Source organism: Pan troglodytes, chromosome 1 (assembly GCF_028858775.2).
Source record: "Pan troglodytes isolate AG18354 chromosome 1, NHGRI_mPanTro3-v2.0_pri, whole genome shotgun sequence".
NCBI lineage: Eukaryota > Metazoa > Chordata > Mammalia > Primates > Hominidae > Pan > Pan troglodytes.
The window spans coordinates 131,824,575-131,968,753 of NC_072398.2; the positions used below are offsets into that span (position 1 = coordinate 131,824,575).

The 144,179-nt window shown below is 36.1% G+C and overlaps 1 protein-coding gene across 2 annotated transcripts; it reads right to left on the reverse strand.

The window, feature by feature from the left end:
* Positions 1-45,596: 45,596 nt before the first annotated feature.
* PLPPR4 (phospholipid phosphatase related 4) lies at positions 45,597-91,140 on the reverse strand. Of its 2 annotated transcripts, XM_524774.9 has the most exons (7): positions 90,522-90,904; positions 67,026-67,211; positions 58,310-58,439; positions 55,949-56,144; positions 54,214-54,271; positions 53,274-53,447; positions 45,597-49,495 (listed from the first exon to the last, which is right to left on the reverse strand). In XM_524774.9, the coding sequence occupies exons 1-7, from the start codon at positions 90,741-90,743 to the stop codon at positions 48,170-48,172; spliced, it is 2,292 nt and encodes a 763-aa protein (XP_524774.5). In that variant the 5' UTR covers positions 90,744-90,904; the 3' UTR covers positions 45,597-48,169. The 2 variants fall into 2 exon arrangements, with proteins under 2 accessions (XP_524774.5, XP_024203125.2); XM_024347357.3 differs by lacking the exon at positions 53,274-53,447 and having other exon boundaries at positions 90,522-91,140.
* Between the last annotated feature and the right edge of the window lie 53,039 nt (positions 91,141-144,179).

Consider the following 144,179-nt stretch of genomic DNA (forward strand, 5'->3'; position numbering starts at 1 on the left):
GAATCTGACAATTATGTGTCTTGGAGTTGCTCTTCTCGAGGAGTGTCTTTGTGGCGTTCTCTGTATTTCCTGAATTTGAATGTTGGCCTCCCTTGCTAGATTGGGGAAGTTCTCCTGGTTAATGTCCTGCAGAGTGTTTTCCAACTTGGTTCCATTCTCCCTGTCACTTTCAGGTACACCAATCAGATGTAGATTTGGTCTTTTCACATAGTCCCATATTTCTTGGAGGCTGTGTTCGTTTCTTTTTATTCTTTTTTCTCTAAACTTATCTTCTCGCTTCTTTTCATTCATTTCGTCTTCCATCGCTGATACCCTTTCTTCCAGTTGATCACATCGGCTACTGAGGCTTCTGCATTCGTCACATAGCTCTCATGCCTTGGTTTTCAGCTCCATCAGGTCCTTTAAGGACTTCTCTGCATTGGTTATTCTAGTTATCCATTTGTCTAATTTTTTTTTAAAAGCTTTTAACTTCTTTGCCATTAGTTCGAATTTCCTCCTGTAGCTCGGAGTAGTTTGATCATCTGCAGCCTTCTTCTCTCAACTCATCAAAGTCATTCTCTGTCCAGCTTTGTTCCGTTGCTGGTGAGGAGCTGCATTCTTTTGGAGGAGGAGAGGCGCTCTGATTTTTAGAGTTTCCAGTTTTTCTGCTGTTTTTTTTCCCATCTTTGTGGTTTTATCTACCTTTGGTCTTTGATGATGGTGACGTACAGATGGGTTTTTGGTGTGGATGTCCTTTCTGTTTGTTAGTTTTCCTTCTAACAGACAGGACCCTCAGCTGCAGGTCTGTTGGAGTTTGCTAGATATATGGTGCTGGGAAAACTGGCTAGCCATATGTAGAAAGCTGAAACTGGATCCCTTCCTTACACCTTATACAAAAATTAATTCAAGATGGATTAAAGACTTACATGTTAGACCTAAAACCATAAAAACCCTAGAAGAAAATCTAGGCATTACCATTCAGGACATAGGCATGGGCAAGGACTTCATGTCTAAAACACCAAAAGCAATGGCAACAAAAGCCAAAATTGACAAATGGGATCTAATTAAACTAAAGAGCTTCTGCACAGCAAAAGAAACTACCATCAGAGTGAACAGGCAACCTACAAAATAGGAGAAAATTTTTGCAATCTACTCATCTGACAAAGGGCTAATATCCAGAATCTACAATGAACTCCAACAAATTTACAAGAAAAAAACAAACAACCCCATCAACAAGTGGGCGAAGGATATGAACAGACACTTCTCAAAAGAAGACATTTATGCAGCCAAAAAATACATGAAAAAATGCTCATCATCACTGGCCATCAGAGAAATGCAAATCAAAACCACAATGAGATACCATCTCACACCAGTTAGAATGGCGATCATTAAAAAGTCAGGAAACAACAGGTGCTGGAGAGGATGTGGAGAAATAGGAACACTTTTACACTATTGATGGGAGTGTAAACTAGTTCAACCATTGTGGAAGTCAGTGTGGCGATTCCTCAGGGATCTAGATCTAGAAATACCATTTGACCCAGCCATCCCATTACTGGGTATATACCCAAAGGATTATAAATCATGCTGCTATAAAGACACATGCACACATATGTTTATAGCGGCACTATTCACAATAGCAAAGACTTGGAACCAACCTAAATGTCCAACAACAATAGACTAGATTAAGAAAATGTGGCACATATACACCATGGAATACTATGCAGCCATAAAAAATGATGAGTTCATGTCCTTTGTAGGGACATGGATGAAACTGGAAACCATCATTCTCAGCAAACTATTGCAAGGACAAAAAACCAAGCACTGCATGTTCTCACTCATAGGTGGGAATTGAACAATGAGAACACATGGACACAGGAAGGGGAACATCACACTCTGGGGACTGTTGTGGGGTGGGGGGAGGGGGGAGTGATAGCTTTAGGAGAGAAACCTAATGCTAAATGACGAGTTAATGGGTGCTGCACACCAACATGGCACATGTATACATATGTAACAAACCTGCACGTTGTGCATATGTACCCTAAAACTTAAAGTACAATAGCAATAAAATTTTTAAAAAAAGACCAGCATCCTTCTCACTCCATTTCCTTCACACTGACTCTGAATCTGCTCAAGCTGAGATAAAATTCAAATTTCTCTCCTACAAAGTCTTCATGTGTTCAGAGAATATGAACAAATCTGACTGTGGAATAATGCCAATAAATAGATCTGATTACACACAGATGCTGCAAAGCATTTCATAAGACAATTTGGGGCAGAACATGTTTTACAGTAGTATTGACTATATGCCTATATTATGTAGATTCTCTTTGCAAATGAATTTACCGTGATTTTTAAAACTTTTCAAAGAAAACTGGCATCCATATTGACTGTCTGCAGCATCCTTCCCCATCTCCACCCTCAGTTTCATTCTGTGCTGAACCCAAAGTGATGCAGACAAAGGTGAAGTGCAACAGGCTGACCCGGGAGAATCAGCTATTTGTCTTAGAATTTAAAAGACGTCTATGTATTTGTGCAGAGCTTGAATCATGCTGCTGCTGCTGATGTTGATGTCATGTAATTTAATTGCCAAGGCAAAACAGGGAGAACTGGAGTTATACTTCTAATATTCAAAAAGCCAAAGTGGCTGGGTGAGATGCTCACACCTGTAATCCCAGCACTTTGGGAGGCTGAGGTTGGAGGATCACTTGAGCTCAGGAGTTTGAGACCGTCCTGGGCAACCAAGTGAGATGACCCCCATCTCTACCAAAAAAATACCAAAATTAGCCAGACCTGGTGGCGGGTGCCTGGAGTCCCAGCTCCTCAGGAGGCTGAGTGGAGAGGATTGCTTGAGACCTGAGACCAGGAAGTTAAGCCTGCAGTGAGCGCACTGTTCTCCAGGCTCGGCAACAGAGTGAGGCTGTCTCAGAACAAAACAAAATGAAACAAAACAAAGCAACCCAAACTCCCTCATCCTCAAATTTTACCCATTTAAAAAAATGTAAAAATGTTGTAAAAACTGCATTCATTCTTTTATTCAATGAAATTTTAGTGATCACCTATTATGTACCAGTCTGTGTTTTAGGCATGAGAGATTCAGCAGTGAAGAAAAGAAACATAATTCCTTTCTCTCACATAGCTTATAATGTGGATGTGGGTTTGTTGGAGTTGGCAAGATAGAGAAGAGACAGACAATAAATCGATTATATAAATAAATTATATAATATGCTAGAAGGTGTTTGTTGTTATGGGGGAAAAAGAAAGATAGGGGATTGGAAATAGGGGATATGTGTAAAAGTGGTTTGCAATTTTAAATAGGGGTTTTCCGGGTAATATATATGAGATTACTTTGCACATGGCAAAACATCATACAAAACCTAATTGCTTTTATTGTTTGGGGGAATCACAATGCAGGCATCTGTTTTTCAGGGTGGGTACATGCAAATTTTGTAATAAAGAATGTACAAAGTCACAGAGTAGCAGAGTATCCTACTCTGTACTTATTAAGAGTATCCTTATGTACTTATTAAGCATCTCTGCACCCTGATCCCTAAATGTCTTCTAATAGAGCTGTAAAACTACTTCACTGGAAGTGGATGTCCTTATGGTGACTATGAATGATTTAAGGAAAGATTTAAAACAGAAGACTGAGGTCAGATATACTTATCTCTATAGTGATTTCCAAATATCACGTCATCCATTGGTCCATCTATCCATCACCTAATATTTACTCAGATACATGATATCCAGGGCGTCTTTTTTTTATTATTATACTTTAAGGGCATCTTGAATAAGTGCTAGCACAGTTACAAAAGTGCTCATGGTCTAGGGTGAGAATAGAGGTAATAGGGTTATTTAGGAATTATGCTCTGGAGATTTAATTTGGTGCTAATTACACTATTTCAGGAAACTGACTAAAAATCTCATTTGACATCAAAGCAAAAATGTAAAATGATCCTTTGAAAAGTGGAGCAATAGATCTTCATATATATAGCATGCAGATCTTTAGTTTGATGATAGAGGTGATGAACCAGCATAAACTTCTATAGAAAGTTTCATAGTGTGGGAAGCATTGTAAAAATCAAAACGAAATGAAAAGTAAAAGGAGTTAGCTGTTGAAATATCCTTTAAATAGTATTAATATTAAAAATTCTAATTATTAACATAATGAAAGCCAGATTTGAATAGAAATAGTTTATGTCATTTAGGATAATTTTCAAGATGGCCCTGACAGCTTTGCATTAATGGACTTTTTCATATTCCTGTACTTATAATCACTGTGATCTCATTAAGATTATATACTCCAATTACATAAATATTAAATAAATAATTTTTATTATAAATGTTCAAATAATTCAGATAAAGAATGCTATGGTTTAAATATTTGTTCCCTTGAAAACTCATGTTGAAATTTAATCCCCAATGTGGCAGTATCCAGAGGCTGGGTCTTAAAGAGGTGTTGGGTCATGAGGGTTCTTTCCTCTTCAATGGATTAATCCATTCATGGATTAATGGTCAATAAATTAATGGATTAATGGGTTATTACGGGAGTGGAACAGGTGGCTTTACAAGATGAGGAAGAGAGACCTGAGCTAGCATGCTCAGCCCCCTCACTATGTTATGTTCTGTGCCACCTTGGGACTCTGCAGAGTCCCCACTAGCAAGAAAATATATGGCCTCTCAACTTTGGTCTTCTCAGATTCTGTAACTATAAGAATTTTTTTTCATTATAAATTACCCAATTTTAGGTATTCTGTTATAAGCAACAGAAAATGGACTAAGACAAAGTAAAGGTTCCATTTACCTTATTCCTAGTCCCAGCTACTTCCTAGGAAATATCCACCATTATTAGTTTAACATTCTGTATAACATTATTACATAAGAGTTTGTTACATATGTGTATATAGGAATATATTGTTTTATTTTGTGTGACTAGTTTTTAAATTAAATGGGACTATAATGTGAATATTGTTCTACAAATTGTATTTTTACTCTGTAGTACACCTTGGAGATCTTTCCACATGTGTAAATATTGATGTCTTATTCTTTCCAAGAGCTGCATAGCAGTCCATTGTATGACCTTCCATAATCATTATTTTATTCATGGATATTTTGGTGTTTTCAACTCTTTACTGTAACAGACAATGTCACAGTGAATGCCATGTGTGCTTTCTTCTACACACAAATATTTCTTTCATGAATATATTGAAAAGTACAATTGCTGGGTGACAAAGTAGCCATGTTTTAACTTCTGAGAGTACTGACAATCATTCCCTAGAAAGAGTGTGCCAGTTTACACCCCTAACAGTAATATACAACAATATCAATCTTCCGACAATCTCATTGACACATAGTAGTATCAAAGTTTAAAGTGTTTTTATAATTTCCTATTATTTCTCATTGATTTATATAAGGTCTGTATCTATTTTAGGAAGTAATCGTCTCCCCATTACAAAGATTGAAAATATACTCTTCCTGTCTGAATTTTATCTATTCTGAATACTAGTCAATTTTTCTGTTATGTAGATGGACAGTACATTCTCCCAATCTGTAGTTTGTTTTCTGATTTTTAAAGTTCTTAATTTTGGTGTAGTCAAAATAATGAGTCTTGAGTATTTTCTTTGTGGCTTCTGTGTTTTGTATGTTGTTTAAAAAAGTCTCTTTTATCCCAAAGTTATAAACAGGCTTTTTTTAAAAAAAAAATAGCATGTTTGCAGTTTTGATTTTCACCTTTATGTCTTTAATCCATATGGAATTTGTCTCTTTGCAAATGGTGTAAAAAAGAGATTTAACCTAAATTTTTCTCACATTTTACTGACTACACCCTCCCAACTGGGTTGTTTTATCAGTTATTGCATATTTATCCACACAAAGGCTTGTTTCTGGACCCTATCCTCTTACAATAATCCATTTATCTCTTTGTGTATCAATACTATCATTTTTTAATTCTTACTTCCTTCTGACTTTACAATGCCTGCCACTCTGCATGTTAATATTAGTGAACTAAATATCATGTTTCTAAGAAAGGATCCTGGCATAGGGCAGAAGTTAAATTGACATTTATTGAATTTTTTAAAAAACTGTGAGTCTCCTTCAGCAGACTGAAAAAATAGTGTATATAATAATAAGATAAGTTGGACTCTATTTTTTTCCTCTTTTCCAGGCTGACATATTCCAAACTTTGGGATTGAAATAAACTCATTATATCAACCCCTGAACCGCCCCCCGCACCACACTGCCAAGGGGAGAAGCTAGCATAGCCATCTGACTTCTGCATTTATAAATAGCTATGTTTACAGTAAAACGTAGTGGACTGGAGCTTCCAGTAGCTCCTGTCAATCAAGAAAAGAAAGACCAGGCTGTAAAGCAGTAAGACAAGGCATTTATTGGGGTCTTAGGAACTGCAATTCAGGAGATACAGATTCAACTAGAAGCCAAATTGTGTTCCAAAAAGAGGAAAGGGAGTAGTGATTTTTGAAAGGACACTGAGGGTGATTACACAAACTGTTTTAAAAGAATTATCATAAGTGGAGGCGGCTGGTTTAGTACGAGTCTATAGCTCATTCGTTGTTGCTGTTTAGGAGCTTCAGGGATGGCAAAATTCAGCTATTTTCCAGGATGTTGTGGTTGTGGTGGTTTGGCCCAGCTTACTTTAGGTCATTCAGGGAATTCTTAGAATGGCTTCTTGACTCCATTTTGGACCTCTGAACCAAAGTAACACCATTTTGTTTATCACATAATACACCCCTATGATTGAGGGTTTAAAGAAACTGCAATTCTTTCTTTTGATTGTTGCCATGTATCTTTAAAGAAAACAACATTATTTTGACATGGTAACTAATTGAGAAAAATTATTCCATAAGCATTACTTTCAAAATGTTTTATTAATGATTTAAAAATTTTAAATAGCAACAAAACAGCAGAATATACACCATGAAATAATACAAATTAAAATAATTTAAAACTTTTGCTTTCTGCTAAGACAGCTGATGACATTAATAAGAATATTGTAAAAAGAAGTCCTGAATATGATAGAAAATAAAATAAACCTAACACGGTGGCTAAAATAAAATATCGACAGAGCATAACAGAAGACTGTTATGCTGTGAGGCAATTAATTCATTTCTCATTGCTAGGAGATAAGTAATTTAATTTTGTTCTTAACATTAATTATAATCCCTTTTCAAAGTCATTTGGATTTAGGTCAGAAAAAAAGAGCCTTATACTTTTAGGTGTTCTAAAAAATACATTATGTAATTTTCGGTTCAGCATACTGGTAGCTTAGAAGTTGCCACTCCATTCTAACAAGGAGAAAGCTGAACAAACTGAAAAAGAAACAACTCTTCTTAAATTGGTAAAAGATGTGAGGTCACAGGGCAAACTACCATCTCCAAAACTGGAGAGATCAACAGACTAATACAGAGAATCTCATTTTAACAGAGCAGAAATCCAGGAGCTAAAACCTCTGTGGGAACCAGTACCAGGATAGGGAAACCTGAACTGTGATTGATAGATTGTTGGAGGCTTCGTGCGGATAAGTCTGAGATATAAAACGTCCAGAGGGCCCCAGTTATTGGGAGTCCCCACACTTTTGCAAGTTTTATCTCCAAGAGCTTGACCTGATTCTCATAGTGAATAGATAAGAAAAATCCCCTCCTGCTTCAGGCAAAGGGCAGTGAAAAGAACCATTTTGAAATATGCCGGTGCACTGTGTACTTAGCAAGGCTGGCCACCAGGAGCAACTGTTTAATCAGAGCCTCACCTGTTGGTCTTTATCAGAACCTAACTGACCTGGGGGAAAGGAGATACCCTATTCCAGCTGGCTCTAGTCTTCCAAAGGAGAAAGGAAATAGCCAACTCTAGTCCAATTTAGCCATCCTGTTCCACCAAAGGCAGGGGGTGGGAATGGGAGATGGGAGACCGAGAAGCATTTGTGAAGTTCCTAGGCCAGAGGCACAGTCTCAGCCCTCCTCAGAGGCAGAGCCCTCACAAATGCAATTAGTGCACTTATAAAAGGGGCCCAAGGGAGTGCTTTTGTCTTTCTACTATGTGAGGACACAGTGAAAAGACTGCTGTGGGTGCCTCAAGAAGCAGGCCCTCACCAGACACCAAATCTGCCAGGGCCTTCATCTTTGACTTCTCAAGTTACACGACTGTGAAAAATAAACACATTGTTTATAAGCCACCCGGTCTATGGTATTTTGTTATAGCAGCCTGAATAGACTAGGAGAACTGGAGAAAACACAAATCCCAGCCACACACATAGTGCAAGTCCTTTATTGTAAACCATGAATTTATAACTGTGGTTTATCAGTCAGTCAAAATTTAATTTGTGTCAGTTCCTCTTATCTTGGTCACCTTTAAATGGGTGGTTTATGTCGTTTATGAACTTCCAAAGTGGTGGGCCCTTCTGCGACTGCATTGCTCCTTCATGAAGCCTCCCCTGAGTGGTAAACCATCCAATTTCTCATGTTAAAACATGAATTTTCCCCCTGCAAACCTGAACTGAAATGCTCTTTATTTATTCATTTATTGTACGTCTCTTAGAAAATATTGTTGTAGGCACTGAAGATACAGCAATGAACAAAATTAACAAAGTCTTTGCATTCATAGAGTTTATGTTCTAGTGTGATGCTAATAATATATATCCTTGGTTGTAAGAGTCCTTGAAAAGGTTTTAATTCAGTTTTGTTATTTTAATAATCAGAAAATGAACTCTTTTAAAGATGAGATCCCCTGCCCTAGGCCAGATAGTTAAAAGTACAGCTAGGGCTTGAAGCTAAGTTTTCTCATTGGCTGTCAAGAAAAGGAGAAGGTGATAGCAGAGCCAAATTTGTGTTTCCATTGACTGCTGTGTAGTATTGGTAGAGAGGAATGAGGGCCACCTATACTAGTGAAGATTACCAACGGGGATGACAGACCAGGACAGGAATGATTATTCATGTAATTTCCTCATTACTCTGTTTTCAGCAAAAAATTGCCAAAACATCTAGAAGAAAAGCTGAGAGGCTATATTTTTAAACCACATAAATACAATATACAATCAAATAATGAAGCAAAACCAAGTAAAAAAAAAAAGCACTAGCTAGTTAAGTGGAGATATTTAGTCAATTCTAAATATTTTGTTTAGTGTTGCTATTGACGTTGTTACTTAAATAACAAAACAACAATTTAGCTATGAGAAAGAAAGTGTTTAAAATATAGACTCAACTAACTCAATTATTGTGACATTAGGACAATTATCTCATGACTATTTGACTTAAGAAACAATTCAATAAATCATGTGTTTACAGGGCTATAAACCTAACTCAACATTTTCTGTTTTGCCACTCGTCCCTGGCAAAGTAGCACAAAGTATGGTTTTGAAGCCTAGGTCCCGGATGTACATGCTTCTTCTACCTATTACTTGGTACGAGTGACTTTGGCCAAGACACTAGCCTTTCTAAGCCTCTGTTTTCTCTTCCTTAAAACATGGCCAATATTTGTTTCCTTACAGATCTGCTGAGAGGATCAAATAGATCTTTGCATAAATGTACACTGTAAGTTAGGGGAAGTGTATATTAAACTGGTCAAACAAATACTAGGCATTCATCATACATAAAGGCCTATAAAGTCTATGAAGAAATTCACTTAGTTCAAAACATTCTCTGACCTATACTAGCATTTCACTTGCTTCTTAGTGGATCCTATCAAAGGCCTCCCCTGTTGTTATATTAGAAATAAGCAACCTCTAGTTAAAATTGTGAGGTCAGAGAAGTTTGCCTTTATTCTTGCTCAAACTATTTTCCAATTCATTTTTCCTTTTTCAGATTCTGTACAATGGATATTAAGACATAGGACTTCCTGATTAAGGTTCTTACAAGGATGTCATGAGAAATATGCAATAAAAAGTGCTTCAGATATACAAATAGGTATTATTATTCTTTATTTCAGTTTCTATCATTTGTGCAGGTGAAAGTTAAACACCTACAGTCGATAAGTGCTGCTCAGTGATTTCAGATTGTCTCGCACCTCCTACCTACAGAAGGTTGGAAACCAATTTGCCTTATTTTGTTTGCCTGCTTATGAACCTTTTATCCAGTAGGCTTTCCACATTTTCTTTGGATTATAATTTGAAGTGTTTTTAGATTCTCCTATGGCTTTTTACAAATTATTATTATTACTGGAGCTTTCTGATGCAAGCAGTTTCTGATTTTCCCTTACATATATTTCATCTCAGTACTACCAGAGGCTTAAATGATATATGGACTCAGATTAAACAGAACTCCAAGTTAAGTACAATCACATACAATTTTAGATTATATGTTTATAGACAAAGTTTCCATTTAATTTCTGCTTCTTTTGTACAATCTGAAAAGAGTTTAAACCCTCAAAACTTTTCTAGATTCCTGAATGGTTCACCAAGTTCAAATTTCAGTTCTCCATACCATATGATAAGTAAGAAAATAATACTTTAAAAATAAATAGAAATGATTGGGCTCCATTAACTTTTCGGTTTTATCAATTTATACCAGTCCTTCAAACATGCACAAATTGGACATCAGAATGCTCCACAGAAAATACAAGTTTTAAAAGGTTGGATGCCTGGGTAGGGAATTATGCCTCACACTTTGTATTAAGCACATTCTATATGCCTAGTAGTCACCCAGTGAATTCTTGTTGATTTTAAGTGAGCAGAAAAAAAAATGGGAAAAGGCTTTAGTAGTTGGGGATGAGAGAGCATACTAGAACTAAAAGTAATGAGCATATCTGAAAGTAAATCTTAAAAACCAGAGATTTATAAGCCATGTGAAGAGGTTCAAAATACAAATTTGGATGAGTCAAAGTTCAGACTATTTAATCAATCCTGTATTCCGTCGGGAAATTGGATGTGAAAACTTTGCTCAGCAAAGCTAGTTGAGTGCATGGATTGGCAGAAGCAGAATCTAGGATTCTCAACCAGATTAGAAGACTTTTCTTCTAGAGAAGGCTGGGAAAATCTTGAGAGAAGGGTGCAGTGGGAGGACCCTAACAACAAGGACACTGGGTGAGTGAGAAGGAAGTCTGAATATTGTTATAGGGATAAATAATACATAGCGGGAGGAAGCATGATGGTAAATTGTATGTGTCAGAGTGAAGGATGGAGTCTGGCCTTGTAGCCTCTCTTTTGTATTTTCCACTTGGACATCTGAAAGGTCAGAGGCATCTGTATTGTAGAGTGGATTCTGTTGGTCAAGATGTGGGAAACCATTCTGTAGGTTTATAGTGCCAGAGAAGGGTGTAGATAACTGAGGTTGGAACTGGAATACAAATTTTGGAACTAAATGTCAGCCTTAGGAAAGACACAAATAGTTTAAAGCATATAAAACTATTTTAAAAAGATGTTGTATGCTTTCCAAAACTTTCAAGTCTCTCCAGAGGTAAATAGTTTAACATTAGGTAAGACCTCACATGACATATATTATTAAAGATAGTCTCTACAATAAAAATATTATACTTGTGTACCAAAGAAGGTACTATTATTTGCTTTTTTTATCCTTTTCTTTTTTTAATTATACTGTAAGTTCTGGGGTTCATGTGCAGAACGTGCAGGTTTGTTCATAGGTATACATGTGCCATGGTGGTTTCCTGCACCCATCAACCCATCATCTACATTAGGTATTTCTCCTAATGCTATCCCTCCCCTGGACCCCCATCCCTTGACAGGCTCTGGTGTGTGACGTTACCCTCCCTGTGTCCATGTGTTCTCATTGTTCAGCTCCCACTTATGAGTGAGAACATGCAGTGTTTGGTTTTCTGTTCTTGCGATAGTTTGCTGAGAATGATGGTTTTCAGCTTTATCCATGTCCCTGCAAGGGACATGAACTCATCCTTTTTGGTGGCTGCAAAGTATTCCATGGTGTATATGTGTAACATTTTCTTCATCCAGTCTATTATTGATGGGCATTTGGGTTGGTTCCAAGTCTTTGCTATTGTGAATAGTGCCACAATAAACATACGTGTGCATGTGTCTTTATAGTAGCATGATTTATAATCCTGGGTATATACCCAGTAATGGGATTGCTGGGTCAAATGATATTTGTAGTTCTAGATCTTGAGAAATCACCACACTGTCTTCCACAATGGTTGAATTAACTTACACTCCCACCAACAGTGTAAAAGCGTTCCTATTTCTCCATGTCCTCTCCAGCATCTGTTGTTTCCTGACTTTTTAATGATCGCCATTCTAACTGGCATGAGATGGTATCTCATTGTGGTTTTGCTTTGCATTTCTCTAATGACCAGTGTAGATGAGCATTTTTTCATGTTTGTTGGCTGCATAAACTTCTTTTGAGAACAACTTCTTTTGAGAAGTGTCTGTTCATATCCTTCTTTTACTTTTTGATGGGGTTGTTTTTTTCTTGTAAATTTGTTTAAGTTTTTTGTAGATTCTGGATATTAGCCCTTTGTCAGGTGAATAGGCTGCAAAAATGTTCTCCCATTCTGTAGGTTGCTTGTTCACTGATGATAGTTTCTTTTGCTGTGAAGAAGCTCTTTAGTTTAATTAAATCCCATTTGTCAATTTTGGCTTTTGTTGCCATTGCTTTTGGTGTTTTAGACATGAAGTCTTTGCCCATGCATATGTCCTGAGTGGTATTGCCCAGTTTTTCTTCTAGGATTTTTATGTTCCTAGGTCTTACATTTAAGTCTTTGATCCATCTTGAGTTGATTTTTGTATAAGGTGTAAGGAAGGGGTCCATTTTCAGTTTTCTGAATATGGCTAGCCAGGTTTCCCAATACCATTTATTAAATAAGGAATCTTTTCCCCATTGCTTGTTTGTGTCAGGTTTCTGAAAGATCAGATGGTTGTAGATGTGTGGTGTTATTTCTGAGGCCTCTGTTCTGTTCCATTGCTCTATATATCTGTTCTGGTACCAGTACCATACTGTTTTGATTACTGTAGCCTTGTAGTATAGTTTGAAGTCAGGTAGCATGATGCCTCCTGTTCTTCTTGCCCAGGATTGTCTTGGCTATGTGGGCTGTTTTTTGGTTCCATATGAAGTTTAAAGTAGTTTTTTCCAATTCTGTGAAGAAAGTCATTGGTAGCTTGATGGGGATAGCATTAAATCTATAAATTACTTTGGGCAGTATGGCCATTTTCATGATATTGATTCTTTCTATCCATGAGCATGGAATGTTTTTCCATTTGTTTGTGTCCTCTCTCATTTCCTTCGGCAGTGGTTTGTAGTTCTCCTTGAAGAGGCCCTTCATGTCCCTTGTAAGTTGTATTCCTAGGTATTTTATTCTCTTAGTAGCAATTGCGAATGGGAGTTCACTCATGATTTGGCTCTCTGTTTGTCTGTTATTGGTGCATAGGAATGCTTGTGATTTTTGCACATTGATTTTATATCCTGAGACTTTGCTGAAGTTGTTTATCAGCTTAAGGAGATTTTGGGCTGAGACAATGGGGTTTTCTAAATATACAATCATGTCATCTGCAAACAGAGGCAATTTGACTTCCTCTTTTCCTATTTGAATACCCTTTATTTCTTTCTCTTGCCTGATTACCCTGGCCAGAAGTTTCCTGAAAAGCTAGCAGAAGACAAGAAATAACTAAGATCAGAGCAGAACTGAAGGAAATAGAGACATAAAAAACCCTTCAAAAAATCAATGAATCCAGGAGCTGGTATTTTGAAAAGATCAACAAAACAGATAGATCGCTAGCCAGATTAATAAAGAAGAAAAGAGAGGAGAATCAAATAGCTGCAATAAAAAATGATATAGGGGATATCACCACTGATCCCACAGAAACACAAACCACCATCAGAGAATACTATAAACCCTCTACGCAAATAAACTAGAAAACTTGGAAGAAATGGATACATTCTTGGATACATACACCCTTCCAAGTCTAAACTAGAAAGAAGTCAAATCCCTGAATAGACCAATAACAAGTTCTGAAATTGAGGCAATAATTAATAGCCTACCAACCAAAAAAAGTCCAGGACTAGATGGATTCACAGCTGAATTCTTCCAGAGGTACAAAGGGGAGCTGGTACTACTCCTTCTGAAACTATTCCAAACAATAGAAAAAGAGGGAATCAAAACCAACAAGAAGAAAGACACAACATACCAGAATCTCTGGGACGCATTCAAAGCAGTGTGTAGAGGGAAATTTATAGCACTAAATGCCCACAAGAGAAAGGAGGAAAGATCCAAAATTGACACCCTAACATCACAATTAAAAGAACTAGAGAAGCAAGAGCAAACACATTCAAAAGCTAGCACAAGGCAAGAAATAACTAAAATCAGAGCAGAACTGAAGGAAATAGAGACATAAAAAACCCTTCAAAAAATCAATGAATCCAGGAGCTGGTTTTTTGAAAAGATCAACAAAATCGAAAGACTGCTAGCAAGACTAATAAAGAAGAAAAGAGAGAAGAATCAAATAGACGCAATAAAAAATGATAAAGGGGATATCACCACTGATCCCACAGAAATACAAATTACCATCAGAGAATACTACAAACACCTCTATGCAAATAAACTAGAAAATCTAGAAGAAATGGATAAATTCCTCGACACATACACCCTCCCAAGACTAAACCAGGAAGAAGTTGAATCTCTGAATAGACCAATAACAGGCTCTGAAATTGTGGCAATAATCAATAGCTTACCAACCAAAAAAGTCCAGGACCAGATGGATTCACAGCCGAATTCTACCAGAGGTACAAGGAGGAGCTGGTACCATTCCTTCTGAAACTATTCCAATCAATAGAAAAAGAGGGGATCCTCCCTAACTCATTTTATGAGGCCAGCATCGTCCTGATACCAAAGCCTGGCAGTGACACAACCAAAAAAGAGAATTTTAGACCAATATCCTTGATGAACATTGATGCAAAAATCCTCAATAAAATACTGGCAAACCGAATCCAGCAGCACATCAAAAAGCTTATCCACCATGATCAAGTGGGCTTCATCCCTGGGATGCAAGGCTGGTTCAACATATGAAAATCAATAGATGTAATCCAGCATATAAACAGAACCAAAGACAAAAACCACATGATTATCTCAACAGATGCAGAAAAGACCTTTGACAAAATTCAACAACCCTTCCTGCTAAAAACTCTCAATAAATTAGGTATTGATGGGACTTATCTCAAAATAATAACAGCTATCTATGACAAACCCACAGCCAATGTCATATTGAATGGGCAAAAACTGGAAGCATTCCCTTTGAAAACTGGCACAAGACAGGGATGCCCTCTCTCACCACTCCTATTCAACATAGTGTTGGAAGTTCTGGCCAGGGCAATTAGGCAGGAGAAGGAAATAAAGGGTATTCAATTAGGAAAAGAGGAAGTCAAATTGTCCATGTTTGCAGATGACATAATTGTATATCTAGAAAACCCCATTGTCTCAGCCCCAAATCTCCTTAAGCTGATAAGCAACTTCAGCAAAGTCTCAGGATACAAAATCAATGTACAAAAATCACAAGCATTCTTATACACCAATAACAGACAAACAGAGAGCCAAATCATGAGTGAACTCCCATTCACAATTGCTTCAAAGAGAATGAAATACCTAGGAATCCAACTTACAAGGGACGTGAAGGACCTCTTCAAGGAGAACTACAAACCACTGCTCAATGAAATAAAAGAGGATACAAACAAATGGAAGAACATTCCATGCTCATGGGTAGGAAGAATCAATATCATGAAAATGGCCATACTGCCCAAGGTAATTTATAGATTCAATGCCATCCCCATCAAGCTACCAATGACTTTCTTCACAGAATTGGAAAAAACTACTTTAAAGTTCATATGGAACCGAAAAAGAGCCTGCATCACCAAGTCAATCCTAAGCCAAAAGAACAAAGCCAGAGGCATCACGCTATCTGACTTCAAACTATACTAGAAGTCTATAGTAACCAAAACAGCATGGTACTGGTACCAAAACAGAGATATAGATCAATGGAACAGAACAGAGCCCTCAGAAATAATGCTGCATATCTACAACCATCTGATCTTTGACAAACCTGACAAAAACAAGAAATGGGGAAAGGATTCCCTATTTAATAAATGGTGATGGGAAAACTGGCTAGCCATATGTAGAAAGCTGAAAATGGATCCCTTCCTTACACCTTATACAAAAATTAATTCAAGATGGATTAAAGACTTACACGTTAGACCTAAAACCATAAAAACCCTAGAAGAAAACCTAGGCATTACCATTCAGGACATAGGCGTGGGCAAGGACTTCATGTCCAAAACACCAAAAGCAATGGCAACAAAAGCCAAAATTGACAAATGGGATCTAATTAAACTAAAGAGCTTCTGCACAGCAAAAGAAACTACCATCAGAGTGAACAGGCAACCTACAAATTGGGAGAACATTTTCACAACCTACTCATCTGACAAAGGGCTAATATCCAGAATCTACAATGAACTCCAACAAATTTACAAGAAAAAAACAAACAACCCCATCAAAAAGTGGGCAAAGGATATGAACAGACACTTCTCAAAAGAAGACATTTATGCAGCCAAAAAACACATGAAAAAATGCTCATTATCACTGGCCATCAGAGAAATGCAAATCAAAACCACAATGAGATACCATCTCACGCCAGTTAGAATGGCAATCATTAAAAAGTCAGGAAACAACAGGTGCTGGAGAGGATGTGGAGAAATAGGAACACTTTCACACTGTTGGTGGGACTGTAAACTAGTTCTATATACCCAAAGGATTATAAATGATGCTGCTATAAAGACACATGCACACGTATGTTTATTGCGGCACTATTCACAATAGCAAAGACTTGGAACCAACCCAAATGTCCAACAATGATAGACTGGATTAAGAAAATGTGGCACATATACACCATGGAATACTATGCAGCCATAAAAAATGAAGAGTTCATGTCCTTTGTAGGGACATGGATGAAACTGGAAACCATCATTCTCAGCAAACTATTGCAAGGACAAAAAACCAAACACCGCATGTTCTCACTCATAGGTGGGAATTGAACAATGAGAACACATGGACACAGGAAGGGGAACATCACACTCCTGGGACTGTTGTGGGGTGGGGGGAGGGGGGAGGGATAGCATTAGGAGATATACCTAATGCTAAATCACGAGTTGGTGGGTGAAGCACACCAACATGGCACATGTATACATATGTAACAAACCTGCACATTGTGCACATGTACCCTAAAACTTAAAGTATAATTAAAAAAAAAAAGAATATAGCGACTGAGGAAAAAGTACATGGGCAAATAAACCTATGAATTCAACTGCAAAAAAAAAAAAAAAAAAGAAAAGAAAAGAAAAAGAGGGAATCCTCCCTAACTCATTTTATGAGGTCAGCATCATCCTGATACCAAAGCCTGGCAGAGACACAGCAAAAAAAGAAAATTTCAGGCCGATATCCCTGATGAACATCAATGCGAAAATCCTCAATAAAATACTGGCAAACCGAATCCAGCAGCACATCAAAAAGCTTATCCACCACGATCAAGTCGGCTTCATACCTGGGATGCAAGGCTGTTTCAACATACACAAATCAATAAACGTAATCCATCACATAAACAGAACCAATGACAGAAACCACATGATGATCTCAATAGATGCAGAAAAGGCCTTCGACAAAATTCAACAGCTCTTCATGCTAAAAACTCTCAATAAACTAGGTACTGATGGAATGTATTCCAAAATAATAAGGGCTATTTATGACAAACCCTCAACCAATATCATGCTGAATGGGCAAAAACTGGAAGCATTCCCTTTGAAAATCGGCACAAGATAAGGTAATATTATTTTCATTGAGAACTGAATATTTCCATATTCTAAAACTCATATAGATGAAGTATTGGACCTTGTATAAAGAAAAGCATTTCTGCCTTTAAAAGAAGTACAAGCAATTTGGAGTTACAGACAGGCTATTACATGTAACAATCAGAGGCAGGGCACAGCCAATCAGAAAGTGGGTTGGAGAGCAAGCAAATGGAAGGTGTTTGGTCTAAAACTTCATAGCGTTGCAAATTTGGCATCAGAGATAACATTTACATAGTGGGACACTACGGAAATAATCTAATTTACTGTACTGACATTTTATGATTTCTAGTTTCTAGAACTAGATATTAAGGATTGTTTTCCAGAATCAGGACCCATTTTTTTAGTCACTATTTTTCTGATAATTTATTTAAATGGAATACATGTATGTGGTTATAGGCAGAATAAACTCTGCTGGAGGTATACAGCCTCTGTCTGAACAGATCAAGAAATGGAAGGCATTGCTGATATTTCATTTTTGATACTATTTTCTCTTTCCAATAATTATAGCACTTACATATCTTTAAAAGCATTGCTTATTGCAGGCATAAAAAATGTAATTAGGTTTCTTTAGCACCGGAAATATGTATTTAACCATAATTTTCTGAACATCAGAAATAATAGTTGATACTATAATGTAATTGAATCATATTTTTGTTATAATGGAAGACATTTTGATTGCTACAAGATACAATTACTTCAGTTATTAGGCATCTAATAAGGTCAAGTCATGCTTTTAAATACAAAGCAGCTTAAATGTCTAGCAGGCATTAAATGTCTGACATGCATTTCATTACAGAGTCTTTCCTGAAATTAATGCGCAAATGCATCCTTAATGGAACATTGTACTGACTGGAATAAAATCAAGATACTTTCTTCCATCCTCTATATGTTATTACCATTGTTCTGAAGAAACCTCAGAAACTATAATATAAATCTGAACTTTTATGGGTAATTTGTATTTGTCTATGCTGACACACAGTGAGGAATATGTAACTTACATTTTCTATATTAAAAAGCATAGCTAATACAATTTATTAATTTGTATCATGAATTTACCCAGAAAGTATAATTCTAATGATAGTGAAACAATCAAATTTTGTGAGAAGATTAAAAACCTGACTAGATATTTAGATTATTTAGATGATTTTAGTGTTTTGTTTCAAATATTTTTTTCCAGAAAAAAAGACACATTTTAGAATAGACATTTTTGATCTTTCTGTTCTCTTATGTGAGACACCCACAGTTAACCCTCCGATTCTGATTAAAGTGAAAAAAAAAAACCCTTCTTCAGTTAAATGTACAATCATCTTCTATGTGAAAAGCATTTAGAAATAAGACCAAATGAAGTATCAAAATACATTTTCAAAGCAGAGTAAAATTTCACAGGCTTCAATCAAACTGTGGGCTTTTTCACCGACAAAAATTAATGAAGGCAGTAAAGACTGATTGATTGATTCAACAACACTGAATGAGTTTCCTTTGTGGGCCTGGGCATCCCAAAATGAACAAGGTGGACTTAAATGTGCTCACAACACAGTGGTGATTATATCATATGAAAACTTACAACACTTACTACATTTAGAAAAAAGTTGTGGTTAATCATTTTTGTAAAATAAAAGAGTAGTAATATGTTAATTATGTTTTAGAATTATCAGCCCTCTCTCTGGCTATTCATGTATTAATTGGGGCAGATATATACAAACTCATACATTTATGTATATCTGTTTTTTTCTTTGACATTTTGGCATATACTTAGATGATTTTCAAAAATGTACAAATAACTTGATGATCTATAAGGAAAGCTTTATAATATATATACAGATAGCTAATGAGAACATGCCTTAGTATTTTTTAAAATATATAAAGAAACTAAAAAACTGATAGAACTAGTAAGAGAATGCAGTTAGATGACAAAATGCAAGATAAACATGCCTGAATAGGTAATATTAATGGCAATAAGTAATTAGAAAGAATAACTGGAAAAAATATTTCAGACACAATAGCGTGAAACTACATAATTCTAGAAATTTTTTAAGCAGACAATAAAATATTACAATTTTACCGTCAAATATAAAACTGAACAGACCAAGTGGAGACACATCCCATGTTTCTGCACGGAAGATTAAACATTATATAGATGTAAACTGTGAACTAAATAATAAACTAAATGCAAACAGTGCTGGGAATTTTATGGAACTTCTAGCTGGTTCCAATGTTCATAAAAAAGAGTAAATAAACAGGTTACTAGCACACATTTGATGCTTCCTACGATACAGTTGATCCTTGAACTGCATGGATTCACTTTTACGTGGATTTTTATTCCACCTCTGCCACCCCTCAGTCAGCAAGACCAACCCTTCTTCTTCCTCAGCCTGCTCAACATGAAGATGACAAGAATGAAGATCTTTATGTCAATCCAGTTCCACTTAATAAATAGTTAGTATATTTTCTCTCCCTTATGATTTTCTTAATAGTGTTTTCTTTTCTCTAGCTCACTTTATTGTAAGAATACAGTATATAACACACATAACTTACAAAATATGTGTTAACTGTTTATCTTGTGGGTAAGGCTTCTGGTCAACAGTAAGCTGTTAGCACTTAAATTTTTGGGGAGTCAAAAGTTACATGCAGATTTTCAATTATGCAGGAGTAAAAACATAATATGCTTTAAGACTATTCAAGAATGAAAAAGAAATATAGAGGAATGTGTTTGTAATCTTGCAGTAGAAAAGTCTCCCTAAGTTATGTACAGATTCAGAAGCCACAGTGGAAAGCCTGCCATATTTGACTACATAAACTAAAATGGTCAGTAGAGCAAATAAAACCATAATACAATGAAAGTTAAAAGATAAAGAACAAATTGGAAGACAATATATACTTTCTATATAACCAAGGGATAACACCCATACATAAGAGTTTCTACAAAGTCACACTGAAGAGTAATACAAGAAGGTGATGAAAGAAATGCAGACTGTAGTTTGTGTGTAGTTAATAAACGTTATTTTAAAAGATCACATGAATTTTTTAATGGAGGCCAAATGTAAAAGTATATCCCAGTTTTACACTTTTCTTTTTAAATGGTTGAGTATTCCTTTCTTTTCACCATATGCTTGCCAGCATGCATCTACATGAATTTTCATTTTGACTCTTCTATTTTTACACTATGACAGGTACAAGAGATCTGTTTCCATAAACCTTGATTCATATGTTATTTTTCTAGCAATTTTCCTTCTTATTGCAGAAGGGTTCTCAAAAATTGAACTCTGATAAGCCTGTTATTATAAAATATCTATTTATAGGTAGGCAACTGGCAGAGTTACCATAGAAACCAAAACAGCAATCAATTCAGAAACCATAAAAGTGTAAGTAAAGATGTATTATGAATAGAAACCAATAAAACACACAATCCCTCATAATTATTAAAAAAATGCAAAATAGAATCTTTTTCAAGGGATAATAACAGAAGGAAAAACCGTTTACAATTATGGTTTATCCACTAATGTAAATTTGTGCAATTGTAATGAAGCTAGGCATGCTCTCATTTTAAGATGCTGTCACGAAATTGGTTATTTTAAGAAAACTGGGTAAACATAAAACTTCAGTACACTTTGAGAGTGTTAAGTACACTTAACACTGTGTGTTAAGGCAAGCAATTATCACTCCTCTGTCTATACCCCCAGTATTAGACCTACCTCAAATGCAATGCCCAGATCATTTTGATTTGGCTATCTTGACCCACATCTACCCCTTCTACAGCTACCACCAGACAAACACGGGAGTTGAATTCAGTGGGTGAAATTGAGGAACAGGTCAAGAATCTTTTTTCTTGTTGTTGTGGTTTGTTTATTGAGATGGAGTCTCGCTCTGTCGCCCAGGCTGGAGTGCAGTGGCACGATCTTGGCTCACTGCAAGCTCCGCCTCCCGGGTTCACGCCATTCTCCTGCCTCAGCCTCCCGAGTAGCTGGGACTACAGGCGCCCGCCACCACGCCTGGCTAATTTTTTTTGTATTTTTAGTAGAGACGGGGTTTCACCGTGTTAGCCAGGATGGTCTCAATCTCCTGACCTCATGATCCACCCGCCTCGGCCTCCCAAAGTGCTGGGATTACAGGTGTGAGCCACCGCGCCCAGCTGAACAGGTCAAGAATCTTAATAGATGACCATCAAAGGGATAAAATCCTTTGACAAATAATTGTCTAGATATTTTTAGCTGGGATGTTTGGTGCAGTAATGTAATCATTCCCAAATTCATGATTGTGACTCTCTGGTAAGATTGCCGAAGGAATTATAGCTAATTCTGGTGGGAATGGCATTTAGTTTTCTCTTTTGAAAACATGCTTTAATTTTTTAAAGGCAGAACAAAAGAAAGCAAGTGTTCTGTTGATAAATTATTTTATGAATGGATTTTTCTCATTTGTAGGTATTCACTACTGTAAAATGGAATTGTGTGAAGAATGTTAGAGTCAATATCCTTTATTTAGTAAATTAATATGAGTTACACCCTAAAGTCAAAGGCACCTTGTAATTTAACCTCACATAAACCAATATGAGTAACTGGATTTTTTTTTTTTTTTACCAAACAAACAAAGGAAGTTTATAGTATACTAGGGAGCATAAGATAATTCATGTTTCTATGAATATTCTCTTGCTAAATTAGAAGCTTCTCAAAATTTGGCAGGCAAAGAACAAGGATTGCTTTCCCATATGTCTACTAAATGAAAAGGAAAATGATTGGTTTTAAAAATTCATATTAATTATATCAGATAGTTCCAAAATGAAGATTATGACTCACTATAGGCTTGTTCAGTTGCAGAAAGCAATGCATTTCATTCCAAAGGGAAATAGCTCAGGTAGCTTTCATTACACTTAGGGAGCTGTAGACTACACTACCCTGACTCAAAGAGGTTTACACAACTGCAGGGGGATTACATAGTAAATCACTAACCTCAAAAATAATTCTCTTCGTGAAAAATTGACCGTATTATTTGATTTTGAGAGTGTTAAAGGCCTTTCATTTATCTGAACACCCAAATTGTACATACTAAGTATGAGAACTAACAAAACAGTACAAATGATTTTAACTAAATGTAATGAGAAAAAGAACAGTAGTTGTGAATTTTAGGAATGAGAAATCCTGACAATGAAAATACTTTGCTGATGACTTTTATGAGTCAAATAAAATTAAGAGGGAATATTTCTTTTACCTTTATTTAAAATTTTAATGTTATATATAACAGTTTCTATGTGTACAGCCCAGTAAATTTCACCAAGTGAAAACCCACTTGTAGTAGTCCATTCTCATGCTGCTATGAAGAAATACCCAAGACAGTAATTTATAAAGGAAAGAGGTTTAGTTGACTCACAGTTCTGCATGGCTCAGGGGGACCTCAGGACACTTACAATCATGGCAGAAGGTACCTCTTCACAGGGCAGCAGGAGAGAGAATGAGTGCAAGCAGGGCAAATGCCAGACACTTATAAAACCATCAGATCTTGTGAGAGCTCACTCACTATCATGAGAACAGCCTGGGGGAAACTGCTCCAGGATTCAATTACTTCCCACTGGGTCCCTCCCAGGGCACGTGGGGATTATGGGAACTACAATTCAAGATGAGATGTGGGTGTGGACACAGCCAAACCATATCATCTCTCATGTAAATAGCACCCAAGTTGAGGAATAGGATATCGTCAACATCCCAAAGCTACCTCTTACCAGTCACTACTCACGCTTCCTAAGGTTAAACATTATTCCAACTTCTACCATCATGGAATACTTTGCCTATTTTTGAAATTTGTCTGAATAGAGTATTTTGTATATACTCTTTTATGGATGCTGCTTCTCTTACTCATTATCTTTATGGTATTTATCTACCTTTTGCATTTATTTGTGGTTTCACCCCCATATTTATTGTATAGCATTTAATTGTGTGAATGTTTTGATTCATTTATCTGTTCTGTTGACAGACAGACATGTAGTTTTCATTTTGGCTCTTATAAACAGCACTGCTCTGAACATTGTTGTTGCTCTGACCATTTTTGATCAATATGTAAGTATTTCTATAGAGTAGATACTAAGGAAGTGAGTTGCTGAGTCATGAGGAATGCACATATTCGGCTTCAGCAGATACTGCCAAACAGTTCTCCAAAGTGGTTATATACCAACTTAAACTCCTATCGATAGGATGAGAGTTGTAGTTGTTTCACATATTTGCAACAGTTAGCATTTTTTGTCCTTTTCATTAGTTATTCTTGTGAGTATGTAGTGAATTCTCATTGTGGTTTCTAATTAGCACTTTCCTAATATGTAATGAAATTGAGGACTTCTTCATACGTTTATTAGTGACATGGATCTTTTCATTGTGAAGAGCATCTCCAAAACAGTGATTGCTTCATAAGGGAAAATTGTAATCGGGTCTACACTTTAATAATTCTGCATTTTAATAAATACTCCTGGTGATGATTATTCATGCCAACATATGACAACCATCGCACCAGGCTCTATTCACTAAGACAGGGATTTTGTTTTAGTTACCATTGTATTTCTAGTGTCTAGCACAGTGCCTTGCTTTAGATCATTGGCTTTGCATTTTTCCTTTTAAATATGGACATTTAAAACTATAAATTTCCTTCTAAGTATAGCAATAGCATTTCTTTAGCTGCATCCTGCTAGTTTTGGTATGTTGTATGTGTCTTTATTATCATTTAATAAGAAATATTTTCAAATTCTTTTGTGATTTCCTTTTCATTCCTAAGTTATTTAGAAGGAAGCTGATTAATTTCCAAATATTTGGGGATGTTCTAGATATCTTATTGATTTGTTTAAAAAATCCAGCTATGGTATGAAAACGTGTGAATCCAATCCTTTTAAAGTTAGCAAGACTTGCTTTATGGCCCAGCAGATGGTCCATCTTAGTAAGTATTTCATTGTGCACATAAAAAGAATATATATTCTGCAGTTGTATGTATGTATAAATAAATAAATAGATAGATAAATAAATAAATGAATAAATAAATAAGGCCGGGCGTGGTGCTCACGCCTGCAATCCCCAGCACCTTGGGAGGCTGAGGTTGGTGGATCATGAAGTCAAGAGTTTGAGACCAGCCTGACTGGCATGGTGAAACCCCATCTCTACTAAAAATACAAAAAAATTAGCTGGGTGTGGTGGCGGCGCCTGTAATCCCAGCTACTCTGGAGGCTGAGGCAGGAGAATGGCTTCAACCTGGGAGGCAGAGGTTGTACTGAGCCAAGATCGTGCCATCGCACTCCGGCCTGGACAACAGAGCCAGACTCGGTCTCGAAAAAAAAAAAAAAAGGTAATTTAAATTGCTATACTGAGGTATTGGAGCTAAACATTACATTTTTTTTCTTTTTTTTTTGAGATGGAGTTTCACTCTTGTTGCCCAAGCTGGAGTGCAATGGTGTGATCTCGACTCCTTGCAACCTCTGCCTCCTGGGTTCAAGCGATCCTCATGCCTCAGCCTCCCGAGTAGCTGGGATTACAGCATGCACCACCATGCCTGGCCCAGCTACTTTTTGTATTTTTAGTAGAGATGGGGTGGGTACCCCATCTCTAAAAGAGTTTTACTCTTTCACTCCTGATCTCAGGTGTGCCACCCGCCTTGGCCTCCCAAAGGACTGGGATTACAGGCGTCAGCCACTGGACCTGGTCAAATATATATATTTTTTAATTTTAATTTTAATTTTAAGTTCTGGGGTACATGTCCAGGATGTGTAGGTTTGTTACATAGGTAAATGTGTGTCATGGTGGCTTGCTGCACCTATCAACACATCACCTAGGTATTTAACCCAGCAAGCATTAGCTATTTTTTCTAATGTTCTCCCTCCCCACATCCCGCCCTCTGACAGGCCCCAGTGTGTGTTGTTCCCCTCCCTGTATCCAAGTGTTCTCATTGTTCACCTCCCACTTATAAGTGAGAACATGCAGTGTTTCGTTTTCTGTTCCTTCATTAGTTTACTGAGGATAATGGCTTCTAGCTCCATTCATGTCCCTGCAAAGGACATGATGTTGTTCCTTTTTAAGGCTCCATAGCATTCCATGGTGTATCTGTAGCACATTGTCTTTATCCAGCCTGTCATTAATTAGGTCAAGTTTTGGCAGTGTTATTCAAAACTTCTGTGTGCTTACTGATATTTTTCTACCTATCAATTACAAAGAGAAGGGTGTTAAAATCTCCACCGTTGAATGTGGATTTGTTAATTTTTGCTTTTATATTTTAAGATTCTGTTAATGGGTGCATGCAAACCTGGGACTATTATGTTCTCTTGATTCACTGATACCCCATCTGGTTAATCTGGTTGGGCTGATATCAATCCCTTTAGTACTTTTCTCTTGTGCTAGTCAAATTCTCTTAGGTGAGTAACTTTGAGATTTTTAATAAGGATTTCTGTTCCTATCTGTGATGAGTGCTTCCCAGGGACGGACCTCTTACCCTCTCAAATAAGCCTGTGTCTTATAGTTTCAGGGACAAAGCTGAAGTCTTCTGCAGAAGTGGGAAAGGAACAGTGAGAAGGTTATGTGGTAGCTCTTGCTGATTCTTAAACATCTTGTTTTAAACCCTACATTTATCTCTATTTTTAAAGGTACCCAGTGCTGCAAATTCAGCATTGTGGGAAGAGTTGATAAAGAAAAAGCAGATTGCTTCTAAGTTTCCAAAATTTTGTTGCAGAGTTGAGGACTGTATGTAAAGGGAATAGTGGCCCAAATTATGGAAAGTAGGAGATTATTGGGGTTTATGGTTGAGTTGCTGCTGAAATTCTAACATCATAAATTAATTCTTCCTTTGAGTACTCATTTATGCACTTATTTGTTAAAAAACATTTCCTCTATTTCCAAAGGATTCAAATCAGCAGATTAATTTTTTAATTTAAATATCTCTTTTAAATGTAGATCACCCTGGGAAGTGTTAACACATGGACCTCCCCATCAGTCATTTACATGATATTGTTAAAAAAAATTAATCAGATCTTTCTAACAAACACATGAGAACCTCCCCCGCCCCTACTAAGGCTTGGGAATGTGGGTAAGGAAATGCAAAAAAGCCAGGGTGGGTCTGTTTCTGAGCATTGTAAGCCTACAGTGTGGGGACCTAGAACACCTGGGGAAAGGAGTGCTATGAGGTGATGGGGAAAGAAGATAATTGACAAGATGCAGAGTTTTATCAGAAGTTGGACATGAAGAGAAAAAGGAAAGCATTCAAAGATAATATTAAAGTTTCTAGAACTTATCTGCTGTTAATATTGTAATACTTAAACTCCTCTTCGAAAGCTATATGCAGACTTTCTGGAGAATTACAGATTTTTCTAAAATGGAATTTTTTCTCTGGGCTCTTAAAATACAGTACAGATTCATCTTGCTTTCTTATGTTGTTTATAGGAAGTTATTTGTAAGTTACCAACTTTTTTCTAAATCAAATTATTTCATAGCAATTCATCTTGTAAATTTATAAATGTTCTACGTTACTTATTGCTTATTATTTTTTGACTCTTCAGGCTCTCTCTCAAGTAGCTAACATGTTTGGCAGTTAGAGGTACTACAAAGCTAATAATTAAGAAAAATCAATTACTTTGCATTGCCTTAATTTTCTCCTAGAGTATTTATGTTTTATGCTGGTCTTTTTTCTTATACTCAAATAGTACCAATGCAAATAAAAATTGTAATTAATTTTCTGATTTAAAATATTTTTATTTTTAGAGGTCAGATAGATCCTATTTCTATACTTTGAAAAAATTTGTGAATACTACCCATGGAAGGTTTTTAGAGATGATGTTTGGAAATGCAATTAAATTGGGTACATGTATTGCTGGTAACACTGGTGGTGTGAGTTCAGTTTACCTGGAGGTGGCCTTCTAGACTAACAGGTTTTTCCGTTGTTACGTTTGTTCCTATGGAAACTGGCCTCTCTTGCATTCTCTCTCTCTTTTTATCACTTTAGAAACAGGTTACAGAAGCAATGGCCAAGAGGAAACATAAAATATTCATACAGCCACTACTTAGGAGCTTCAGCTAACATACTTACAGGTGTATATTTTCCCTTAAAGGTTATGCACACACATGCACAAACCCCCATGGCATGTATCTATATATTTCTAGCAATCCAGACCACAAAGCTGAAAGAATTCTCTCTGACTTGGTAATGAAACAGTTCAGTGATGATGCTGCAAGATCTGTCAAGGCATGTGTGGAAGTGGACCCAAGCAGCATTAACAGAACTGAAAGATGATGGTGACTTCTTGGGTACGTTGCAGTTCTGGGCCAGGATGAATACATGCATTCCAGCCATGCTCCTGGTGCCCATTGATTAACAAAGAAAGAAATTGATTAAAATCTCATGAAGTGGATTAAAATCTCAGTTCTCAATCTTTCAGCTCATCAGTTTGCCCATCTGTAAGGTGGGAAAAATAATAAGATTTTTGTGAAATTACTCAGAGGACTCAAGTACCCTACTACTGCAGGCACATGCTGAGCTGGTACTAGAGTTCTGCACGGGCACAAAGAAGATAATATCTAGTTTCTATCTTGTCACAGCACTGAGCACAGCTTCAACAGCAAAAGCAACAGAAATAACAGAAATAACAACACTTGCAATACTCTTCAAACAACTATGTTGGAGCCCTTTGTGTGCCCTGAGCCCCATTGTTTTAAAGGAAAGAGAGGAAGGGACCCACTCTAGTTCCATATCTAGGTGGCAGCAGCAGCTGCAAGGGACTGGGAAAGCACCTCCTCCCAGGTGCAGAAAATAGAGTCTACGCTACATTCTTCCCTAAGTGTTGGTTTATCTGGTGACTAAAATTAGTTTAAATAAACCAAGTTGCTTTATGTGTGGGTCTTACATTTCTTAAAATCCTCCTCTACATGCTATTTTCTTTATTTTATATAAATGCATATATTTAATATTTGAGCAGTTTATTTATTATTTTAATAAATATTAAGTAACTTATTCATTATAATTTAAATTGCTATGCTGAAGTATTGGAGCTAAACATTGCATTCTAATTATAGAAGACAAATAGTGCTACCATCTCCTGGTGGCGGCCTGCTGAATCACAGGTGGAAATAACTGAGCATTGCCAATCCATATTGCCAATACTTGAACCATTCACTGAAATGATTTACTTGAATATATCACATCTCATTTATTATACCTTCAGCTATGTATAATGAGGAAGTTAAATTATGAATTTTAAGCAAACCCTAAGTTCATTTGCCAGTTTATATTTATGGTATTTACCAATCTTTTATAATTTTAAAAGAAATTGTAGATGCACCATCAATCCGATTCTCAAAAATCTTTGTGAGCTCATGTTTTTGGACTGATATGTTTTAAATTTTATTTTACAGAGGCAGAAATGGAAGTTCAGATAGATCAAAGGATAATTGATTTACACTGCAGGGAAGTTGCAGACCTGGGACTTGAATCCAAATCTTGTGACTGTATCTCAAGCCCTTATTCACTCTACAAGATTGCCTCTAACCTGGAGTTATCATCTGATTTTAAAATGTAGCTACAAACATATATACAATATCTCCCACAAATTTCAGGTCATGAGTTTGACAAATCCAATTAATTTTAAATGTATAGAGTTAGAAAAGACTAATTTCCTGAAAGATCACTTTGCTTATTTATTACATAGTGAAAGTATCACAGATGTGCCAGGGTGCTGTTTAAAATAGCCATAGCAAAGGCTTATTAAGCTTACTGTTAACAAGACAGTCTGTTGTGGTTCCCCCATAGCCTATGTATGTCTTTGTTGAATATGTTTAACTGCAAGACCTAAGTGTCCTCTGATCCAGAACCATTTACTTAATTTTTCATGTAGGGTCTCAAGCAGTTCGAGGTGACTAGAACATGAATACCTAGGTCCTGCTTGCTCCCTGCTGGAGGGAAAATGGCTTGTTTACTGCTTGCTACAAATTGTGCTGAACTCCTAGTCCTGGGTTCCCCAGCTGTAATCACCATCTGGGCCCACTGTTTTACCTCACAGGACTTGGGGAAATTTTTTCTACTATTTGATGCTCCTGATGTTTGCTGTGATGTGAGTAATAAATTGTTCTCTGATCCAATGTGTCTTGTCTACTCTTGGGATGTGTGCAATTGTCACAAGTCAATTTTTTTGCTTAGTCTTCTCTTTTGGAGTCTTGCTACTCTTTGCTCTTCTCTATGAGATTGAGGGCTCTTCCCTGACACTTTCCTTTATTCCCAGCAATTATCTAGGCACATGGTATTTTGGTTCTTACTTTACAAATAAGGAAATTGAGAGACTTAGTACAAAGTAGAAAGTGACAGAACTGAAATGAAAATGTGGTGGATGTTCTCTCTTAATCATTACTTTTGAAAGAACAACAACAACAACAACAACAAAATAGCAAACCTTAAGCTAGGTTCTGACATTTTTTGAATAAATTCCAAGGATCACCAGATCTGATAGAATTGAGATGCCATTTCATTTGTTTTGAAAGTTGCTACTGTTGATCAAATCTGAACTCCATAATTATTGCAATTATTGTATTTTCTTCTGGCAGGATTAGAATATATGATTCATTTGTGCGGTATGCTAGCAGCAATACTGGTCTTCCTTCAGTGGAGAGGAAAGACTGTGAAGCTAGAATAGAAAGTATGGAAAGCACAGTCAAGTTTGTAGCTTTTAGAGGATAAGGTTGAAGGATCTTATTCTATCTAGAGGATAAGGTTGAGAAGACTAATGCCACAAGGAGTTCCTGGAGATTCCATTCAGCTCTAATCCTAGAGCTGGAACCCAGGTATTGGACTATCTGATTGGGGAAATAGGCTGTAGAAAGAGGTAGAAAGTTCAAATAGAGCAGACATGGTGGGGGTATCAGGAAAATATGGGCTCATTTCAACAACTGCAGCATCCAGGCCCTGAGTAATGGAGTTTGTGGAAATCAGGATTATACCTAGCTACATGAATTTGGGGGCATGCCTTTAATTCCACTTGTGGCTTAGACTAAAAGCGGACAACATTACCCAAAAGATCACAAAAGAAAACAGGTCAAGACTTCAGAAAAAAGTGTTTTACTAAAGTAAAGGGAGAAGTAAAGGGAAGTAAAGGGAGAAGAGATCGGAGTGCAGGAGGAATTGTGGGAAAATTACTTTTGCTTGCCCCTGGGTTTATCTCAGCAGAATGACACTCCACCTGCCACTGATACATGGGTGAGGGGTCTTGACATGTCATATTGTGCAGTTACTTTCTCAGTAGTTCAGAGAGTAACATGATTGCCTGCTGATTGCTAGGTGTTCATTAGAAGTCTCTGGAATAGAGGATAGTCCTACCACTGAGGCTAACTTTCATGGCTATTTAAAGAAAAACAGCTTTTAAAAATACTGATATCATGATTAATCTTAATAATGAAAGAATCCCCAAGACTGTGCATGATGATATGCACTCAACATCAATTTGAAGTGAGAAAATAGTCTGTCATCTGCAATGCTTTACCATTTTGATTTGCTTAGCAGAAAATGATTTGCTTAGCTAGTGAAGCACCTCCTCTGTCATAGATGTTATTTAGTATTTAGACTCAGCAAGGTGGAAAAACTTGATTAGAACATTTAGCCTGGACAAGGAAAGCTGACAGCATAAACAATTTCTATTTATAGATAAGTGTAGATTAAGACTTTTTTTCACTTGGTTGTTATATATCCTTCAGCTGAAGTCTTAAAATTGAGGTATTCAAAATTTGATGATGGAGGAGGGGTGTATAGTGAGAGTCCTTAATTGGATTAACCTTTTTTTTTCTGAGACAGGATCTTTCTCTGTCACCCATGCTGAAATGCAGTGGCGTAATCTCAGCTCACTGCAATGGCTACCTCCTGGGCTCAAGTGATCCTCTCACCTCAGCTTCCTGAGCAGCTGAGACTACAGGTGGGTGCTTTTATATTTTTTGATTTTTAGTAAAGACAGGGTCTCGCTATGTTGGCCAGGCTGGTCTTGAACTCCTGGCTTCAAGTGATCCTCCTTCCTTGACTTCCCAAAGTAGTGGGATTACAGGCGTGAGCTACTGTGTTCAGACTGGATCAACTTTTAAATGGCATGTAAACATAAATTTACTTACGTTTTTCATATAATGTATAGTTTCAGCATTTTTTGAAGTATTAATTCCAACTTGCACAAAAATAAAAATCTTTAATGATGCTGAGATAAATGTTTGCTGAAACTTGTTGAAAGCATTGCCAACATTTGCCATCTCCAGTTCCTTTCCTATTTGTTCTTGAACCCACTCCAATCAGGCTCTTCTCTCCTGCAAGTCTCCTAACACTTTCCTCATCGTAGTCACCGATGACCTTCCTGTTGCACAGATTTATATTAAGGCAATGGTTGGTGCTCATGTATGTATATTATTATGTAAATTTTATTCACTGTGGAGTCAAGCATGTACAAATCTACTTTTTCATTTCTTTTTTGGTCCAAAAGTTTTAATAGTTGCCTTTTTTATTTTCTTAGTTTTCTTTAAAGGTCTAATTGGTAATTTTTTCCAAAATGCTCTGAGATCTGTCAAATTTCTAGCAACAGTTCTTCCAGATGCTCAAACATTTCAGATGCACTCAGCTGAATTCCATTTCTAATGACATCTCACCATCCAGCCTCCAGCCTCCTCTAATTTAGACTACTTGATTTCTGCACCTGGTTACAACTAGACTCCTGAGGCTGCCCTTCAGTATTTCTGTGTGTTAGAATTGTGTTTTGGGTCCTATATCTTCTTTCTCATTTACTCTCTCATTTGTTAAAGCAAACTTGCCAGCACTTCCTAAGCATTATGAAATAAGAAACTTTTTTCCCATGCTACATCTCAAAAACAGAGAACAGTACTTAGCGCATAGGAGATACTCTTTAAATATTTTAGTTTTTATTTATTTTTAATTGACAAAATAATTGTACTTATTTATGGGGTACAATGTGATGTTTGATATATGTAGACATTATAGAATAATGAAATAAAGTGAATTAGTATATTCATTATCTCACCTTACTATTTTTTTGTGGTGAGAACATTTAAAATCTACTCTTTTAGCAATTTTGAGATATAAAATACATTATAATTAACTATGGTCACCATGATGTACAATAGATCACTAACACTTATTTCTCTTGTCTAACTGAAGTGTTCTATCTTTTGCCTAACATCTCATTTTTCCACCCCGTTACCTCCACCTCCAGTAACCATCTCTGCTTCTGTGAGTTTGACTTCTTTGGGTTACACATATAAGTGAGAAGATGCAGAATGTGTCTTTTTGTGCCTGCCTTATTTCACTTAACTTAATGTACTCTATGTTCATCCAGGTTGTTCCAAATGACAGAATTTCCTGCTTTTTTTTAAAGCTGTATAGAATTCCACCATGTGTATATACTACATTTTCTTTATCCATTGATCCACTGACAGACACTTAAGTTGCTTTCATATCTTGACTATTGTGAATAATGCCACAATGAACATGGGAATGTAGATATTTTTTCAACATACAAATTCCAATTTCTTTGGATGTATACCCATAAGTGGGATTGCTGGATTCTATGGTAATTCTAGTTTTAGTTTTCTTAGGAACTTCAATATTGTTTTCCATAACGGGTATATAATACTTTACATTCCCACAAACAGTGTGCAGTGGTTTCCTTTGCTTGCCAACATTTGTTATCTTTTCACTTTTTGATAATAGCCATTCAACAGGTGTGAGGTGATAGCTCATTGTGGTTTTAATTTGCATTTCTCTGATGATTAGCGACATTGAGCATTTTTTCATATATCAGTTGGCCATTCATATGTCTACTTTTGAGAACTGTCTGTTTATGTGTTCGTGTCCTTTGTCTTTGTTTCTTTTTTTTTTTTGCTTTGAGACGGAGTCTCCCTCTGTCACCTAGGCTGGAAGGAGTGTGTGTGGTGGCGTGATCTCGGCTTACTGCAAACTCCACGTCTCGGGTTCAAGCGATTCTCCTGCCTTGGCTTCCTGAGTAACTGGGACTACAGGTGTATGCCTGGCTAATTTTTGTATTTTTAGTACAGACGGGGTTTTGCCATGTTGGTCAGGCTGGTCTTGTACTCCTGACCTCAGGTGATCCACCTGTCTCAGCCTCCCAAAGTGCTGGCATTACAGGTGTGAGCCACTGTGCCCGGCTCTTTGTCCATTTTTTAATCAGGTTATTTTTTTTTTCTTGCTATTGAGTTGACTTCCTTATATATTTTTGGATATTTGCCCCTTACAAGATATATGATTTGCAAATATTTACTTTTCTATTCCGTGGGTTGTCTCTTCACTCTGTTAATTATGTTCTTTGCTAAGTAAAATATTTTTGAAATGAAATTCCATTTGTCTATTTTTGCTTCTTTTTTGCATTTGCTTTTGAGGTTATAGCCAAGAAATCACTTCCCAGATAAATGTCATGAAGAATTTTCCCGTTTGATCCTAATAGTTTTACAATTTAAGGTCTTATGTTTAAGTCTTTAATCTATTTCAAGTAGATATTTGTATATGGTACAAGATGAGGATCTAACTTCACTTTTTATATGTGAGTGTCCAGTTTTTCCAACACCATGTGTTTTGAAAAGACTTTCACCATTGTATATTTGTGACACCTTTGTGGAAAATTAATTGACCATAAGTGTGTGGGTTTATATCTGGGCTTTTCATCCTATTCCATTGGCTAATGTGTTTGTATATAGAAAATCCTAAAGATTTCACCAAAAAAAAAAAAAACCTGTTAGAATGAATAAATAAATTCAATAAAGTTGCAGAATACAAAATCAACATACAAAAATCAGTAGGATTTCTATACAATAACAATTATTGAAAGCAGAAATCAAGAAAGCAATCTCAGTTACAATAGCATTAAAAAAAGACAGGAGTAAATTTAACTAAAAAGGTTCAAGATCTGTATACTGAAAACTACGAAACATTAATGAAAGAAATTGAAAATGACAGAAATAAATAGAAAGATATCCCATTCTCATAGATTGGAATAATTTAGTTAAAATGTCCAATACTACCCAAAGTTATTTACATATTCAATGCAATACTCATTAAAATTTCAATGTTATTTTTCACAGAAATAGAAAAACTATCCTAGAATTTGTATGGAACCACCATAGACCCCAATAGATAAAGCAGTCTAGAGAAAAATGAACAAAGCTGGAGGCACCACATGATCTGATTTTGAAATATACTACAAAGCTATAGTAATCAAAACAGCATGATACTAGCAAAAACCAGATATACATTATTCATTGCATATTTTAAATGAATGAATTAATAAATGAAGACATTAAAGAGTGTTTAAGGAATAAATTTTCTGAGACTGCACATTTCTAGTTTCTTATTTTTACTATTTACATATTACCTTTACATGATGGTTTGGTGAGCTGTGCTATCCTAGATTGAAAATGATTTTCTTTCTCAATTTTAAACTTACGAATTTCGCTCAACTGTTTTCTCACATCTGGTATTAATAATGGAGAAGGCTGATGTTATTTTATTTCTGTTTCTCTCTTGTTCTTTCAAGAAGTAGATTATTTTCTTTCTTTTAAATTTCATGATGGTATCTTGGTGTGGTTATTTTTATTATCTTTTTGTATATTTCATGGGCTCTTTCAAGTTATAGTGTTAGGTCCTTCAGTCTGAAAAAGAAATTCTTGTATTATTCAATACTTTTCCCTTTCTATTGGACTTCTAGGATTACTATTCTCATTTTGTTTTTCCTCATTTCTTCTTTTCCTTCCTTCCTTCCTTCCTTCCTTTCAGCTCTATTGCTCATTTGTCCTTTTCCTCTAATTTCCAGATTTGCTTGCTTTTGCCTTTTAAATCTTTGATTAAAAATTTTATCATATTTTTATCATATTTTTAATTTCAAGAATTCTTATTCTCAGGTTAGCTTATTTTCATGCATCCTATTCCTGTTTCATAGATGTAATGTCTTCTGTTATCTCTGAGGAATTTAATTATAGTTTTCTCACAAAGATTTATTCTCCTATCTGAATTTTTTGTTTTTTCTGAATACTATTTTATAGTTTGTTTTGTTTTGGTCTCTACCTTTCACATGGAAGTTTTTAACAAACATGTAATGCTAAGTTTGGCTATCCATTCATATTTATTGCAAAACACTAAAGTATTGGTTGGAAATTGTGTGGATGGGCAATGCTTTTGATTAATGGTATACTCTAGAAAGATCAAGGAGTAAGTCAACCATGTGAGTAAGGATCTTCAGATGTCAGCGTGTGGGAATATTTTGCATGGAACTGTTCATTTCTTCCATTTCTTCAGAGAAGAATCATCCAATCTGAAGCTTGGTTGGGAAGGTGGGAGTTGTATCAGCTAATTGCAGTATTCTACCAAAAATGTGGAATGAAGGTCTTACAGGTCAGACTTCACATGCTCCCTTTTTTGAGACTTACACATCCAACTTGCCCCCATTGCACCTCACATTTGTGTTATTTACCCGAAATATAACCCCCCAGTCTTTTCTATGGAAGGGGTTGACAGATGGCTGCACATAAAGGGTATAGGGAGGACAAATGATCTATGTACATGCTTTCTATAAGCCACTTGTTTTTATTTGTGTAATCTACCCTTATGGACTGAAGTTCCTATAGTCTTTGAGAGCTGAGCCTTTCAGGGGTTTCTTCTTTTTAGGCTTACCCCTCTGTAGGTATATAGATTGCAAATCTCCTTTTTCCTTTTTTAAAATTTACTAATATAGCTACCACTCCAGTATCTACATTTTTACAAAATTATTTTAAAATATTCATCTGCTATTACATTCTCTTCCATTTTCCTTGTCTTTGTAGGTAATTATTTTTTATTTGTTTACTTTTCTACATTTGATTTAATAGAGTTTTGGGACAGAGAGAAGTTAAATGCATGTGGTCAGGTGGCTATTAAAATGAAGTAGGTGAAACAAGGAGTGATCAATATATGTGGGACATCTGTTGTGTACTGAATGGGTTAAAATGTGTTGCAGAATCGGGAACTCGTTGCTGTCACTATGTATATGTGATTCACAGGTACAACTATAGCCAGAAAGCTGTTTCTATGGTGAAGGTACTGCTAGCCACCAAAAAAAAAAAAAAAGGATCTGCTTTGGTTATTTGGATATGAGAATAGCACTCACAGATATTTGGCATTTAGGCAAAAAGACTGGCAAAAATGTTCTCTTCTTCCAAATTTTTTTCCAAAAAATCATGGAGAAATATTTGCTGTGATTTATGAAACAGTGAGGGGTTAAAGAGGGGGAGGAGTGATCAAATGCCAAAAAAAAAGAAGAACCCAAACCATGCCCCCACTGAAGAAAACTGTAAGGAAACTTCATTTTTTTAGCATGTTCTTGACATGTTTTAAATGCTTTTAGAATCAAAAGTGGCATTAGAGTTCCTACAGTGGGTAGTTATTCTAGGGAAACAAATGAACACTAATCCATTAAATAGTTTTCATGTAAATGTTAAGAGTAGTGAGTAGGGGCAGTATTATGTAGGCCTAGGAGAAAAGTGGTAGTTTGAGACTATAAAAAGATAAAAATTACAAGAAAATCTTATGGTAAATATGTTGCTTGCTTTAAATAATTTTTGATTGAATCAGGTCAAATACACTGTTGTTTATGTTTTAAAAATATTATAACTATTGCCAGAATACTGTCAGGCAGTGAAATTTGTCAGAAAGGGAGGCTAAATATTTCTTAACTGCATAGTTCAGAATTGGGAAGAGGCTGCCTCACTGAACCCACAGGCTTCATTAATAATCTTGTATTCTAATGTGTGAAAATTATTTATTGGTCTAGAATTTTAAAATTATTACATGTAATGCTTGTTATTTACTCATAATTAAACTTACCTTCTTATAAAGGAATATTTAGATCTTGTTTTTGTTATATTGTGTATGAATGGTTTTGTTATATTGTGTATGTATGTTTTGTGTTTATGTGGGTGTGTGCATTTCATGCATTCCTAAGTTGTTGCCTGTACCATTTAAATATGATGCTGATGCTGTATTTAATGGTGAGTTTTAATTTTAGCTGAGATTTCAGTGTTTTTAAAGGAATTAATTAACATATTATTAGAGAATTAGAAAAAAATTAAAAAAATAGATCTGTACCATGCTAAGTATAATCTAGCAAAATATATGTGTTTAAAAACAATCCTGGATTTTTTTTAAGACAAGAGGGCAGTGAAGATATTTCCACACAATCTCTAGACAAAAAACTGTCTCTAGAAGAACAGCTCAGATTTAAACATGAGTATTATCAGAAAGGGACCGGCTGGGAACCTGTGTAAATGTTCTTGGGGGTGGGAAGGGAGGAGAAAAACCCAGAAGGAAAGAAACATGGTAAACCAAAGACAAATGAAGACTAAACCAAGGACAACTGTGTCAAGAATAAAACGAAAGCTTATAAACACTTGTCCTTGAAAACCAAGAAATAAAAAAGAAGTCTGAGAAGTCTGTCTGAGAAGAAGAGATACAAAATCTCAAGAAAGGGACATAAGAGAAGAGGATGAAAACTGAGATAGTGATGCTTATGAAGGATAAAAGTAATATCTCAACAGAAATACATTCACATTAGAGAGAGGGGTGGGAGGATATTCAATAGTTACCCCAGTGGAAGAGTAAAGGAACTTATCTGCAGCTCATTCTGATGGGGAAATCTCAAATGGCCCAAATTTAAATTTCTTGGTGGACTTGGATAGCCAAAGGGCTCCAAAGACTCTTCCCAGAAACTCTACTCCCAGGGCATTATTCTAACACTTAAGTAAAGCCTTAAAAAACGTAGGTGGCATGGAGTGAAACTAGCTCATGTCAGTAGGAGATGAGTTAGAGCTTTGCTCAACAGAGAGAAGAAAAAGGAAAAAGTGTTTTTAAGAGACTTAAATAAATAGAAGCAAAATGAGAAACTGTGATCTAAGTAAAAAGAACCCAGGAAGTTAAACTCTTCACAAGGGCCCATCGGTGATCCACTATGGGTCCTTGTGAAGAGTTTAACTTTCTGAGTTCTTTTTCTTTAACCTGGCTTTTCATTGTGGTAACCAGTTTTTTTTAGCAGTTGGTTAGAAGCCCTTGTTTTTCCATTCTTTAGTATCTTCTTTAATTCTGTGTATGTCCAGCAGCAGTAGAGAGCCTGCCTTGATTAGTTGACTTCAGTCATTGGGATAAGGGAGAGTTTTTGGTATATTTTTTCTAAGACAAGGAAACCATCAAAGTTGCAGAGAGAGTCACATTTGAATGACATTGCCTTGATTTTAGATTTACTACCTTGCAAGTGCTATCATTGCAGACCACAATTCCTGTCTTAGGGATTCTGATGGCCAACATGGATCTAAGAGAGGGAAACCATTCCTATCTTCGTGTTCCAGTTGTACCTTGAGACTTACCTCACCAAATGACCTGTTTTATCCTTTTCTTCCTCACCAGCCTGTGAATTCCTCAAATAAGGAAATGGTGTTTTATTCATGTTTATAAACTTGAGGTGCAATGATTAGTTGGAAATTGCTAGTAAAGGAATAAAACAGAGAGCATCAGAAGAAATGCCCCATGAGTCTTTGCTCCCCTGTGGTGTGTAGGCAACAGAGTTTCCCAAATATGCTCAGTAGAAATACAGGAGACAACTGATTTGAAGGCCATGGGTCTGCCATGGAATTCTGTGGAAAGAAGTGAGTGAGGTGCCTCCATAGCAGCACATCCTCACCTGGAGTAAGAAAGAAAATATGGCTGACACTCAGAGAATCTGGAATTCCAACAAGTGACAGGATAGTGTCAAGTCAGTGAAGGATAATCACAGGACCCAACACTGAAAGAACATACCTCACTTTTTCTGGCTGCCCACTGTAGCAGTAGGTACGAGCAGCATTAAAAGACATGGAAGTTAAGCTAGTGAGGGCTCATAATAAAATTCAAGGTTTGCATATGGGCTAGTTATGACTAATCCTACTGCCATCTGGACACATTAGCCTTTTTGCCCTATTCCCTGAAGCCTTTATCCAAGAGAGACTTTTGTAGGAAAAGTGGCTGATATACATTTAACTGATAATTTTGGTACGTAATCTCCAGACTACCACCAAGATGGGTGCTTCAAAGCAGCCTGAGAACAGTAATGGTAAAAAAGCCATTCTGTCTTGTTTTGTATATTTGTATGCAGGGCACAAATTTTGACCTTGCTATATGTATGTTGAAGAGTTTAATATTAATAATCTGGTGACTTGGGCATATGTTAAACGATGTTTAATTTTTTTTAAGTAGATGGCAGTTAATAGAATTATGCTCTGGAAGGCTGTGATTTTAAATCATGCATGCACACACACACACACACACACTTCTTATTCTTACCAAATAAACAAACTAAAGAACTTTTGGGATCTTTGAAAACCCATTTTCTATCACTATGATGAAACGTTGAAAGATTTAAATCTAACGGAGTGCCTGAAACATAGACATGTTGAATGTGAATCATAATTATTTAGCCAATTGTATAATTAAAATAATTGTTTTGGGGTATTAATAATAGAGGTAACTTTTGATTAATTGAGGTCACTAGATAGTCTTAGACCCTATGAGTAATGTCACTGAAGTAAAAGTGACAGTGGCAGTCTTTTCTCACTGGGTCCTCTGCTCAGATTGAATTCATTCTACTTTCTCCATCTCATAGATAACATCACTGAATATTGAAATTTGTTCATGAGGAAACCTATCTGCCAATGAAGGAAACTGGATAGCCATATCTGAAGTTTCAATCTTTTTAGAATCTGAATTTCCATAAGCCATTTGGAGAATATTTGGAGGAGATCTGATCTGATTTTTTTAAAGAAGTTCACCTTGACTGCCACCTGAAGACTATAAGGGGAGCCCCAAGCCTGGATAAGAGTATCAAGAGTTGATGGTGAGATAGCTAAGGGTAAAGGCAGTGATGATAGGAAAAAATGATCCTATATTTTGGAGGAAGAGCTGATAAGACTTAGTTTGAGAGTGAATGGTGAGAGAAAAGAATGGATTAAGGACAGAGTTTAGAATTTTTCTTTAGCAGCTGTGGTGGGAGGGTGGAGAGTTAGATATTACTAAGAGAAATAAACAAGTTTGGGAGTAGGAATCAGGAAGTGTATTTTGCAAATGTTAAATATGAGATAGTTATAGATATTTAAGTAAAGATATCAATGAAGTAGGGAGTTACATATTTGAGTCTAGAATTCTAGGGAGAAGTGAGGACTGGAGATAAAGAAGCCACAGAACACTTCCAAATAATAAAACTAAGAAAGAACATTTATGTGCTGCTTACTAAATGTCACATAGTATTTTAAATATTGTACCTATATTTATTCATTTAATCCCCATAACAACCCTAAATTATTATACTTATTGTACAGATAAGAAAACTGAGGCACACAGTAGGTGGTGCTGAAATTTGAATACTTGTCAGTCTGACCACAAAGACTCTCACTACTCTAGAATTCTGAAAAATATTGTGATATTCGAGTGGCACATTGAGTAGCAAGAAGAGTGCAGTGGATATGCCAGGTACAAAGAAATCACTGTAGGTCCTGGTCTATTATTTGATTTTGAATTAAGAAAAAAACCTTGCATGCTTGGCTATACAGAGGGTTTTCTGTTTTTTTGTTTTTGTTTTTTAAATGTTGGAATAAGTAGGTATACTTTATTGTCACTTGCCTCCACAAAGATTACTGTGGAGGTGGGAACATCTGAACAAACAACTGTTGCTAAATCATATGTATTGTGAGAAGACAGCTTGTTCCAAGAAATCTGGCTTATACTATGTCAACACTTTTTAAACATGCTTCAAATAAGAAAAAAGGGAAAAGCATAAATAGCATAAGTTTGGCTTCAGGGTCTCAGAGTGGATTTTTGAGAAACTGGAACTTCAGGGCACAATCAAATGGACAACCATTCCTTTCTCTTCCAAATAAGTCTCATTTACTTATTTTATTTATTTTTTATTCACAGTAGATAGAACACACTGTACTCATTCAATTATTCTGTATCTATTAAACACCTGTTGTGCTAGAACTGCTTATAAAGAACTTACAGTTCAGTGTGTAGTAAATATTCAATGTCTCATTTATCAAATTGATTAATCATACAAATTGTATGATTAAGTAAATGCATTGGTCATACAGATCAAGGATCTTTAAGTAGTTTCAAAAAGGAGAGATGAGGTTAGCCCTTTTAAAAAATGTACTAACTCTAGTGATGTCAGAAGATTAATTATTTGATTATTTAAAAATATTTAATTACCTATCTATCATCTATCTATATGTCTATCAAACAGGTTTTCCTGGAGAAGTAGTAGACTATAGGAATTTGCAGGTTAGATTGTGAAGAGTTTTGAAGCTGGTATGACAGAGACTGATCATTAGTCCCCAGGAATTATTCTCATCCTCTTCTACCTACTTAGAAAAGATGCACACACAATTTTAGCTGGGCCCAGGGCCTCCCAGCTAGAGAGTACATTCTTCAGCCTGTCTTGCAGCAAGGTAATCTATTAGGTTGGTGCAAAAGTCATCGTGGTTTTTGCCATTACTTTCAATGGGACCAACATAATAATTACTTTTTCACCAGACTAATAGTTTGGGCCAGTTGGGTAGATCATAAATAACGGATGCCAGTTATGTCATCTTCTTAAAGGTAAAGCTACTTATCCTTGACTTCCTCCCTCCTACTCCTACTTCTGCTTGGAAATTGTGGCAATTAGAACAACCTTGAAAGCCATGTATTAAAGATGAAAATCCACCTCTCCAAATACAGATTGCTTGTATCTATACGTTTATTACATGAGATAAATTCATGCATTGTATAACTGTTTGGTGTTGGCTTTTTCATTCCATATAATTCTCTGGAGGTTCAATCAAGTTAGTGGGGATGTCAATAGTTCATTTCTTTTTATTGCTGAATAATATTCTGTGATATGATTATATAATAGTTTGTTTAATCATTCACCCATTGAAGGACACCAGAGTTATTCCTAGTTTTTAGCTATTAGTAATAAAGAAGCTATGAATATATATGTACCATTTTTGTTGTGGGCAGATAAGTTTTCATTTCTGTGGGATAAATGCCCAAGAGTGCAATTGCTGGGTTGTGTGGTTAAGTGTATGCTCAGTTTTTAAAATAAATTATAAATCTGTTTTTCAGAGTGGTTGTACCTTTTACATCCCCACCAGCAGTATATGAGTGATTCAGTTTCTCCACATTATTGCTATTTTTGATATTATTACTATTTTTAATGTTAATCATTCTGATAGATGACTACTGATATTTCATTGTGGTTGTGATTCGCATTTTCCAAATGGCTAACAATGCAGAATATCTATTCATGTGTTTATTTGCCATCTGTATATGCTTTTTTGGTGAAACTTCTGTACATATTTTTGTCCATTTTTATTTTACTTTTTTACTTTTTTAATTTACTCTGTTTTTTTCTACTGTTGAGTTTTGAGAATTATGTTAATATTCTAGATTTGACCTTAAAAGCATTACTCATAAAAGGAAAAGTTTCACTGGATCTAGTTTGGGTCAATCAAGTGGATTATAAATGACGGTCACTTCTATATCATCTTTTTTTTCTTTTCTTCTTCTTCTTCTTTTTTTTTTTTTTTTTGACAGAGTCACATTCTGTCGCCCAGGCTGGAGTGCAGTGGCATGATTTCTGCTCACTGCAACCTCTGCCTCCCAGGTTCAAGGGATTCTCCTACCTCAGCCTCCTGAGTAGCTGGGATTACAGGTGCTTGGCACCATGCCCAGCTAATGTTTGCATTTTTAGTAGAGACGGGGTTTCACCACATTGGTCTTGAACTCCTGACCTCAGGTGATCCGCCTGCCTTGGCCTCCCAAAGTGCTGGGATTGCAGGCGTGAGCCACCATGCCTGGCCTTATGTCATCTTTTTAAAGACAAAGAGGCTTATCCTTGACTTCCTTTCTCTCATTCTTATAAGGAAGTAGCCAGGCATACAAAGTGATAAATAGAAAATGAGATTTTATACAAATGCAATTTTCATATTTTCTCTTCTTCAAACTCATTTATCTAATGGTCAGTTGTACCATTTTGAAAATGTAACTTTAGAATTTAGATACATTTTTCTCATAGGCAATGACAGAATCTTAAGGTAGGGGAGTAAAGGAGATGAAAAGGGCATTCAAGTTCGTGAAGTAGAATTGGTGGCAGAACTATAGTTTCACTTGTCATTTACTGTGGTGCACAAATACACAAAATTAGGAACTTTCTTTGGCTGACAATTGTTTTGACAGTGAAATAAAAGTCACTTCTATATCAAATGGCTTATCTAAATGTTCTTTCAACTTGAAAGCATCGTCAATGGGGATCTTCTATAAATAGATCTTACTTGCAATCTATATACTATTACTGAAATATATGCTTTCTTCAAATGGGAATATTTGATCCTAGGGCATTTTAGAATCTTCTTACAGAATAAAGGCAGAAACATATTTATGCAGAGGAAATGAAATATCCAATCACAGACAGGCCTTTGACAATTTTCCAAGTCATGGTTGTTGTTTTTTTAGATTAAATCATCTTAATTCATTTTGATTTTTTCATTTATATTAATTACATTACTCTCTGAATCATGCATACATATTCATTTTCCCTTTGACCTGTAATATGAAATTACCCATAGAGATCAAGTAAAGACTTGACCTATAAAAGACAGAAATAGCAGGGCCCTTAATGATAGCTTCCTAGGTGTATAATAACCAAGAATCTACTCAACTGTTGCCTCATGAGAAAGGTACTAGGACTAGGGGTATACGTATACAGGTCACCTGTTTTGATATGTTATGTGGTGAAATAGTTGATGTAGGCTTTCAGCAGCCCCAGTTGGCTTGCTTCTATTAACCTTGTAGTCAAAGATGGCAATACTAATTAGTTAGTTATTTTAGATCATCAAGTTATTTCCTATTTTCTTACCAGTTTTTGCTCATTGGATAAAATACATAATGATAATCCATAGAAATTGAGAACTTTAGGACATCCTTTAGAAGGGAAATATGGCTGAATGTCTCCATTTTAGAAATGAAAAAATCAAGACCTAGAGAAGTTTAATTTAAAGACCTAGAGAAACTGTATTTCACCCATTATATAAGATACATATTGTTTTTTCACATGTTAACTTCTCTAAAACCAGGGTGTTTCCTACAATCAATAGTATCTTACATTGGCTGTTGGCCAGGTAGTGATTGTGATGTTGTTGCCTGGTATGTATGAACTTTGTTGCAATTGGACAGCTACATGAACTTGGTGGCATTACTGGATGTTTGTAACTTCACATATCATTCAACAAACTCCTTAGGACCATTTGAGTAAATCCTAAGTTCTGGTTGTGGTCTAAAAACTTGTGCTAATACCTTCCAGTGAGATGTACAAATCATCAGCAGTAAAATTAATATAATGAGCCTTAATGGCTTGAAAGAATATCGTGGAGTTAATGGTGAAGCATTCTTTTAAGAAAAGCTGCAACGCCAATGGCCATGATGACATAAAGGTCTCTACTGTTTGGGAAAATAAGTACATCAACTACTCTTAGTCAAGTCCTTCATATTTTCTTTTTCATACACTGTAACATTGATATGCAAAAATATGTGTAAAGTATAAAAGAGCTCCTTTAATAAGCATAAAAATAATTCTAAACAATAAGAAAACATGTCATAGATTGAGAAACTTTTCTTTCTTAGTTGTAACCCATTCCTAAACAATTATGAATTTAATCAATTCTGATTTTTTCTTATTTCCTCAGTTATTTTCCTACAAGCCAAGCTATTATCTATTCAGACTCTGAAGTAAAAACCAAAGTATTCCAATTTTGATGAAGAAATCTAATCTTTATTTCTATGATTTTAGCACAATATACCCACACAATAGCTTTTATCTGTACTTAACAAAATACATTTATAGCACTTTACAAACTTTATCAGTTTGGAAAACATTGCATAACATTTTTTTAAACACAATACTTTATATATACTATATATATTTTCATAATTTTATTTACTTTAAAAAGATAATTAACTCTCTTTATTCAATACTTGGTTTTATCAGTAAAGCACAGCCTAACAAAGGAAGAAGTGCTCCCATTAGCAAATAAGATAAATAGAACACTAAGAAGAGATACCACCTTTTAGTCTGATTTATTTTAAATTAAGGTACCAGTGGAATGTAAACAAATTTTTTTGTAATTTTTGTTTTACAAAAGACATGTTATCAAATATACATGCAGAGGTCTGAGTTCTAGTGTCTATCATTATATGTCCTTAACAATGTGGTACAATTTGTTAAGTCATTAAAAACTGTAGCCTTTGGCACTTTGAGTAGAAAAAGAATATATCAATATTTATGTAAAGAAAAAAAAACTTCAATGACAAGAGAAGTACTTTAAAATCTTTTGTTAAGAAATAGGAAAGATTAGGAAATATCATACTGCACCTGAAATGCTGCAGCAGGGGTTTTTGTTTGCTTGTTTTTGTCCTTCAGAGTACTAAAACCAGCCCACCCTTCCCTCTACAAACAGGCAAAAGCCAGTATGAGCGTCATGATGGCGGTGGTGGTGAGAAGTGGGGAAGGCAACATTTTATTCCCACTCCCCTCTCTGAGAAGGAAATTGCCAGAAGGGATATGGTTGAGTCCATGTTTTATTGCCAGAGTTTTCAATTCTGCTGGTTTCAGCTAAATTCCTAATGCCTTAGAGGTTGGTTTTTCTAGAAAGCTCCGCCTTTTTCATGTGGAAATTGATAATGATGTGATACTATTCATCTGTAAACAACTCCTTCTGTTATTGGAAAGTGAGCTAAGATCAGATCAACCATCTCTGTTGTTTCCTTTCATCCCCTTGGCAATCATCAAGTATATATCGGAATTCTTATGAAATGGCGTAAAAAAGGTTTAATACTAAGTTCCAAGAACTGAGTATGTCTTCATACTTTAAGTTGGAAAACACTCCAAAATATTTTGTTTTTATCTTCTTCTTATCAATGGTATTGGTTTGCTTTGATTTAGGCTCAAGGCTTGATTCAGGATAGGTAGCAACAATGGTTGTTTGCATGTTAAACTAAAACTGCACCTATTCAGATATTTTGAAGAAAGTCATTCTTAATTTATACCGTGAGATACTTTTACTTACCAACATGCATTTTTTTTCAGATTCTTCCTCTTGCTGTCCAATTAACAAAAATGTTTTAGAGACGAGTCAAACTTAACCAGTGTGGCTCTAATTTACTGGTCATCAGGATATAGAAAAAAAAAGTTAATGATGTAGAACCAAATGGGACTTTTAGATTACTTGTTAAGATGGCAACCTATGCCAGCTAGTTGTACACATCTAAGGGCAAACTTGACCAACATTTCTGGCAATGTAACCCACAATGTCAAGTTTTGGCTCAGATTTCTTGTTTGCAAATTCACAGCAGTATATTTTGCTCAAGGAATGTCAATTGTTATTTTTGCTTTTAAAATAGGAGAACATATCTATAACTTCAAAAAATTAATCAATAAGTTAAGGAGAAGCCATAGAAAGCAAAATATGATCACAACAATTTCAAAAGATTCTCTAAAATAATATTTATAAAATTATGCAAATTTACTCACTAAGAGAACAGATTCATTAGCAGTACCTATACTTAAATAAAAAGTAAGCAGCAGAAAAACTATGCAGAAAAGTACTAGTTATTCCCTTTCACTGAAAATATTTCTACACAATTTTTGATGTTGAAGAAAGCAGAATTTTGAAGAAACGCACAAAAACCTTTTCATTTTTTGACTGTGACAGAGCCACTACAGAGAAGCTGCGGGGTGTCCTATTCTAACACAAAGCAGCCAGCATCTTCTTAATAAAGTAGCATTTCTTTAACAAGGAATTGCACACCACTATTTCACAGCTAAATAGAGTTTGAGAGTTTACATGGTATATGTACTATAATAATCAGCACCACCCGTATTGAGCTGTAGGTGCAGATTCTGCAAAATGAATATATAATACTGCATGGCCTCTGCTGTAGGGAAAACGTGTGTGTTCTGGGTTCCCACAGCTCACTATAAAGAAAAATCCCCAAAGTTGGCACATTCAGGAAGTAAAATAGTATACATTTGAAGAAAACCACTTTCTTTTGATACTGCCCTCTGCAAAACCTTTTAAGTTTGACGACAGGTCTTAAGAAAACTCTTCATATCATCACGTTAGTTAGGTTCTTGCATTGTGCTTTTCCCTCTCCTTGATGTGAGATCTACAAGTTTGAGTATAGCAGTTCTGAAAAGTTACAGAGTTCTGGGCTGATGGTAGACAATCTAGCTTGGTGAGACTTCCCAATTCGCTGGAACAGAACACAGGTAGAATCAACATATGGTCTTTTGGGAGTAGCCCTAATGATGGAATGGACATCACTCAATCCTTATAAGCCCGTGTAGGGGAGGTTCCTTTGTAGAAGATATTTCTAGTGTTTTCGGGGCTGTTGCTTCTTTCAGGGATTAGAATGATGTTGCCCTTTCTCCGCAGGGTGGAGTCGCGGGAAGAAGAAATGGACAGCGTCTCTGAGCCAATTTCGCTGCCCTCTACTGGGGTGACGCGGATGGTGGTAATTCCGTGGTGGTGATGCTCATTGGTATCAATGTTGCTTCTCTTGCGATCTCCAGAACCAAAGCTGTCTTTCAGAGACTCACAGCTTTCTGAGTCCCTGTTGAGATCGTTGAGCTCGTAAGTTTGGCGAAGGCTGCCCTTTTCAGGGGCTTTCCACTTCCAGGAGCCACTGCCTTCACCTTCAGTGGACGGGATCTGTATGATGGGCCTGTTGTTCTCTGGGTGAGCCTCAACCCTCACTATCCCACTGGGCTCATGGTCTGTCAAGGTTTTATAGCGGATGGAGCCAGTGCAGGAGACCGTGCTGCCTTCAGTGTTCTTGGGGCTGCTTTGGAGGACACCCTGCTGCTTGGACATGGCTATGACTTGCATGATTCGGGGCTGGCTGTTGCTTCTGTTACAGGCCACAGTCTTTTCAGCAGCTTTTAACCACTTGGCCCGAGCAGAGCTGCTTTTGGGGGAGGTGCTTATGTTTTCCTGAGTCTCCTCAGGGATGTGCACCAACTGTGAGGACCCAGGACGGGACTGAATGGACACTCTTGGCCCTCCAGGCATGCTGTTGTTACACCCGGGGACAGCGCCAGGCTGGATTTTGAGGTACTGATTGCCAGGACCATGGTGGTCTCCATTCACCCCTACCCTCGATGGCTCTGAGCTTGACCTCATTTCTATGGATCTGGGTGGTGACTGTCCAGGCTCAGGCTCTATAACTTGCAAGGACAACTTTCGACTTTCATTCTTATTCTTCCACTGGGTGAGGAGCTGCTTTGATCGAGCGGAATCCATAGAGGCATGAATGCTCGCATTTCTTCTGACAGGGTCTTCTACAGATGGGGTATTGGCTCGCGGCAAGGTATTGCTGAAGGTAACCATGTTCTCCTTCCCCATGGGGCTCCGTGGAGTAATGATTTCCACATCAGCATTTGCTCTTTTGAGATTTGTCAAAGAGCTAGCATCTCTGTGGTTTCGGTTGAGGATGCCTTCTGTATGAGCAATTCCATCACTGCTGCTACCATTTTTAGCAGATAAAAGTCGGTTGGGATCTTGATTGAGGTCTGTCAGAGACCTGAGGGCGTCTCTGTGCTGAAACATACTCTCATCACTGGGCAGGAAATTCCCCACAGCGTACAAGCCCTAGTGTTTGAGAGAAAGCAATAAATATCATGCACTAGAAGACAGTCACTAGGGTTTCCTTACAGTACCCACTGAAGTACATACATAGGTATATACTTCCTATACACCATTGACTAGTACAAATAATGAAACATGAAAACTATATTTTTGCAGGAAAATACTTTGTAAGTTATATCATAAATCGCTGCATGAATTGCTCAGCAATGTGAACCCCATTCTTTTCTCCATCCTACTGGATGTTTTTGTCTATCTTATCCTGTGTATATTTTCAGAAGAAAAAGCAGACAAGAGAGAAATAAGGACATTTTTTTCTGCTTTTCAAAGCAATTCATTTTTCCGGATTTAGGAACTTCTTGTTGAGTGACATCTCAAATGGCTTAAATGATTTATTTTACCTTCCATTTTCAATCATATGATGGAAAGTAGAAGAAGTGTACAAAATATAGAACAATATATCATTTATAAAAAATGATATCTGGTTTTGAAAGAAGGTCGGAGACATATGTTATTACGACTCACACTGACTACAGCCTTGTGTGTTCAGCATTGTACAGGGTGTTCTTGGAAGACAGGGCAAAAACCATTGCCAGATTGGGGCACCTAGATTCTTTCCTGATTTAAACTTGGTCATAAATTGGGAAATACTATTTGATCAATTTAGTACCATTGCACTAAATTTGAGCCAGATTTTATTTAATTTTGTCTTCATACACAGTGTATCTTTTTTTGTTTGTTTTAGATTTGGGAAGCAAAAATTTGGAAAAAGGCTAAAGTTCAGACTCAAAATCATTACCCTTTTGGCACATAGAAGATCTAATTCCTGCTGGACTTTCAGTTTTTGAGATACTTGGTATTAGAGATAAAAAATCAAGCAGCAGACACCTGTTTGTGTGCTAATTTCAAAAGGCGGTAACCACTGTCTACTATTCAAGTTCAAAACAAAAAAATATTGATTTAACATTTTATAGAATGCTTAACAATGAACAAAGCATTGGCTCAGAACTGAAAATTTTCCAATTTCAGGGCAAGAGTGCAGACAGAAATGAAATAAAGCCAAGCTCCTGCCTCTTCAAGTATTTTAATTCCTGGTTGAAACCTTCTTCTAAATATCTGTCTATGCTCTCACCAGAATGAGCAATCCCTAACTCATGTTCTATTAATAATTGTACTTAAATTTGTAAGTTGGGGAAGATCCTCCACTAAACTATAAGCTCTCCATACAAGTACAGCCATGTGTCATTTAATGACAGGGATACATTCTAAGAAATGCATTGACAGGTGATTTTGTCATTGTGTGAACATCATAAAGTTCACTTACACAAATCTAGATGGTATAGCTTCCCACACACCTAGGCTCTATGGTACAGCCTATTGCTCCTAGGCTACAAAATCCTACAGTGTGTTACTATACTGAATACTCCAGGGAATTGTAACACAATGGTAAGCACTTGCATATCTAAATATAGAAAACATATAGAAAAAATTCAGTACTCTAATCTTATGGGATCACCATGGTATTATATATGGGGTCCGTGGTTGACCAAAATATCATTATGTGACACATGTCTGTAGTTGTTTAATTCTTGTTATGACATGGGACAGAGAGTTAGTATCTTTATTTTGTAGGTGAAGAAACAGGCTTCTGAGAAGCTGTGTAACTTGGCTAAGTGGAGGAAAATTTGGATTCATAACCAAATCCTTTGCGCTATAAATCCCATGCTAATTCCAGGACATCATGAAATGACACACATGCAAAAAGCAATACATAAACTAGAGAGTGGCATTTCCAGTCTCCTTTATTTCTTCTGCAATGCACATTGCCAACTAACACTCCCATGGGCAACCCAGGCTTATGCACAATTCCTGGCACACCAACTTTAATTTGATCCCTTTCTCCTGCAGTGAAGAATGCATGCGAGTAAGAATAACTTTTAAAGTGACAATCTTGACTGTGCCTGTTTATGAAAATAAAAAAACTGATAAAATTATAGCACACTTCAGTACTTTACCTGTATTTTGGTAATCATTTTCTTGTAATGCCTTTCCAAGGGCACTAAGACCACATGATTGAGAACTGTAGCTACAGATAATTTATTTTTACTTCTGTCAGCTCTTCTCAGTTTCTTTCATTATTGCCTTTTCCTCCGCATGTCACTTGTTTATTGGTATTCCCTGGCTACCTTTTATTTTTATGACCTGGCAGTTTTATATACCCGTAGTAACTACAATGGTACTTCCATTAAATATCCTTCTCCAATACTGATTGCTCTTTTGAATTCCAGAAGCAACTACTTAACTGCTTATTGATTCAGTTGATCCCCTCAACTCCCTTTACCCCACAAATCTGCTTCATCTGTCATTTACCTGGTCTGCTAATGAAGTCATCATCTGTCCAGTGTTCCATGCTGGAAACCTGGCCATTATGTCTCATTCCTCCTGTTCCCCCACCTTCCACTTCCACTTGCTCTTTCAGATGCCTGTCTCTTTGCATATGTAGTTTCTTCTTCTTGAATGCCCTCCCTTCTTTCTTTACCCCATGGAACTCCCATTAAAAACAACAACAACAGCTACACACATACACATCACTTTTGTGACGTCTTTTCTAACTTCCTCAGGCAGTTTGCTATTCCTAAAATACTTTGTTCATACCCTGTTATATCGTTCAACATGTTGTAACCATTTATATTTATGTTAGTCTTTACATTGTAAACTTCTGAAGAATACATCTCAATAGCAAAGACTTGGAACCAACCCAAATGTCCAACAATGATAGACTGGATTAAGAAAATGTGGCACATATACACCATGGAATGCTATGCAGCCATAAAAAATGATGAGTTCATGTCCTTTGTAGGGACATGGATGAAATTGGAAATCATCATTCTCAGTAAACTATCACAAAGACAAAAAACCAAACACCGCATGTTCTCACTCATAGATGGGAATTGAACAATGAGATCACATGGACACAGGAAGGGGAACATCACACTCTGGAGACTGTTGTGGGGTGGGGGGAGGGGGGAGGGATAGCTTTAGGAGATATACCTAATGCTAAATGACAAGTTAATGGGTGCAGCACACCAGCATGACACATGTATACATATGTAACTAACCTGCACATTGTGCACATGTACCCTAAAACTTAAAGTATAATAATAATAATAATAAAAAAGAATACATCTCATTTCTCAGTGTTACAATGTTCAGTATAATCCCTGGTACGGAATAGATATTGAATAAATGTAAAATGCATGAATGCATGCATGCATGACAAAATGAAATGGACAATCTCAGTTTCCTTATGCTGAGGATATTTCCCTTAGAGGGAGACCAGGCTTGAAAAAAGAGTAGTGTTAAAGAAGTCAGTATTAGTTGGATCACAGTTACATTCAGGTGCTAAATTTGTGGTGTGGGGCAAGTTATATAACCTTTAACTAAATTTTTGCTTTCACTAACCTTACTTTTGGCAATAATCACTTTCCTCATCTGTAGCATTATAATTATACTAGTAATAGTAGTCCCTGCCCACCTCCTGTTTGGTTGGCATAAAGACAAAATTCAGAAATCATTCTAAAATTACAATTTCTGGCTCATAGTAAGAGTTCAATAAATGATTTTGTTGAAAGTGGGATATGTGTTTTGGCATAGAATGGAGATGCGGCCAGAGATTTTCTCATTAATATAAAATATATTGCAAGGAAGCTATTATAGTGCAAAATATTCTATGCATGTTTTCCATTTTAAACTTTGGCTTATAAGATAATAGTAACTTATTTACCAAGTACAGTGCAATTCCTCCTCCTATTAAAAAGCCACAATAGACATCAACTGGGTGGTTCTTATACTGAGTTATCCGTGTTAGCCCGCAGATTATTCCACAGATGATAAATGTGAAGACCAAGAGAGGTTTCAGAAGCTTAGAGGAATCCGTTAATGTGGAATTGAAGTACATCTTAAAAATGGAAGAAGTGGGTTAAGTATGTTAGAAAGGCCATTTTATTAGTAAATTATAATCAAATAAAAGTTAAAAGTCTGATACAATTGACTTCAGTTTTACTGTTTCACCCCCTCTTCCTATGGCTATGTTCTGTACCTGCCAAGAAGGGATATGCTTGATGAAATTTATCAAATAAGTAACAAATTAATTACATGAAAGTTGGAAAAATACCAAAACAGTAGAGTTAACCATTTAACTGTTTAGTCTCCATGTTACTTGTCATATAATTTCGCTCATTTTTCTCAGGAAAGACTTCACGGACTATTGTACAAATTAGATAAAATGACTATTCATTGTACAACATTTCTAAATTTACACTGACCTAAAACTTATTGTTACAGAAATACTAAAGTAGCATATGTGTGTGTGTGTGTGTGTGTGTGTGTGTGCACGTTGTATGTCTTTGTGGGTACTTATTGTGATTCTTTCAAGTTTTGTAACTTCCTATAATTCACAATATCCTCCTATGAAGTATAATATTAAAGGGATACCAGAATAAATAAATACTATTATAACTGCATAGAAAAATTCTTTTACTGTACTATTTTTTATAGTAGTGTTTGATTTCTGCTTTGGATGCCATTGTACTGAAAGGCTGCAGCGCTAAATTTACCATTCTGTTATCACACGGCTATATCATCTAATTAGTCACCTGGAGACAACATTCATTCCTCAGATTTTCTGTAGAACACAACTTAACAAAAAAGAACCAGTTACTTACCGAAACATACACAGCTGCAAAGGCAGCAAGGGTTGCATGTTGAGAAGGGAAGGACTTTCTGCCAAAAGAAGATAGTCAAATTATGCCTTGTAGTTCAGATACACTGCTAACAATCATCTCAAAGACACTGAGTGGTTAAAATGTTCAACTTAAAAGTCACAAGGCAATAAGCAATAATTTTACCTTATGTCCAGCTTTCTGGTGAAAGACCTTAGTGATAAAATAAATGCTGCTAATCACCATTAATATTAACAAATAGTAGTGATGTAGTTTCCAGTATAAAAAACTGCTAGCTTGGCAAGGGGCCACTTCATTACATCACTAGAAGGATGGTTGAAAGTACAAATGGATTGGAAAACATCATTGTTCTTTGGTGTAAGAATTATACCAGTTCTAAGTAACAGCTCATAAAACCTAGGGGTTTAAAGCTTTAAACTTTTTCTATGCTCCTAAACACATTGTTTTATTTACATAAAAATTTTAAAAAATGAAGTTATTTTCTCATGGCATTGGATCTAAGTGTGTTTTGTTAATACTCTAGAAAGCATAAGAAAAGTCTAATTTTAACAAAATGTTTCTCTACAAAATTAACAAAATTTAGTACACTTTACAATAATTTCATCTCAAGAATTATAGATTATCTAATTTAGACAGTTTAAAGAGCAGGCAAAGATAGTGAAGAGACTCTGAAAAGGGCAGGCAAAAGAAGAATAGAGATTTGTTTCAATGAATTAAAAAATTAGAAAAAATAAAATTCACTTAAATTAGTGCCTTCCTAATTATTTGGTACCATGATAAACAAGATCCCCATTCAATAGAGATAAGTTAATGTAATAGGACTGAGAAAAAAATAGAGGACATAGGTCTTGACTGTAGGTCCAAAATTATTGAATGATACATGAGAACCTTAATGTGTATAATCACATAACATCAGGCTTTAATTATTCAGATGTACCTATTAACTTATTTTTGACTCTTTAGTCAATATTTGGGAACTTATTGAATGGAAAATTCAATTCTTTCAATAATTGATTGGCCCTTATCCCTCTGCAATTTATTTCTTTTGAGCCTGTAAACTACTATCTCTTGTCATGTAAGTTTATTTTTGCTTTATTTATTAAGAAATTTAATGCATTGGTAATTTCTTGAGTTTCCTTTGTTTTCTGACATGTAAGGCTAGAAGCTATGCACACCCAGGTTCATTCAAAGAATGAATGAACTTATGGCACAGAGTCTGGGGCATGAGTTAGATCTGATTCAAAGAAAACATGCAATCCTAGATGTTACCCCTTCTCAAACTTTACAAAAAGGAAAATTCACATTTTTTTTATAGAACATATAATGGAGATGTAACTTTCCTATGTGTTTAGTTTTTAAACCAGTACAAGAGTTATATTGACTGCCAGCCATGACTGACTGTAAATATTCTGAAATAAACCATTTATAGTAACCTAAAACAATAATGAGTATAGGATTGATCACAAAACATGGTGGAGTTTGGTGAAATAGGGACTAGTAGCAAAAATGTGAGGCTGAAATTTGGAGACATAGAGAAGAATTTGGAATAAGCCCCCATTGAGTTTCTATGGTTTAGTAATTGAAGAGGTCATTGAATTGAAAAGAAAAATAAAAACAAAATCATTATGACTGAAAGAGGCATGCTTAAAGTGATACTCCAAGCAGCAATTGAATAATGAAAACAATGATGCAGAGTGTTTTTAGATCTGTTTCTAACCTGCCACTGTTGATAACTGTGAGGTCAGATCCTGAGCAAATATCTTCCACAATGTAGGAATTTTCTTTGCAAGATACATTCAGAGAGGTATAGTTTGGTTTGCACACAGTCAGAAAGTAAGGTGCTTGATATCCTGTGGACAGCTGTATGATATCTGTAATGAGAGCTGTAGAGCATAATCCAAATACATGAACACCTATAGGCAAAATGAAAGAAATTGTTACCAAGTTGGTGGTTGTGTCAGCATCAAACATATTCATTAAACATTAGTGAATTAAGATCTTAAAATCTATTGTGTTCATTTTCTCTAAGTTGATTTCAAGAAGACAGTATAGAAAATTCCTAAACTTCTAAACAGATACTTAAGTCCAAAATAAAGGCAATGAGTATCTCCAAAGTAGTAACTTTAGGCACTTTTGTTAATTTGGGGATAAAGTGCCAATTCTTAACATTAACTGTAAGTCACTTGTCAAGACGCTTGGAGCATGCTAAGGTATGATTTGAGAGCGACGACATGTGTGGAATGAAGAAAAATTTAAAGTACTTTTAATTTGCTTAGCATTTTTAAGTTGCCAGGGTTATTTCTCCCTGATGGTCTCTAACACTAGCCACAGTTTTCACACCCTACAGAATCCATTCTAATTCTCTTCAAGCTGTGATCATACTAGGAATGCTAATTAAAACAGAGAAGAAGTCAGACAGGCCCTAACGTGGAAATGACAATCGTATCCTAGGTACACGAATGTGGGGAGCCCACGTGTGTGTTTGGAATTTGGACACGATGTTCTTACATATCTTGGTCCAAATTATTTTTTCTGTCTTTCCTAGGACCAATTTTAAACCATGAAATAAAAAAATCCTTGCACTTGTACATGCAAACTCCATGCCTGCTTGAAGTTGTTTGCTTGGCCTTATCTTTGGGAGTCCAGCTCTCTGCTCACAGGCACATGATCTGGAACTTTCTCACTCTAGGTTTTCTTGTCACCCTAGATTCATTCTAACTTGACAGCTTGCATTCTGATTCATGAGTTGCTCATAGAAATCATTATGAGAGGACCAGGGTAATTCTTCAGTCACCGCCTCCAGACCAAGAGTGCTGGCTTGCACATTACCCTGTTTTGCATTTTTCTTCACTGCTTACTGTCACCTAACCACCATTCCTCCAATTGCTTCTCCACCCACACACCTGGGATTCATGACACAGAAACTTTATTTCTACATTCTAATTCCTAGAAGCATGCAAAGACTTACTTTTTCCTTTGGATAATGGACTTTCTAGACCTGTCGCTGATGCAGGCTCTGGAACATTGTTCTCTAGGGTAGAATGGATCATCCTTCCAGTCGAGAGAGGGTATGTGGCCCTTTGTCCAGAGTATTTTGTTACATTAGGGAATATTTTCTCTGTGTGCAGCTACATGTCCTGGAGTTTTATTTCCTTGCCTGAGTTTGCGACGCTGTTAAGCTGTCTATTGTTTTCTTATCATCTCAATGTGATGGTAAGAAAATGCTTAGTGGAGCAGAGTCTGGGGCATGAGTTAGACCTGATTTTTCCTCTTGTGGGAAAGAAATTTGTGTATAATTATCTACTAGGGATTAAGCAAAGCCATCAATTATTTTGAGCTTACATGTTACAGATAAAAATAACTTTATGCGGACTTATTGGGAATGAATAGAAAACATTCAGGTTAGTGTGATGTATTGTGTGTGACTATTCAACTATATTAAAAAAAAAAGACCTATGACTGGAACAACATTAGGATGGTCCAATGCTAAGCAGAAGAGATGAAGGTTTGAAAACTGGTTTGATTCAGATGCTGGTAGCCAGGTCTATAGATTTTCTATAGGTCTCATAAAAGATGAAAGGTAACATTAGGGGCTACAACCAAGGAAAAATGGCCATGATGCAGTACTCAATAGTGACATTTCAAAGTGTAGTAACTTCTGGATGAAAACACTCCAGGACAATTGAAATGGAATCATTAATGTGGCTAAAGTAATTTCTGAAGAGTTGTCTATTCATTCTGGCCTGCTGACGTTTGTTCTCCATTTTGAAAAACTGACCACAGATCCAGTGAAGCCATTTTAAAATAAATTCATACTTCAACCAGAGCTAAGGCAAAAATAAGTTGAAACGCATGGCATATTAGCTCTCAAAACAAGGGCTACAACTGTAAATAACACATTTCAGATACAAAACCCAAATTTTGGTGTTTTAACAGTTTCTTGTACAATATAAAACTCATCATGTACTGAAATTATACATCTAAATTATAGCGTACGAGACTTAATATCTATAATTAAATATAACATTTCAATTTGAAAAAAAAAACATTTCTTTTCTTTGTGGTTCCCCACACCCACCAACGAATCTGACAGCTCGTCTGAGGAAGGAATTGAAGTTGCAGCCTCCAGCATTAATGTTGGGCTCTAGTCCGACCCCATTTCTTCTTTTGGAGAGGCAACAGTAGAGAATTCCTTCTCCTACCATAATCTGCAAAGATAGAAGTGTATTCAGGAAGAGGCATGTTGGAATACCTATTAAGCCAACAGGTATAAAGGAATTATATATCACTTTTTAACATATCAATTCAATAAAGTAAAGATGTAAATTTTCTTAAAAGCTGTAGAGGCACAGCAATTTCTTCTGAGAATTTGATCAAGCAGTGAGAAGTAAGTAATCAGGCCACTCTAATGAGATTTTGTAGGGTCTTCTGGACTCTCATGTACTGGAACATTTTACCAGCAGATTAGGTCCATAAACCAATTTGGGATTGAGCAGAAGGATCAATCCATGGAAAGTATGTGAGTGTAGAAAGGTGCTTTCTATAGCATAGCTGTCCCATAAATATTTCTGCAATGATGGAACTATACTTTGCACTGTCCAGTACAGTAGCCACTACCCATATGTGGGTATTGATCACTTGAAATATAGCTACTGCAAATGAGTAGCTGAATTTTTAATCTTATGCCATTGTATTAATTATTTAAAAATTAAATACACTTAAATATAAAATGAAGTGGCCACAGGTGGCTAGTGGCTATCTTATCAGAGAATGAAGATTACAAGAGAATCTAGGTCAGAAGGGTAGTATTTCCTAGATATAGACGTCTAAACAATGTATTCACAATGTCATACAGTAGTATCAAGAGGACTCTCCTAAGATAAGGAACATGGCACTTTGCTGCAGGATTTTAGGACCTGTGAGATTAATGAAGGAACTCAGTATGATTTAGGCATGATTTCCCTCAGTAAGTTTTCTTTGAAACCTCTTACTGTACCCTAAATTGAATCACATCTCCGTCTATGTGGCTCCCTTAGCATCTTATCCTTCCTTCTAGCATAGCTTTATGAAATTGTTCATTTGGCTGTCTCTCACTAGACTAAGGCCCTCTGAGGGAAGAACCATTTCTTATTTACCTTTCACCTTCACTTGTCAAGCACAGTGCCTGGCACGGTGAGAATTGCATTTTTGACTTTTACTGTGGGACTCACATTTGCTAACTACCTTAGGCCGTTGGGTTGTCAATTATTCTGTACAACAGAAGCAAGATTTAAAATTATCCATTTTATTCATGAAAAAGTCTTTCAAATATTTGAGATAATTGTGCCTAAAAGATTGTTGTGAAATTAAATATTGATTTGCTATAAATGCGTGGAGCTGAGGAAAGTACAATTAATGAGATACAAACAGTCTCTTAAATGAGATACTAACAGTCTGTTAAATACAACTAATCATGTCACTGTAAATACTATAACCCTGATTTGGACTGAAACAGGTTTTCCATAGAAAACCTCTCAGTTGTCATTACTAGCTTAACATTTATTTTATGAAGTGTTCAAAATTATAGTTTTTTAAAAAAATCTAATGACAGCAAGGCTATGGCCTTCTGCTTTGAATGCTTAAATTGCTATATTTACTTCTGTAGGGAATATGGTACATGTTTAATTATAAAGAATCTTACTTTGTATTAAAAATTTAAAGAGTAATTATCATAGTAGAACTCTACCTATAACCATATGTGTGAAAATCATGTGGCATAATAAACTATTTTAAGATCAATCATTATAGAAATAATCAAAAGTAATTCATTTCAAACCATTGGATGCTGAGTTAACCATTTATACTTTTTGAAAAATATAGTCCTACATTAGCACTTCAAGTTAGACATAGAAATTCAATAGGTTCTATACTCTGTGTAGACAGATACAACATAGTACAACAATTACACAGAATAATATAACTGCTACCTCAAATTCATCATTTCCAGAAAATTAACCACCTATTCTTGAAATGTATTGTATTCAGCTAAAAGAGGTTAATTTCACCTTCACTTCTTCAATAAAAATTCTGTGAATAATTTTTTCTCTCTGTATAATTATATTTGTAATGATTCACATCTTGTCCATGAGTGTTGAATTACATAAGAATTTATCTGTATAGAAAAGTGTGTTTTGTCATACAATACAATAGTCATTATCTCAAATGAGCTTGAGACCTTGAGATTTCAGGAGTTTTTTTTTTTTTTTTTGAGACTGAGTCTTGCTCTGCAGGCCAGGCTGGAGTGCAATGGTGTGATCTTGGCTCACTGCAACCTCCGCCTCCTGGGTTCAAGCCATTCTCCCGCCTCAGCCTCCCAAGTAGCTGGGAATACAGGCATGCACCACCAAGGTTGGCTGATTTTTGTATTTTTAGTAGAGACAGGGTTTCACCTCGTTGTCCAGGCTGGTCTCAAACTCCTGACCTCAAGTGATCCACCTGCCTCTGCCTCCTAAAGTGCTGGGATTACAGGCATGAGCCATCGCGCCCGGCCAAGAGTTTTATTTTAGTTGTTTGAATATGTTCAAAACTCATATGCAAAGAAAATGCATCAATACTTATTTGTCTAGACCATGTAATATGGATAGAGGTTTCTTGTCAGTATTCTGACATCACCCAACCATCCCTTTCATTAAACAGGACATTAATTTTCTCCTCACACTCACTTCTGTCGCTTAACCTCAGCTAATGTCATTCACGAGTTTTCAAAATAATTCAATTTGGCATAAAGATAGGTCTCCTCAGGGTATAGGGAGATGTTTCCCAGTACGTTTCCAAATGCCCAGCTTATTTCTCCTTTTTTTTTTTTTTGAATGGCACAGTGTTGTACTGAGGTATGGTGTCAGAATTTAGGTTCTGATAAGAAAATTATTTGTTGCTGTTGCATTTGTAAACAGAAAACAGTTTACAACAAGTATCTTTTCACAATCTCTGTTTTGTGCTGTACCCAACCCTGAAAAGGACGCAATTTGTTGTTGTTGTGGACAGGTTTTGGGAGGAGATATTATAATGACTACTTCAGGGGAGATTTTGAGAGGAAATATATTTCTTAGTACTATAAGGACCCTAGCCATGGAACAGTCATCATAGGGAGAACTCACAGTCCAAAAAGTCTTTCTTGTAAAACAAAACAACAAAAATTATTATAGTATTCATCATAGTATCTTCAATGTTTCAATTTTCAATGAATGTTTTTTGGAAGCCCTAACATGTCTAATATTCTGCATATTGATTGTGTAGCCTTTTAAAGCTAAGGCTATTCCAGGAGCTAGAATTAAATTCTGATGGAATTCTTCTATAAAATTAGATATATTAATTCTTTAACAGTGTGTAATAAAATTGTATTTCCAGGAAGAAAAAGCGCCCTTTTTTTTCTGTTCACATAGACTTCATGAAGATTTGTGATAAACCCAAATAGTCTTTCTTGTTTTCTCTGAGAAATAATCTCCAAAGAACCTAAAACAGAATGCTTGTTTTATCACTCTAAAGTAAATGAAAATTGAATATTAAGGAATAAATTTTTCAATTTAAGGGCAATTTCAGAAAAATAAAAATATACATTTCACATAAATGAAATACATTTTTCCACTTCCATGTATAACATCACGAAGACAAGTTATTTTTAAACTTCTCTCAAAGCATTAAAAAAATCTGGGAAGCAAATACTGAATGATTCATATTTAAATTCCTGCATACAAATCAGCCGATCTTTTTATTCATATGAAGGTCCTTTTGGAGAATCTGGCTGAAGCGAGGCCTTTTGTTTTGCTTTGCCTTCCCCCCACTCCACGTGGCGGGTGTCAGCTCTCCTCACACAAGTCCTTTTGGACACTCATTCCCAAACGGAGAGTTCTGCTTACCTCCCTACCCCTTCTCATGACCCCATTTTTGGAACAGGCTTATGCCACCCTAAAGATAGAAAAGAAACTGGCATCCTTGAAGTCAGAAATTAGAGCCTGTTATTTTTACTTTCAGGAAGAGAGAGGGAAAGGAGTTAGCATAGCTGTATATGTAGGAAGATTCGAGATAGAATTATGGTTCTAGAACAAGATGACTGCAGACACTGGAGGATCACTGCTGAGAAAATGTATGTTTGGGGAGAAGGCCTTCAAAACCAAGAAAAAAAATGAAAGTAGAGTGAAATCTAGAAGTATAGTATATGTTTGGAGAGAAAGCTGTGACAAAGTGTTTGATGTCAGCAAAGTCAAATCTGTCTCACCATCCAGTTGGTTACCTAAAACCTATAAAACCAGTGCGGTAGGAAAGAATTGCTGTCATCTTGGAGTATCCTGAAGTGATATAGGGAAATCAGGGATCCTGAAGTGTAAATAGTCCCCTAGTTTGCCTTTCCTTCCATGAAGAGGCATGCAGCAGCTATGGAGGTTCTGTGGAGATGCAGGAATTGAGTGGCACCTTTCTGGGAGGAGTTGGCACTGGACTTCCTACGTCAGCCTGGTGGAAGGGAGCCATGGTGTATTTTCCCTTTTATTTCTCAGGCCTCAAGAAAGAAAGTTTTAATGCCAAATCTCTCAGAAAGCATCTCAAACTTGTATATTGAGAATTTATTATAGGATGAGAAGGAGTCAACACAAGCAGGCACACAGTGATGACACCAAGGTTATTGTCCCCAGGACATGTACCAGTGTCAGCAAAGGAAGCAACATGAAATAAATAGTGCTGGCAGGGAGTGCCACAACTAAATTTGCTTTCCTAGCAACTTGATAAAATACCCTGGAGGTGAAAGACTTCTAGATATACACAAAGGAAATTGTTTCAATGATTACATATCAATACAGTTTTTATAACAGAGGCATGATCATTTGTGTAGTATTTTAAGTAATTTATCTCAAATTCAAATATATCAATTATAATAATTTTGAGCACTTTTAGGATAAGCGCTTTCTGGTGTGACAGTATGATACATTTAAAGCATCTATATATATAAAATTTATATATATTATAAACTCTATCTATCTATCTAAACTTCTATTTCAAGTTCAGGGGTACATGTGCAGGATGTGCAGGTTTGTTATCTAGGTGAACACATGTCATGGGGATTTGTTGTACCCAGGTATTACACCCCATATCCATTAGTTACTTCTTCTGATCCTCTTCCTCCTCCCAGTCTCCACCCTCAGGTAGGCCCCAGTATGTGTCTTTCCCCTCTATGTGCCTATGTGGTCTCAATGTTCAACTCCCAGTTATGAATGAGAACACGTGGTGTTTGGTTTTCTGTTCCTGTGTTAGTTTGCTAAAGATAATGGCCTCCAGCTCCATCCATGTCCCTGCAAACGACATGATTTCATTTTTTTATGGCTGCATAGTATTCCATGGTGTATATGTACCACATTTTCTTTATCCAGTCTATAATTGATTGGCATTTAGGCTGATTCCATGTCTTTGCTATTGTGAATAGTGCTGCAATGAATATACGTGTACATGTGTCTTTATAATAGAATGATTTATGTTCCTTTGGGTATATACCCAGTAATGGGATTGGTGGGTTGAATGGTAGTTCTGACTTTAGGTCTCTGAGGAATCACCACTCTGTCTTTCACAATGGTTGAACCCACAACAGTGTATAAGCGTTCCTTTTTCTCCACAACCTCACCACCATCTAATATTTTTTGACTTTTTAATAATAGCCATTTTGACTGGTGTGAGATAGTATGTCATTTTCGTTTTGATTTGCATTTCTCTAATGATCAGTGATGTTGAGCTTTTTTATCATATGCTAGTTGGCTGCATGTATGCCCTCTTTTGAGAAGTGTCTGTTCATGTCCTTTGCCCACTTTTTAATTGGTTTTTTTTTTGGTAAATTTGTTTAAGTTTCTTACAAATGCTAGATATTAGACCTTTTTTAGATGCATAATTTGCAAAAATTTTCTCCCATTCTGTAGGTTGTCTTTTTACTCTGTTGAAAGTTTATTTTGATGTTCAGAAGCTCTCTAGTTTAATTAGATCCCATTTTTCAATTTTTGCTTTTGTTGCAATTGCTTTTGATGTCTTCATCATGAAATCTTTGCCTGTGCCTATGTCTTGAATGGTACTGCCTAAGTTTTCTTCCAGGGTTTTTATAGTGTTGGGTTTTACATGTAAGTCTTTAATTCATCTTGAGTTGATTTTTGTATATGGTGTGAGGAAGGGGTCCAGTTTCAATTTTCTGCATATGGCTAGCCAGTTATCCCAGCATCATTTATTGAATAGGGAATCCTTTCCCTATTGCTTGTTTTTGTCAGGATTGTCAAAGATCAGATAGTTGTAGGTGTGCAGTCTTATTTCTAGGTTTCCTATTCTGTTCCATTGATCTATGTCTCTGTTCTTGTACCAGTACCATGCTGTTTTGGTTACTGTAGCCCTGTAGTATAGTTTGAACTTGGGTAATGTGATGCCTCCAGCTTTGTTCTTTTTTCTTAGGATTACCTTGGCTCTTTGGGGTCTTTTTTGGTTCCATATGAATTTTGAAATAGATTTTTCTAGTTCTATGAAGAACGTCATTGGTAGTTCAATGGGAATAGCATTGAATATATAAATTGCTTTGGATGGCATGGCCATTTTCATGATATTGATTCTTTCTATCCATGAGTATGGAATATTTTTCCATTTGTTTGTGTCATCTCTGATTTATTTGAGCAGTAGTTTGTAGTTCTCCTTGCAGAGCTCTTTCACTTCTCTTGTTAGCTGTATTCATAGATATTTCATTCTTTCTGTGGCAGTTGTGAATGGGAGTTCTTTTTTGATTTGGCTGTCAGCTTAACTGTTGTTGGGGTATAGGATTGCTAGTGATTTTTGCACAATAGTTTTGTATCCTGAGCCTTTGCTGAAGCTGCTTATCAGCTTAAGAAGCTTTTGGACTGAGACAATGGGGTTTTCTAGACATTGGATCATGCCATCTGGTGACTAGTCAGCAATAGTCTTACTTCTCTTCCTATTTGAATGCACTTTATTTCTTTTTCTTGTCTGATTGCTCTGGCCAGAATTTAATACTAGGTTGAATAGGAGTGGTGAGAGAGTTCATCCTTGTCTTGTGCTGTTTTTCAATGGGGAATGCTTCAAGCTTTTGCCCATTCAGTATGATGTTTGGGTTTGTCATACATGGCTGTTATTATTTTGAGGTATGTTCCCTCAATACCTAGTTTATTGAGAGTTTTTAAACATGAAGGTATGTCAAATTTTATTGAAAACCTTTTCCGCATCTGTTGAGATAATCATGTGGCTTTTGTCTTTAGTTCTGTTTTTCTGCCCTGGTAAAATGACTGTATAATATGAATTTTTTGTTAAAACTTTAGTAAATAATAGGAAAATAATGTTATTCTGAGCAATATCGCACTCCAAGAATGTTTTATTAGTCTCAGAGTCTCAGCTTCTTCCAAGTACATTATTAATAGTTCTAGTAATCTGACAGTCAATATAGAATAACTCATTAATTTTTAAAGTGTTTAGAGACCTTTCAAATATGATAAAGTTCTATGAAAATTAAGTTTCAATTTTATCTTCTGAGAATATTTTATACACTATGTATTTAAATTGTAAACAGCATATTATAATTATTTAATATTGGGGAATTAAAAAATCCATAGCTACATAAAAATATAGAGTTTAGAACATCTATGCAGAGACTCTTCTTAAACTCTGCTGTACTGAACCTGAATAGGCGAATTCATTAGAATATGGAGCTTTCAAATAAAGCTTTTAATTTAATAGCCATTTCCTTTGACGTTCATGAACATGCTAAAAGCAAAACAAGAGTTTTTCACTGTAGAAATAAATACCATTTCCCTTGAAAAGTGTTTCTTGTCCTCTTAGGTAGTATTTTTGGGGCAAAAGAGGTGGTGAAAAGGGTTGGCCAGTCTTATTTATTAATAGATTTATCTAAAAGTGTGTTACTCACAATGTATATTAACACATTAAAAACAACTATGTTTTGAATTCAGTTCCAGTACATTAGAGCATTTCTTTATGTACATATTTTATTTATTTAGTTATTTATTTTAGATTTTTTATTGATACATGATAGATGTACATCTTTTCAGGGTATAGCTGATAATTTGATACATTCATATAACATGTAAAGATCATATCAAAGTAATTAGGATATTCGTCATCTTATATATTTATCTTTTCTTTATGCTAGGAACATTTAAATTATTCTCTTCTAGCTATTTTGAATTCATGAACATATTTTAAAATGAAAATGCCTTTTCTGAATATAAAACAGTTTATTATTTGAGTATGTCTGTATGTATGTGTATGTGTGCATGCATGCATGGCTGGAATGAGTTTTTATATCTTTATAATTATTTATGCTCAGTATCCATAATCAATAAACACTGATAATCTAGTAAAAAATAAAACTGTGAGTGATAGCAAATGCACTTTTGGCTATGTAATTTCTCCCCCATTTTTTCAGGCTTCAGATACTAAATAAACACATGTAAAGTAAGTTAATTAGGAAGTATATCAGAAATGTCCTATTAGCCATTCAAAGTGAATTATAAAGTTACAAAACTTTTCATAATGATTAATAAAAATAAACACTAGGAATCAATCATTTCTCCAATCATAAAATGTTTAAATTTTAATGCCAATAATGTTAAGCTATTAACTTCCACATGATACTGTCAATATATCTCAAAGACATGACTTTGATTTAGGATTTAGAGTTCACGTTTTGTTTGCTTTGAACCCATTTATTATACAAATGTGGTGATTTTTAGTTTTCCAGGACTGATAAACACAATTTTGGGGGTAATTCTTACCGTAATTGCAGGTCCAGCAAAAGCCAAGCTAAGCAACATGAGGAATGGAATTGCCTCCTGGGTTGGTTCAATGTACGGCATGCTAAGACTCCGGTCATAGCAGCTAAATCCAGAGTGTACAGGTTTGAAGACATCTGTGAGTTCGAGGAAATAGAGGCTAACCACCGATGATGCCAATATAGGCAACTAAGAATGAAGGACAAAGAAGATCAATTTATTCTACCTGATATACAGGGCATACATAGAAAACAAGTGGCTTTCTCTCCTTCTCTCGCTACTCTTCTCCGATTCCAGAGTTAAAAATCATTCATAAGTTCTATTACTTCTACCTTCAACATGGATTCCAATTCACCCACCTTAGTCACAGCCTGTTACGCGTCTATGTTGACCCCAACCTTCTAATTGGTGCTACACCTCCACTCCTACCCTCCCACCATACCCATTCATTTTCCACACAGCATTCCAAAGGGTCTTGTAGAAATATTTCAGATCAGACAGGTCAACATCACAGATAATCAGAAAAATGCAAATCAAAACCACAATGAGGTACCACCTCATGCCAGTCAGAATGGCAATTATTAAAAAGTCAGGAAACAATAGATGCTAGTGAGGCTGTGGAGAGATAGAAACGCTTTTACACTGTTGGTGGGAATGTAAATTAGTTTAACCATTGTGGAAGACAGTATGGCGATTCCTCAAGGATCTAGAACCAGAAATACCATTTGACCCAGCAATCCCATTACTAGGTATATACCCAAAGGAATAGAAATCATTCTAGTATAAAGACACATGTGCATGCATGTTTATTGCAGCACTGTTTACAATAGTGAAGACATGGAACCAACACAAATGCCTATCAATGATAGACTGGATAGAGAAAATGTGGTATATATACACCATGGAATACTATGCACCCATAAAGAGGAATGAGATCATGTCCTTTACAGGCACATGGATGAAGCTGGAAGCCATCATTCTCAGCAAACTAACACTAGAACAGAAAACCAAACACACATATTCTCATTCATAACTGGGAGTTTAACATTGAGAACACATGGACACAGACAGGGGAACAACACACACCAGGGCATGTTGGGGGTTGAGGGTTGAGGGGAGGGAACTTAGAAGACAGGTCAATAGGTGCAGCAAACCACTATGGCACACATATGCTTATGTAACAAACCTGCACATTCTGCACATGTATCCCTTTTATTTTAGAAGAAATAAAGAAAACAAACAAACAACAACAACAAAGTATTTCAGATCGCATCAGTCTAGTGGTTCCCACTCAACTTGAATAAAATCCAAATGCCATCCCATGCAATGCAAGTTGCTTCATGCTTTGGCTCTTGATTCTTCTTGTACTACGTTTTCACCACTTCTCAGCCCTCTGCTCACTGCAATCTAATTGGTTTTCATTCTTTTCCTGTAATATTCAAATTCATTTCTGCCCAGGGTCCTTTGTGCTTGCTGTTTCTTCTTCCTTTTGTGCTCTTTTTCTGGCTCTTTATACTACTGCTTCTTTACATCATTTAATGATGCCTTTCTGCATGCTTTACCCAAGGTAGATCTTGATCCATCCTTCACTCTCTACTTTATCATCTTGCTTGATTTTTTTCATGACACTTATCATTAACTGAAATTACCTTGCCAATTTAATACTTCACTTATTTATTTTTCATCTCTCCCAGTCTCCCACTGAAATAAGTGCTCTATGAAGTGAGAGTCTGCCAGTGTTATTTATAAGTCCTGGCACTTGGTAGGCAGGGAATACATCATTTAATAATTTAAGGAAGCAATCAATACTTGTTGATAACTAGATAATTGAATAAATGTGTAAACCTTAATTTAATTACAATAACTAGACTAGAGTTAACAGAGTTAGCTAATAAAAATACAAGTCACCCAGTGAAATCAGATTTTCAGATAGCAATGAATAATTTTTAGTGTAAGTATACCCCATGCAATATTTGAGAGATACTTACACTAAAAGTTATTCATTGTTTATCTGAAAATCCTGACTTCACTGGGTCTCATCTATTTGGTCTCCCTAAACTAGGCACAGTGTACTTTCTAGGCTTTGTGTACCATTTTTGTGTTTAATTGTTTATTCATTCATGTGTGAATGTGCTAGGCACTAATGTAGGTAGATATAATATAGTGAATAAGAGATAGACTTGGTCATCAAGGAGCAATAGCTTAGTGAGAGACCTGCTCTCAGCTAAAGAGAAAATATCACACATGCTTAACCTAGTGCCAGACCTTCCAGAACTCAAAAATGTGGACTTACATAACACTCAAAGAACTGCTTAGTTTAAGGCTTTGTTCCTTTGGAGGATATAATATTTATTTAAGCAAACAGGAAATGTTTTTGATAAAGACAATATTAGCTACCCATGATTTCTGATTGTTTGGTTTGAAAAAACAGTTTTTTAATTTTTATTTTTAGAAGACAGCATTATGTCTTCTATCCCCAAGAGGTCTTTTTTTTTTTTTGTAGTTAGGAAATAATTAGGTTTACTGGAAAAAAAAGAAATACATAGTGAGTAAACTTGCATAATCTTTCTGTTTTTCAGATGCATGCTTTGCAGAGAACAAAAAGTATATCAAAAACATTTAGTTTTTCTTATTGGCTATTATTCGATCACTTCAAATATCTGATCATTTTGCCTCACTACTTCCCTCTCCTATAGTGCACGAATAGTAGCTTTCAGTCTTGACCAATAAATCAGCTCTCCATGGTGCATGCACATTATTGAAATTTCCACTTAAATCCATATAAATATATTTAAGTATTAATTTAACAAATACTTCATAAAGTGCTTACTACGTGCCAATATTATGTTCTAGAAATTTTAATTAATTTGACATATTTTAAACTCATTTAACCTAAAACTTTCTATTGTGACATAAGATAGTTGCTATCAGTATCCTCATTTTGCAGGTGGATAAGCAGTTACATATCATAAGTGACAGAGGTGGATTTTGAATCCATGAATTCTAGTTCCAAAGTCAACGATATCTGGAATAAATAGTTTATAAATATTATTAAGTATTGTTGTTATTGTTATAACCAGTAACAATAATATGTTCACTAAACATCACCTTTCTCATGAAGCGTTACTTGATAATACCTTTTGAGATTAATTTCTTCAGTTTTAATCCCCTAGTACTTCTTTTTAGGAAATATTTACCCACTGCTCTTTTTTATCTGCTATAAACTAGGTTTAGTCTTTTGCTTTGCTTCCCAAACTAAAATCTCCTTAAGGCAGGGGCCTAATCGTACTGATTTCTATGTTGCCACTGATACACGTTATAGTGACTTCCAAATATATATGCATGTATCTCTATATATACATATATGCCACATTAACATATGAATTAAAGTAATTTGTCATTAATATTATGCATTAGTCTTTTCAGCCAGTAGCCTTCCTGAAACTGACAATTTTTCCAATTATATCATTTTTCTAATTATATAATTTTCCATATATATATTAATATCTTCTATATTTCTATAGAAGCATGTTTTAAAACCTTCATTTGTTTTCCTAATAAGAATCTTTTTTTCTCTGGGCGCAGTGGCTCACACCTGTAATCCCAGCACTTTGGGAGAGAGGCGGATCACAAGGTCAGGAGTTTGAGACCAGCCAGACCATCATGGTGAAACCCCATCTCTACTAAAAAGAACCTTTTTTTCTTTTTGATGTTTATTTATCTTATTTTTTAAAAAGCATATTTACTCTGTTCCTTACATCATTTTGTTTGTAATAGTTATTTGTATAAAATCTTCATTATATTCATTATATTTTGGAAATAAATAATTTTATACATGGTGTTCCCATACTGTAGTTTACTACCCAATGTAATGAATTAAATGACAATGTTTATTTCTAACATAATTGTCTTCAGAGTTACCTTTTTATCTTTTGAAATGCTCAACAACAGATTTTTTTTGAGTGTAAGGAATTTAACAGACGGTATGTGCCGGTTTCGGCATACATATAGAATTGATATGCACATAATAAAATTACACAGACTTGTTTTGATTGCATTTAAAATGAGATTTTGAAAATGAGATTTAAAGAGATTTTTTAAAAGTCTACATAGCCAAGAACTACAAATTTTATTCTCTAGTCATGATACAGCCCCCAAAAAAGTGTGAACCAAGCTTTTTTTGTTTTGTTTTTTTGTTTTCTGAGAGTCTCGCTCTGTCGCCCAAGCTGGAGTGCAGGGGTGCCATTTCGGCCCCCTACAACCTCCACCTCCCGAGTTCAAGCGATTCTCCTGCCTCAGTCTCCTGAGTAGCTGGGACTACAGAAGCGTGCCACCACACCCGGCTAATTTTTTGTATTTTTAGTAGAGATGCGGTTTCACCGTGTTAGCCAGGATGGTCTTGATCTCCTGACCTCGGTGATCCGCCCGCCTTGGCCTCTCGAAGTGCTGGGATTACAGACGTGAGCCACCGTGCCCAGCCGAACCGAGCTATTTTTATGCAGCAATAGAGAGGAGGGAAATTACCTGAGGATTAGGAAAGCGGTTTATTTTCAAAAGGAAAAGACTGATTCTTATAATTACCATCTGCTGAGGAACCTGTGAGTGAAAATAATAGAGCAATTTTTAAGAAGAAAAATTATAACTGTTTTAGAGAACAGGGCAAACAAAAGAAAGGTGTTTTAAAATACCACATTTGCTAGATAATATTGATTTTTCTGATGCCAACTTTAAAAAGACAAATCTAGATTATATATCCATTTTAGTGAAACATTTTATCAAATCTATCATGATATTTTATCTAGATCAGATAGCTTACTTGTTTTTAGCCTGATTATAATAAAGACAAACTACTTTTCACTGGGGAGAGTTCACTTTGCTCTGAGCCTAGGGCAATACAGATCAGTTCCATTCTTTGCCTCTCTCATAGCCATTGTGAATTCAGAGTCCTATAACATCCTTTTGAACTGGTGGAAACCATAGTCACAAAGGGCCAATTTATATGTATGGTATTGGTGCCTCATCCATTTATTCATTCAACAAATATCTTTGATAGCCTGCTAGTCCCAAGCCTCGTTCTAAGTCCTGGGAATACAGTTATGATAAAACAAAATATCTGTTCCCATGAATATTTCATTCTAGTTGAGGAAGCCAGGTAAACAATATATATTTCATATATATAATATATATTATATATTATATATGTATATTATATATTAAATATATATTTCACATATATAATATATAATATATATTAAATATATATCAGAAAGATATATATATATCAGAAAGAACACATACTATAAAGAAGAGGGCTGTGTAATTAAGTGCCTGAATTCCTATTTTAGATCTAGGAAGACCTATTTGAGTAGGTGCCATTTAAGCAGAGACTTGAATGGGCAAGAAAGAACTAGCCATATGAAAACCAGGTAAAGACCATAATCAAAAGGAGGAAGTGATACAAAATGAAGTCAGAGAGGTAGATTTGGGACCAGACGTTGCAGAGACCTGACGTCCAAGGAGGAAGTTAGAATTTTATTTAAAGTAGGATCAGAAACATTCTGGAGAGTTCAAGCAGAGGTGTAGTATGATTTGAAATGTATTTTACAAAGATCACTGGCTGTTAGATTGAGGATGATCATGGTGGGTCAAAAGTAGGAATAGGGTAAAAATTTAGAAGGCTGTTCAAAACTCAACAAATATTTATTAAATACCTAGTAGGCATCGGGTACTTCTCTAAGTGTAAGGAATGTAGCAGTAAACCAAACAGAGAAAACTCCATGCATTCACAGAGCTTACATTCTAGTGGATGCATGGCAATGGCGGAAATCCAGGAGAGATGAGACAGCATGTACTAGAGTTTAGTACTGGAGATACAAAGAAATCAGCAGATTGTTGATATGGTTTTGGAGATAGATATGACAAACCTTGTTTATGGCTTGATCAATGAAGAAGATAAAACAATAAAGGTTGATTTCAAAGATGGGGTTTGAGGAATTAGGCCAGTAGTGTCATTCCTTGGGATAGGGAGAAGTTTGGATGGAAAGAATAGAAGATTCTGTTTTGAAAATATTAAAACTGTTACGTCTCTTAGTTACTAAAGTAAGAGGTCAATTTGGAGCTAACAGGAGAGTCCAAGGCTGGAGGCATAAAGCTGAAAATTATTGGTACAAGATGATTTAAGCAGCAAAATCCTCACTTTTGGGGAACAACACTATCATAAGAGATTTCAAGGTTAAATTATTTTAGTTTTGATATAAGTAATGTCACAAGAAGTCAAAGAAAATAGTTGTGTATATTCATGCCAAACATATGCAAGAGCTATTCTAAGAGATTAAGCAAGATTTTAATATTAATAACACATTTAAAATGAGAGGCTTGGAACCAACTTGATAAATATCCCAAAATCATATATAATGTGAAATTTGAAACAATAACAGAATACATTGAAATTCAATTAAAACTGGGAAAAATACTAGCAGATCAAAGCAATTGTATTAAAGCCTGTAGCCATGAAGAAGATTGTCGCAGGTCAACACACACGTGGTGAGGGAATTTTCTACTTCCTACAGTATGATCTTTAGTGGTATTCTGTAGTATTTTTTGCCTTGTAGCTAATACAGATTAATATTTTCTTCAAATATTGATAATAATAATAACATAATATTAGGCTTTATGGTATATAAAACTATCCTCACTCTAAGTATAGCATATTCAGATTGGCTGCAAAGAACTTCAAAAATATAGATTATAAACACAGACTAACACTTGAAGTGTCATTAAGGGAAATAATTGGTCAGAATGAGTCTGCAACATTACTTAAGGTCTAGAAATCTAAACTAGTTTTTATACATAAAACGGATGTGGCTTGTATGACATGAATAGATACAAATTGAAACAGGGCAGTGTGATTGAGGGAAACCAGTGCTGGCCTCAGAAGCAGGAGAATCCAGTTTCTCCCCTCATTTATTCTGCCAGCTTTTGGGATTTGGGAAAGTCACTTAACCTTTCTGGGCTTCATTTGTTATCAGTGAAATGAGGGGTTTTTTTACATTGCCATCTAATACTGAAATGCTTCATATACTGTCATGAATTAAGAATCATTTCTCTCATTTCTTTCACACTGTCACTGCCTTATATAAAGCATTAGGGCCTTTAAAAAAATCTCTATTCTCTTCATAATTTGTTTCATCCTCCGCAATGTTTCCAAACTAATTTTCCTAGAATTCACACCTCATCATGCATTTAATGGTGCCCCATTAATAACAAAATAAACTGCAAATTTTTTAGAATGATATTTATGACTTTTTAAAATATGGCCTTGATCTGCCTGTCTTGGTTGATTTTGCTTTCCACCTACTCTCCACTCTCCTAAACCAGAAAGACAGCCCATGTTCCCATTATATTTATATTTCAAAAAGACATGTTCTAGTCTCTGCTTCACATTATGGTTCCACATTTATTTCTCATAAAAATTGTACTTATTCTTTCAGGTTGAGATCATGTAATTTTTTTCTCCCTGAAACCTTCTCCAGGCTCTCCACTCAGAATTGAAGACTCCGTCTCACAGACTTCATATATAACTTTATCGAAGGATCTGTTAGTCTGCCTTTGATTATAGTTATTTATATATTACCAACCCTTGCCCTAAGATCAAGTACTCAAGAGTGAAACCTTTGCAATTCACCCAGTGCTTTTAATGTTTTAGGTGTCCAGTAAATGTTCACTGAATTTAATTGGAAGAAATCAAGAAATTATGATTAAAGGAACAAAAAACATAGGCAATTTCTGAAAAGTACACACCATGTGTTGAGGACTTAGGTGCCAGATACTAGTTAAGTTTAAAAGATCGCTATATTCAATCTACACTGTATAAAGTATCTATTAGTATCCCCAGATTACAAATGAGAAAACTGAGGCAGAAATAGGTTATATAAATTGTGCAACAGCCACAAAGCCCCCAAATTGGGAACACCCAGACTCCTACCCAGGTGTCTAAGTTGGGAAACATGCTCAAAATTCTTTGCTCATGGAACTCAACTGGCTTTCCTCCTCCACACCGCTAAGATAACTGCATGTGGGGTGCCCATGTGGGGAGAGGGGGTCCTAGGGGAAAGGTGCAGTTTGAAAAACGCCACTCTGTTTCTCTTAATTCTTATTACTCTTAAACACATTCTCTACTCACTTATTCTTTATCACCCAAACATGAAAATTGCTTTGTTTGTTCCAATCTGAGATCTGTCTTTTCTAGAGCTCCTCTCAGTTTCAGTAGAATTTATTAGGTATGTACTCAGACCTAAAAAGCAAAGGACATTTACTGAGTTTTTATTTAGACGTTTCATCCTAATTATCTACTTTAATTCTTAACCTCCTTGGGATCCCTAAGATAAATTTAAGATAAGGAGCATGCCCCAGATAAGTAAAATAGCATGCCTGGCTTCAAAGGCCAGTAATTGAAACCTGGTCTGCTAAATTCCTGGAAGCATGCACCGCCGTGTATCCTGCTGTCATTCTGCCACATGTCACCATCTGGCACTAGTCTGGTGCTTTTCAGGAAAGGACAGCCCCAGGCTTCAATGAGATTGCCAGTTTAAAGGACACAAGGCGAGAGATGGCCATGTGTCAAGGGGTTTCAACGGCAACAACAGGAAAGTGGTGGCAGGCACTTTCAAATCACACTCTCACTGATGTGGTGCCCTCAGGTCCTGAACGTTATTCCTTGTGCAGTTTCTTTGAAGTTATTTGTATTATTTTGGTTTTGGGAATATCTTAAGAGCATTTAATTATATTTTGGATATGGTCTGCTTTTATTTTCACTTTTGTCTTCCCTAGTGAATGATTTCTAATATAAAGTATCAGAAATTAGGCAAACTTAAGGTTCCACATGTTTTCCTGCTTTTAGTGCTTCCTTCGGATCACTTTCTCTGACCATACAGAGATATCCTGATGAATGTCTAGATCATAGCAATTGTCATATGGGATGGCAGTTGTTCCTTTACATTCTCTCTTACTCAGCGACAAGATCCTTGAGAGCAGAGAAATAGTCTTATCCATCTCCTTATCCCTGACATACTAGGTGTCCCCAATATACAGTAAACTAATACATACATGGACAATTTGAAGAGAGATGCCAAATGTTGAGACATTCTTGCAGTATTGTTAAGAAAATATCCACCATTTAAAAAGATCTTCATTTATTCTACCACAAGAAAATGCTTTCTATTTTGAATTTCTAGAACTCTAATGATTTCATTAGCATTAAAAAATCAAGAAACTTAAATTGGACCCTCCATAGCAATGACAATTAATAGAGAAGAGCTACCTCACCTAATAGATGTATTAGGTTGAATGGGAAAAAATCTGTTCTATGTTTTTATACCTGAATATGAAACTACATCTTTACAGCTCTAAAAGGACCAATACAATCACACTGATGTAACAGTAAAGTCAAAAATAATGATAAATGGTTGTTTTATTACCTGAATATTGATCTAGCACTAGGCTTGGGGTAGTTGGTTTTGCACTCACCAGACTTAACCTCAGGTAGTGAAAATTTGTTCTTCTTACATAATTAGACACTGAAGTATGTGCATTGTCTTGGAAAGCATTTTATTCTTTAAACCGTTAGAGACTAAGACCTGAGGCTGAGAATCTGTATTTCAATTATTAAAAGTAATTGCTTTTAAATCCTTTCTTCCAGCTGTAATTTCTCTTCCCTTACAACATACAGCTGACATTTAAAAATTTGGGTAATAATAGTAATTTAATGCTACTAATGTTTGACAGGTACCATTTAAAGTACTTTATATGTTTGAATTCATGCAATCTTCACAACACCTTTTTGATGAAGATACTATTATTACTGCCATCTTACAGATGAGGAAACTGAGATTACATGAGATTACATGATTTGTATGAGGTTATACAGTAAGATTCCATGATTTGTATAAGGTTATACAGCTTGTTAGCTGGATTACAAACTCAAGAAATCTGGCTTCCCAATTCATGTTTGTGATTATTGTACAGAATTACTGTATTCTACCTCTTCCTAGAAGCTTATACAATGGATCAATGGGTTTCCAAAGACATTGAGAAATAACAAAATAAAAAAGAGAATATTTCTCTTTATAGATAGTTAATGCTACCCTACAATGTCTATAGTGCGTGATATTGTATATATTCTTCATATCCTCTAAAAAGGTAAGATCTTAATATACTTAGATTAGTGTTTTCACTATTAGTGGGATTGCTTTATTCACACATAGAAAGCACACAGATATTCACCTTGTAATAATGTCAGGCAAATGTGACATAACTAAAACTTCTACATGAGCGATCTTCAAAAGTCATGGAACATGTATATTATGAAAAAACTGTGAATGGATTTCAATTTTTTGCTCCAAAATAAGCTCATACTCACTCATAACATATCTGAAAAAGATCTAGTTTGAAGCACCGAGAAGGATAAGATATCAGTTTGAAAAGAACCCCTGTCAGAGCAACATGAGTTCTGCTAAAATTGAAGCAAGAACATGCATTGAATTTATGATGAAGCTTTAGTAGAAGAATGGCAAAATCATTGATAATTTGCAGAAAGTTTATAAATGCAAGAAATCAGCAGTTTACAAATGGATAATTCATTTTAAGAAGGGAAAAGATGATGTTGAAGATAAAGCCCACAACATCAGACCATCCACATCAATTTGCAAGGAAAACATTTGTCTTGTCCATACCCTAATTGAAGAGGACTGACTATTAACAACACAAACAATAGCCAACAACATAGACCTCTCACTTGGTTCAGCTTACACAATTCTGACTGAAACATTAAAGTTTAGCAAACTTTCCATTCAATTGGTGCCAAAGCAACTGTGGCCAGATTGGCTGCAGACAAGAGTAGAGCTTTCAATGGACAAAAATAAACAAGTAGGATCAAAGTCCTGAAGCATTTCCTCAAAGAACTGTAACAAGTGATGAAACATGGTTTTATCAGTATGATCCTGAAAACAAAGCACAATCAAAACAATGGCTACCAAGATGGGAAAGTGGTCCTGGCAAAGCAAAAGTGGACTGGTTAAGAGCAAAGTTCATGACAACATCGTTTTGGGATGCTCAAGGCATTTTGCTTGTTCACTTTCTGGAGGGCCAAAGAACAGTAATATCTGCTTATTATGAGAGTGTTTTGAGAAAGTTAGCCAAAGCTTTAGCAGAAAAAAGCCCAAGAAAGCTTTGCTAGAGAATCCTTCTCCATCATAACAATGCTCATCCCTCTCACCAAACATGGGCAATTTTGTGAGAGTGTCAGTGAGAAATCATTAGGCATCCATTTCACAGTCCTAATTTGGCTTGTTCTAACTTCTTCTTGTTTTCTATTCTTAAGAAATCTTTCAAAGGCACCCATTTTTCTTTAGCTGATAATGTAAAAAAGATTGCAATGATATGGTTAAATTCCCATTAGCATCAGTTCTTTAGGAATGGACTAATGGTTTTTATCATTGCTTACTAAACTATCTTGAACTTGATAGAGCTTATGTTGAGAAATAAAGTTTATATTTTTTGTGTTTATCTTTTAATTCCATTTTTTCCATGAACTTTTAGAAGTCCCCTTGTATTTGAGTTATAGCATAAGAGAAGCAAATTTCTGATTTTGAGATTTAAATTGACATATAATCTTAACATTATATACACAGGAATGACTGAATTAAAGACCATCAGTGTTTCTAAATTAATTATGTTTTCACGATGTTTATTAAAATAAAGTATCAATTTTATTATTAAACCATTTTACTTAAACATTATGAAAGTTCGTATTTTCTATTACATTCAATACTTAACAAATACTTTTTAGTATTTTCCATGTGCCTGATACATTTTATTTGACCTATTAATTATCCAGAAAAGGAATTTCTCATCTAATTTCAGAGATTAGAAGGCTCTAGCATATCACAAGCTTCTCTTCCCTCTAAGCTTGTCTCCTACATACACATCTTTATACACACTTAGATGCACACTTAGATGCCCATTATGAGCCCTTCTTCAAAGTTAAGTTTCCAATGCTGCTGAAGGCCTTAGTTATTTAAGTTTCATTTTTGAAAAGGCTTGGTGTATGTAAAAGAGATATTGAAGTTGAGCACTTAATGTGGGACATTAATAACTTCTATTTTATTTTCTAACATTTTAATGCTGTGATTAAGTTAATTAAAGTAAGTAGGATTGTGTTATGTGTTTTACTGGAAAACGTCAGTCCTTGTGATTCTTAGGGTCATCTCATATGAGGTACCTCATACCCCTCTCCCTCTCCCTACTGTGCTGCATCGACCTCTGGAATCTTAGGAAGGTGAAGGGTAGTGGTGGAGGAAGAAACAGCCTGCTGAGTTTGGAATGAGCAGTTCTTAAAGATTTTTGTAGTCCCATAGAGTAGGCATTTTCTAGGATGTGCTACACTTGGCCCTTGTTAGTCATGTTGGAACATACATTTGAGCAGTGAAGTCTTAGCAATCTCTTCCTCTATTTCTGAACAGGACTGAAAGAACCACTAGCCTTTAAGGTCAGCCAAAGAATAATGTGGCCAAGGCCAAAGCCAAAGCTGAGGTTCAGTCCAGGCTCTGTCTCCCTATATTCATTAATTAAGCTGCTAGATTTATTGACCTACGCAACGACTAATCCATCACAGATTTATTGAGAGACTGTCTGCTCTCAGCTATTTGCATTGTTCTACAGGCTGGAGTTTAAAAATAAATAATAAAAAGAATTTTTCCTTAATTATGTCCTGGGCCAACCATCTAAAAATTACCAGAACCAATATTATCTATGGAATAACCATTAGTCTGAGACTGAAATATTGAAAGATGTAACACCATCAAATAATTTTTCTTCATGTACATAAAATTCAACTGGAAGCTAGAAACCAAATGAGGTCTTAAAGCAGAAGAGTTTTCAAAAATTCATCTCCCTATAGTATATTGTTTATAACAGATTGCTGACCATCCTTTTTATCAGGTTTTGCCATGAAGAAGACATTATTTATGTCCAAATCTTCACAGTTGGATGTTCTCCATGTTTTAATAACTCAAATCTCAGTTGCTACAATACAGGCATTTTCAGATCATCACCCAAGGGATAAGTAACCTGTTAATTCTTCAGGGTGTATCCAACTGCCTTAAAAAAAAAAGATTCCAATGAATCATACAATAGCCTAAATGAGATGACTCATTCCCAAAGACTAAATCTAATTTATTCATCATTTTTAGAAAGCATAATATTCTTTATTTCACAGATGGTTCAGTTGAGGCATGGGAAGATATTTAATTTGCATTGAACAGACACTGCTGCTGACGAGTTTATATATGATATTTTAGAACTCTGGAAAGATAAGAATGGCAGTGGCTTACAGATTATGGGCCTACCAACAACCTTGGAGTAGAGACTTTCAGTGGAGTGTTACCTGGGCACTGTGTTTAGAAGACACACAGTAAATGAGAATTCCCCTCCACTGACTAGGTCAAGGTAAGGGTACTGAAAAAAAAGTGGTCTCTATTTTGTGAGTGTGTGCATATGTCCCTCTATCTATAAAAATGAGCAGGAATTCCAGTAAATATTTGTTGTTGTTGTATTATACATTGTAATAAACTGCTCCACCATTGTATGCACACTGTATAAAACATACATAAATGTGTGATACCAATAAAAAACAATCAGGAGAACCAGCCCCTTTCCAGGGAATCAGGTAGCATCTAAAGCTACCACAAAGTTTACTTTAGACAAGATGGGAGAGGGGGTGTTGGTAAATGGGACAGAGAAAATTCATTTACTAGGCCTGACTTTGCTTTAGAATTCTTGGCCATATTTTATAATTTGCATATGATTAAAGGGTCGTAATTACTCTAACCTGACCACAATAGTTCCATCATTTTCAAATGAGAAAAATGAGGCTTAGAGAAAATAAGTTAATTGCCCAAGATTCTAAAGCTAATTGGTAGATCAAGTAAAGAAGAAAACTATATTCTTTTAAAAAAGTAAAAAAAAAATATCTAATAGTTTGTTTTACCATAGGTGCAAAAAATTGTTTGCTGGTATATGCACCTTATGTAAGTAAAATAACTTTCTATGAAAATTAAAATTGCAAAGTTCTTTGCTTCAATGATGCCTTTATTTGAAATTTCAAATCTCAAACAATCCATAGGTAAGTCCTAGATTATAAAATGAACGTAAGTACAATTAAGAGATGAGGACTCATATAGACCTTGGATATTGATCTAATCTTCAACTGTTCAATAATCCACAAGGCCGAGCAATATCTCTGATAGGCAATTTATGATCACTTTACAAATAAAAATGTCTCCACCAGCTGATAAAAGACAGTTAAAGAAAAATTTATGTTCATATGATTAGTCCTATTTTATTACATCCAGTTAAAATTTATTGAAATCCTACTATAGACCGGAAAGTATGCCAGTGATGATTCCATTTTGTTTCTATTACTTTTACCAAAAGTCACATCATAAGCAATTGATAAATATTTATTCAACACATAAATAAATTGTTGTAAGAGTACAAAACAGGTTATATCCTGGAATTTCATTTTAGCATTCCTTATTGAAGAACATTTAATAAAAGATCAGTCTCTTTTGGACTCTGTCCATGAGGACTTAATTTCTGAAGCATGCCTAGGATTTCATTAAATGGCAGTTTACCTCTAAGCAAACCCATAGCGCAGACTTTTGGTAAGAGCATTAAATTGTTAACGATATAGTCACATCTACTTCCATTGCTCTCACTCCCAAACATCATTCTTCTGTTAAATGTATGATTCCATGTTTACCTTTTCCCACTAATACATTGATTTTAATTACTTGTCTTTCCCCTTTTCTTTAATTTATTCTTAAGTGATCTAAATACCAGTTTTACACTGGCAGAAACCATCTTGTTACAGCAAATAAGAAAGCCATTATCCTCCATGTTGCTTGACAGCCAACCAGATAGTAATGGACCTAAGTGCAATTGGTTCAGTCTAATTATTGGTAAGAAAAACACCTCAATGTTAGTTCTGCCAAAATTAGTATTTCTATCCTTGGCATCCATATTACAAAATCCACTTGACCATGAAAAGATTACTCCATTTGATAGTTATCTGTAAATACATTTCTCAGCTAATTCATACAATAAAAGGCTACCATGATGCTCATAATTAGACATTTCACAGTTTAAATATCACCTTTTTTTTTCTTCTGACCAAGATGAAAAATAGCACTACTTGAGTTTTAGGCAAGTTTTTGGACTTCCCTGAGTCTTCGTTACTTAAGTTTTAAAATAGAGTTTATATTTACTTCTCAGTTGCATTTAAAGGATCAGATGAGATAATGTATGAAAAATTTACATTGAAGTATAAGGGAAAATTCAAAGCTATTCCATAACTGATGACATAAATTATATTCTTACTGCTTCCCATGTTTATACTTCCCTGTACTCTCTGTTAGAGACCTCATGTCAAGGGAGTTCATTGTGAAATTACAGGTGGGCACTTAGGCAATGAGAAAAATCCCTCCTAATTTTCTAATCTTTAGCTATTACCATGCTTTTCAAAGAGCCTAACAATTTGGAACAGTGGAAGATCCATTCATAATTGCTTTGACTTGTTTAATGTAAGGTGGTCATGAAATGTGTTTGGAAGTTAGCACAAACAGCCAGCACAATTTGTTCACATGTAGAATTAGAATGACCTGTATTTTAAATGTTATAATCCAGAGGGAAACTTTCTAATAAAAGGAATTCTAGAAATAGTAATAATTAGGAAAGAGCACTAGAACAGGAGTCAGGAGACCTAGGTTCTATTCCTGATCTGATATTAACCAGTGTGTCCTTAGGTAACGCTGGCATACTTGATGTGTCCAAAGGTTAACTCAGTTAACCTCTTCAAAGCAAAATTTTCTTAGGTGGTAGAAGAAACAGTGAGGCCATATGTTCTTCGATCGCATAATTTTATTAGCCTTATCTCTGTAATAAGACTTTTAAACTCTGTAAGACATTTCCTCACCTTTTAAATACAAAAGTTGCTTGAGAAATAGCCTATGCTGTATACATATGCTGAGAGAAAATGTGTTTGCTTTGAGTAATATTTGTAATACATTTCCAACATAAACAGCAATAATTGTGTCTCAAATAATCTTTATTTAACAAGCCAGCTTAGAAAACCAAAATGTTTAAAGGGGTCTCCATGGTTTGCTCACAGATTGGATCTCCATCACACACACACACACACACACACACACACACACACACACACACACACACACTTCACTCCTACCTTCAATTTTCTAATGCTTTTTCTTCTAATCCTGCTTGACTTGACCTCTCTCTGTTTCTATTACCTTGTTGAGTTTCTTTCTTTCTATCATTTGGACACACCTACATATTCTACTCTCCTAAACTCTATTTAAGTTCCAAGTCTTCCCTCTCACCCCCACCCACTGATCCTCATTAATCTTCATCAGAGACTCATGGGTGCCATTTGTGCTTGCCCAGAGGAAGCTTCTTTTTAGGGGACACTGTGCATTCTAGACATGTCAAAAATTAAACCAGTTACTATTAAGTAGGAAATACCACTAACACAGCCAAGTTTAGTAGCTGAATGTAGAGAAAAACTCTGTTCCAGAACTCTGACAGAGCCACAAACAGACATGTTTCAAATGCATACATCCAGATACCATGAAGCTAGCCAAGTCACAGCACAGACAGGGCTCTCCATTGCACTTCATCACTAGGTTTAGCATTGTTGTTGGAAGCATGTGTGAGACAGTATGGTGTAGTCATAATGCAAGAGCAAGATGGACAGGCTCTGAAATCCTGACTCCCTCACTTCATTGCTATGTGTCCCTGGTAAAAACAGTAGCTCTCTGAGCTACAATTTCTGATTCAAAAAATAAAGATAACCATGCCTTCTCAGTAGGGTAGTTCTCAGGACTAAAAATAATGTATCTAGAGAGTCTGCCATATAAAGAAGACTTGAAATGAACTATTCTTTGTTATTACTATGATTATTATCATCATTATTAAAATCTCCTTGAAATTGGCAGAAACCAAGTATTTTTTATTTCCTGATAGAGAAAAGTAGAAAAAAAATCACATTTTGAGTAACTTGGCCATGAAGAAACAGTAAGATAGTGGTGGTGTTTAGGAATAGAAAATAATTCCCTAATAGCAAGTGCTATGTTCGATGCTTAGATTTGTAGAAATGTCCTCATTTAACTCTATCTCTAAAACTTAGGACTCTGTTCTCTATTTACTTTATTTTGCATCAGACTTTATGCATTGTGACTTTGAAAGAGAAGAGACTTGCCAACTCATCTCATTTGGCAGGGTTTGAAGTACTTCTTTAAGCAGACTCTACTTCTATACAATCTAGAGAAGAGAAAAAAATCTACAGCTACTATTTTGGTATATGCAATGCAGAAATGTGATTTTGTATTTCCTACTGATGCTAAAGTTTATGTAAAAGGGAATAGGCTAGCAATATTTCTCAGCAAGAAAATCAAATGAGTTATATAATTTGTACATAGATCATGAGATAGAACAGAAATCTTGTGAATTAATGTTTGCTACAATTAAAAACCTGTGGACACTTTCCAATGGAAAGAAAATAAAAATTGTATTAAGGTTTTGTCAAGATGCCACAATTTCAAAATGTGTGTCTTTGCTCAAAGGCTTGTTGAACTTCCCCAGGTAGGATGGCAACAGAGTAGCAGCAATGGCTTCTTCTTCTGAACAAACTGTTTAGTTACTGACCTTATAGGAATTAAGCTCCATTAACAAAATCCTGCAACGTATCTACTGCTAAGTACACATTCAAAGTAATGAAAACTTTCTGAGTAGGCCGGGTGCAGTGGCTCATGCCTGTGATCCCAGCACTTTGGGAGGCTGAGGCGGGAGGATTGCTTGAGCCCAGGAGTTCGAGACCAGCTTGGGCAACATGGTGAAATCCTGTCTCTACTAAAAATTATAAATACTAGCTGGGTGTGGTGGTGCATGCCTGTAGTCCCACGTACTCAGGAGGCTGAAGTGGGAGAATCATTTGAACCTGGGAGGCAGAGGTTGCAGTGAGCTGTGATCATGCCACTGCAATCCAGCCTGGGTGACAGAGCAAGACCCTGCCACACACACACACACACACACACACACACAAAAGGAATGAAAACTTTCTGAGTAATCTTAATTTTTTGAGATTAAAATATTCTGAATTGGAATGCTTCAGATACTGTAATTTTATGCTGAGTGGAGAGAGAGATGATATTCTTACTCCATGTGTATTTGTACATACCTATGCACAGAAGTGTGTGCATACATATGTGTCTTTGTGTGTTTTCTCGTATGAATAACAGGCAATTTCAAACTCTTTTCTCTATCTGTAGCCCTGTCAAAATATATTTGCATATAGGTCAAGCATAACTCTTCTGCCTTCATAAAATTAGCATCAGGTTTGTTATAAAAATGTTATATCATATAGCAGAATGTTTAAGTAAAAAGAATCCCTTTCCCATTTATTTCATGTTATAAATATATTTTTTTAGGTTTAAAAAGGTAATTTGTCATTTGTTTACATTATATAGTGAATTGATCTTTGAGCAGGATGACTAATGAGAATAAAATTGTGAGCCTGAGCCCCAGAGGGACCACTGTAATCCTTTGCATAAAGGAAGTGCACTAGCCCCAGACAACCAGCCTTATCACATATAATATTGGGCTATGCCCAAATAATTATAACTCATTCTACTATAAAGACACATATACACATATGTTTATTGCAACACTGTTCACAGTAGCAAAGACTTGGAACCAACCCAAATGCCCATCAGTGATATTCTGGATAAAGAAAATGTGGCACACATTCACCATGGAATACTATGCAGCCATAAAAAAGGATGACTTCATGTCCTTTGCAGGGATATGGATGAAGCTGGAAACCATCATTCTCAGCAAACTAACACAAGAACAGAAAACCAAACACCGGATGTTCTCACTCATAAGTGGGAGCTGAACAGTGAGAACACGTGGACACAGGAAGGGGAACATCACACACCAGGGCCTGTGGGGGTTGGGGGGCTAGGGGATGGATAGTATTAGGAGAAATACCTAATATAGGTGGCAGGTTGATGGGTGCAGCAAACCACCATGGCACGTGTATACCTATGTAACAAAACTGCATGTTCTGCACATGTACCCCAGAACTTAAAGTATAATAATAAACAAAAAGTTTGAATACTCTTTTGTTAACTCTAGGTATACTGCTGGCTGCAATTGCCACTGTAAGTGATACAGCCATCACTTGCAGTGTACTTGGGAACTTTAAGGGCATGATAAACCTTTTCTCTAGTGGAACATTGCTTTTTACCTGCTTTTCTCTTTATCCTAATAAGGTGTGAGTATGCTTGTCTGAGAGTTCTTTTCACAACTTGACCTTTGTTTTCCCAGGCTGTACAGTGTAAAACTGAGTTAAGAAACTTGCTCATAAAATGAGGTGCAAAACTAAAAATCATCGTATTTTTCAAGTCACCATCTAATATTACTGTCAACCATAAGCCATTTCATTAGCAAGCAGCACCATAAACCAAAAATGTAAGAAAAAAATAATTCTATCCCTAAATTCTATCCCTTCAACTAATGTGTGCTTTAACATCAGGTATCGTGGTGAACAAGGACAAGATTACTTGGTTTTAGTGGCTGAACACCAACACCTCAGCCTAATGCCCATTGGGGTATAATTAGAGATACCTTGACACTCTGCAAATGGGCTGCCAACATCTTTACTCCTTCCTTGCATCTATCCAGAGTTCTTGTTGAGGGGCACTAGCCACTAACTGATGAGCCAATGTGGGGAGTATGCACTGTCCTCCAACTCTTTGTGCTTGGACACTCCCAGTGGAGGAGGAACTGAGCTGAGGAAGCTGATCTGTTGCCAGAGAAAACTGTATCACCCTGTTTGTCAGTGTGCCCTTGCCTTACTACATCTTCCTTTTTTACCAGTGAGAAACCATAGAAAGTAACTTTGCCTATGTGAATGTTCTTTCAACAAGTTGAGAGAGATTGTTATTGCAGTGGTGAAGAGCGTGACCTTTGAGTTAATACCCAGCCCTGCCTCTAACTTTGCTTTATAAAATTGGGCAAGTTGTTTAACTTTTATGAGTTTCAGTTTCTTCTTCAAAACACAGATAATAATGGCCTCTTTCTTAAAGAGAAACTTTGAAGATTGAACAACATGGTGGATGTAAAGCATTTAGCTTTATTGTTAGTACATACTAAGTACTTTATAAATGGTTGTCATTATTCTTGTACAAACTGTAAATAGTACTTCACTCTCCCCATTTGTGTCAATTAATACAAGTCCATTTCAAGAAGCCTGTGGAGCCCAAACTATTTCTAGAAATTGGGGAGAAGATGACTTCTTCTCAACAATGGGAACTCTTAAGCTAGACCTTGTCAGGACTTGATCCCTTAAGTCCAAACTATAAGTAAAATAATTTATTTCAGGTCAAGAACAGTTATAAGAAAGGAAAGGAACTAACATATCTTGATTGCCTACCATATCTCAGTCATGATCCTTTAACCTCATAATATATTCAATATTCTAAGACGTAGGTATAATAATTTCTCTTATGTATGAATACAGGTGTATTTATATTTATATTATGTAAATTCTATTATATGTGAAGAAACTAAGGATGAGAGAAGTAACTTGGCCAGAATTATTCATGTAGTATCTGGCAAAGGCGGTGTTTGAACCAAGTCAATCTGTCTGCAAGGCCCAGGATTTTCCTAGAGCATGCTGCCATTTTCCTGACACAACTCAGTCCATCTTGATTTCAGCCCCCTCTGGCTCGAGTGTAAGTTTCCCTTCCCTCATTTTCCCAATTAAAGTTTCTTCACATCTCATACCTATCATGAATTAGTAATTTAAAACTTCTAAACTCCTTGAAAAAAGGCAAAGTGTAAGTTGCTCATGGTGTCACTGACTTGAGAACCAGGGACTGTTTTCTCCTGAGATCTGTTTTGTTAGCCTCTTCTTGTTACTTAAATTATGGTTTGAGTAACAGAGAAGGCTAAAAATATATGCTTTAGACTGATATGTGACAGAAGGAGATTCACTCATGTTTCACTTTTCCATCTTAATTTCTAAGGTCTTGGGAAACTATGCTGTAAAGCAAAGTGTCATTACTCTAGAGCATTTTACTAACATGCAAATTCAAGCTATGTTTATTCATCCTACGAAGGAGATGTAAATTTAGTGCATTCTCACCACCTTCAAAATGAGTCATTTCAAAGGAGCGTGATAGTGCATGTGGTCAAACCCTTAAATAATTTTTATACTAATGCAGTCTCCCATTTTCTGGAGGCTCTTTAGTGGTTCATCATGCATTTAATTTTTAGGAAGATAATTTGCAATCGAATTGTGTGGCTCTGTCTTTGAAGTCTGTTAACCCCAAGATACAGTGTCATCAATGCTCATGTAAACTCCATGAATTGTGTTCAAGTAATTGTTCTACAGCTTGCCCTGCTAAGGAATTCATAGAGGGTATCTGAATAGGCCAAAGTAAAAGTAATGAATCTGGGCTATTTCCACTCATGGAAAAGAAGTAACAATTGTGAGATGTCTGTTCCTAAACACACAATTCAAATGCATTTTGAGGCACTTGTACTTTTAAAATTCTTGCTTAAGGGACATGTACTCCGGTTAAAGATGCCTCAAAAGCGCCCACGTACATTCTGTAAAGGCACATCCTTAATTCTCTGGTTTGCCTCCTCTTTCATGAGGGCATTTTCCTTGAAGCCATATAGCTGCAACCCACATGTAGTCAGCTTCTAGCTGACCTCAGGTGTGTTCCTTCCTGGAGATGGAACTCAGCCATTAACTGATTTCTCCTAGACAAATGTCATTGATTCAGACACAAATGAAATCACTATAATACAAAACTACACGGATTAGCCATGCGACAAGTGGTCTGATGGATTGAACTTGAAGGCAGGTATCTCATCTTTCTATTCCTTCGCCCTTTTCATCATGGAATCTTCTGCTACCTACATTTTTCTTGAGAAAGCTCTTTATTATCTTTCAACGAAAATTACCTAAACCATGTTCCCAAAAATCTCTTGTGAAAAGAGAAAGGATAATAAATGGATTCATTATTTTAAATACATAGATTTTTTTATTTGCTTCTTTTCTATGGTTCATGAATGCAGGGGTCACCCATCATTTCTCTGAAACTTATGCAAGTCACATACATCTTTCTTGAAACTGAAATTATTTAAAAAATTTATGACACTTCTACAAAACTTCCAAATATATTGTTACCTATAAGAACAGTCCGACAATGTCTCTTCTCCCAAGTTTCAAGGCAGTCACTATTCCTCAGCACAGATAAGCCTTACAATCATTGAATACAGAATCTACTGTTTGCACTTCGAAGGGCTAAACCTCCATATTTGGCTGAAAAGATGGCCAGAGAAGGATATTTATGATTCAGCAACAGTCTTATAATTCTCTATGCAACCCAGACTCTAACTAAACAGAATATAGTTTTGTGCCTAAAACCATCTGATTTCCCTAAACCTATGCAATACAACCCTTTAGTATCTGTAATTTAATAAACCTCTTGCTTAAAAATGTCTTCCTAATGCAATGGAGCACAGTACATGGAATCACTGTATCTGTCAATCTTTATAACACTCCTATGAATTGTTTCTCCTTCAAATACTGCATTTTGGTAAGTTAGAGGGTCATTACGGATACATCTGCATTTAATTGCTTATCTATAATACTGCTCAGCACAGTAAATACTCAGATACAAATCATGTAAAATCAGATGATGTCATAGATTTAAAATATTATATATAGTTATGTATACACACATATATAATATGTATTTTTTACTGTGGAAAGAGGCCAGTACGTTGATGATTGATGTTTAGAGATGCAGATCCAATTTCAGAAGCGTATGTAAGCACCAAAATAATATAATAGGAGAAGGATTTGGGGGGGGGGCAGGAGCAATAAAAGCAATTAACAATATTTGTACTATGTAAACACCTTCAACCCTCATATGCCCTAGGCATAGCTGTGTGCACACGGAGTTCCCGACACGTACTCGGCAGGTTGAAGACACAAATCCGGAAATATGGGCATCATGGCCCCTCTGGGGCACTAGCGGACGTTGTGCACACAGGCACTACAGGAGGGCCAAGGAACTAAAACCACACTCACTCACACAGGTATCCGTTCCCTGCAGGCCACCCAGCAGCGACACCTCTAATGGTAATCACCCCGGGCTGACAGGTATTCACAGGCACATTCGGGGAGCTGCTGTGAAATCTAGGGGAAGAGGGGAGGGTCGGGCATTTGGGGACAGCCGCGCGCGCCCGGCAGGATCTCTGCGCCTCCAACACTGTCCAGGACCTGAATTCGCTCAGGAGATGCCCAGAGGATCTGCATTATGCCAAGGCACTGGGCCAACTCACCTCGACGAAATAAAAGCAGGGCAGGAGGGTGACGCTGTCCTTGATCACTTTGCCCTTTGGCCTCTCCTTCGCCGACATCCCTGCCGCCTGCCCGGGTCTGCGTCCTCCCCCGGGCGAGGTGTGCACAGCGCAGCTGAGGCGAGCTGCCTCCTCCAGCCCCAAGCGCCCGGCGCCGCTGATGTCACATTCCCCGCGGCCACCGCTGGAGCCAGCGCGCTGCATGCAGCGCCCCCGCCTTCTCCCCGCCCCTTTTTGCAGCAACCCAGCTATTCCCTGAGCGGGCCAGTCCTCTTCCTCCCCTAGTCTGGCTCCTGCTCCCCGTTTTTCTGGCGAGAGACGACGTCCAGCTCCCTCCTCCAAGCTGTTGCTGCAATGGCTTCCCCTCCCTGTCACCCTCCCTCAGCTCTCTACCGCCCTTGCGACGCTCCAAGGCTGTCGGAGCTTGACGTCAAGAATCCGAAAAGGGGGACGCACTCCTGGTTTCTGCAGTAGTTAGGCTGAGGAGCTAAGCCACCTAGTCTCCTCCTGGGGAGCCTCCTAGGTCACTCTAGGAATGCCACTAAAGAATGCTAAGGATCAGAAGCCCTGCTCCAGCGCGCTGACCCATAGCAAGAAAACCAACCCCTACCTGCACGAAATGAGATCTTGGATCCCATACTGAAAAGTAGGCTGAGGTAGGCATTAACTGACAGCTTGTTGCTACCCAGGAATGGCAGCTCCTACGGGGGATTCTCTGCCTAGGGGACTCCTTATCTCCCTTCCATATCGAAGCACCCACTAACAAACACTACCGGTTGTGTGGGAATGATGTGAGTTCCTTGCATCCAGAGAGGCAGATGTGTGAATGCACAGGTAATGGGCATCCTCATTGAGCCCAGAGGCTACTGTATGTTCTAATCTCACTGTCACACCCCCAGAACAGTGTCAGTATTGCAATCATAACAGTAAAAAGAAGTATGTCTTCAGATATTAATAATCTAAAGTCCTTCATCTTGTTGGCAGTATACATGGCTAGTCTCAATTTTGTGATTACTTTGGCAACCAGAAGTATCAAGTTGATATAGAAGAGAGAAAGACCCAGCAAACACGAGACATGATATTATACTAATAAAGATGACCTAATTTTGTGATCACATGTCCCAGGCCATTTCCAATATCTCCAAGTCTCCATTTCAAGCATGTGATGGCCAATTCCCAACTCATTTATCCATTTCCCTTTTTTAGTTGCTCCTCCAATAGGTCTTTGGCAGTATGGGACCATCCTATCTAATAATATACTCATTTCACTGCCAACACCACCTCTTGCCCCCACTTTCCTCTGCCAGGCTTGGGTTCCAAAGTCTAGCAATATAATTGCTTGTTTCCGCCTCCCAATTTGCCATACTCACCTGATAATATCCCGGCTTAGTTGAACCCAATTCTCTGCCCTTACCAGAGCAACTGAAAGTGGCTGGAGAAAAACACACAACCGCATGATGCTGTCTCACATCCAACTCATGACCACAAACTCCAAGTAGGTCCTGGAGTTGCCGCCACGATTCTATAATTTTTTCTGTCCAGCCATTTTCCCATTCACAACTTCTCACTTCTCAAATCTCCTCATTCTCAGTTCATGACATTAACTCTTATTTCACTTAGAAAATAGAAGTAATCAGAAGAGAACTACATCTTCTTCCTAAACTCAATGCTTGCCCTCACCCCCCACCACACACAGCGACCGCCATCTCTTGCCTAGACTGGAATAAGCTAACGGCCTTCTAACTGTTCTACCAGCTTTTGCATTTGCCATTCCCACAACCTACAAACCATTCCCTACGCAGCAGCCAGAAAGGTCCTTTGGAAAGTAAACCCAATTGTTTTATTCCCCTACCCAAACCCTCCAAGAGCTCTCTTCCACTTCAATGGAAAGTCCAAACTTCCCGTCTCTTCCTTAAAGCCCTGCCTGGCCACCTTGCCTGGTTCTAGGACCTCATTCACATCACTTTGCACCTCAATGGTCTGGCCGTTCCAGCCTAGCCTTTCACTGCCTCAGGAGCTTTGTACTTACTGTTCCTTTGTCCAAGAACTCTGTTCCGCCAAAATTGCATGGCTTAACCCCTCATTTAATTCATATCTCTGCACAAATTTTAACTCCTCAGGGAAGTTGTGTTTGATGCACCGAGTAGATTCATAATCTCAGAACTCTGTTACTCTTTATTCTTTTATACTATTTTATTTTCCTCCATAGAATTTGTCACCATTTGATAGTATATCAAGTATTTCTGTGTCCTTTTTTATCTTGTCTGCCTCACCCACTAGTGAACTCCGTAAAGTCAAGCACATTTTCATTATTATGTTTTCTGGTAACTACAAGTGTGCCTGGCAAAGAGTAGGTTGTCAGTACATAGTGAAGAAATAAATGGAACAATAAAATTAAGTGATGCTTATATAACCGTATAGCATAGTTTTTCACATAGTATATGTTCATTAAGTGCTTGTTGATTCTGTTTAACTATTACATTAATCAGTAGTTATACTTTTCATTACTACCAATGTTACTTTGTCTTGTGGAGGGGGTGGGTACTGGAGCCCTTTCTTTTTTCAACCTTCTTGGTACCTCAAGAAAATTTACAATTTTTGGTGAGGTAAAAAATAAGCTAGAACATATTAAACTTAAGAGAGATGTTATCATCCTGGAAACTCAGTGTTTTTATTTGAGAAGAGGTGAAATATAAGACTAAACCCATACCCACCTAATTTCAATAGCAAAAAAACCTGAAGGTATGTGATAAAATATCAGAGATGTATGCTGACCATACATCAACAATTCAACAAATTGTCAAAACATCAGAAAGGTACTCTTTTTTTCCTCTCTAGCTGGTCTGCCCAGATTGACCTGCTCACATTGTCAAGGATCAGGAAATGTTTCAGAATTCAAAGCCAATACTTATTGTAAATCCTTTATCTTTCATTAGGTCAGATTCTCCTTCCTTCTGTCTCTCTTCTTTTGAATTTTATTTTTCTAATATATAGCATTTCATAAAACAATCAAGCTAAAGATTCCCTTAAATACTAAACACCATAGTAATGTCTTACATTGGGGTAACAGTTTGATATATATTACCTACTTTCACTTTTGATACTCAAAACAATGCAATGAAGTGAACAGGGCAAATGATTTCCCTATTTTATAAAAAAAATCAGTAGACAGAACTCAGAGATAGAATAAATAAATAGAAAAATTTGAACCCAAACAGAATAAAATTTGGAGTCAGAAGACATGAACTTGAGCTCAGGATTTGTAATGTTTGAACTCTGCTCATAAGCAAATCACTTAGTATCTCCAAGCTTTAGTTTTGTATTATGTAAAATGAGAAGAGTACTGGTACTATCTGACAACAATGCCTGGTAGCTTAATTGTGACGATATATGTGAAAGCACTTGGTGAAATGTAAAACTGGCTCATCCATTCATCAGTCCATCCATTCAACCTACAAGTATTTATTGATCCCCGGCTATGTGAGAGGCATATTTCTCACAAGACACCCACTGGAGAAAAGAGTATATATGCTTGTTGCCTTCATAGAATTCACAGGCTAATGTAGGTGAAGAGAAGACAGACACAGACAATAAATTAGTAATAGTAATAGACAACACCTCCATGAAGCTCACTATGGAATAAGCATCATTAACAATACTTTGCATCTTACCTCACGTACTCACAAGATCCTTATGAAATTAGTATCATTATTATCACATTTTATAGTTAAAAAACTGAGACTCAGGGGGTAAACTATGATTTTATGGAAGGACCACAGATATAATTAGTAGGGCTGAGACTGTTGAACTCAGTAGGTTGCTGCAGGCTATGTGATCTTAAGGGCTACACCTACTGCCTCTCTTTACAAACATATAATTATATCTTGTGATATAGACTACTAAACAAACAATTAAGGTGCAGTTGTAATCACAATGAGAAACTTCTTAAGAATGGTGGTTGTGGCACTATTCACAATAGCAAAGACTTGGAACCAACCCAAATGTCCATCAATAAAGAAAATGTGGAACATTTACACCATGGAGTACTATGCAGTCATAAAAAAGGATAAGTTCATGTCCTTTGCAGGGACATGGATGAAGCTGGAAACCATCATTCTCAGCAAACTATCACAAGAACAGAAAACCAAACACTGTGCATGTTCTCACTCATAAGTGGGAATTGAACAATGAGAACACATCGACGTAGGGAGGGGAATATCACACACTGGGGCCTATCGGGGGGTGAGGGGCTAGGGGTGGGATAACATTAGGAGAAATAGCTAATGTAGGTGACGGGTTGATGGGGGCAGCAAACCACCATGGCACATGTATACCTATGTAATAAAACTGCATGTTCTGCACATGTACCCCAGAACTTAAAGTATAATAAAATAATAATAACAATAATAATAAAAAGAAAAAGAAAGGTAGTCAAGGAAGTCCATGAGAGGAGTTGACATTCAAACCATTTACAGCACAGAGGCTACTAGAGAACACTCCAAAACTAAAAAATATGTTTCATCCCATCTTTACCACATAAATTCACATTGAAGCCAAGTGCAAAACTTTTATATTGAATGTTGCTTCATGTATGCTAGTTGCAGCCCTACATTATAATAGTGACATTAAAAACAATTTAATGTGCCTCACAGAACTTGAACATTTTCAATGGAAATCCTGTTTCAGTGCATTCGAATGAAAAATGGCACCCACTGAAAAAGCAGCCCTCTGACATTTCGCGAGACAGAGTACTTCATAGCACAAATAACCTGGAAAAAATATGCCTGAAAATGCATTTGACACTATTATTTAAAGTGTCAGACTTCTCAGACAAGAAAGAAGTCGTTTTTCTCTATATTGGATTTGTGTGCCCATAGCCAAATGCAAACTGCTTTTCTGTTTCCTGGCAACTATTTGCCCTTTGGGTATTTGCATGACATTTATCTTTAAGGTCATAAAAATATATTTAAATTAGTTACGTATTTCTCAGATATCAGCCCACTCCACCACATTTTAAGGGGACAATGTAAGATTTTATTGCATTTTTCTAAATGGAAGAAACTTAACATAACTGAATATGCAGATGTGTGAAGTAGGAAAAACACTGAAATGAGAAGCTTCTGAAGGATGAGAAAGTGATGTTTTAGTTACAGCCTCATCATTGACTAATTCCACGGCTGTAAATAAGAGCATTTTAACTCAGGGACTCCGTTTCCACATCTAAAATGTATAGGTTAGAGGAGTGAAATGGACATCTGTTGTGTGTTTGTTCAGGAGCCATCATTCCTTCTTTTTGTGATGGTTTCTTGAATTTTCATGATAAACGGTCCCACTTCTACAGTCCAAACTAGGACTGTAAATGAAGGTATTCAGTCGGCCCTAGGCCAGATAGGATAGTGACCAAATGTGAGCAACTGGACCCCGTTCCCCAGGAATCTGAATCTTGAGGAAAGTGATACAGAGACAGAAAATTGTTGGTGTTGATGCATGATAGAAGAAAAGAGAATGATAACTAATGCCGGCCTTTTGGTTCTCTGAACTGTCCTTTTTACCTTTCCCTTAAGAAGTCTGGCTTTTTTCTTTTCTTTTGTTTCCTTTTATATCCCCATTTTCTTTCCAAATATATCCTTTCCTCTCCTCTTTCCTGTCTTTCTCATTAATTTAGCCAGAGCCCATTTTATGTGCCCACAACAAATAAAAACATTTTCTGTGCCCACAATCAAACAAAAAAGTCACATATCTTTGATAAGAAGACATGACTTTTTTGTTTTTTAATCTAACATCAAATTTACCTAACGGCAATTCTTATGGCAAGAAATTCTTTTTTTTTTTTTTTGAGATGGATTTTCACTCTCTTGCCCAGGCTGGAGTGCAGTGGCACGATCTCAGCTCACTGCAACCTCCACCTCCTGGGTTCAAGTGATTCTCCTGCCTCAACCTCCAGGGTAGCTGGGACTACAGGTGTATGCCACCACGCCAGGCTAATTTTTGTATTTTTAATAGAGATGGGATTTCACCATGTTGGCCAGGCTGGTCTTGAACTCCTGACCTCAAGTGATCTGCCTGCCTCGGCCTCCCAAAGTGTTGGGATTACAGGTGTAAGCCACCATGCCTGACCCAGGCAAGAGATTTTTTAAATATAATTTTACCTTTTTTTATTTTTTATTTTTTTTTTACCATCAATGACTTTTGTCCACTATGGTCCTCTGTGATTCCCTATCAGGATATGGTAGAAGCTGATTTACATGAATCTACGGAGCTTCATCCCACAGGAACATAACTTTGCCCTGGAAATCAGTGGCTTCCCCAGGATAACCTACAGCAGTGATATAGGCAACAAAACAAAAAGTTCATTGCAGAGTTGTGTTGTGCATTGTCATACCAGTGTGTTGTGAATGGGTTTCAACTGTCCCATAAGATATTGATCCCCTCAGGGCCTTAGCAGGGTCTGTGCAAAGTCTCAATGCAGATTGCTTCTGGTTGCAATAATCCAGATTCAAGGTGGAACAGTGCGTGACAGCAAGTTCAGAAGGCTATAAATCGGAAGAGAAACAACTTCAGAATTTGCTGCTGCACCCCAATGTACTAAATATAGCCAAGAGGGAGCCCCACTACTTGGAAACCCACTGGACAACCAGCTGCAGCATATGTTATTGCCCAAGGAGCACCGGGCACACCCCTAGGTGTGGTCTGTTAAAGGTGCTTGGAGAGTGGAGAGATCCAACGGTTCTCCTCACAGGTACAACAGAGGGAAGAGATTGCTATTTCTGTCTTCTCTCTGTAAATTCTGTCCATGGGTACAGATATGTCTTGTTTATGGCTTCCATGCTACCTGCATAGCAATGGCTCTAAAAATGAATGTACATTCTGCAAATAAAGCATTATTTTTCTTTTGCAATATGTGATAAAAGATATTTAATTGGATTTAGAAACATCTAAGTTTATCACAAGAAATTTAAACATTACTTTTGTCAATGAAGGCAGTGCTATTGAATTCTTCACATGTAATTTCAAGGGTTGTTGTATTTTTAATGACTATAAAGCAATGATATCAGATTTTTATCACCTACTTGTGCAAAGTTTCTCTTCAATGGTTACTATCAAGAATTTAAAGAGGTCAAAAGTAAAAATTCTGATGAGAAAATGTATGTAGCCATTCTCTGCACAAGTAAGCTCAAGTAAGCTCAAGTTTCTCATTTAAAAATTGAATAGATTTTATTTGGAAGTTTTAAATTTAAAGTATTTCTCCAAAACTTGATTTTTCTTCATGTTCACATACTACAAAAATGTGATGCTTTTCCTACTAAGTTCTGCAAAGCTGCCTTCAATTCCCTTTTAAAACATTTACCTTATTGTGCTGTGTTAATACACTAGTTTATGTGTGAAAGGGTTGAGAAATACACACATATAAATTGGCCATTCCTTTTTCTTCAGTGTCACACTGCAACTGGTTCTCTACTATATTCCTGCAAAGTAACAAGCAGCAGCTATTTAAAGTATAAGATGATCCAAACCACTCAATCTAAAAATCTTGTCATCATCCTTGATTTATGCATGCCTGTGTCCCTTATATTTAGTCTCCAAATTCTTTTGAATTTCCAATGAACTTTTGCCCTTTCGTATTTTTCTCTTCCGTATTTCCATTAGCATCAATTAATGCCTGGTTTCCTAAAAAAGTCAGCTATGGCCTTCAGGCTCTTCCATCATACAACACCCCTCTGGGTAAGTCCTGCCCCACTAGACACTTGTCTTGTGTCCCGCTCTGCAGAGATGTATCCTCTCCTCTGATGAGCTTGTTTGAGCTGCACTTGCACCATCTTTGTTCTGTTCCTGTGCCTTCTCACATGCTGTTCTACTCTCCTGGAATGCACTCATATCTCACATTTCTGAATTTTGTCCTTGCTACTCTAGCTCTCAAAGGCATCTCTCTGAATACCAGTAGACCTTATTTTGACTGCACAATCTAGCACAAGGCTATAAATCATTTTATTTTATTTGATATATTCTCATCTTGTACTTCCAATTGTATGAGTGAATTGGAGAAACAACACGTCATTTCTCTTTTCTCCATTTCCTCTTTTCCATGTCTGCTCTTACCATTTTGTTCACTTCATTATTTCAGTGACAGTATCATAGCCTAGTGGCTAATTTCCCTAACTACGAATCTTCCATTTTCTGATCAAGTCTATAACTTTGCGCCATGAAAATTCTCTTAAAGCACAATTTTGATCATGCCACTCTCTTGCTCAAAAGTGCTTTATGATTCTTCATTGCCTATAAAATTGTATTCAGTCTTTAGCCTGGCATATAAGAAGGGCCTCTGCCTGGCCTCCACCAATCTTTCCATCTTACCTCTCCTCCCTATACAGACACTAACTCCAGACATCCTAGGCTACATGGCATTTTATAAACCATATTATCTTGCATCAAAGCCTTTTTTGTACTCTTCCTTTAATGATTTTTCAAATTTCAAACCAAAGTAACCTCCTTATGAGATTTCCTCAAACTTTCCCTCCTATGTGATCCTTTAGAGCTTTCTTTGGACATTTTTGTAGATCACGTATAAAAATTTTGCCTTGATTGTCTTATTTACCCCCAATAATATTTTTCTTCTTGAAAGTATAAGCCATATCTAATTCACCTTTTCTTCCTTTTTGAACCCTTAACATAGTATTTTGTACATATCAAGAGTTCAGCGAATCTTTATTGAATAAATAAATTTCATTCCTTTTACCCTTCCTTCTACAGTGATGACTATAAAACTGGAACAACATAAATGTTTTGAATGTTCAATTACTGATTTTATAATTTATATAAATGAATAAGCACCCTGTCTCTCTCCCTTTCTCTCTCCTGACACTATGAGAATGCCATCGGCTCCAACAAGAAGTGCATTCTCTCAATCCTTTAGTAATTATCCATTGGTTGCAAGTTAGATTATGTATTATGATTAGTACAACATGGGAATTTTGAGCATCTCTTAGGAGCTGCTGAGAAATATGCTTCAGTAAAGTAGATCTTTATTGTCCCCTCTTCTCTCCGCAGTTTCTAGTCCCATGCCTTCTCTTAAATATTGCATCTTAAATTCTACTAAAGATTTGCTTCCCCTTTGAAGTTTCCGGGTTTGTTCCCAGGCTAAGACAGCTCCAAATGGTTCTATAATCTATATGTTAGTTGTCCTCGTTTTCTCTACCTGTGCATCTATGTGGCTCTTGCATGCATCTTCCCACCTGTCCTGTTCTCCTTACTTGTTGAACTCTTCTGTGGGCTGGGACTTTTATTTGTCACATTAAAATACAATTTTTCTTTACACCCTCTCTTAATTTGACTGTTGTGATGATAGACATTATGTTTCAGAACCAATTGTAAGAAAAATTGGGGCAAAAGTCCAAATGATTTTAGAATAAATTAATGAAAGAAAACACCTTCCTGGATATGAAAAACCACCTTTACTAACACTCATAAAACTTTCATGTATACTATTTGTTATCGAAGCTCCTATCAAAAGAGCTGAAGCAAGATTATTGCTAAAATTAAGACACTTCATAACTTTAAAATAAAACATATAGAATTAAAGTTTATTTCAATTTCACAGCAGTATATAAAATACATAAAAATTGGCCAGGCGTGGTGGCTCATGCCTGTAATCGCACACTTTGGGAGGCTGAGGCAGGCAGATCATTTGAGGTGAGGAGTTTGAGAACAGTCTGGCCAACACAGTGAAACCCCATCTCTACTAAAAATACAAAATTAGCCAGGCATGGTGGCATGCACCTGTAGTCCCAGACAATTGGGACGCTGAGGCAGGAGAATCACTTGAACCTGGGAGGTGGAGGTTGCAGTGAGCTGAGATTGTGCCACTGTACTCCAGCCTGGGTGACAGAGTAAGACTCCCTCTAAAAATAATAAAATAAAATACATAAAATTATAGACTTTAAATAATTTTTAACCCTTTAGTTACTCCTTTGATATAGATTTGTTCATTGATAGTTGAAAAATGACTCTATTTATACTGGACTCCTTTTTGATACATAACAGTAACACAAACTCGATTTCTTTCTTTCTTTCCTTTCTTTTCTTTTTTTCTTTAATGAGGTCTTTCTTTGTCACCCAGGCTGGAGTGCAGTGATGTGGTCATGGCTCACTGCAGCTTTGAACTCCTGAGTTCAAATGATCCTCCCACCTTAGCCTCCTGAGCAGACAGGACTACAGGTGTGTGCCACCATTCCTGGCCAATTTTTTTTTTTTTTTTGTAGATTTGGAATCTTACTATGTTGCCCAGGGTGGTCTTAAACTCTTAGCTTCAGGTGATCCTCCCACCTCACCCTCCCAAAGCACTGGGATTACAGGCATGTGCCACCACTCTTGGCTGCAAATGTGATTTCATATAGATGTGGAGTCACAAACAACAGAGAATCTCTAGTCCTGTCTCTGCAAATAGGGAGACTATGCTCACTTGATCTTTAGAATTCTCAGATTCATTGACTTGCCCATCACATGCAATTGTATGTTATTAATTTATCATTCAATAAAATGTTCTTTCATAAAACTTTGACTTTGATTCCATGTATAGGAAATATCTGTCGCTTTGGTTTGCAATGACCCCTTCTTTTGAGAGAGGTCCTCTCTTCCAAATACAAGCTAATATGTGGTCCTGAGACATCCGGACATTTTCTGTTAGATTGCACCACACTAATAGTGGGGTGAGCACACAACTGAAGTGAAGCCTATCATTTATGCTACCCTATATCCTCTGGCCATGGAGATTTGTCCAGAGATGATCATGAAACCAGTAGGAGCCTATCTGAATACCCAGGAGTTTTCTAACTAGAATCAAAGGAGAAGAGTGTCCTTCTCTTTCTGGTGGCAAAGCTGTACAGATGTAAGTACCAAAGCCGCCTATGTTCATGTCGCCTCAAGCAAATGAAGAAAGTCTTACACTTGTGAAAGAGAATAAAACTGGCATTAATAGAGAAGAGATGAGATATAGAAATTCTCAAGAGCTTTTAGTCCCTGAGTTCAACTACTTAGAAGAAGAGCTCCAACACAACCTTCTGTTCAACCTTTGAGGTTCAGTATATGAGTTTGTAATCACCTCCTCCCCCAACTATTTTTGCCTAAGTTACTTGTTTGTGAGTTCCTTTCACTTATAAACAAAAATCTCTGTGCAATATACACTTTATAAAGTGCAAGCAATATAGAATAATACTAACGATGTTGTAAGATTTTTTCTGTGGGATTAAAGTATGAAGTGTTACCAATCAGTATCTGATTTCAAGCTATAATCAGTCTTACTATGCCATCATCCTGAGACGCATCACAATAGACTACAAATTAAGCCGTAACACAAGTTACTCACCACTGCATAATTTGCTGCCACCCACAACTTGCATGGAGAGGTGATGACAAGGATGCCCATCAACCCCTCTTATATAGTAATTCTGGAGTTTCTCTACTTGCAGGCACATACGTCTTGCCCGTGGGCGCAGCTCACTGGGGTTAACTGCAGCTGGCAGATTTTGATTGGTGAATTGTGCAAGTTGTGTGAGAAGCCAGCAGGTGTGAGGTGATGCCAGAATAAAGATAAGTAGGGCACTGGCAAGTTAAAAAGAATCAATACACAAAGTGTTGATTTAATTTGCATTTTAAAAACTTGAGCTTCTATTCCATTTAGAATGTCTAGCCCTTCCAGAAAGGACTTCTTGCATTCCAGGAAAATGAGCTCACACCTGAATAAGGGTTTCTTTTGAACAAGGCTAAATTTTATTTTTATGAAGACAAATTGCAAGTTCATTCTACAGGAAAAGAGAGAAGTCATCTTGGAGCAGATCTTTACTTTAAAAAGAGTTGATCTAGGCAGGTGTAAATAGAATAGGACCCAACATCCCCGAGGAAGACTTTTAAGGCCAAGGAAGCCAAGAAAGTTGTTTGCTCTGGTATTTTGAAAAATGAATCTGTTTGATTTAATTTAAAAAGCTAGGATCCTCATGTAAGAAAGTGAAACCAGCCCAATTGTCTCACAGAATTGATATTTACAGTTTAATAAACATAGAAATTGAACCTCCTAGTCTTAATGTTTTTTTTTTTATTTTTTAAAACTTGTATTTTAAATTCAGGGTTACATGTGAAAGTTTGTTACATAGGTAAACTCATGTCACAAGGGTTTGTGGGACAGATTATTTCACCATCTAGGAATTGAGCCCGGTATCTAATAGTTATCTTTTCCGCTCCTCTCCCTCTTCCCACCCTTCACCCTCAAGTAGACTCCAGTATCTGTTTTTTCTTCTTTGTGTTCGTAAGTTCTCACTGTTTAGCTCCCACTTACAAGTGACAACATGAGGTATTTGATTTTCTATTCCTGCATTAGTTTGCTGAGGATAATAGTCTCCATCTCCATCCATGTTCCTGCAAAGACATGATCTCATTCTTTTTTATGGCTGCATAGTATTCCATGGTGCATATGTACCACATTTTAAAAATCCCATCTGTCATTGATGGGCCTTTAGGTTGATTCCATGTCTTTGCTATTGTGAATAGTGCTATAATGTACATTCACGTGCATGTGTCTATATGGTAGAATGATTTATATTCCTTTGGGTATATATCCAGTAATGGGATTGCTGGGTTGAATGGTAGTTCTGCTTTTAGCTCTTTGAAAAATCACGATAATATTTTCCACAATGGTTGAGCTAATTTACACTCCCACCAACAGTGTATAAGTATTCCCTTTTCTCCATAGCCTCACCAGCATCTGTTATTTTTTACTTTTATTAAAAAGCCATTTTATTATTTTAAAATTATTAATTTTAAACAGTATATTAATATATAATTAATATTAGAGCAATATATTTTATTAAATTAATATTATGTAATTATTGTTTATTATTAAATAGCCACTATGACTGATATGAGATGGTATCTCATTGTGAACCATTCAGTCTTAAAGGTTGAGAAACATATTTGTCTTACCTGGATAGACAGATAGATAGATAGAAAGATAGATAGATAGATAAAGATGATAGCAATGGAGATGATAATTTCCTGCATTCCTTTCTCAGGAAATCGACTATCAGGAGTCCCAAGTAGTATCAAGGAACTGAAATTTACTAGATCATTGCTTCTGGACCAGGAAACACCAGACCCATTATTCATCATGATTGCCTAACCAACCACCTGCTGCCTATTGACCAACTCCTCTTACCTACCCCTCCCTAATTCTTGTTTTCCTGCACTTTAGCTACATTCCTTCCCCCACTATATAAACCCCTTATTTTGATCGATTGGGAAGATAGATTTGAAACTCATCTCCCATTTCCTCAGCTGTAGCACCTTGTATGGTGTTGTGCTTTGAGGAACCATGAATCAGCATAAGATTGTGAAATAATAGAGCTCTAACCTGGCAGTCCCAAAGTGGGGCACTACTGGAGTCTGTGTCAGGCTCCAAATGAGGGAGAGAGCCTCAGCATCCTCGAGGTAACCTGCACTGGACCGTGGAGGACCAGGATGCAGCAGCAAATAGAGCAAAAATGCCTCAGACAAAAAGAAGATTTTCAATTCTCTCTCTTCTGACATTGGAAGTGGACTCAGCTCTTTGATGAACCAGTTAGACCTTGGGGGTTTTGGACCCCCTAGAGCAGGGGCTGGTGAATGACTGGCTCACAGCCCGAATCCAGCTTGCTTTTGTAATTAGTTTTATTGGAACACAAATACACCCATTCCTTTCTGTATTGTCTATGTCTGCTTTGACCCTACAATGGCAGAGTGGAGTAGCTGTGACAGAGATTATGTAGTGTGCAAAACCTAAAATATTTACTCTCAGGCCCTTTATAGAAAAGTAAATCCTCATCCCTGATATTCAACAGCTTCCACAATTTCCATCACTTCATCTATCCTAATTCTCACTAATTCTGAATTTTAGTCTCTGAGTTTGGTCTGAACCCATGTGATTGATCTTACTGTCCCTAGTATGGACCATGACTTTTTCCTCATATACCATTTCTCACTAATTTCCCTCATGGCCAAGTTCTTAAACCACATTCTACCCAACCACAATATATAGTGTTTGACTCTTTAATGTCACATTCTATGGATGTGAATTTCCTAGTGCAGTGAATTTCTGACATGACTTTAGACACACAGGAATAACAAGGACACAAAGTAGAGTTTAAAATTTATTTTTATAAAAAAGTTGACAGAAATGAAATATATTCCCTAATATGCCATAAAATACAGTGAAGTAATATTTTAATATGATATTTAAATTTCAGACATCTACTTGCCTCTGCAAATATTATTCATAGCAAAATTTAAACCTTAAAATGTCATAAAATGGCAAAAGCCACTTGTAAAAATCTTTAATTTATTCAGTCTGTGCTGAGTCTTTTGTAAGTTATTTAAAATGACATGCAAATCAGAGCAAATTAAACATTACTTCATGAAAAGCAGATTTTCAGATGTAATCAACATGTCATTTGAATAACAGTCTTAATGTTATTTAAACACCGAAACCAAATGTTGTATTGATTAGAAAGGAATATGACTAGATTTAATGGAAATAATGTTGTTTTCTATTGTTGACCAGCTACTCATTACCATCATAACACAATAACAATTTCAAAAGTATATAAAATGATATACATATACATGTATCTACACACATATATGTTTATGTACATGCACATGTAAGAGAGAGATAGCTACATTTTCATCCATATTTATCAATCAAATTTAAGCTAAACTAAAAATTTGATAATTGAACAAATATTTATTGAGGGAGTATTCTAGACAAAGATAATTTTTCAAATAAAATTGGCTGGCAAATAACTTAAAATCACAATACATGTAATGAGTTAAGTTCACACAAATGAGAATCAGCAGAATTAATAGACAGAAACAGATCCAAATTAACTCTAGATATTGGATACCTGAATAAAACAAGCACTCTGTAACTGTTCATGGAGATAAAAGTGGAACCAATTTTTTCAAGGGATTTAGGTTTGCATATTTGAAGAGGAACTATCTAAAAATTATGTAACGGAATGATTACATAGATAGGTTTAGCAGTAGATTAGACCCTGATAAAAGTATCGAAAAAGAAACATGATAAAAATGGCATGTAAGTCAAGAAAAGCTTACATAGATCTAGAGTATTCTAAGTCTTTGCATTTTCTTATAGAAAAAAAGAGGAAAAGAAAATATAACAGGTAGAACAAATTAAAAGCATACAAGGAAATGGAAGATATATATTTAAAATATATCATATACTGTATATAATATATATTATGTATATAATTACATGAATTTATATTGACTAAGTTATATAGTTAAAATGCAAGGATTAACACATGATATTTAAAAATTAATTTCATCCTATTCACCGATTTTGAATATTTGAAAGTATAGATAAGAGAAATAGTAAACCATACAAAAACTTAGCCAAAAGAAACTAAGGTAGCTGTATTTATTTGCAACAGTATAAAAAATTATGCAGGCCCTAGAAATTAACTTAGAGTTGTGCAGGACTTCGACAGTAAAAGTTAAACATTTTAATGAGATAAAATAAAGTTCTCGATATTATACTAACGGAGTAATACTTTTTTTGGAGTGAAACACTCAATAATAAAAAAATGTTAGTTCTCCTGAACTCACCTATAAATTCAAGACGGTCTCGATAAAAATCCAAAATATTTATTTGAGCAACTTGACAATCTATTTCTAAAATGTATATAAAAATTAAAATGCCATGAATTTTGCCTTTATTAAAAAATTGTTGATTAGACATTATGGTCATCTGTTTCCTCAATTTCATAGAAGTATATTAAAAAATATTACCAAGACATAGCAAATGACTCTAAAGTATACCTTGCTCATTCACTTAAAACCACTTTGTTTATCCAGTAAAACTTATATGATGAAGGAGTAAAAGTAACTCTATAAAATTAGGTATTATTTACATTTGGAGTTTGCCCATTAATTACAAGTAAAAACTTATAGTTTATGCCAAAACTGTTTGAAACGGCACTCAAAGTACTTTAAAAATATAAAAAAGAGAAATTGACACAAGAATTCTTACCAAGAAATTGATAATTTTTATGATTAAAACTTAAATTTACAATTTTGAATTTGACTAACTTAACTCTATCCGAGGAGGATAAATCGATCCTAGTTAATTGAAGCCAGTTGTTCAAAATTCAACATATTAAATCTTAGATTGCATTTGGGGATCTTGCCTACTGCAACAAGTCAAGGTGTCTGAAAATTATATCTGTCTTTTATAAAGGGAAAGGTGATTGCCAATAAGCAGATGAGAAAGGAGAACAGCATGGTGTTTTCTGAGGTAGACCAACTTTAGGAAAGAGTTTATATGGCAGTTTAGCACTTGGACAATATTTTTTAAAAAACTATGCAATAGAGAAGTCTTAGTGTATCGAACAGGATATCCATTACTCATTTTAAAGACCTCAGATATAAATGATATGGTAGAAGGGAGTACATGGTATGACTTAAAAAAAAATTGGACTTGCTCTGTATACTCTTACTGTTACCAAGACTTTAAATTTTATGTAATGCTAGTGACACCCAATACTCTCTCTAAGCTGACATAGAGCTGCTGGTGGAAATATCATTTTAATGCCTCCCAACTCCCATATGACCTCACATGATTTATCTTTCCTAAAAAACGTTCTGCCTGTATTCCTTTATTAGTTTCATCCAGACACCCAAGACACTTTTCTTATTTACCTCTCCTATTGGCCCCTGAGTCTTGCTAATTTCTTGAGGTATCCTCTCATTTATGTCACAATGCCCTAATCTCTTCTCATTGAGAATACTGCAAAATCCTTCCAACTGTTAGCCCTGTCTCCAGTTTTGTATCTGATTAATCACTGTATCCTATTGCCAGAGTAATTGTCGAAAATGCAAACCTCAGCATATTATACACCTATGATCACGTTTTAATGGTATCCCATTCCATTCAGCAGTACTTGTCAAACTTTTCCATTTTTCATAAGAGGATAATAAATTTATATCTACAAAAGAGAAAAACTTAGTTGAAGACTTGTATTTTATTTTTAATTCATGTGAATTAAGGTGTCATTCTGTAATATAATCATGTGTGGTGTTTTTAAAATTTTATTTATTTTTAAAATCATCACATTGTAATTGCACATTGAATCATGTGTATTTTAATTATTTACCATTTAAATCTGTTCACTGCCTCCAAAGGCCTCCATACTTGCATTGATGTCTTTCCTCCTCTCCCCATTATAAATACTGAAACTCTAGAAAGTTGTCCTAAATTGAGTTATTTCTCTGGCTTATCAGATATCTTTTGCACACGAATGTATCCAATCCCCACATATTTAAGAATAATGAACCTACAAGACAAATATAAAGTTTTACTTATATTTTTATTTTGATTTTAAAATTGTAAAATATAATCACCCATATTCAAAAATACAGAGACAGATGTATAATTTAATAAGGTACAACACGGTTAACTCCAGAGTAATTTTCAGGTCAAAAAGTAGGAGGTTGCCAGCCTACCAGAACCTCCCGATGTGTCCTTTCTCTAGAGCTTGATTGTTTCACTCAACATGATATTTTTAAGAGTCCTCTGTGTATGATATGTAAATGTAGTTCTTTTTTCTTTTTTCTGTTGCCTTTTTTCTGTTGATTCTCCTGCCTCAGTCTCCCAAGTAGCTGGGATCACAGGCATTCACCACCATGCCTGGCTAATTTTGTATTTTTAGTAGAGACGGGGTTTCTCCATGTTGGTCAGGCTGGTCTCGAACTCCCGACCTCAGGTGATCCACCTGCATTGGCCTCCCAAAGTGCAGGGAATTTAGCATGTGGAAATACCACAATGACTTAGGCATTTCAAAGATTACAGATAGTTAGGTCAGTTTTTATTTCTGGGGATTCTAATCAGGCTTCTAAGAATATTCCTATACATGTCTTGTGGTACACATGCGCACTAGTTTCTCTAGGGTGTGTACCTAGGAGTGGAAGTGCTAGTCATAGAGAATGAATATTTTGATTTTACTATATAACATCAAACTGTTTTCTAAAGTGGTAGTACCAGCAATGTGTGAGAATTCCCATTGCTCCACATATTCTGTAGTGTGAGACTATTTAATTGCAACAAATGTGGTTGTTGGTTTGTGATACCTCATTTCAGTTTTACTTTGCATTTTCTAAACTTTTTTTTTTTTTTTTTTTTTTGAGACAGAGTTTTGCTCTTGTTGCCCAGGCTGGAGTGCAATGGTGCGATCTCAGCTCACCACAACCTCCACCTCCTGGGTTCAAGTGATTCTCCTGCCTCAGCCTCCCAAGTAGCTGGGATTACAGGCATGCACCACCACGCCTGGCTAATTTTGTATTCTTAGTAGAGACAGGGTTTCTGCATGTTGGTCAGGCTGGTCTCGAACTCCTGACCTCAGGTGATCCACCTGCATTGGCCTCCCAAAGTGCTGGGATTACAGGCATGAGCCACTGCGCCCAGCTGCATTTTCTAAACTTCTAATGAGGATGATCACCTTCTCATACATCTATGGGCCATTGAATAGTCTGTTTTGTGGTGTGCTTGCTCAAATCCTTTGCCAGTTTTTCTATGAAGGTTCTTGTCATTTTTGTTTTTCATTTGTATGCAGATTTTTTAAAATATCTTTTGGATATGTTTTCTTTGCCAGTTTTTTCTGACAAATACAGTCTATCACTTTTTATTTTCTTTATGATATCTCTAAATGACATCATAAAGCTCTAAATCCTAATGATGTGCATTTGATTAACTTCTTTCTTTATAGTTATGGCTTTTTGTGTCTGGTGTAAGAGTTTTCCAAGATCTGAAATCAAGAAGATAGTCTGTTAATGAACTACTAAAATCTTTAATATGTAGGTCTATAATACTCCTGGAATTATGTTTTTATGGAATGAGTTACAATATTTATTTCCCAAAACATACTCAAATGTTATAACATTATGTATTGAAAAGTAAAACTTTCTCTTTCACTTGGCTATAATACCACTTACATAAATCAAATGTCTGTGTATACATGAGTCTCTGTGTGAGAATTCTATTTTACTCAGTCTATCTATTTTGTCTACCCAAGCACCACTGCCCTGCGATCTCTATTGTTACTACATGACAATAAATCTTGATATAAGGTAGAACAATTCCCTTCCACGCTGTTCTTCTTTGGGGGCTTTACTTATAAATTTTAGAATGAACTTGTCAAGTTTCACAGAAATAATAAACAATCAAAAACAAGAAGAAGTTTTTAACTGAAATAGCATTAAATCTATGGATCAATTTATGGAGAATTGACCTCTTTACAATATTTAGCCTTCTAATCCATGGACACACCTATTTTTCAATATATTTTTGTCTCCTGTAAAATTTCCAACAATGATTTTATAGGGGTTTTTTTTGGCAGAGGTTTTTATTTTTTTCATCTCTTTTCAAAATTTATTCGAGGTATTTGGTATTGTTGGTGTTACTGTGTACATGGTATTTTTTTTCCTGTTTGTTACTGTTGTATAGGAAAATGGGTTACATCTGTTTATTGATTTTGTATATAGAAACATTGTTAGACTCTGTCATTAATCCTCATGATTTATCTGTAGTTTTCTTCATGTTGTCTGAGAATGACAGTTTCTCCCCCTCATTTTAAGCTTTCTACTATCTTCTTTTCTTTTTTTTTTTTGAGATGGAGTTTCACTCTTATTGCCCAGTACATATTCAAAATACAGATGTTTTATAACTTGTCTCCAATACTTCCATTATATGAGATCCTGTGGATCTTTGTTTTGTCTTTGTCTCTGCTGGTTGTCACCATCAACTTTTGTAGGCCTGATTGTTTTTAAACATGTTGGTAATTATAATTGAAAAGTTATTTTTCAATGTGTTGAGGAGTTTATGTTAAGGTCAGTTCTGACATAGTAGTTTTGCAGTTGCTCCTGCTGGGTGACTGGTAGGATTATCAGCCTGAAATCATTTTAAGTCAAGTTGAGATTTCCTGATTAGACAACTTGAAAAGGGGCTGCAATTCCTTGAAAGGGCTACACTACTTCTGGTTCACTTTTACCCTGAGGATGTAACCTACCATGGTCCTAGCTCACTGCGGGGGGTAAGCCCCACTTGTTGCCTGCTCTGGGCTTCTGTCACTGTTGCCCTACAAGCAACCAAGATGTAGGTTCTGAATTTCCAGTATTAACAAATGCCTTAAGACCAAAAGTAGCTTCTGTGCTCAACTATCTCTCCAGGTTCTTGTTTTCTTTTTCAATTTTGGCTTAGTAATTAATCCTTACTCTCTATTAGCTCTTCAGTATTTTTAAAACGGCATAGGGGAGAAATATATATAATATATTTTTTATGTACAGTGTGAAAAAGCTAGGATTGCTTCTGGCTGCAAGTAATAGCGCACACACACACACAAAAGTGGCTTAAGCAAATAAGGAATTTGCTATTTTTCACATGACAGTACCAGAAGTTGGTAGTCCAGGCTGGGTACAGAAATTCCATGAATCCTTCCTGAACCCAGGTTTCTTTTACTGTTTCCTGCATTCTTACTTTGAGCTTATTTAGTCACAAGTTGGCTTCTCCATCTAGGAGGAGGGGAAAAGGCCTAACAGCATCAGAAATGGGGTAATGTAATTTTCAAGATGGGCACATTGCCTAACCCAACAAAATCACAATTCTGACATTAAGGTGAGCAATTAGCAGTTTCTGCCTAGTGTTTGTGCAGGTAATATGTGAATGCTAAAGAAACAAGTAAATGTAAGGCAATGTTTCTATATTTGCTAAACATGTTTTCTTCGAATAAATTTTAGATATATTTACTTTCAAGAGCATATGAAAGTTGGAAGAAAATTTAAATTTCACCTAATTCAATCTAGAAATCAGATGCAGAATGTTTTTCTTTAACATCACTAACAGATGTTTACTAGTTTCTTCATGACAAATTCTGACTTCAGCTTGAAAAAGTTATCTGGTTAATAGATGAAAACCAGCTTAGCATATTTTCTAGAAAACATACTGAGAACAGAAAAATAAATAATAAAATAATAAAAACATACAACACTGAACATTATAATTGTTAATCTTTTGTTAGAACCAGAGTAGATTTTCCATTAATTGAGAAATGTAGTTGATATCTTACTCATGCTTTGTTTCAAGAAGATAAGCAATTCTTCCCATCTGAGAAAAGATAAAAAAATCTAAATTCTTCTTCAATCAAATGGCTCCTGGCTCAAATAATTGTTTTGTACAAACCAGGAAAATGAGGGGCTAATTTTTTTTCCTCTGGAATTGCTACTTTGTGGGATTATCCTAGTGTTCCTACATTCATTCAGAGACTACAACTTCCAAACACAAACAGGGAGAGACTTGCAATGTTGCACTGAATTCAGATAACTTAATTCCCCAAGTGAAATACAGTAAGCAGGATCAGAGGAAGTCTGAAGAGCTAGATTAAAGTACATTCCAAGGATTGCAGTTTTTCCTGGATTCCAATACATTACTGTGGGAGAGAATCAGATAGGAGGAATTAAAAAGGATTTACCTCAGTATAGCAGAACTGCACAAAGGACATGCTTTGTATACAAAAAAAGATGGTGAGGTAGCCATGCATGTATATTAGCCATCCACTCATTTATTCATTTAGCAACTATTTACTGAGCATCTACTACATGGGAGAATAGGCATGGGACATACAGCAGTAAACAAAACAGACTAAGTCCCTGCCTTTCAAAGAGCTTACATTCTAACAAACAGAAGGAAACAGACAAATATAAAAATAAAGATTTGTCAAGTAGTGAAGATGATGGGGTAAATATTACAGAAAGGCAATCTTATGAAAAAATGCTCAACATAACTAATTATCAGGGAAATGCAAATTAAAACCACAATGAGATACCACCTTACTCCTACAAGAATGGCTATTATAAAAATAGATGATGACATAGATGTGGTAAAAAGGGAACACTTTTACACTGGTGGTAGAAATGTAAACTAGTACAGCCACTATGGAAAACAGTATGAAGATTTGTTAAAGAGCTAAAAGTGGAACTACCATTTGATCCATCAATCTAACTACTGGGTATTTATCCAAAGGAAAGAAGTCAATATATGACAAAGACACACGCACACACGTTTATAGCAGCACAATTCACAGTTGCAAAAACATGAAACCAACATAAATGCCCATCGACCAATGAGTGGATAAAGAAAATGTGGAATATATACACCATGGAATACTACTCAGCCATAAAACGGAATGAAATAATGGCTTTTGCAGCAACTTGGAAACTTGGAGGGAGCTGGAGTTCATTATTCTAAGTAAAGAAACTCAGATATGGAAAATCAAATATTGTATGCTCTCATTTATAAGTGTGAGCTAAGCTATCAGGTTGCAAAGGCATAAAAATGATCTAATGGACTTTGGGGACTTGAGGGAAAAGATGGGAGACAGGTGAGGGATAAAAGACTACATATTGGATACATTCTACACTGCTACAATGTACACTGCTTGGGTGATGGGTGGACCAAAATCTCAGAAATCACCACTGAAGAACTTATCCGTCTGACTGAAAACCACTTGTACCTCCAAAACTATTGAATTAAAAGGCAAAAAAATGAAAGAAAGTCCAAGATCAAGACACCTGCAGATTTGGTGTCACTGGATACCTTGGTCTTGGTCTTCCCAGACTCCAGAACTTGAAGAAACAAATTTCTGTTGTTTATAAACCACCCAGTTTGTGGAATTTTGTTGTACCAGCCCAAGTGAACTAAGGCATTTAGTTTCACTTTTTTGTAACTTGAGATAATGATATCTTTATTTCATAAGTCATAGACTTAAGCTTTTGCAAATAAAAGCATGAGCAACTAATGGAGCTAGAAAATGCTGAAGTCAAAAACCAACATTTGGAAGTCTTTGTAAACTTCCAAAGACCATAATATTTTCCTTTTTTAGGGCTGCCATGCTGCTTAATTGCAAAGGATACTATTCACAGAGCATTCTGTGTCTTGACCAAGAATTGTACAGTCAGGCTACTTTCTGGCCATTGTTTTGTTATCCAATGACACCATTCAAAAAAGAAAAAGCAATACACAATCTAGCCTACAGTTTCAGTTTATCACTCTTCTCACATCTCTTCCCATCATACTTTGTATCTATTTGAATACTCTATTCTAGCATCTATTTCATTGTGGTACAATTGTTTGTATGCATACTGGTACCTCTCCTTATGTTGTAGGTTACTTGAAAACATACATAGAATATTAGTCACCTTTGCTTCCTCAGTCTTACATAAATATTAAGTCAGTGAACCAATAAATTTTAAAAATTAGAATTGTGAGCTTCCTTTTCTTTTTTTTTGTCTGTGTATGTCTTTTCTCACATATTTCTAAGACATGTGACACAATATAATTTAGCGTCAGTTGCCAAAACACCTCCAAACAGTTTTATCCTCTTATTTAGGGCATGCTTGTGAATGGTCTTTCATGTGGTTTTAGTAGTCATTCTTTTAAAAGAAGCTAGTATTGTAACCATAATCATACATCTGGACAGACACAGATAGTCCATTATTTTTTTAAAGCCAACCAAAGAGTTTTTCAAGCTGTTTGTCAGAACCATTGAAGGCAAAATATTTGAACTTAGCTTAGGCGACAGGGGTTGTGTGATGAAGAAAATGCACCAACATTTTTAATGATTCTTTCTCTACACATCTTAAATTCTCTATTCATAAAACACATGTTTATTTCACAAGTATCTGATACATAAAATTTGGCAAATCTATGAAAACACTCAAAACACTTTGCTATATAGTGATAATTATTTACATATTAGTGCATAGAACACATACTCTTTAAATTTTGTTGGACATTTGAGTTGTTATCATATTTTTTGTTCTCATTAAAAAATCCACAACTCTGATTATTTCTTTAGGATTAATTCCCAAAAGTGGAGAGGGGTTTGATTAATTAATTAGTACATTGAAAATCTAATACATGGTGTTTGGAAAGTTTAAGTGGCTTAGTCAATTTGTGGCAGGTCTTCTATGACTACCTTGATGGAAGAGCTACATACATTAGCCCTTCCTTCTCTCTGTGCCAGTGACTCTGCGATTCTGCTAGAAATAATGACATTTATCCTCCTTCGTAGTCCAGCTGTGGTGGCATTTCCTCCATTCTGTTTTCACTCTTAATACAATCACATAAGCGTTACGATTTCCAGACATTAGACAAAATTATTGTTGGCGCTTCATATCCTGTCTTTTCAACACTGATACACATTTATTATTTTATTTGGATTATGCAGTCTCAATGGAACTCTGCCAATAAGACGAATCAAATGTGCGTCCTCAGCCTACGGTATTGATTCTGCAACACAGAGCGGGGATGGGGGAATGAGAAATGCTGTTGACTTGCTCCGCCTGGGGGCATGCTACAGCCCTCAAATGGGAGCTGGAGAGAGAGAGAGCACATTGTTCTTGGCCTCACCTGCCTGGAATGGAGCGTTCATGATGTCGAGCTTGAAAGGAAAGGGAGGGCACCTGTCATGTCACCTGTCAAATGCCACAGACTCATGCTTCTTCAGATATTTAGTATATTTTCTTGATTGAATATGTTTGCATTTGCTGTATGCCCTAAGAACAGTTTCCAGAGATTGTTAAGTGATTTTTAAAATATAATTTTCCCAGCTATGGTTGTGACACTGGGAAAAGGATCTGCTGAGCTCCTCACACTGCTATTCTGGAAGTAGTTCTCCATCATTTTTTTTTAAGCCTCTTAGTTCTAGGGTAGTTATTATGCAGCAAAGGGTATCTGAGGCATCTGTTATTATTATTATTATGATTATTACTCCTATAACCATTTATTTCATTGAGTATATATACTCTGTCTATGAGTACTCAGAACAGTAGGGATGTATATGGTGATAGTAAAAGACACTACTTGTATAACTACATATTTAACAATTCAGTTGGTGATTCAAAAGATACTCATGAAATATTGGGAGAAGGGAGATGGAATTAACTAATATTTATTAAACACATCTTATGGGTCAAGAGTTTGTATACACTACTTTTTCATTTTTTCAAAAGCACTGAAGTAAAATACATTCTCATTTCACATTTAAAGAAAATGAAACTCTGAGAACTTAAATTATTTGCGCATGCTGGCTCCACGGCAAGTTTAGAGTTGAGATTTCAATCAACATTTAACTGATCCAAGTCTTTGATTTTCTTACAGGTTAGTGATCAACCAACAAACAGAAGACTATAAGAAAATGTATAATAGGCTAATTTAAAATATAAATTTCATAGAAATTTAAATAATGAAGAATCTGTTTGAAGCTAAAATCTTATGGAGACTTGAAGGAAATAGGAACTGAATTGGACTCAATACAAATTATAAGAGAATGTGTTGGTGGAAAGGTTTATTCTTGAAAGGTAGCACATGAAAAATAAAGGTACGGTGACAGAAATCCATTTGTCTGTGGAAAATAGTAGGATAAGTTTGGCCAGAATTAAAATGTACCTATGATACATTTATGATAGGTGTTTGGTAAATATGTGGGAGTTTATGAAATTGTTCTTGAACAGTAGGTAGAATAGATTCAATGGGTCCATCAATACAGGATTCCTTGATGCCTGAGGAATGTGAACTTTATCTAAAAATTGACCACATGGTCAAGATCAGAAAGGCAGGAAAATGAATGGAAAATAGATGGTGAAAACAGGATTCCTTGATTGCCTGAGGAATGTAAACTTTATCTAAAAATTGACCACACGATCAAGATAAGAAAGGCACAAAAAAAGAATGGAAAATAGACGTTAAAAAAACTAGATTAGTTATGACTGTTCACTTACGTACTTATATTTGTATAGTCTGACTGGAATAAGTTCCTGTTGATTCGTGGGGTAAATATTTACAATTAGAGTAAACCATTTACTCCTCTGAAACAGACAGGTTATAAGGTTACATAAATTTAAACTATTTGTCTGAATAGAAGCAGAGATGAGAACATGGCCTTTAAACAATAAAGGGCATTTTAATATGACACAAATCAGTTGGCTTACTTGCTACCTTAATCCTATTTCAATAAATGGTCTTTTGTTACTCTCTTGACTTAACCAGCCACCAGAAAGATTTATCCATCTCAGACCCTTACAAGTTGACAATTGTTTGACCCTCAATTCCTAGGTTCTATGTCAAGTCCAAGAATTTCCAGTGGGCTCTGGAGAATAAGTTAATGGAAGCCTAGTCTATTCTTGAGAAGCTAGTGGGGTGTGAGGGTTGGGGGAACTAAATGCCCAGGTAAATTGATTGTCTTTTACCTGCCGGGAAAGGATTTGCTGAAATTAAGTACATATCTTGAGTTAGGACCAGGTGAGCTGGGAAACCAAAACCTAAGTCAGAGAAGGAAATCTAAACTGTTCAACAAAAGTAATGTTAGAATGAGGAAATCAGAAGGCCAGCAATAAATAAGTGAGATACCTAAAGTTTGGTTCTAGGCAAATATCAGTGATGGCCAAGTTTGGCTTTTGAGAATTTTGTATTAATTGATATGTGGGAGGGACAACTCATGCAAAAGCTGGTAGCAAGAAAGAGGACTTTAACAGTGAAAAATTAGCAACATTTTTAAATAAGAGAATCACTTTTTATAGAAGAATACAAAATTAAATTTCATAGGGCAAGAACACCTCTAGTAATAAGAAACATGTTACTTTTTGAAGAAATCTATTCATTGTTGAACATGTCGAATTTTAAAAACTATCTCCCTTTTATTGCACTGAACTTGCCATCACCAAATGGACTGCTAAAAGTGCCTTCCACGTGACAGATCTTCAATATTTGATGACAGCTAGAGTGGTTCAATTTTAAATCTCTCCTAAATGCTAAATCTCTTCGTCCCATCAAGTGTTTCTTGTGTAATGTCAACTCTTTCTCTGGAATCATTCAGAATGTCAGTATTTTTTCAAATGGTCACTTTACGCTACAGCATCCAAAAGCCTTTTCCACCTTGGTCTGAATATCACATAACACACTCAAGTCAGTATAGTAAGCCAGTAGATATTAGATTCAGAATCTGAAAGACAGTTCAGGTACGTATTAGATGTGTGTCTTTAAAAAAGGAAATTAACCTTTCTTAGCCACTCTTTCCTAATCTGCAAACAGTTGATATCTCTGTGTAGTTATAAGAATTGAATGACCTAATATTTACATCTAAATAAGTGCTATTATTAATAATAATCCAATGTATTTTTATCAATTTAGTACTAGTATCTTGTATTGGCTTTATGTCTACTTGAAGCCCAACATTTTTCATGTGAATTGCTTTTAAGCTAGATTGCTCACATGTTGCACTTTTGCAATTAATGGCTAAAAACAGGAATTTACAAGTTTCCCAATCCTATTTTGTTTTTGACAGTTAAGCCCACATTTACAGTGTATTGAAAAGTTTATGAATGCTGATCTGTGAATTGGCTGAATTGGCTGAATCTTCTGAATTGTCTACCTCTAAAACCATTATGAAATATTCAGATTTCTTTCTTTCAATGGACATTTATGGAGTTCTTTCCATGTGTCAAAATGGGCATAAGAGACAGCAGAATCAAAACGCATGCAATTTGGTGAATATTATAAGTCAGCTGTGGATTCAACAAATAATAATTAATATCTTTATTCTGAACCTATACTTGTGTTAAAGGTATAAAAGTATTATCTCATTTAATCTTCACCCTACCCTTGAGGTAGATATTATTATTATCCCTGTTTTAAAGATGAAAAAGCTGAGCCTATATGCCTAACTCTAAAACTTTCTTACTCATGAAATCCTAAAAGGAGAAGTTAACTGCCACTGTTCTGTGAAAGATGGATGGTATATGTAGCATGTGCTTGGAGTACCAACCTCATTTCTGGCTTAAACTTTTCTTACTTTAATTGTTTTCTTTTTCTAAATGCTGTTTTCGTGTTTTAGTATAAATATTATTATAGGCTATGCTAAATTTCTTTTTGGAACAAGAGTGAAAATAAATAATCAGAGTGTTTGATAACAATCATTTCTATATTTTCAAGCCAAGGCCAAGAAGAAAAACTAATAGACGTGACTGACTTCTTTAGGTGACATAAATAAATTTTCTTGCATATCATTATTTATTGAACTACTTACTCACATAATACTTGTTCTTATTCTCCATTATTATATCACAAAAGACCATCCAGTGCTTTTCTGAAATCTAGAAACATATTAATTTCTCCAGCATTCTCCTCGTCTACAACTGAGATCATCTCTTAGAGAAGAAAAGAAAGCTTAGTAGTGCTGGGTTGCTTTTTAATAATTCCACAACAAAAACAAGCTACCATTCTTTGCATTTCTAAGACACATGAACCATCTGTTTATGTCTTAGGGTTTCTTTCTGAAGCATCCACTTATAAAGTGATATTCTTATTTTCAGAATATATGGCATTTTGTGCTGCTTTGAATACAATGAACTAGATTATTTTTGCCGGTGAACTTCTCTTGAGGACCTCCCCAGCCAAAAAAAAAAAAAAAAAAAAAAAAAAAAAACCAAAACACCACTTTGGGCAGCTCCACTTACTCTCAAGACCTATTAGGGCACCACTTTTGAAACTGTTTCTAAGATGCTTAGGAATAAAGAGCTTTAATGACTTACAATAATAGTTTACAAAATGGTACCTCAGTGATTCGGGAGAGTTTAATGTGCAGGCAGGGCAGAATTTACCTACCAGCTCACTATCAAGGAGTCAAGCTTCATGATTTCTAGGCTAGGCTTTGTCATTAACTGATTGTATGACTGTGGCAAATCATTAACCTTTCTAGTTCTCAGTTTCTGCATCTGAAAAGTAGGAGAGTTGGGTCGCGTTATCCCCAAGAGTTGCTGCCTGCTTCCCAAAGTCATGATTTACAAGAAGAGACTCAACCTTAATATCCAGCAAAACCAAAGGATTATATGGCAATGCTGTGAGTATATATGTGTACCTAATATGTAGATCACAATAAATTAAGTACCATAATTAGTGGCATAATAAAGCTTAATTTATTATTTGAAACAGACCCTCTGAAATATATTCTTTTTTCACCGTGTATTACACAATGTTCCTCTACAGGTCTGTTTTCTACTTCTTGCTTATTTAAAATTGTTTTTATTAAAATCTCACCTTTTGACTGCAATAGTGAAACAACTACCCCTAGAAAGCACTTGCATAGGCTCTCCAAAAGAAGAAAAGTTGCTTTTTAAAAATTATAGATTAATTTACTACATGACTTATTGATCAAAGATTTGGGAGTGACAAGGTCAGAAGAGATTTGAGACTCATAAGATCGATGTAATGTATGTTAAAAAGTCTAACGGTTAATAAGTAATAGTTAAATTTTAATCTAGTAAGTAACTTGAGCTTCCTAGGTTCTGAGAACCTCAGGTTAAAGTCTCAAAAAGATGGTCCACCCTAAATTTTACTGGCATAACAGTTTTTCTGAGACTACAACCAGAAAGTTGCTTGTGATAGAGCTTAAATCAATCCTTATATCTCTATTCACAAGCTCCATCATTGGCCTTCCATGACTATATGTGTAATGCATTGGTTTCTAGAGCTGCTGTAATACAACTGTCTTTCCCTAGATAGGTGCCCAGTAATACCAGCTCCGCCAGCAAACTGGAAATTCTGGAAGCACTCTTAGCAATATTTTGTGTCCTGCAGGTTGCCAGAGGTATTTTGCAGAAAAACTAGATTTTTATATTTTTGTAACATTTCATCACTGGGTTAGGGCTTCTGAGAATGCACCAACCAGAAGCTGCTACAGAACCCCTCTTCCTCAAGGGAATACCTCAAGGGTTGAGTCAATTAGGGCTTTGCAGAGATTGGCTTACATTTTGTGAAAACTTTTAGACAATAATTCCAGTACACAAAAGTGTTTATGCCATGCACCATGAAAATCATCAGCAATCACTCCGGCAGTATTTACCATAGGAACACAATAATGGTTCCACTCTTTAAATTGTTACTTGCGTTTTCAGATTGCTGTCATCATTGTTGTTATTTTTAATATTGAAGGGAAAGGTGCTAAAATTATTTTGTATCAACCATAGATAAGAATTTAACATTGAAGTTAAAATTATATACTTTCCTGGGAAAAGAAGGTAAATACTGGATTCTTTTCAAACCTAGCTTCACAGAACAATGCATCCTTTGCAAATGCATTAAATATAAAGTAATTTCTTACCCTTTCATTTACAATTTTGTATTTAAAATGTGAGAGAAGGTGCTATACAAGGAGAGAAGAGTTTTAACAGGCGAGCTGCAGAAAAATACAACTTTGGATGAAATCTATGGTTCAGTGTGAGCATTTATACCAATAGCATTCACTAGTAAGTTTCAACAAGGGCACCTGCAGCAGAATTCTACTAACTTGCCCAATTTTCATGTGAAGCTGAATTTTTGCAAAGTAATGATAATATTGTTTTGTTCTTGATAGTAGGAAATACAAGAAGGGTACAAGTTAATCAAAACTAGCATCCTGAGAATCCTGATTCAATGTCAGTAGCTTAGCTTTCATTGTAATAAAAGTTACCAACCATTGTATTTGCTGGCTGTGAGTTAATTCCATAATGGCATTGGCTATGATACAGTTTAAGGGAAATTGTGGAGTAGAATCTGTCAGCACAAATCTTGAGTAGGAGTAAACGTTTTGTAGCACACTGTGTGCTTCCATGTCCATCTGGCGTTCTGAAATAAGAAAAGCCAGGGAGGTCTACAAAATGTGCTTGATGGTACGTTTGAGAAAGAGAAATTCAGAAAGTGATACATATTCATATTTTTGTTTTATTACAATACCTATTAGCAAAGGACACTGGACTGGACTGGCTATAGCTTTATTTGCCTAAAATAAATTTTAGAGAGACTCCACCTCACAATGAAGACAAGCATGTTGTTTACATGCCTTTTAATTTGTTAACAATAAAAAATTATAAACAAAATTTTGACGCTAAAAGTGTCAGAGGTCCAGTTTCCAGACCAAAATGGAGACATATGCTTCTCCAGTGCACAATGCCAACCTTGCATTGTTTAATTTTATCAAATTATATATGTATGTAACATTTTGATATAAAATCCTCAATGCAACAACAAAAACAACTTGAAAACAAAGAAAATGATAGAGGAAAAACACCTTTACTCCTATTGCCAAAAGATGATTGCTTTAAACATTTTGATAAGAGCCCTTCCAGTATCACACATATTTACACATTCAAATTATATATGCATTTCCCTCCAAAATATTGCTTACATATTACTTTGTTGCCTATTCTATTCATTTATATGGTAATATAGCATAGACATTTCCACAGAACTGTAAATCTTCACCTATAGTTTTTATACCACTTATGTTTAGAAATTAGCTTTCTAACCAGATTCTAACTTGATGTTCATCTAGTTGTTTTTGAAAAATAATCTGCTTCATTGCTGGATGCAACACCACTGCTTGCTCATTGTGGTTGGAATAAAGAGATAAAACTTCAGGGACACCTGCCACGCGGCACCTGATGCACCCAGAGAGCCTTCTTCCTCATTGTGTACCCACTGGTTAACTGATGGGCAGTATGGGGCAAAACTTTCATCAGGTACTATTTCCTGGGACAGAATCCAGAATGGTTGGGATGCACCCAGCATCAGAGAAGGACATTTCATATTTCAACTGACATAGTGTGTTGGAGCTCTGTTCATGTGAGGGTTATTAGTGATCAAGCAACAGCAGCCAGAAGTGGATGGCAAAAGGCCAGCTCATCTGATAGAGTGGCATTTTGCTTGGGAAAAGATGATGTTGTAATCTCCTAAACACCTCTTCTATATTCTGAATGTCTCTCATAAATTCATATGTTGAAGTCCTAACCCCACAGGTTAAAATTAGAAAATAGGAAGTGATTACCTCATGAAATCAGAGCCCTTGTGGATGGGATAGTGCTCTTATAAAAGAGGCCCTGGAGATACCCTTGCCCTTCCCGTCATGTGAGGACATGGTGAGAAGGCACTGTTTATAAACCAGGAAACAGGCCATCACCAGAGAACGAATCTGCCAGCATCTTGATCTGGGACTTCTGAGCTTCAGAACTGTGAAAAATGAATTTCTATTGTTTATAAGCTACCAAGTATATAATATTTTGTTATAACAGCCCAAACAGACTAAGATAATCTGACTACTAGAAATGGCTATCATTAAAAAATGCTGTTGCCAAACAACTTAGCAGCACCCACATTTTCTGTTTCAAAGCTTTTGCCCCTATTTTGGTGTCTATTCCCTCCATCCTCCAGGCCCAAATTCCAAATGTGGTCCAGTTGCCCTAGACTCTCCAGCCACTAGACACAACCATTTCCTATCTTGACTCCTACTAAAGTATTGTCAGAATACATATGTTGTCTTTCTCAAGCACATTTTAAGTCTCAGCTTAATCATTATCTCTATCAAATATTTTCAATTCTCCACTTCACTCTGTCCCCTGAGATTTTTTATTCCTAGTGTCACATAGAGTGCCTGGCTCACAAAAGCATATCAAGAAATATTGTGGAACTAATGGCTAAATGAATGAAAGAGTGATATTTAAAAAAAGAACATAAACATGTATTTCTAGTGACGCGATGGAAGGCTTCTTGGTTCAAGCGTCTCTCAAATCTCTCAAATCTAATGCACAGTTTTGTGCCTTTTTATAAAATCAGACCTGAGTAGGCAGCACAGGGTTTTGCAATATCCTAACGTTGACACAAGACCTCCATTTAGTAGCTGGAGCTGCTTTATTGCTGCTGAAGGCTTAAGAAAATCAACTTTATTCTGATATTTTCTAAACTCAGGAATTAAATAAAGCCTAAGGCCATTGTATTGGTGTTGTCCGTCTCATTTTCTTCAAGGTAAGATAAAGCTCCTGTTTGTCTACCAGACAGGCTTTCTCAAAGACTGAAGAACATAGAAACAGCTCCAGGTTTTCGATTTCCACAAAGCAATGTGAGGGAATGCTAGAGATAATAGTAATACACACTGCCTTCTCTGATTAACCCTGTCCCCAGATTCTGGCTCCAGTGGCTTTAGAAGTATACATTTTATTTAATGGGTATGATGTCCCAAAGCAGTCCACTCTCTTTCATTTACTACCCACTGATTGTATTATGTCTAGTATCTTGCTTATATTTGCACAGTGTCTCATCTTTTCTACTGATACAAACAAAGTGGCCAGGACTATGTCTTATTCTGTATTATTTCACCTGCTCCTAGAAAAGTACCTAGAATATAAGGTGACTTAAATCATTTCCTTTCCTAAATGCTTTGCAGTCTATCTGCTACTTCCTACATAGACGACATCAACTCTAGGACACATTTATTTAAAAACATAGTTGCCTTTCCTTTGTTAGGTTATTTCTCATTGGAAAAAGAAATTATTGCTGATGTTACAATAATTAATTTCTTTTAAAATAGCTATTATTCTTCCTTAAGGAAATAATAATTGTGACATTTTAATAAAAAATATTCATTCTATGGTTTTTGTAAGAGTGACAGCACTGTGAGTATAGATTAACCTAACCTCTTTACCAGAAAAATTTAGTCATCCTTTATCTCTTCTTCTTTTCCAACTCATCCATCCATCTGTGAAAGTTTTTTTTTTTTAAGATCCCAGCCTATTGATTAATCCCAGCAAGGCCTCAGCTGAAGACAAGAGAAGCCAGAAAGGTTAGTGGCTGGAAGGGCCACAGAGTAAGTAGATAAAGGCCAGAAAGCTAAAACAGCAGAAAGTATTTTGTAAGATTCGGAGAAAGCATCCTAGGTAGAAAATTGAGTGAGAGAGAAATTTCTTGTTCAACTCAACTCAACTCAACTCTATTCTCAGAGAAAAGAATGCATGAGAAGAAGAAAAAGTTACCAGAATATCCATGTTAATATGGATTAATCTAGTCCCTATAGTAATCATTACCCAATTCTTAAATCAGTCCTTCAAATGTTAGGTATCAGAGATAAAAATGTATAAAGAAGCCAAACAGATTGAATCCCTGGGTGGGGAAATATGACTTTTACTTACTCTCAGATCTTTTCATTGAAAACAATAGTTTTGAGTTAACTAGATATTCTTTAACTTGAAATTTTTCAGCGAATAATATGGGTAAGATCTTAGGAAACGTCTCAAAAATAATAAGAGCATATGAACAATTCTTTATCTGATGACAATATTCATTTGCCATTAGCACTCATGTGAGTTAATTATACCTTTTAATAAAAAACTCATTATTTTTTATCTTGGTTTGGTGAAAAAATGTTTTTGCCCTCCTAGATTTCAAGTCTGTTCTTACATTGGAGAAGAAAATGGTATTTTTTTAATTCTCAAAATGCTATTTTACCTGAAGAATTATACAATTAAAAACTAATAATGAAAAAATTTTAAGTGTAAAAGACCACAGGGGATATTTTCTAATTTAAAGGCAACATCCAAATGATACAATAACAAGAAGCTTTCTGTGTAAATTTTTTTGTCAAGGAACCTATTCAAGCTTATTAGAGAGGATTTTATATAAAACTTGGAGGGTTTTCATAACAAAGCATTTATTTTAAATAACATAATTTTGAGAAAATTCTTTTTTTCTTGACTACTGGTTACTCAAATGTTTCCTTAGAGGAAAGATTTCTAATAAATAGACAGAAAAACTGAAGTTTAAAAAAATCCTTCAAGTGGATATAATCTCTTTAATGTAGCCATTGACTTTACAGTTTTTTTAAACTAATGTATCTTATGTGAAGAGGTTTCCTCCACGGTTAATACTACATACTTATGGCTTCCTATTTTGCTTAGAGAATAAATTAAAAATTAATGTTGATTCTATAAAGTTATATTTGCTATAAGGAGATACAAATGAGCAGAGTATTTTGAAACAATTTGAAAATTCAGAAACTGTGGCTAGGAACAAGTCAGTGGTAGATAAAATCTCTCCTTTTAGTTGATTTCAGATGCTAGCAATACATAAATATGAACCAAGCCAAAACCATTATAATTTTGAACCCCAGATGGAAGTTGTTTATGAACAACTAGAGAACATCCAGTTTATTTATAGTACAAAATCATTAACACTTGAAAAACAACAAAAAAAGCAATTACTGTATCTCCAACCGCGTAATGACCATGTTAGACAGAAGAATCACAAATTTAACTGCATCATTTTTAAATTTGGAAAATGAGAGAAAAATAACACTTTCAAAATTATAACACAAAAAAAGACAATTAAGTTGCTGCCGTTATTCCTCAGGACAATAAAGTTCCAGTTTGGAAAAGACATAAAAGAATAAAAGTCATTAGAGAAATATTAAAATAAAATTAATTAGATGACAATAATTAGATGATGAACATTCTTCCATGTTTCACTCTCTCTTTCTTCTATGTCATGTATCTTCTTATATCCTTTCTTATTCAATTTCCCTTTTTTTGAGTCACAACTTTTACATCCCTTTTAAATATTTATTTTTTGCTTTTATATTCTTTCCAGTTATCGTGCGATGTTCCACCATAATGTCCCTCTTTCCCTTCCTTTCTATTTGTTTCTTTTCTATTCTCCTCTTTGTCACTGCAGAAGAAAGAAGAGTACCATTGGAAGGAAGCTCTAAGGAAACAGTTTTCTACTCAGAAGAATGAAGAACTTTTGGAAATCTGAGCATTATCTGAAATTGACACAAACAGCTTTTCCGGGAGTGACCCCCTTGCTTTAAGAGATGTGCAAGAAGAAGATGGAGAGTTAATTATCAGAAAAGTTGTGGAGAAAGCTTACATTAAGTAAGAGATTGAATTGAATGACCTCAAAATTTCATTTCAGTGCTAACATAATATGCTTCTATAACTGTCTCTTGAGCAAAGCAGACGGAGAAACTTCCCATGATGCTGTATCATTCAGCACTATTTACAGAGGTAAATGATCATTCATATCTATTTTCCCCTCTGACTAGGAAAGTGAAAAAATCTTCACCAAGACTATACTAAACAAGTATTTGGTTATACTCAGGTTAGATAAATCTTTTTTCTGTTCTGCTTTTCTATTTTCATTTTATCATCCATTTTTTTTCTTCTTTCTCTTGCTTCTCTTTTTCTTGCCATATACCCATCTCCTCAGTTTCCCTCTTTCTTCATCTCATTCTCTTCTCTTTTCCATCTTTTTCCTTTAGTCCTCATCCTATTCTTTCCCCCTTCTTTTTGTACTCCTGTTCTTACCTGAGGGCTTGCTTTAGGCATTACCATTCAGTCCCAGAGCTCAGAGCAATTAGTTATTAGAGAAGGAAAGGAGATACTCTCTGGCCTGTTTCTGAAAAGATTACTTCTCATCCCTCCCCTCCCTTGACACCCCCTCCTACCAATGCCCGCTTTCCCCTTTAAATATTGATAGTATCACACTAGCCGCTTCCTAGTGTAACTGTGGCTGGCACTCTGCAGAGGCAAGGGGAGCTGCAGGTTCTGTAGCAGGTAAGTGACTTGTACATGTTTGCCTTCCATTAGTTGCTCTTCTGTAGTCTCTGGGCTTCAAGCTTGCCAAGGACAGAAAAACCCTTATGTGTGTCAAGAGATTTACTACCCAGGGAGAAGCTCCACTTCTGGTGCAAGCTATAAATTTTTCTGATACTTATCAGAAAGTGCAGAGGCTATTCTCCCAGCAGGAAGAAAGGTCGGCTTCTGTTCATCAGAGGAACAACTGCTCAGTCAAGATTCCAGGCATTGATGTCTTGGTGCTTCTGAGTTGAAGAAAGAAAACCCATTAGATATGGGGCTCTCTGCTTCCAAATATTGTTTATTCACAAGGCATCCTGCTGAACTATATCTGTGCCTACCTCTCTCATTGGTTTGAGTGTGCCCAGAATAAGGGCAGTGTATTTTCTGAATTTCAGTGCAGCAGCAGCAGGTCCTGGAGAATTATGAAACAGCTGAGTGCTTAAATGTGTATCACTTAATTATGTGCCACATGTAATTTCAGAGCAGTTCTATTTATAGTGAAACTTTATTTTTAAAAAGCTTGTATTTCAAAGTGGGAGGCGATACAAATCATTTTAGATCCTGTAATGAGCTTTAAAATGTGACTCGATGAAGCTATAAAATTGGGCAGCACTTCTAATGGGTCGCATTTAGATCAAGATGGCAAAGAATACATTAGTGGCATAAAACCAAGCCCAAGGGCTGAAAATTTGAGACTTTTCTTGGTGAGTGTGTGTGTGTGTGTCTATGTCTGTTTGCATTTTGCTGTGTGTGTCGGTATGTGTGTGTGCTTGTGTTTTGCAGAGAGGTGATTATTGCTCGGTACTAAAGATAGAGATGAAGTCAAAGGAAATTCAGGACATCTAACAGAAACTGGGAATTCATATAAATATCAAACAAGGTCAGATTTAGTCTGATGCATATTCAAGATGAATTACTAATGAGGAAGACATAGGTGAGAGGTAAGTATGTGACAGTGGGCAGGAGGAGCAGAGCTCAGAGAGCTGAAGTAAAGGAGGGCCCTGTCTAGGTTTTTGGTCATGAACCAGCAGCCAGGAGAGAGGGGAGATCCTGTGTCTTCTCCTCCACTAAGGTCAAAATGTGTGTTTATGTATGTCAATGTGTGTGTGTGTGTGTGTGTGTGTGTGTGTCCATGTGTTGAGGAGAGGGGAAATAGCTAGCTTATTAGAGGGCCCTCCATCTCTTGTAGGCAGATAGATTTCTATCTTTTCCTGCTTTGGCTATGGTATAAAGTATGACAAAAAAAGAGATCCATTTTTTTCTTCACTAAGTGAAGGCAGGAATGATTGAGGACTGTAAATCATTTGGGTGGACCTAGAGGGATACTCAAAAATACATTGATCTGTTCTACAAGTGACTGTAGCCCTTCATCACCTAATGAGGAATAGCTGTTTGTCTTTTCTCCTCCTCTGTCCCCATCCATCCCACATTGTACCCATGGAGATTGGTCTCAATCTCTAGCAATTCAGCTAGAAATGCAGAGAGTGTGCTTAGCTTTAGAGTTGGCACAACACCCAGGTCTGTGGGGGAAGTCGTGATAAAGAGAATCAGTGAAAACAATTTCAGAAGCATGATCATCAGTTGATTGAATGTTTCTATTTTCTGGGACTGACTGTGGCATAGGGGAGATAGAGCTGCAGATTTCTCACTGGTCTTAGCAGCTCTCTCTTATACTTCCTACTCACTTGCGCATCTACATTCAGCCTGAAATTTTACACCTACTTTTAGGCCCAATCTCTAACCATATTTGAATTATAATTCCAACATCCCATCCGCAATGCTTCTCCTTTCACCATGAATCTTAGCTCAGTGCCTACATACTTGGGTTTGCCAAAGCAAACTCATGCCAGTAGTGGTTTTAAAAAGCAACCAAACAATAGCCAAGAGATTAAATGCATTTTCAAGATCTAGCACAATACACATTATGGAAGTAAGTTTGAGAAGACTGGATTTAATCCAACGATCCACAGCAAAATATCACTTCTTCGATTTTTTTAAAAAAGCTAATCTCTTTAGATATGGCTTCAAGGCCTAGAGTAGTACTCTGAAAAGATAAAATTATATCTTGTGGAATGTTACTAATTAGTTTTCTGTGGTTTGATTTTTTAATACTAAAAGACAAAGTATGAATCTGAATATTAGCTCATAAATTAGAGTATTGTCATAAATATCACTATTAACAGATAATATGGCAGTAATAAAAATTACTAGTAATAATAATATAGCATTATACTTATTTAGAGATTATAAATTCTGTGTTATGTTCAATGAGTGCTTAGTATTTATAGAATGCTAATATTTTTCGCATATATGCTTTTTTCATTCTTTTAACAATTCAGGAATCTTGTCTCCTTCACATCTAAATCTTTCACATGCCTAGTACTGCAACTGGTGATACGGATGGACTGGAGGCAGGGAAATACTAGGTAGAAGAGGGCGGGGTCCTTGGTGAGGACTCCACACTCAAGCCCAGACCCTTGGCCCAAAGTGCAAACTCTCCCTGTTTTCTTGCCCGAATGTTGCCTTTTGGCTCACCCCACCCCCTATCCTGTACCTGTAAGAACCCCAAACCCCAGACTCAGCACACACACACACACACACAAGAAAAGAAGCAGCTGGACATCAGAGATTATGGTCAGAGAGGAGTTCTGCCAGGGATAATCAGAGAGGAGCTCAGCCAGGGAGGGCTGGACTCCAGGGGAAGATTATCTTCCCACTTTGCCCCCTTTCTAGCTCCCCTTCCCACTGAGAGCCACTTCCATTGCTCAATAAAGTCTTTCACATTCACCACCCTTCAATGTATTTGTGTGACCTAATTCTTCCTGGACGCTGGACAAGAACTTGGATACCAAAGGGAAGGATATAAAAGGCTGTCACCCTGACCCTCCACTGAGCTGGTTAACACTTAGCTGTCCATGGACAGCAAATGCTAAAAGAGCACTGATTGTAACACACATCCTTTTGTGATCTGGGGGTGGGGGGGGGTCATAGACACCCCCTACTGGACAGCAGAGCTAAAAGAGCATCATAACACTTGGATGCTGCCACAAGGCCCACACAGAGCCTGCTCCCCACTAGAGAGGAGTAACTGGCCAGTTCCAGCTTTTGTTCACTCTGGTTCCCGCACCTGTCCACTCATGGGCTCCCTCTCATAAAGCACTGAGCACAGCAGCTGAGTAAATGAGCCACCCCATTTGTGTGTCCTAAGAAGGGGTCAAGGGAATTCTTCCCTCTCACTGGTACATAGTTGACAAGTAGCAAATATTTGTTGGCTGAGGATGAGCAGCGCAGGCTTAATGTTTGTTTTGTGAATTCAGGACATATATCTATGACTTGGCCATCATCTGACTTAGCATAACCTTCTACAAGAGCAGACATTATCAATTTCTACTGTTCACAGATATCAGGTCATATATTTTATAATAAATGTATGCAAACTGTGATCCCATGCCAATTTTAGAAGTTGCCATTACTGAATCTTCATCTGGAGATTGCTGGAAAGGCAGAGTTTTCTTGTATTCATATATTTATGGAGCATTGAGATTGGAGCAGCAATAGTTGGCTACCAAGAGGAATTCTTCCCAAAAATGACATTTTACAAATTTGACTTTCACACTTGGAATGGCTATGCAATCTTGCCACTGATTACTGGGACACTGCTCCAGGTTTCTGAGGATATTTGCTTAAATAAATAGTTCCGAATAGATTTGAAGTTATCTAAAATATTGTTGATAAACATTCTGTTATTCTTAAAAAAATTACCAGGGGAGATGATGGTGCCCTTGTAGGAGCAGTGACAAAGACAGACACCTGGGGGGTTGCTACGTGAGTAAGCACTTTGAGCCCTAGTGTCTTCATCCCACCTCAGATGTAATTGTGAAGAAGACACTGGAAGCACATCAGAAACTAGAAACCACTATATAAATGTTAGTTGCTATCATATCTGTGAAATAGAGGTCACAATAGTACATCTGTCTTAAAAAGTTGGTTGGAGAATCAAATGAGATAATGTGGAAAGAGATTTTGAGGACAAGAGGCTTTTCTATTCCCTAATAAAACTAATACAAAACGTCCTCTTCAAGGACATCAATATCTTTTTCTGATGACTAAAATTAGCACAGATCTTCCTACAGAGTTCCATGGCAGTGGCACAAATTGAGTAACTGTTGCCATTACATGCTTATTGATTGAGTGCTACACTATCAGCTGCTTCTTCAACATCAATTCTCTGTGATTCAATGGGCACAGTATTTAAAAATGCCATCAAAATTATAAAACCCATATGCCAAATAAGTTACCTGTTTCTTCAGCATCCACTTGTGCTCTTTAAAGAGCTGATAACTTCAAAAGGTGCCTCCTTGGCCAGGCGTGGTGGCTCACACCTGTAATCCCAGCACTTTGGGAGGCTGAGGCGGGAGGATCACCTGAGGTCAGGAGATCGAGACCAGCATGGCCAATGTAGTAAAACCCTGTTTCTACTAAAAATACGAACCTGGGAGGCGGAGGTTGCAGTGAGCTGAGATCACGCCATTGCACTCCAGCCTGGGCAACAAGAGCAAAACTCCATCTCAACAACAACCACAAAAAAGTTGCCTCCTTAGAACATAAATCATTGTAATTGGAACTTTGGAAGTAATAAGGTAACTAGAATGATGAATAAAGCACAGTTGGAGAGTTTCAAGTATGAGAGTTTATATTTCCTCTAACGCCTGTCTTATGAGAAATTGGGAAGTCAAACAATATCTGTAACAAACAAATGTCATATGCAATCCAATTGACTATTAATTATTCTTTTTAGCAGCTACAAAGTCCTTTCATGAATGGATTTCAATTTGCCCCAAACAGAAAGAACAGACATTGGTTGGATTGTATAGCATTTACCTTCATAACTTCCTAAGTCAGACTAATCCTCCAGTTTTCAGAGGCAGATATGCTACACTATTTAAGTAAAGCTTCCATCATCCTCATTGGTTCTGAGTATACCAATGGTTCTTCTGCTCCTCAAGGTCTTTGGAAGGGGCAATTAAAAAGTTAGAACCAGTTTTGTTTGCCATATTTAGGGGTCAGGAAGGAGTAAGAGAAAAGAAGAAATGATGTTTCTGACTGCATTTGTGGTTCCCATGTTGCCTTCGCTCTTACAATGTCCCTTGCTTACCAGACTAGGCAGTAGGAGAACTGCCTTTCATACTCTCTTCCCCACACACTCAGTTCTAGGTTAACAATAAAATATCAGTTTAAGAGGACAGAAACTATAAACATAAATATGGCATAATAGATAGTGAGGTAAAGTGTCTGAAAACACTTTTCTGTAACAGAGAGTGGGTACCTCTGCCACCAGTCTCTTCTAGAAACATCATTCAAGGGACTGAGAACACTTGACCCCTTTGGATCTGAGGAACAGGACCCCAATTCTCATTTTCAGTGGCTTCCAGGAACCAGCACAATCTGAAATAATTTTATAATGTATATAAATTATTTTTTAATTCAATATAGATTCTTTGTGCATAAACTGCAGAGAAGCAGGCAAATTTTTGATTGGCCATATAATTGGAGTTAATGTTTCTATGTAAAGTTAATTTTTTTCTTGAACTTGGACTTTAATCTGTTGGATAATATCTGTCTCTTCTCCTTCTCTTTAGGACCCTGTCTGAATTAGCTAGAGGGATATCTCCAAGTTCAAGGAAATGGTACATATCATAATCTACCATAACACCTAAAATTAGCGGCTCTTATCTTTGAATCCTTGTTCAAGAGTCCCCTCAAAAATCTTAATTTCCTACAGGCATTTCATTGGTTTGAGCTCCCTAAATTTTATTAACCCTTCCTCTTTCTAAGGGTCCATATATTTCCCAGATTCTTTATTTCCCAGTCCCTTCTTTATCACTTTTCTCCACTGTGCCTCTTCAGGCTCTCTATTCCACATCAGGCCTACCCACTTAACCTGCTTCATCCCATCTAGAGATTTTTTAAAAATCCATTTAATTGTAAAGTTATTGGATCAGCATGTAGGTTAATCTAGTCAGAGCTATCCAGTCTAAGTATATATTTAAAGACTTGCAATAGGCACCACTCAGAAAAGAGGAAATTCCTTTTCATTTATTTTTGTCTTCTTTAATTTTTTTAATTCTTAATTTTTATGGGTACATAACAGTTTTATGTATTTACGAGTACATGTGATGTTTGATACAAGCATACAATATGTAATAATAAAACCAGGGTGACTTGGATATTCATTACCTCAAACACTTTTCATTTCATTCTGTTGGGAACATTCCAAATCCACTCCTGTAGTTATTTTGATATCTACAAAAAATTTTCTTTCAGCAATGTTTGATAGTTTTCAGTGTACAAGTCTTTCACCTACTTGGTTAAGTTTATTCCTAAGTATTTTATTCTTTTGATGCTCTTGTAAATGGATTTTTTTAAAAATTTCCATTTTGAATTGCTCATTGTTGGTGTATAAAAACAGAATTGATTTCTGTTATGTTGATTTTGTAGCCTGCAGCTTTCATGAATTTATTTATCAAGTCTAATAGATTTCTGGAATCTTTAGAATTTCTACATATAAGATCATCTCATCTGTGAATAGAGATAATTTTACTTCTTCCTTTCTAATTTAGATGCCTTTTATTTCTTTTTCTTGCCTAATTTTTCTGCCTAGGGCTTCTAGTATTATGCTAAATAGAAGTGGCGAGAGTGGTCATCTTTGTTTTGTTCCTGGTCCTAGAGGAAAAGTATTCAGTTTTTTTACCATTAAATATGATGTTAGCTGTCGACTTTTCATATATGACCTTTATTATGGTGAGATATTTTCTTTCTATTCCCAGTTTGCTTAGTGTTTTTATCACAAGAGTTTGAATTTTCTCAAATGCTTTTTCTGCATGGATTGAGATGATCATGTGATTTTTAATATCTTCATTCCCTCAGTGTGGTGTGTCAAATTTTCATGTGTTAAATCATCCTTATATCCCAGGGATAAATCCCCCTTGATCGTGGTGTATGATCCTTTTAATGTGCTGTTGAAGTCAGTTTGCTAATGTTTTGTTGAGTATTATTTTTGTATCTATATTCATCAAGGATATTAGTCTGTAGTTTCATTTCCTTTCAGTGTCTTTGGCTTTGGTATCAGGATAATGCTGGCCTCAGAGAAAGAATTTGGTAGTTTTTGTTGCTTCTTTTTGATCTTTTGGAAGCGTTTGAGTATCCAAAGTAATCTATAGACTTAAATGCAACCTTTGTCAAAACCTCAATTGAAATTTTTTTAGAAGTAGATAAAACAAACATAAAATTGATACAAAACTACAAAGGCCATGAATAGCCAGAACAACTTTGAGAAAGAAGAGCAAAGTTGGAGGCTTCACACTTCCTGATTTCAAAACATATTACAAAGCTACAGGAATCAAAACAGTCTGGTACTGGCATAAAGACAGACATACAGAAAAATGGAACAGAATAGAGAGCCATACCTTTAGTCACCTGACGTTTGACAATGATGCCAAGACTACACAAGGGGGAAAGAACAGTTTCTTTAACAATTGGTGTTGGGGAAACTGAATGTTTACATGCAAAATGAACCCTTATCTTACACCACACATAAAAATCAACTCAAAGGAGATTAAAAACTTAAATGTAAGATCTAAGCTATAAACCCCCTAGAAGAAAACATAGGGGGAAAGCCTTATAACTTTGGTCTTAGTAATGATTTCTTGGATACGACACAAAAAGCACAGGTAACAATAGCAAAAATAGGTAAATGGGACTACACTAAACTAAAAAGTTTCTGTGTAGCAAAGGAAGGAATCAACAGAATAAAAAGGCAATCAACAGAATGGGGGAAGATATTAACAAATCACACATATAATAATGGGTTAATATCCAAAATACATGAGGAGCTTTTAAAACTAAATAGCAAAAAAAAAAAAAAAAAAAAAAAAAAAAACAATTAGAAAATAGGCAAAGGACTTGAATAGACATTCCTCAAAGAAGACATACAAGTAGTAAATATGCAAAAAGATGTTCAATTTCACAAATAATTGGGGAAATGCAAGTCAATATCACAATGATATTTTACCTCATACCTGCTAGGATGGCCATTATTTTAAAAATACAGAAATAGCAAGATTTGGTAAGAATATGGAGAAATTGGAAACCTTGTATACTGTTGGTGGGAATATAAAAATGATACAGCTGCTATGAACAACAGTATGGAAGTTCCTAAAAAAATTAAAATTAGGACTGCCCTATGATCCAGGAATCCCACTTCTTGATAATCATTCAAAAGTATTGAAGAGATGATCTTGATTAGATATTTGCACTCTCATTTTCATTGCAGCACTATTCACAATAGCCAAGCAGTGGAAACAATTTAAATATCCATCGATGGATGAATGGGTAAAGAAAATGTAGTTTATACATATGATGGAATATTATTCAATCTTAAAGAAGGAAGTCCTGTAATATATTACAATATGAATAAACCTTGAAGATACTATGCTAAGTGAAATAAGCCAGTCATAGAAGAACAAATACCATATGATTCCACTGACATGAAGCATATAAAGTAGTCAAACTCATAGAAACAGAAAGTAGAATGTTGGTTACTGGGAGCTGGAAAGAGGAAGAAGTGAAAGTTACTGTTCAATGGGTATAGTTTCAGTCACACAAGATGAAAAATTCTAGAGATCTGCTGTACAGCAATGTGCATATCATAAACAGTCCTGCACTGTACACTTAAAATTTTGTTAAGACAGTAGATCTTGTATTACATGGGTTTTCATTTGACTGGAAGAAAAGACCCAAGCCTGGTTGGTGGTGGTAGCAGGGGAAGTTGGGGTGGTAATGTTTGTTGCCGTAATTGTTGTTTTGATTAAAGATTTAGGGTATTACAATTTATCAAAACCAAAAACTCTATTTACACAAAACATTTTTGAACCTTAGCAAAGTTTCACTTCAATTGTTTCCACTCATAAATGACTCTGACAAAGCCAACATACAAAAAGCTACCATGGCTATTGTCTAAAGGCAACGTGGAGGTCACTGAGTATATGCACATCTCCAGAACAAGAGGAACTGCTTAAAATCTCCCCTACTCTAGGGTGAGGGCAGAAGGGGGTGAGTTTCAAATAGATGAATAAATAAGTATCTAGCTCTATTATCATGACCGATGGCTCCCAGGCAGAAACTCAGGGCTCCCTAAGCGGTCAACTGGACTCTGCCTGTGTTGGGAAAATGTACTAAAAAATAAAATCTTCTCTCAACCCAGAAATCTTTTCCATAAAGGTAGTAGAGAAAAAAAAAACTTACTATTAAGCATTAAACCAGCATGTGATACTCATATTAGCAATCTGCATAAGAGATTGCAAAGGCAGAAAATAAATCTCACTCTTTTCTGTAGCTAAGCAGATACAACCCATTACATCCATGTTTTCAAGATAAACAATAATTAGTCCTCAAATAACAAGGCTTGACAACACCTTTGGTCACACATAGTTGATCCCTACTTTATCTGATTAGGTAATTGAGGTGACCATCTGTGTTATCTAATTGGCTTACAATTAGGTAAAACAAACTTCTCATGTTTTTATGACAGTAGGTGGTTTTGCAACTTGGAGCAGGTTGCCTGCCCACTGAAGTTAGACTCCTACATTCCCACAGAAACTGGAAACTAGGGGTGCTATGTTTTTAATGTTTACATTTCAAAGAGATGGATCCCTGGTCCCTGAAAAATACATTCTTAGGTCATAAAGCTGACAAAAGGCCTATCTCATCTTTAAAGAATTTATATACACTTCAAAGAGAAGCGAAAGTATTTGCAATGACAAGTTTTCTAATGTAAATATTCTGAATAAGAGGAGAGGGAAATCTCTTCTATTTTCAGCTGCCAGAATTAAGCCTCTTATTTTTAATGCATATTTGTCCTTATGCTCTAGCTGACAGCTTGGAGCTCCCAAGGCAACCTGAGTGCATGAGGGGTGTGTTTTGGGGACTTGAGGAGCCTCAGATTTCGGGAGGGCCCATGTGCCTGACAGCAAAGGGCGAGAGCCAGCACCATCTTCCCACTCCAGCCACAAGAGAGCCAAGCTGGGCTCTGGGTTAAGGGTTGAAAGGTGAGTACAGGGAGTTTCACAACCTCAGCATCCCCTACCTCTCTAAGAAAGCATTTGGGAACCTCATGTAGTGTCAGGTGCCAAGGCCTAGCTATGCTCAGCTTTTACTTAAATTATAATATTTATTGGCTTATTGGTGTGGGGGAGAGGGAGGAGAGAGAGATTTTTTTAATGCGGAAAAACTGGGTCCTTTCTATGAACTTTTTGATGAACGTGTATTTTAACATAACTTATATTTCAAAAGGACTAGATTTGAATCCTGTGTGAAGCTGTCTTTAGAAGCAGTTAGTTTTTTTTCCCAAAAGTTAAATTTCTTCTATTAATTGTTTCTCTCTAAGCTCAATTTAATTGAACAGCTGAGTCCTAGCCAGCAGGTTTTAAAATCACTTGTTGGACCAGAATCCATTCTTTTGTTCAGCGAGTTTGTGAGAATAAACCTAGCTGTCATTTGAAATGAGGGCATATAACACCCTTGCTGCAGTCCTAACTTTCTCGTTACCTGACACTACACCACCGGATCGGTTGCTCAGTTAAAGCATTTAACCCAGACCAAGTGATAGTAGCAGGTGTTTGTATCATAAGGCAAGATCAAGTTACATCACCCTCATCTATACAAACTCTGTTTTACTTTGGCTATTGCCAGTATTAGTTCTTGATTTTCCACAGATAAACCGCTGTGTTGGAATTACAATATAAATTGCAACGTGCAAAGCCCCAGCTGAACGGAAGATGCTTTTAGAGGGACAGCCATTATGAAGTTCTACTCTGAAGTGGTTTGAATTTCTTAGTATGAAATAAATATATGTTAGCACAAAAGTTGCCTTAGCTACTTAGTGCTATCCTGTATCAACTTCATTCAGCAAAAGCTTCAAGCAGTGAGCAGATATTTAGTTACCAATGACTTAAGGACAGTATTAAATTTCTAAATTGTTTTATGTTGGGCATCAGACAATGTAATTATATTCTTTACATTATTTCTGATTGTTAATCACTTTCATTCTTATTCATTTATAAAATACACTCAAAATTTATTCACATTTGCTCCCTTTCCAAATGATAATTCTCTCTCCTCAATACTACTGAGCCTTCTACTTCTTGTATCATTGACAAGTTTTAGCAAATTATAGTCTTCATTCACAACCCTACCTAACATTTGATTCCCCTACCTAACAAAAGGTAATAATTTCCAAGCAATGAAATGGTAATATGGTAATTCTCAAACAAGAAATAAAATGAGAAATATGCCTGATAGTATAGTTACTTCTCTATATTTTGTATCTCCACATAGATTTTAAGTTTCCTAAGAAAGAGGCCATGTTTTCCACATCTGTCTCTCACAGTGACTAGTAAAGTGTCTAAAACATTGCTTTGTACAGTTAGATGCTCAATAAATGTTATATTGACTGGAAGAAGAAATGCACCAGAAACAGATCCCCTTCATGATAAAGAAGACATCTCTGAATATCAAGGAAGTTGTGGTGACAATTTTCAAGATATTGAATTCATTAAAATGATTAATATTCTCATGTGTTTTTTGAGGACAGAATTCATTCAGTTTTTAGATAAGAATTTGATTTTGTATTTGTTTGGGGGACTTATTTAAAACTTATAAGTGATCTTTTAATTTTAAGGAAGGGTTGAATGATACAGTCAACTATGTATTACAAGTTAACACAAAGTAAAAATAAATTGAATTAAATTAAAATAAGCCTGGAGTAAGTAATTAAAGGCTATTCTTTTTCTTTTCCTTTCCTTCCCAGAAAGCTGAACAATAGATGTATTTGTTGAATATATTATATCCGTAACAGAAAGCATTGACAAGTGGTCTTACAAGCTTATTTAATTCGTTAAAAATTAATTATTTTTAAAAACTGATATCTTTACTGTATCATTAGTATAACAGATATGCTAGTTTCTTCTTCCACATCCCTCCACTAAAGGAATTATTCTTACTATTTATATGTGACATTTTTCTTAATCAGAGAGCGGAAATGAATCTGCAAGCCTTTCTGGCTCTTGTGAACTTAAGAAAATTGGCATAACTGGTTTAAGAGAGAGTAAATGAAAAATGATTTTTCTAATGCTCCTTTAAAATCAATCATATTGAACCATAATTTTGCTTCCCATATTATTATCCCATTACTCTAATAAATAAAGGATTGATCAATATTTCCAATTCTTCACAATATAGTATATGACTTTAATATGGATTTCATCACTAGTGAAACTAAAAAACTGTATGTATTGTTGAATTATTTTTTCTCACTTCTCAGTATGGAAAAAGCAGGGGCTAGTGTACTGGGTCAAAAAACACCAAATAAGCGGTTCAGAAAACAAGGAAGGTGAAGAGCACTAGTATTTATTAGGTGTCTCTAGCATATTCAACCCCTTACCTCATTTAATCTTCAAAATAAACTGTATTGACTCTAGTTTAGAATGAGGAAACTGGGCCTCTGTAATTGTGTCTAAGGCTTATAGCCAGACAAAAAGTGGGAGACCTAAGATTAGAATCTAAATGTCTCTAGCTACCAAATAGTTGTACTAAACTATGACAGCACAAAGATGAGTCAGCTGTGAAAAATAAGACATAGAATGGGACTGGAATAACTTAGCATGCAAAAGTGAATGGATGGGGGAACATTCACGTTTTAACTACACCAAGAATAGTTGCACAGAGGGTGAGAAAAAGATGATCTCCAAGAGAAGCTAGGAGAACGTTAAAACGGAGCATGAGGGATTTGAGTTAGATTTGTGAAAGAAGTCTTGCCTATGAGGGCTGTAAGATGTTGTAGGAGATTATTGAGGGCAGGGGCTGCCCTTTTGAAAGTCTCTGTACAGAAGAGATTCTCACCTATTTGTGAAGATATGGTTAGAGACTTGGGGAGATTACACTAAGTGGGTGTCAAGGGCACTTATTTGCCCTGAGTTCCAGTTTGTGGTGTCTGAGTCTCATCCCTGCCTCAGTTGACTTGTTAGTTGAAATAAAGGAAAAGGACTTGAAATCTGGCACAAAAGTAGAGTCTGTCGCTGGTGAAAGGTTAACAGACTAGCTGAAAAACATGTGAGAATATAGATTTGGTATGACCAAAACAGCCTTAATGTTCTCCACAGCTTGAACAAACATTAGGCAGGCTTCTTCCTGACTCTAGGCTCCTGACCTCCCTTTTCTTAGAGCATTTGCTTTAGAAAACATAATTTTAGATTCTTTCCCTGCCCCTCTGAGATGTAAATTTAAAAAAAAAAATCCTTTTGCCAGAATTCATTCCTCCTATCTAACTGCACATTTGTACTCATTGACCAACTGTAGTTAACAATATTGTATAGTATATTTCAAAATAGCTAGAAGATTTTGAATTTTGTCACCACAAAGAAATAATCATTAATGTTTGAGGTGATGGATATGCCAATTACCCTGATTTAGTTATTACACAATGTATGCATGTATCAAAACATTATATGGTGTCCCATAAATTTGTACAATTATGTGTCAATTAAAAACAAAATAAAACTTTGACAATCCTTTTGCCAGTTTTACATCCCAGGACTATCTTTCTTAAGGGTCTGAGAGTCATCCCTTTGAAATATAATCACCAAGGAAGATAGGATTCCTATTTCCCAGTTTCTGTGGGAGGGTGGGAGCCAAACTTCAGTGGATGCCTTGCTCCAAGTTGTAAAACTACTTACTGTCATAAGTTCAGAGAAAATTCACTTGTCCTTTAGGTAAAGCCAATTAGCAAACACATCTGACCTGTGATTCCCTCTTCTCAACTCTTAAAAACTCCCCAGGCCTTTGTTTCAACAGAGTTGAGCTGAGACTGAGCTCTGGCGTCATTCCCCTATGGCAATAGCCTTGAATAACATCTCCCTTGCTTGTTTAACTTTGTCCAGTGGATCTTTCGCTTTGATAGGTATTATAATACATCCTCAGTTACATATGATGAACTTATAAAAATTTGAAAGAAGTAGTAATTTAAGACAGAAAGTATAGTAATTTTCAGTTGTGCCAAAAACAGAATTAAAAATGCTTATGTAATTTTACAGGAAGACTTCATAGAGAAATTGTTTCCTTCATTGCCTGTATTTTATTTTTCATTTAGGTTTTAATTAATTAAGTTGATGTGCATCTTAGAAATATTAACATATCATTTCATGCTGGTTTTATGCTGAAAAGGCACACAATCCCCTTCTGTTTAAAGTGGAGTTTTTGAGAAATCATAATTATTTTGCTTGTTCTCATGCTTTTAAGTTTCTTATGAAGTAAGCTCTTTATTTTGGGGGAGAAAAATTATCCTGGTAGTTAAGCTCATTGATAACACTAAAATTAATTGATCATCAATCTTTTACATAATTTATTAAGGTAGACATTATGTTTTTGAAAATCTCATTTGAGTTTTACTCTTTAACATGCATTCTATTGCCTATCAGGTTTTATCTTTATGCAAGATATCATAATACATTTAAAAATTCCTTTATAAAATTATTTTATAATACATATAAAGAGTCCTTTATAAAACACCTTTATAAAGGTGTACACATTATTGTAATATTATCAAGCCAAATGTCTCAAGTTAAATGACACTCAGATTATTATTAGGTTCCCTTGGCTTCTTTTCACTTGGGCTTCTAAGAATTACTGCATACTAGTATTACGATAATATTTTGGATCATCCTTGGTTTCCCAAGTAGATGTGTGAGATTTGAATTCTTAGAGTTGAGTCCAAATTATACTAGATCTAGAAGTCAGGTGTTCTTGAGTAATCTTTTGGGCCACAACTGAGTCTTCAGTGAGTCTTTGGAAACAAGCATTAGCTTAGCTAGCCCATATTCCCCACTACCTTTTATTCTATTTCATCAATTACAGCTAAGAAGATTTGCCTCTATCCAATAGAATTTTATGTCTAGAACTAGTTTTGATTTCAGACTTAGCCCCCAGGTTTCTTCTGGTAGGCAACTCTTTTCAGATGATTCCATGTAAGTTTAGACAAGCATAATGACTTTTGGTCACATTTGAGATAATTAACTCAGTCTCAAGTGATTTAAATTGTCATCTCTGAACTTGTGTTTCCTTCCTCTGGGTAAATTCTAAAACCATAAACGTTTTAAGAACACTAGTCAGGCATCTTGAGGCTAAGGTGGTGTCCATTTTCAACCACCATGTCATGAAGCCACACAAGGAGTCTTGTGAAGAGGTCCACATGGCAAGAAACTGAGGCCTCTTGGCAATAGCCATTTGAGTGAACCGTCAGAAAAGTGGATCCTCCAGCCAAGACTTCTGATGAGTGCTGCCCAGCTAACATGATGACTACAAAACTTTTAAGGACCACTGAGCCAAAACCACCCAGCTAAGCTGAATTTCTGATTCATAGAAACTATGAGATAATACATACTTGTTGTTATTTCAAGCTGCTAGGTTTAGGGATATGGTTTTGCAACAATAAATAACTAATACAGAGTCAAAGATGTGTGTGTGTGTGTGTGTGTGGTGTGTGTGTGTGTGTGTTTCTTTCCTATGGTGGGCTGTCTTCACTATATTGGGGTATTAACAGTTAACTACTGGGTTTGCGTAGGGCCTGAGTTTGGGAGAGGGGAAAGGGAGTAGAGATAGTCAAAAGGAATATATTGAAACACATTTTTTTATCATACTGTCACAGAAAGTAATATCTCTGAAGAGATGGAGGTAATGTCTTAAATTTAATAGTAATGACGCCCTCAAATCCATTTTCCACATTGCAACCAGGAAGCTCTTACTGAAGGGTAAATCAACTATATAATTCCGCTGCTTAAATCGCTTAAAAAGTCAAAGCCAGTACTCCATAAATGGTTCACAAGACCTCTGTTAACCTGCGCTGTGCTTATCTCTTTAGCCATGATTCACCAACAACTCCAGTCTCCAATCTCTGGTCTTAGGCTTTTTCTTCTGCAGGGAATTCCAAACTCTTACCCTGACCTTTTTGGACTCCAAGTTATCTAGCCGAGTTTAGGTCTCCTTCAAGACTTTCCTGACACCCTAAACACAGTTAGATGCTTTTTCTCTAGGCTGCCATAGTATCCTTGCTTACATCTGAAATGTCCTTTATTGATGAATATTAATATTACCCTCCTAATATCTATCTTTCCCAGTATAGTATAAGAAATTTGAGGGCAAGGAATGTGTCTGTTTTATTTTGCAACTTCAGTGCACATTTGGGAAAATAATTATTATTCAATGAAGACCTAATAAATTGAAGAATAAATAAACACAAACTTATTCCAAGCCAAACTGGTATAATGCACACAAACTTTCCAAAAAATAAATGATACTTTCTATTCATTTTTTAAACATATGGCATTACAAATGCTTGTAAACTTTGGGAGTTATTTCATTAGCAGAAAAGTCAAGATTGCATTCTTTGAGCATCACTAAATCTTTTAAAGAAATGTGATATTTTCCTTTGGGGTTATTTTAACTTGCTTATTAATGATATCCTTTGTAAAATGCATGAAAGGTTTTGTGACATTACAAATGTCCTTTTCATAAGCCTTATCATTAATCAGAGCAGGTAGATATGGGCAAAAATTGCATTATAGCAAAGAGAATTGAATGTTCCCTATAAATTCAATGGTTTAAGGCCTTTTCTTCTTAACTTAATTCTCACTGAAGCAGTTATGCTCTACGTATACACCATAGTCTCACTGGTTGTCAGAAAACATTATTAATCCCATTCCAAACTTGGACCCACTGTTGTGATTCTGTATCCAGAAGGAAATAAAATATTTCATGCTTTTACATTGTCTTAGTTCAGGCTGCTATAACAAGAATACCATAGACTGGGTGGCTTAAACATCAAATATGTATTTCTCATCGTTCTGGAGGCTGGAAAGTCCAAGAGCAGGGTGCCAGTGTGGCCAGGTTCTGGCGAGGGCTTTCTTCCTGGTTTCCTCACATGGTGGAGAGAGACAGTTGGGGGTCTCTTCATCCCTGTATAAGGGCACCAATCTCATCATGGGAACTTCACCACCATGACCTCATCCA

What these genes read in the sequence shown, in the direction of transcription:
- PLPPR4 (XM_524774.9), bottom strand. Translation starts at nt 90,743, where the DNA reads ATGCAGCGCGCTGGCTCCAGCGGTGGCCGCGGGGAATGTGACATCAGC. An exon ending in CCTGCTTTTATTTCGTCGAG is followed by an intron (nt 67,212 to 90,521) that starts GTGAGTTGGCCC and finishes CTTCATTCTTAG; the next exon opens with TTGCCTATATTGGCATCATC. An exon ending in ACGAGCTGTCAGATTCGTTG is followed by an intron (nt 56,145 to 58,309) that starts GTGGGTGTGGGG and finishes TTTTGCCTATAG; the next exon opens with GTGTTCATGTATTTGGATTA.